Source organism: Lepidochelys olivacea (genome assembly GCF_965140295.1).
Source record: "Lepidochelys olivacea isolate rLepOli2 genome assembly, chromosome: 4".
NCBI lineage: Eukaryota > Metazoa > Chordata > Testudines > Cheloniidae > Lepidochelys > Lepidochelys olivacea.
In genome coordinates, this window is record NC_140414.1 from 113,732,944 (window position 1) to 113,877,122 (window position 144,179).

The 144,179-nt window shown below is 43.6% G+C and overlaps 2 protein-coding genes and 1 long non-coding RNA gene across 7 annotated transcripts; 1 reads left to right on the plus strand and 2 right to left on the minus strand.

Annotated features, from left to right (window-relative positions):
* Positions 1 to 2,499: 2,499 nt before the first annotated feature.
* On the plus strand, positions 2,500 to 65,560 carry CCDC149 (coiled-coil domain containing 149). Of its 2 annotated transcripts, XM_084625973.1 has the most exons (13): positions 2,500 to 2,719; positions 12,975 to 13,136; positions 14,351 to 14,389; positions 25,554 to 25,661; positions 34,946 to 35,062; positions 36,854 to 37,026; positions 39,606 to 39,678; positions 41,042 to 41,126; positions 42,403 to 42,547; positions 54,198 to 54,274; positions 56,245 to 56,277; positions 60,891 to 61,007; positions 63,131 to 65,560. In XM_084625973.1, exons 1-13 carry the CDS (start codon positions 2,672 to 2,674, stop codon positions 63,826 to 63,828), a joined length of 1,875 nt encoding a protein of 624 aa, XP_084482099.1. In that variant the 5' UTR covers positions 2,500 to 2,671; the 3' UTR covers positions 63,829 to 65,560. The 2 variants fall into 2 exon arrangements, with proteins under 2 accessions (XP_084482099.1, XP_084482100.1); XM_084625974.1 differs by lacking the exon at positions 56,245 to 56,277.
* Positions 65,561 to 68,366: 2,806 nt separating this feature from the next.
* On the minus strand, positions 68,367 to 69,929 carry SOD3 (superoxide dismutase 3). The gene is made up of 2 exons (XM_084627644.1): positions 69,785 to 69,929; positions 68,367 to 69,311 (listed from the first exon to the last, which is right to left on the minus strand). The coding sequence occupies exon 2, from the start codon at positions 69,293 to 69,295 to the stop codon at positions 68,558 to 68,560; it is 738 nt and encodes a 245-aa protein (XP_084483770.1). The 5' UTR covers positions 69,296 to 69,311; positions 69,785 to 69,929; the 3' UTR covers positions 68,367 to 68,557.
* A 26,471-nt stretch (positions 69,930 to 96,400) lies between these two features.
* LOC311520215 lies at positions 96,401 to 109,211 on the minus strand. Of its 4 annotated transcripts, none has more exons than XR_014711521.1 (4): positions 103,118 to 103,205; positions 98,483 to 98,704; positions 97,767 to 97,842; positions 96,401 to 96,710 (listed from the first exon to the last, which is right to left on the minus strand). It is a non-coding gene; the product is annotated as an uncharacterized lncRNA (long non-coding RNA). The 4 variants fall into 4 exon arrangements; XR_014711522.1 differs by lacking the exons at positions 96,401 to 96,710; positions 103,118 to 103,205 and adding exons at positions 108,620 to 108,717; positions 109,088 to 109,211; XR_014711523.1 differs by lacking the exons at positions 96,401 to 96,710; positions 103,118 to 103,205 and adding exons at positions 108,620 to 108,717; positions 109,050 to 109,211.
* Positions 109,212 to 144,179: the final 34,968 nt, after the last annotated feature.

The following is a 144,179-nucleotide window of genomic DNA, read 5'->3' on the forward strand; positions in this document are numbered from 1 at the left end:
GACCGGATTGAAGTTGGAGAGGGAGGTAGGGCTATGAATTTTTTTTCCAGATTACGAATTACAAGAGTAGGTTATTGGTGAAGTGATGGTGAAGGCACAGTAACTGAGGTAGGAGAACCAGGAGAGCTCACCTGTTAGAGAACAGGAAGGCTGGTTTTGTGGCTAAAGCAGTGGGCTGGGACTCAGGAGATCAGCATTTAATTCCCAGGATCCAGGGGAGAGTTGTTAAAGCTAAAGAGGAAAGGGATGAGAAAAAGTGAGAGAAGGCAAGAAGGAGGAGGAAGCAGGAGAAGATGAGGTTCAAGAGTTAGAAGAAGATTGCAGGAGGATATTAAAGAGTGAGAGGAGGTTGGAGAGGGGGTAGGAGGGATAGATAAACACTTCATCTCTGTGACTGTCAAGATGACTCCTATCCCCATCGTTAAAAGGCGCTACAAAAAGGAAGTAGATATACACAGTGCTGGGCTATTTGTTTATTTCATTCTCAGGGAGCTTACACGGAAACTAAATATTTCATAGCTGCAGAACAACAACAACCCCCTTGTCCCAACTACTTTTCATGATACCTTTCTGATTGTCAAGGCCACAACTTTGGGCCACAGTGTGTAACAAAGACCTAAAATGAGTGACACAAAAAAAAAATCATTCAGGAAACTTAAAATACTGTGGGATTCACTATTGCCAATCACAAGCGATCAAAAATCATGAGTCAGGCCCTAAAAATAACAAGTGACTTTAAATCTTAGGTTTTAAAAAGTAAACTTTGTGGCCTTGTTATTTGCCTTTTTGTTTCTGAGCCTTTACAGTGCACTCATGTCACATTTCAGGCTCTCTCTCTGCAACCATGAGGACTAGAAACTCACTTATTTTTTCAAATTAAAGTTGGGAGTCTGACATAATCACATAACTCCAGAAGATGGGTCTTTAAAAAACACACCATAGATACAAGATTTGTGATAAAATCACAAGAGCTGGCAATACAGTCCCCAAGGCTGATTCTGCGTCACCTTGCTTACCCGTCCCTGTCAGTTGCTCTCTGTGTGATTGAACTTCATGGCTTCAGTAGCCAGGATGCAGGATGCTGATGGTTACAACTTGAAACCTGATGCTGGAGTAAACGGAGGCAGAGAAGCAGAGTCCAGCAAGTTCATATCCAAGATCATTATTACTATGTATTCATCTGTATAACTTTAAACGGACAAATAACATGAGTCCATGCCCTATGGAGCTTACAATTTAAGAGCCAGATTCTGAGAGATTGGAGTCTGTTCTCTAGTCTTCCTGCCGCCCGTATGTTGCTCCTCCAGCATACATGGGAGGAGAACACTCACTGCACTATGGGTTCTGTGAGTGACATAAAGCAGCCAAAATTACCTAAGGGCGCTGCCTCGTATACCCTGGTGTAGGAGATCGAGAGGCAGTGGCTGGACCACTCTGCACTGTGACTAGCCATAGCTGCGAGGAGTCTGTTGCTCTAATTTACAATGGCAGTTGAATTGGCCCATCCAGTCTGAGGGGTCAGGCAAAGGTTGTACACCAATTTAAGCTAAGGTGTGAATTTAAAATAGTATATTGTTATTACTTCCATGTGAACACATTTAAGCCAATATAAGAAAGTGCCTTTTCCCCACCTTATATGAGAAAAAGTATGGGCTGGTGGTTATGGCTTTTGCTTAAACTGTGGGAGACACAAGTATCAAGGGGTAGCCATGTTAGTCTGTATCCACAAAAACAACAAGGAGTCTGGTGGCACCTTAAAGACTAACAGATTTATTTGGGTAAAACACCACTTCTTCAGATGCCTGGCATGCATCTGAAGAAGTGGGTGTTTTACCCACGAAAGCTTATGCCCAAATAAATCTGTTAAGTCTTTAAGGTGCCACCAGACTCCTTGCTGTTTTTGTGGGAGACACAGGTTCAATTCCCTGCTCTGCCACAAAATTCCTGCATAACCTTGGGCAAGTCACTTAGCCTCTGTGTGCCTCAGCTCCCTGTCTGGAAAATGGGACTAATACTTCCTTACAGCAGGGCACTGCGAGGCTAAATACCTTAAAGATCTTGGAGAGGTGGAGAGCTACTGCTGAGAAGAAGCTGTTTGCTGCAGTTTAGCTTATGTCGCTCTGCTCCGGGTTTCAGCTAAACTGGAACAGCCCAAGGCTCTTCTGGCGCGGCAAGAGCGTGCAGGTGCGGGGCCAGCCGCAGGGCTGCGGCGGGTAACACTCGCCCCTGCTGGGGGCGCTGCCGTTGGAGTCCGCGCGCCCTGGAGCCTGCCGGCCTGGCTGGCGAGGGCGGGGCTCCTGAGCCGGGGGCAGAGAGCAGGGGCCTTGTTGCACTGGGCTCCAACGCCCCACCCCGGCCTGGGCAGGAGGGGCGGGGCCGGGCCGCTGGCAGGGGGCGGGGCAGGCCGGGCCGGAGGGGCGAGGCTAGTCAGGCGGCGCCCGGGGGCGGAGCGGGGCGGACCACGCCGGAGGGGGCGGGGCTGGGCAGGCTCGTACCGGGATGCAGGGGGCGGGGCAGCCTCGGACCAGGATGCCGGAGGCGACACCGCCCCGGCAGGTGGTGGCGGTGGGGGGCCTCCGGCCGCTGCGCAGGCGGCTCCGCTGAGCCCACGTAGCGCTGGCGCTGCCCGGCCCTGGAGGCGGTGCCGGAGCGCTCCACTTGCCGCGCAGCCATGAGCTTCAATCGCACGGAGAGCGACTGGCAGGGGCTGGTGGGCGAGGTGAGGCGGCCTCGGCGGGGGGCCGGGCTGGGGGAGCGGCCGAGGCTCTAGCGGGGCGGCGTGGCCCGGGGGCCCGGAGGGGGCGGCTGCCGGCGCTTGGCCTCAGCGCTGTGCTCCGCGGGCGCGGGGTCCTGACCAGCGCTGGGGCAGGCCGGGGAGCCCGCCCGGGAGCGCTACAGGGGGCAGAGCCCGGAGCTCGGAGTAGGCCTGGACGTGGGCCGGCGATGCTGGCTCCCGCCCCCGGGGAGCCGAATGGTTCCGGCTGCCCCCTCTGCTGGGCTGTTCCCGCGCCGAGCCGGTTGCTCGTGAACAGCCTGGGGTGCCGCAGGTGCTGCAGTAACAGTGGGTGGAGCGGAGCCTGGGTGTTCCTGCTCCTAATGGAGGGCTGTGACAGCCCGCTAGCCAGCCCCTGGACCGCTGATCCTTGGCCCTTGGTTTGCACCTTCCTTCCCAAAGCCCTTCAGAGCGAGAAACACAGTTCGGTGCGGACCCAAAACACTGCAGTGACCTTGTGTGAGCTGTCGGGCTTGGAGCCCGTCCTGGGGAATAAGGAATGTGTGCCTTTCAATGATACGTCTTTTAAAAGTTTGTGACGACTTGGTCTGTGATGACTTCTCAAGGTGGGCGCTCTACAGGCACGGGAAGGAAAGCTCCATAATGTTTAAGTCCTTTGGCTGGCTTGTGGATGTTCCTTGCCCCCTCACTCTTCATGTATAATTGTTAGGCATCCTTCAGAAATTTTATACAATGTGAAACTTCATGGTGCACTGCTATCTGGTGTGTATCACATCTAATGCTGTCGAAATTAAATATTGGCACCAGATAGCACAGTTGTAAATGACATTGTCACAAGTTGCTTTGGGCCCAAACTTTAAATTTGTTTTTGCTTGCATGTACCAACTTCCTGATTACTACCAGAAGGCAGTTCTTACTTAGGTACTGATCCTGCAATTGCCAGTGCGAGAGTCACAGGGGGTTCACCTGTGCACAGATCAAATTGCAGCATTGCGGCCCTAGGCCTTAAATTGTTTTAAGCTTTTAGATAGTGTCAACAGAAAACAAAGGTTGACAGCGGACTGCACTTGAACGTAAGTATGCTGTGGTAGCCAATAGTATGTATACACAGCTTTGTTCATGTTTGAGACAAAATAGACTTCAGCTTTTGTTCTAATCTTGTTGCAAATGCAAGGCTTTAGACATCTACTTTAGAAGCATTGGGTACTTAAGCTATGCAAAACAGTCTTTATGGTAGACAAAGATTTGGGCCTGTAACCTCAATAGGTAGAAGTAACAATTCAATATTGGAAATATTATTTCTGTTTTACATGCCTTATACAAACCTCTGAACTATCTACACTTAAAAAAATATATAGTAACAGACTGTTAACAATTGGTAACACATGCACAAACCCAAAGTAGCAGGCAACCACGTAAAGAGGCATCAACTTGAAATTTATTTAGTTTCCAGCAAGTGAGTTAAAATTAGTATCTGGTAGTATACTGCCACTGTACCATGCCCACAACCTTTGCTGTTTTACAAGTACATTTTCCTGTTTACAAAAAAACAAAAAACTCGTCTCTCTTCTGCTGCTGTTTGAAAGTTCCCAAACTTACAATATGATTCATGTGGGTGAACCCACTGATTTCACTGCGGCTGTGCATGCATAACAATTGGTAACACATTGCAAGATTGTGGCATAGGGCCCTAATCTTGCAAACAATACTCCAACACAGAGCCATGAAACTGACAACTTCCAGTGACATCAGTGGGAATTTGTGTGAGCATGGGGATCTCAGCTAATTCAGCTACTTCCAGGATTGGGGTCTAACTGTCAACACACACAATGCTGTATCAAATACACAATAAGCTGGAAGACTGAAATATGCATTTTCTCTATTCTTCTGGTTTTTACACAATATGAAATGTCAGGACAGAATTTTTCTCATCAGTCTTGAGGGAACATGGGGGATGGGGAAAGAAAAGGGTTTTTTAAATTATGGTGGAGGGAAGTGTCCCCGGACTTCTTAAAAACACTCATGACTTTATTTGGTTCATCAGACTTCCAAAATATTGTAGCCTACAGACTCCAAGTCTGGGCTCTGATCCTGAAATTAAACCCATGTGGATGAGCCCTTGTGCCCCTGCAGAGCCTCATTGATCATACCAAGTTTAGGCTATGGTTAGGGCCCTACCAAATTCACTGCTGTGAAAAATGCATCATGGACCATGATATCTGGTCTCTTGTGTATTTTTAACCTATACTATTCAGATTTCATAGGAGAAGCCAGCGTTTCTCAAACTCAGGGTTTGAGACTCCCAAAAGGGAGTCGTGCTGGGGGGAGGCAGGCACAAGGTGATTGTAGAGGGGTCATGGTACTGCCACCCTTACTTCTGCACTGCCTTCAGAGCTGGGAACCTGGAGAGTGGCAGCTGCTGGCAAGGGCCCAGCTCTGCAGGCAGCAGCACAAAGTAAGGGTGGCACTGCCATGCCATGCCATCCTTACTTCTGCATTGCTACTGGCAGTGGCGCTGCCTTCAGACTTGGAAGATCAAGATTCAGTTTGCAGTTCTATCACAGATTTCCTGTGAACTTAGACAAGTCGCCTTGTGTTCACAAGTTGCTCTGGTTTAACTGGAACGAATTTTAAAAATCAGTTTAGTTAAATCAGTGCAAAACCATGTGTGTACTGTCGTAAAATGATGTAAACTTGGCTTATATTGGGTCAAATTGCAAAGGATGAATATAAACAAATAACCAGTATGTAGGGACAAAATTAAAAAAGCCAAGGCACAAAATGAGAATAAAATAGCTAGAGACATAAAGGGTAACAAGGAAACCTACAAATACATTAGAAACAAGAGGAAGACCAAGCACAGGGTAGGGCCACTACTTAGTGGGGGGGAACAATAACAGAAAATGTGAAAACGGCAGAAGTGTTAAATTGTTTTTTGTTTGTTTCAGTTTTCACCAAAAAGGTTAGTGGGCTAGTAGCAATAGGAAGGCTAACATAGTGAATGCCACTGAAAATGAGGTAGGATCAGAGGCTAAAATAGGGAAAGAACAAATTAAAAATTACTTAGACAAGTTAGATGTCTTCAGGTCACCAGGTTCTGATGAAATACATCCTAGAATACTCAAGGAGCTGACTGACTAGATATCTGAGCCATTAGCAATTATCTTTGAAAAGTAATGGAAGAGATTCCAGAGGACTGGAAGAGGGCAAATATCGTTCCAATAAAAAAGGGAATAAGGACAACCCCGGGGAATTATGGACGAGTCAGCTCGGAAAGATAATGGAGCAAATAATTAAGCAATCAGTTTGCGAACACCTAGAAGATAATAAAGTGATAAGTAACAGTCAGCTTTCTTTGACAGGGTAGCAAGTCTGGTGGATGGTGGGGAAGCAATATACAGTGTGTAGTATATTGTGTCTTTAATAAGGCTTTTGATACTGTCTTGCATGACCGCTCATAAATAAACTACAAAAATACAATCTAGATGGAACTACTATAAGGAGGGTGCATAACTGGTTCAAAAACTGTTCCCAGAGAGTAGTTATCAGTGGTTCACAGTCAAGCTGCAAGGGCATAATGAGTGGGGTCCCACAAGGATCAGTTCTGGGTCCAGTTCTGTTCAATTTCTTCATGAATTATTTAAATAATGGCATAGAGAATAGACTTATAAAGTTTGTGGATGATACCAAGCTGGGTGGGGTTTCAAGTTCTTTGCAGGATAGGATTAAAATTCAAAATGATCTGGAGAAATGCTCTGAAGTAAATAGGATGAAATTCAATGAGGACAAATGCAAAGTACTCCACTTGGGAAGGAACAATCAGTTGCATACATACAAAATGGAAAATGACTGCCTAGGAAGGAGTACTGCAGAATGGAGTCTGGGGGTTATTGTGGATCACAAGCTAAATATGAGTGAACTATATAGCACAAAAAAAGCAAACATCATTCTCGGATGTATTAGCAGGAGTGTTGTAAGCAAAATACGAGAAGTAATTATTCTGCTCTACTCTGCACTGATTAGACCTAACTGGAGTATTGTGTCCATTTCTAAGTGCCACATTTCAGGAAAGATGTGGACAAATTGGAGAAAGTCCAGAGAAGAGCAGCAAAAATGATTAAAGGTCTAGAGAACATGGCCTATAAGGGAAGATTGAAGAAATTGTGTTTCTTTAGTCTGGAGAAGAGAAGACTGAGAGGGGACATAAGTTTTCAAGTACATAAAATGTTACGAGAAGGGAGAAAAATTATTTTCCTTAACCTCTGAGGATGGGACAAGAAGCAATGGGCTTAGATTGCACCAAGGGTGGTTTAGGTTGGACATTAGGAAAAACTTCATTACTGTCAGGTTGGTTATCGTACTGGCTTCCACATTTCTTGGGCAGTACAGACAGTTGGATACTGGGGAAGCAAGAGGGGTGAAAGAGGTGAATACTGTGTCTCTGCCCACTGTGGTCAAGAACGGGAAAAAGGTATCCAATGGGTACCCCAAGAAATGTTGAAGGCTGAACACGGGTAATAAGATCTGAACCAAAGACCGTAAATCCCTTAAGGGCTTGTCTACATTACAAAATATGCTTTTTGAACATGACTTTGAAAAATGAAATCAAATTACATCATGCTGACCTCTACTTAAGTCAGTGTAGACCAGGACAAATAGTGTTTAGTCACAGTTACTTGAATCGCTGAACTCTGATCCACGGTGAGACTGTTGTCTATAGGATCTCTGCCTCATGTACTTTATCATCTGGGAATTGCTTTCCCAGCTCACTTCATTGCTACAGCTCACTTCATTGGATGCATACTGTGGAAAGTGTAGAAGATCTTTTTATACACACAAAGCATGAAAAAATACCTCCTCCTACCCCACTCTCCTGCTGGTAATAGCTTATCTAAAGTGATCACTCTCCTTACAATGTGTATGATAATCAAGTTGGGCCATTTCCAGCACAAATCCAGGTTTTCTCACGGATTTGTGCTGGAAATGGCCCAACTTGATTATCATACACATTGTAAGGAGAGTGATCACTTTAGATAAACTATTACCAGCAGGAGAGTGGGGTGGAAGGAAGTATTGTTTCATGGTCTCTGTGTATATAATGTCTTCTGCAGTTTCCACAGTATGCATCCGATGAAGTGAGCTGTAGCTCACGAAAGCTTATGCTCAAATAAATTGGTTAGTCTCTAAGGTGCCACAAGTACTCCTTTTCTTTTTGCGAATACAGACTAACATGGCTATTACTCAGGAAGAAAAAGGATTGTCTAATGGGTACAGCAATTGACTGAAACCCAGAAGAACTGTTTTTTATCTTTGGCTTTGTCACAGACTTCGGATGTGATGCTGGGAAAGTCATTTAAACCAGAATTGTAACAGGTGGCCACTAATTGTGTTCCTCATTTCCTCAGACCTAACTAGACACCTAAAGCCTAATTTTCAGGTGTGCTGAGTACTCAACATTGCAACTGAAGTCAGTGGGAGAAGCCAGTGCTGACCTGTGAAAAGTCAGCCCCATGGCAACTTGAAGGTTACTCCATCATTAAGACACCCAAAGTCAATGGATATTTTTGGAAATTTTGGCATTAATCTTTCAGTCCCTCAGTTCCCCATTTCTGCAATACCTCATAGGGGCGAGGGCGTTGTGAAGATAAAGGCTTTAATAGTTGAGGGCGTGAAACATTAGTGATTCGGACTTCTTGTCCAAAAGATTTGAGTGTATAGTTTCAGCTCTCAAGAACGGAAATAGCAATGGAAGAAGATAAGTTTCAACATCTTTGTATAGTACCATTGAGTTCCTACCAAAATTTAGGAGTTGTACTGATTCCAGAATGCTGAGAATACATAGAATGCAGTCCACAGTGATTCATAAGCAGAGGTTAGAGATGTTTTCATTACTCTTGCTCTCAGCCAGTTGGTGATTTGATGTGGAAATAATGGCAAGAAGGGAAATACGAAGCTATAAGCCAGTCATTTATACAAATGTAATATAGACAAATTTCTAAACTATTTTGTGATATGAACTTGTCATGCATTATTGTAAATTCTAAGACCTTGACAGTGTCCCAGCTTCATTGGATTATTAGACCATGTCTGCATAGTAGCTGATGAGATCTAACCAGATTTGTCACTAAAAATAGCTGTGGACAAATAATTAGTGTTTGGGGTAGAGAGGGTCACCTTGGCACAATTCCATTCTCCTGTAATATCAGTCTCTTACTCGGTTTCACTAAAGAAGTTACCAGGTCGTAAAGCATTTCAGGCAATAAATAGTTTGTCATATATATATATATATATATATATATATATATATATATATATATATATATATATATATATATATATATTCCTTTTAATTATTATGATCTGCCTGGTAGCAATTATCATTTGTTTTATTGCAGATAACAGTTAATTGGTAGATAAGTCACTAGGCAAATAAGGAAACCCATACGCTTCAGCTTTTTAGATTGAAGGGACGCAAGCAGGTTCATGGGTAACTTCTTGTTTTGTTGTTTTTAAGCTGACATTGAAAAGGAAGCTTTCTTGGATTTTAAAATTTAATATAACCATGCAGAAGAGATTTTTATTTTTTATTTTATTTTTTGGTGTGGTATAAATATTTTACTGTACCTAGAATACATTACAGAATTCATTTTGTTCATATCTCACTGATTGTGTGGCCTACTGTACGTAACCTTTTTTCTTCCACTTGAGAAAAGGAAACCTTTGGCATTCATGTAAACAGAAGCAGCTATTGGATATTTTTTCTAAAGACCTACGCTTAAAAATCTCTTTGCTTTGCTTTTTCCATTTCTTGCTTTGTTCAAACCAGAATATTCAAGTCTGTGTTTTCTGTTTTAATCGGCACCATACTGGTTCTGCTGGTCTCATTTGTTCAGATATGCAGTTTTCAACAGGGCCCTGTTATTTCCTTAAATACCTTCCTCTCTTGTTATTCAGTTGGTCTCATTCACTTTATGGCCATTATTCCTTTTTTAATTGGTAAAAAGCATATGCATTGCATAGTGTCTCGCTTGCCTACTTTGAATTGTCTTGATATAATTTATTATTACGTGAAAAACAAATAGATTAGAATTGGGAACATAGTTCTGGAGAATCATAGTTTTGGAGAATCATCAAGCTTAGGAGAATAGGCTGTTACTGTAGATTTTTTTTACTTTTGACATAAGTCCACAGAAGCAAACTCCATATTATTTTTTTAAATCCATTTAGAAGGTAAAAATGCCTACATAGAAATATCAAGCCACCTTCTTATGTATGGCTCTTCATCAGTATATAATTCACTAAGTCAGAGCACAATTGACTCAATGTGCGGAGGACATTGTGATCCCTTTTCATTTGGACCCTGAACACAGTTGTCACCATCTGTTCACGGTTCAGTCACTGTCAGCCTAATTGATAAGGGTAAATTACCTTCTCCCCATAAAAGGTGACATGTTCTTTCATGCTCTGAATGTACTTCTAATGGAGGCCTGACATGGATGGCAGGATCTATTTTTGTTTAGCATTTGATCTATATTTACTGGTTGAAAGCCTGCATTTGTACTGCAGTATAGTTACAGGCTACCATGTAGCTCTTGTAACTAACAGATCTTCATTCATAATTCCATTTTATGGTCTGAAGGCCTAAATCTTAAGACTGGCTCTACCCAGCCAGTCATAGTGGTGCTTGGAAGTAGTTGCTCATTGTGAACATCTTCTGATATGAGGTGCTCAATTGCTGCTCCCCTCTCATTATACACATTGCCTAATCAGTTCTATGATCCACATCAGGCTGACTGCATGTGCCAGTCCCCTTGTTGCTGGTCAATAAATGAGTATGGGGACTTTTTTTACAAGGAATTTTGTGTTTACTTTCACTTTTATATGTATTAATTAACCTGTCCAATTGCCATTTCTGGTAGCGAGTAATTATTTGGGGAAGGAATTTGTTGGGCTTACGTATATGAGAACATCTGAATAAAGGAAAGGGAGCTCTTCAAAGAGGACTCCTTCATAAAGGAAAAAGTTTGAAATTCAAGTGATTTATCAGCAAAACTGTTGGAGGCAGACTTTTATAGATATCTATAAAGGGCCTGTCAAAGTTAATTCTCAGGTCTCAGAGTTAGTATTTTAATTCCTTCTATTTATCTTTTTCCTTTATTAGGAATATGTTAGAAATGTTTTCATACATATGGTATATTAGGATGGTTTTCTGTTCCAACAGCTTTATTCACCTGAAGTCATAACTCTTGGCTTGTGATTTTACTTCCAAGTAGCAATTCATAATCTTGTACAGAAATCCCTTACTTTTGGTTGGTCTTAAAGTAGGGAGAGAAAGAAACTAGAAATGGATGAACACAATTGTTCATTGAAGTTTAGAATTGTTTACGCTGTCATTAGAGTAACTGACAGCATTACATTTTAGATTCTGGATGGCTTTTTTGGTTTTTACCATGGATTTGCCACTTTCAAGGTGTCAGGACACAAGTACAGAGGTATAGTTGCCTTCGTGAGGCTTATGCCAAGGCATCATAATCCAGAACATTTATGGCAGTGTTTCAATTTCTTTGCTGCCAGGAATAAAATTAATCCAAGGTGGAAGTGTCCTCTCCAGGAGCTCAAATCCTTCTTGGAATTGCTTTTCATTTCCCTTTTGGTTTTGCAACTAAGCATTTGCCATTTTTGGAAGACATTAGTACAGCTAATGTATCAAACACTCCCCCAACCTTTTCCTTACTCATTTTAAATTGAAGTTAAGTAAGTCAATTCCAGGCAAGTAGTATATATGAGTAATGATTTTTGTCCTGAAGAACTACACTGACTTGAACAGTATGGAAGTGCTGATGCTGTTGCTTTGTATAAGAGCCCATAATGACAAAATATTCTTGTCAGAGTATATAATGAAACTATAAATTGTTTTCATGAATGCTGTGATGTTTGGTCTCTTACAGGGCAAATTCAAAATGTATTTAGTACCACATCTCATATATGTGAATAACATCAAGTTGTACAGTATGTACAGTAGAAATATAGCACTCTTCACAGACACACTCTCGTGTGCGGTGAGAGAGTCTGACTGCACGTTGTAAAAACTGAAGCAAGTTGTATAAACACTTTTTTTGAGAATTAAAATTCAGATATGACAGAAAAGCATGATATATGCATATATAATACATAATTTCTCCCACTTTCTCCCTCAAAATCAAGGGCTCAAGGGAAAGTGGTGGCGTGGGGTAGACTAGTAGATAACTTTAATGGCTTGTACACCAGTGCTAGGAGCTTGGGTAGTAACAAACAAGAGGAATTGGAATTGCTCATTTATGAACATAAATTTGATCTAGCTAGTGTTACAGAAACCTGGTTTGAATCCCATGATAGGAATATTAAAATCAATTGCTAAAATCTATTTAGGAAGGATCGAGTGGGGGATAGGGGAGGGGGAGTGGCACTCTGCCAAAAATGGCATTACCTGTTCCTAAGTTCCTGATAACTCAAAAGAAAATGATCCTGCATGCTTACAGGTGCAAACAGATAAAGCATAAGATGGGGTATTACTTGGTGTCTGCTACAGATGTCCGAATCACATTAGGGAGCAGAATGACCAGCTCCTTATGCATGTATCTATTGTGTGCAGGGGGGGAAAAGAGCTGTGTGATTATGGAGGACTTCAATTTAGGTGATACATGCTTGAGGTCTCATAGTGCTGGTACTAAAACATGCTTGGAATTTCTAAATATTATGGATGACAATTTCCTAACTCAAAAAGTGTTGCAACCGATGCCAGGGAATTCTATATTAGACCTAGACTTGACAGATAGAGGAACTGATTACAGAACTAAAAATTAATGGTAATTTAGGTAATTATGATTGGGAATTGTTTAGGAACATTTTACTAGATGCTCAAAAAGCCACAATCCAGGTTAAGCTGTGGAATTCTCTGGCTGCTTCTATGGATGGTGTCTAGGGGGAAAATGGCCAGGAAACTCTGTGACTTGAAACTGTTGGAATAATTTGGCCCTAAGAGTTGATTTTAGGATTCTCTTGTCCAGCAAATACTTTCCCAGTGATTCTAGTATATTAAAGTCTTCAGTTTTAACCTAGAAAGACACAAACGTACACCTCTAAACCCTTACAGATAAATTGCTTTTAAAATATTTTCTTAATGCAAACTTAGTCTTCTCAGTTCAGCATAGTCTTGTGAATTAATGCTTTGTCCAATTACTTTCCCTTTTCTCTTTTGCAGTATCTGGTATGTAAAAGAAAGCTAGAAAGTAAAAAGGAAGCATTGCTGATACTTTCCAAGGAACTGGACACATGTCAACAGGAAAGAGACCAGTACAAGCTTATGGCCAATCAGCTGCGGGAACGACACCAGTCACTGAAAAAGAAATACCGGGAGCTGATTGTATGTTACTTTATGAACATTGTAGTGATTTGGGCAAGAATGAACCTGAATTTAAAGTGTTTTCCTTTTATGAGTGCAGTGTATGCTGTAAAAATTAATTGTTTGCTATACTACTTCCAGATGGTATGATCCCGATTCCACCATTATTTATTTGTTAAGCGCTGATGTAGTTGGCTCTATAAAAGTTGGCTTGGCAGGATTCGATTTAAATTGACAGATGTTTGTAAATGTTTCAGCTGCCACTCTGAATCCGATTAAGGTAACAGTCGCTGTAAGTTCAGCCTCCCCTCTGCACCTTGTGCCTGCAGAGATTGGTGTCGCTGGCCCTGTGGCAGCACAGAGCCCTCTGCAGCCCTGCTGTCAAAGGAGTGGGTGGAGCTGTGACAATGGGCCAATAACACTGGACCTCTGCAGATGCAAGGTGCAAGGAAGACACTGGTCCTGGCCAGTGGAGCAAAGACCTCTGGCCAGACCTGTAAGGAGAAGGACAAGCCTCTGGCCATGGGAGAAGCCACCTCACCGCTGAATGGCTCTTGCCCAGGGACAGAGCCAGTCAGCGTGGGGTGCTCTTCCTCCTCCTCCACATTGAGTGGCGAGTTGACCTCCTGGCAGCCCTGGCCGGGGATCTGTGCTCTGCCAAGCTAGGACTGCAGCCTCCTCCGCACCTTGCACCTGCTGTCTTGGGCCCCTCGACAGCATAGAGCGCATCCTGCAGCTCTGCAGTCAGTACATTAACCCCCCTGGAGCCTTGCTGTCAATGCTGCCCTAACCTGCTCCCCTTAATTTTCTTCAATTAACTATTTTTACAGTTGCAGGAAATTAATTAATGGAAAAAAATAAAAATTAAATTCTGCCAAGACTGTGTATAAGGCACAAACAAAGACCATTCCAATCCCAAGGAGGTTAATCTAAAAGTCAGGCTACCATTTAAAAACTGACTGCAGTGTTATGCCACGGTAACGTCATGCACTGTTATGGAGAACAATGCAACACAAATGTATGATATGCTGTTTTTAGCAATGTACATAAATCTTAACTCTCCAGTTCAAAGAATCTTCTGAAGTTAACATGAAGTGTCTCTAATCAAACTGCAACTTTTTGAAAGCTATTGGTTCAGATATATTCTGGTGTTTTAAAGTCTTAGAGCCGCAAAGCTTATATGGTTACCGATTTTAGAAATAAGCTGCCAATAAAATGTATCTCTTTATTTGTAGGATGGGGATCCCTGTCTTCCTCCTGAAAAAAGAAAACAGGTAGGCTTTTTCTGTTTTTAGTTGGCATCATACATAAACTATTTTGTGAGAATTCAAACTCTTAAAACTATATTGATGTCAATAAAAAAAAATCTGATATTCAAGTGGACATTCCAATTCACATTGGAAGACCATGAAGTCTTCAGTGACTCGTGCTTTCTTTTAAATATGCTAACTCCTGAAATACCTGAGCTATCATTAATAGAGCAAATGGTTATGCCTATCATTTTACCTAAACTGAAATCAACAAGGGTAAGAGAGTTGAGATTACCTCTTCATTTGTATTTCTTGTATCCTAAAACAAGTGAACAATTAGGGGTATCATGGTGTCAAAGGGGGCTTAGAAATCTTTTGCATGTATACCAGTTACTTACACCGTGTTTAGGTGCTCTTTCCAATTGCATGGTTTCCTGGTTTTGTGGGGGGGTTTCAGTGTGGAGCTATATTAATTACTTATACTTATTTTAGGCTAGAGGTTCAGTGACCGTGCTCAACAGAGTACTTGTTGGTCTGCAGAGAGCTGGCAGTTGCATGAGGATGGATCTTGGTTTCTACTGAGAAATATAAGAAATGAGAGGGTGTGATGAAATGAAGAACAGAAATAACCATTGTAACTTCTCAAAACGGGCAAAACATCTGTTGCACTAATGCCAGGCAAAAATATATGAATATTTTCCTGTTGTTGTCTTTGAACGGAGGGGCTAGCTTTTTTTTTTTTTTTTTTTGCCACTGGGATAGTATTTGAGCACAGATAGGAGGGAAAGTAGTGGTCTGGGTGAGCCCAAAGGAAAGGTGTCCATGAAACAGTCTCTCTAAGATGTAGCCCACATTATTGAGAATTTGAGACTCCCCATTTTAGTCAGTCATCAGTCTCTCCTGGTGCCTAACATTCATATTAACAGTTTTTTCTTCTCAGTATCTAATTTAGCATTTAAAAACCTAAATTCATATTCCCTTTAAACTCCAGAGAGGTGAAATCCCAATCCATATCCCCAAATGTTCAAAAATTACCTCAGGCCTCAAAAAATCATGAGTTTTAAAAATAACAAATTATGGGTTCCTTTTTGTTTTGAGTCTCTGGGCTTCACTCAGATCACATTTTCTATTTTTTTTTTTTTTTTGAAACCTAGAGAGCTTAAAACTTCCTTTTAAAAATTTAAATTTTAAAATGGTAACTCAGATGTTCATAGAACCACTTGACTCCAGGAGCTGCCGTTTTAGGAAAAAACACCAAATATGGTGAGACTTGTGATGAACTCATAAGTTTCGGCAACACTGCCTAATACTTCCCTTCAAAACGATCTATAGAAAAGTCAGAAGAGTGCTGAAAATAATAATGTAGGTAGAAAGGTTAGAAAACAGCGCTTAGAAGGAAGTACACTTGAAGGGCTGAAGATTTACATGTACTGTAAATACTGCCTATGTGCACTGGAGTGAAATTAAAACCACATGTCAACTTTTATTCTGAGTTTACTGGCTCTATTGTGCTCGTGACACCTGTGGAGCTGCCATTCCACATATGCATGTCAGCGGTGTGGAAGGGCCATCCCTCCATGTTTACCTACTCCTTTAACTTCAGAGTAGAGGGCAGAGAGGAGAACTGGCTCCTCTGTCTCAAATCTGGTTGGCCAGAGGACTGGGTCAGAATCCGACTCCTGCCTTCCCATTATCAGGCTGCTTCCCACTGGAGGAGGAAAGTGCTACTCCGTAAATGGAGCTTAGCTCTCTCTCACTGGGGACAGGATTGGTTGGCTATAGGCTACTTGGGTGGCAGAGGGGCGTTGCTGGGATAAGGCTGGCTTTGGGCAGCAAACAGCTGCTGCTGTTGGGAATAGGTCTAAACACAGCCTGCACCCAGGGCTCGGATATTGGCCCACAGAGCAGGCTAAGGCACTCCCATAGCCAGGGTGGAGGAGTAGATGAAACCCAGCTGAGGAAGCCCTGACAAGCATGGAGACCACTGGGCTGGACACGACAATATAGCAGCATCCAAGATTCACAACTTGGAGCTCACACCACACCCAAACGTGAGTGATAAGTGCAGGGGACAGGAGATGCCCTCTTTTGGGACTAAGGGACTCTGACTGTTGAACCACTTGGAGGAGAGGAAGGTGATCAGGAAACAGCCAACATGGATTCACCAAGGACAAGTCATGCCTGACCAACCTGATTCCCTTCTAAGTTGAGACAAGTAGAGGGAGGGATAGCTCAGTGGTTTGAGCATTGGCCTGCTAACCCCAGGGCTGTGAATTCAATCCTTGAGGGGGCCATTTAGGGATCTGGGGCAAAAATAAGGGACGGTACTTGGTCCTGCTGTGAAGGCAGGGGACTGGACTCAATGGCCTTTCAAGGTTCCTTCCAGTTCTGAGAGATAGGTATATCTTCATATTAAAGGCTAAACTGGCTCTGTGGATATGGGGAAAGCGGTGGGTGTGATATACCTTGACTTTAGCAAAGTTTTTGATACAGTCTCCCCCGGTATTCTTGCCAGCAAGTTAAAGTAGTATGGATTGGATGAGTGGACTATAAGGTGGATAGAAAGCTGGCTAGATCATTGGGCTCAACAGGTAGTGATCAATGGCTCAATGTCTAGTTGGCAGCCGGTATCAAGCGGATTTCCTCAGTGGTCGGTCCTGGGGCTGGTTTTGTTCAACATGTTCATTAATGATCTGGATGATGGGATGGATTGCATCCTCAATAATTTTGTGGATGACACTAAGCTGGGGGGAGAGATGGGGCCAGAGTGACCTAGACAGAGTGGAGGATTGGACCAAAAAATCTGATGAGGTTCAACAAGGACAAGTGCAGAGACCTTAGGATGGAAGAGTCCCATGCACTGCTACAGACAGGGGACCGACTGGCTAAGCGGCAGTTCTGCAGAAAAGGACCTGGGGATTAAAGTGGACAAGAAGCTGGGTATGAGTCAACAGTGTGCCCTTGTTGCCAAGAAGGCTAACAGCATACCGGGCTGCTTTAGTGGGAGCATTGCCAGCAGATCGAGGGAAGTGATTATTCCCCTCTATTTGCCACTGGTGAGGCCACATCTGTCCCCACTACAGAAAGGATGTGGACGAATTGGAGAGAGTTCAGCGGAGTGCAGTGAAAAAGGTTAGGGGGTGGGGCGCATAACTTACAAGGATAGGCTGAGGAAATTGGGCTTATTTTGTCTACAGAAGAGAATAGTAAAGGGGCATTTGATAGCAGCCTTCAACTACCTGAAGTGGGGTTCCAAAGAGGGATGGAACTGGTCTCAGTGGTGACAGATGGCGGAACAAGGAGTAATGGTCTCAAGTTGCAGTGGGGGAGGTCTAAGTTGGATATCAGAAAAAACTATTTTACTAGGAGGGTGGTGAAGCACTGGAATGGGTTCCCTAGGGAGGTGGTAGAATCTCCATTCTTAGAGATTTTTAAGGCCTGTCTTGACAAAGCCCTGGCTGGGATGATTTAGTTCGGGTTGGCCCTGCTTTGAGCAGGGGGTTGGACTAGATGACCTCCTGAGGTCTCTTCCAACCCTAATCTGTGATTTAATGATTCTAAACTGCTTGCATGTCCCCTTCACCTGTCAGAATCCAGTTTAAAGGCTAACTCCATTCAGTTACGCTTGGTGGCTGTTTCTGACTATCAAAAATTAGTCAAAAAGCTGAGCAGTGTGACTACAGCCCCTTGTCATCAGATTTGTGCAGGAAGTACTGCTAGCCTTTCACTAAAGTGCTAAGAGCCATGAGTGAAAATCCTGAAAGATAACATCTTCAGAAAAAGTTTCAGAGTAGCAGCCATATTAGTCTGTATCCGCAAAAAGAAAAGGAGTACTTGTGGCACTTTAGAGACTAACAAATTTATTTGAGCATAAGCTTTCGTGAGCTACAGCTCACTTCATCGGTTGCATCCGATGAAGTGAACTGTAGCTCACGAAAGCTTATGCTCAAATAAATTTGTTAGTCTCTAAAGTGCCACAAGTACTGTTATCTTCAGAAAAGCAGCGTTTGGAGGTAAGCAATCATCCCTTATCTAACCCATGGATGTTGTGAAGATTGATTAATGTGATTTCCCTTTTGTTAAGGGGGTCTGAAGATGAAAAGCACTACTCATGTGCCAAGTACTAGTAATAAAATGAGACCTACCAGCTTTGTTGTGGTTTGTGGGTGAGTGACTCCCTGACTGCGAAGAGGCAGATGGAAAACTGCAAGATTTTGTCCTTGTAATGCTTCAGAGAACAGTTTTCTTGTATATTTCAAACTTCATCTGCTCAGAAGAATCCTACCTGCAGAGTGGAGGTACCCTGGTTTCTACATATCTTTAGTCTTATAGAAACAGGGCATTCTGTGTGTTGTGAACATGTAGGTCGAAAACTAGGATTTTTAGCAATGTTGTAAGCTTTGTTCTATAGGGTGACAGTGTTTTTGTTTTCCTCATAATGTAGTTTAAAAAGAAAAGGTGCCCTTAAAAGTTGAATCTAACAGTCATTATGGTACCCATTTTCATAATGTTGGGATCTTTTCAGGCCCAACCCCTCATGCTCCCTGTGCTCCTCTCCTTTCTCAGTTTCTTACTTTTCTGGAATAGAGAACCCTTGCCCATGGATAAACTTTAATATCCTTGAAAAACAGCCCAGTGTTCATTAATCATAACACTCTCAAAAGGCTACAAAGATTTTGTTTTTCTGTTTTACTTTCTGCTTGAGGTAAAGTTGTTCATCTCAGATTCTGAAAGCAACTGAAATGACTCCCATAAAACATCACATGAGAGGATTTTCTTGTTCGGCAATATGGAGGCCTTTATTTAAGCAGAAAATTTTCCTGTTTGGCTAGATCTGACAAATATTTGACGCACTAGCAGCATGTGTTTGGGATGTGAGGACAAAAACGCCCTTAATGAACGCTCCCACTGAGCAGTGCTTCTAGAAACTTGGTTATAAAAGCTACTTGCAATCTTAAGGTCCTCTGTTATTGGTGAAGGAGTGGGAGTGAGCACTGGGAACAAGTGACATCTTAAAGGAGGCTACAGTTGTTACCTACCTGTACTCTTGTTCTGCAGCCCTTCCCAACTGGGACAGATCTGGGTAACTGTTAATAGGTGCTCTGCTACAGAGGACCAGAGCTGACATGCAAAGGATTTCTTGGTTGACGCACACAAACCCACAATGGTTATATATCTGTAGTTTCTAAATTGATAAACCTAGATACAGCTCCTTGATGGTATATTTATTTCTATAAAGAGCTTTGCATGGGGGGAAAAAATCCATGCTTCATATTTTTTTAATCAGCCCTGTATTTACAAAAACACATACCCCACATTTCTGAATTCCAGTCTTGAAAGTTATTAGGGTTAAGTAAAAGTGAGTAAGTCTTAACAAAACATTGTCAGGCCCTGGGTGATGTATTTCTGTGCTAGCATCCCTATGACTGATATCAGAGAGCCTGGATCCTCCTCCAGGGGTTCTGTATTTATTTATTTTATTAGGTCATCACTGTGGAGGTCTTTTTTCTGTCCAAGGGAATGTGTGACTTGTAGACGGTGCATTTTGTTTGCTACATCCAGGTCGTCATAGCTTCAAAACGATTTTGGGGGAAGACTGATGGTAGGAGGTTTAAGTTTAGTTTCTAATAAGATTGTAGTGCTAACAGAGGTCATCAAATTTTGTAGCTTGAAGTGAACAGGGGCCCTTGCTAAGCAAAAGCAAATTTCTGTGTTAACTCACCCATCAACATCATATGAAAGCCCAGGAGGACAAATTGCAGTTAAACTTGCTATCAGTCACAGCCCTAAAGTGTACCTGATGTTTCAAGAGACTTTTATCCTGTTCTCCCTTGTTGAAGGTGTGGGGGTGAGAAATGGGAATATTCTAAGACATTAAGATAAAGATGAACTATTTTTACACATTTGTATCTAAATATTTAAAGGAATATTTTTTCCAGATGTTTACCTTCCATTCCCCCACCACCGCTTTAAAAAAAAAAACAACACTCTTTTCCAGCAGTATCTAAAGGATACCGAGGAGAATTTTTTAAGTGCCATATAAGAGTTATGTGCCAGAGAATTGAGGTATGTTAAAGGGGTGTTCCTATCCATTTTTATACAGTAATGTGAAGGAGCATAACACTTAGTCATATGGCTAGACTTGAGAAACTGTTAAAGGAGTCTTATACAAGGACAGTGCATGGTTCCAGAATGTATTTGAATAAGGATTTTTTTTCTTATCTCTTGATTAGTGGTTCAAATACTGTTCATGTCAGTAATAAATTTAAATGAATGAAAATCATTGTTCCCTGGCAGCCATTCACTCGCCAGTATCTCATTAGCTGGTGGTTTTTTAGCGGTGACTTCAGTTGATTAAGTTAACTTAAAATAAAGCCCTTATTCACCCTCATGCTCCTCCTCCAGCCCCCAAAATGTTTTGAGTACTTAACTAGAAATGAGCAGTGTTTCTCAACAACTGGGCCGTGGACTGGCCCCAGTCCCTGAGATCTCCTTGATGCAGTTTAGGAAGGCAGCATCAGGTTGACGAAACACTGTTATAGAGCATCTGAGGCTCCAAAATTCTTTCCCCTTGCATGTTTAACTGAGAGCCTTGATGATGTCTTGCCAAAACCTTCGGAATCTGGGACAATTCAAAATGTGTGTAGTGCAGAACCTCTAAGCTGGGGGAATGAATTCTCCAGCAATTACTCATTGGTGGTGTGGCTTATTTGTTTCAGTTTAACAGGAGTAAAATAGAAGCTTTGCAGTAAGGGGCAAGTCTGTGCTTAGCTTATTGAGATGCTCTTAGCATGTTAAAGTGCTGTTTTATTTTGGCGTCTAAATCCTTTGTTTAAAAATTTCTCCCAAAATCTCAGTTGTGTATATAAAGATTAATTACATTGTCTTAAATCATTCATCTGATTAAGCAGTAAAATGCAGCAGAGATTGCAATCCCAGAAAAATGTTTTAGTAGGAAATAAATGGGTGTGATCATACACCCGTTCGTCAGTGGAGCTGGATTTGGCTCGGAGCTAGTACAACTCCAGTGTCATAGTTGTCAACACTGATTAGTGACATTCAGTTCTTCTAAGGGGTTCAAATTACGTATGGTATTGGAGTGTGCAGATGTCTTCACGTTCATAACAGAAATGAATTTCACAAATGGAAATATTTCTAAGAGATAGCATTCCTCTTAAGTAACTCAATCTCTCACTTATCTCGTCTTTATTGAAATTCAGTCACTTTTTGCAACATTTGCATCAGAGCATTGCAAGTCAATTGATTCTAGAAGAACTTCAGCCTCAGCAACTTTGGTTTAGATGAAAAAGTCCTGAAAACGACCTGAAATATTTTTAATGCCCCTTAGACAGTAATCTCTGAACCACTGACAGAATGCATCTTGAAGCTGCTTGATCCATTCAGTATACTGATGACTCATTTGTTAGCATGCAGAAAAAAATCATTCTACTGAAGAAGACCTTGAAAAAGAGTTGTGTTGGCTGAAAGGTTGCTGTCTGAAAACTAAAATCAGAAACTAGTTAATTCTTGCCCTAAAGTTGGATAGTTATGTTGTTTAGGAAATATGTAACCTCTGAAACAGACAGATCTGAGCCATTCCCAGTTTTCAGCCATATCAGCAGCTAAAAATAGGGCTGTAGATTAATCACAGTTAACTTACGTGATTTATTACAAATATTTGCACTGTAAAAATTATAAAAGAAATAGTATTTTTGAATTCACTTCATACAAGTACTGTAGTATAATCTCTTTATTGTGAAAGTGCAGTTTACAAATGTAGGGTTTTTTGTTACGTAACTGCACTCAAAAACAAAACAATGTAAGTAGAGCCAATAAGTCCTCTCAGTCTTACTACTTGTTCAGCCAATTGCTAAGACAAACAAGTTTGTTTACATTTACGAGAGATAATGCTGCCCTCTTCTTTACAATGTCATCTGAAAGAGAGAACAGGTGTTCACATAGCACTTTGGTAGCCAGCATTGCAAAGTATTTATTTGCCAGATATACTAAACATTCGTATGTCCCTTCATGCTTCTGCTACCATTCCAGAAGACATGCTTCCATGTTGATGATACTTGTTAACAAAATAACGTGTGTGTTAAATTTATGACTGAACTCCTTGGGGGAGAATTGCGTGTCTCCTGCTCTGTTTTACTTGCATTCTCCCATATATTTCATGTTTTAGCAATCTCGGATGATGACCCAGCACATGTTGTTCGTTTCAAGAACACTTTCATTGCAGATCTGACAAAACGCAAAGAAGGTACCAATGTGACATTTTTAAAGGTAGTTACAGCACTCGACCCAAGGTTTAAGAATCTGAAGTGCCTTCCAAAATGTGAGAGGGAGCATGCTTTCAGAAGTCTTAAAAAAGCAACACTCAAATGTGGAAACTTCAGAACCCAAACGAACAACAAAGAAAATCAACTTTCTGCTGGTGGCATCTGACACAAATGATGAAAATGAACATGTGTAGGTTTGTACTGCTTTGGATCATGATCGAGCAGAACCTGTCATTAGCATGGACACGTCCTCTGGAATGGTGGTTGAAGCATGAAGGGATATATGAATCTTTAGCACAGTCTGGCACGTAAATATCTTGCGATGCCAGCTACAACAGTGCCATGCGAATGCCTGTTCTCATTTTCAGGTGACATTGTAAATAAGCGGGCAACATTATCTCCCATAAATGTAAACAAACTTGTTTGTCTGAGCAATCGGCTGAACAAGAAACAGGAGTGAGTAGACTTGTAGGCTCTAAAGTTTTACATTGTTTTATTTTTAAATGCAGGTTTTTTTGTACATAATTCTACATTTGTAAATTCAATTTTCATGATAAAGAGATTGCCCTACAATACTTGTATTAGGTAAATTGAAAAATACTATTCCTTTTTTTTACAGTGCAAATATTCGTAATAAAAAATAAATATAAAATGAGCACTGTACACTTCGTATTTTGTGTTGTAATTGAAATCAATATATTTGAAAATGTAGAAAACATCCAAAAGTATTTTAAATAAATAGTATTCTATTATTGCTTAACAGTGCGGTTAATCACAAGTAATTTTTTTAATTGACAGCCCTAGTTAAAAATACTTTGATCTTTTCCAAAAACACAAGGAACTTTACTGTGATCTTCTGAGCCTCTAACCTCAAAAGTAGAAACCACATGAATTGCCATAGTGGATCTCACCAATGGTCTGTCTAGTACAGAGGACCAAGGTATTTGGCTTCTTGTTTCTCCTTGAAAGTTTGAAGTTGGCCGTGATATAGGCTACCTGATCTAGCAAACTTGACTATTGTAACAACAATCACAAATGAGTTTTTCTTGTTCTATTTCTATTACATTGGGATTTTTGGACGCTAATCAGGTCAGGTCCATGGCACTGGATACTGCATATACGTAGGTCCTGATCTTGCAATCAGATCTCTGTACGCAAACCATTATGCCTATATGGACCGGGTTTGCCAGACTAAGGCCAGATAGCATGAGACTACGACTAGAATTTCAAATGTACCTAAGTGAAAATTGGATTTAGGTTCCAAAGTCACATAGGATAAAGTTTTCAAAAGCACCTGTGCCTTGCCAAATTGCTTGTAGTCTAATAGCCTAATCCTGTAAACACTGAAGTAACTTTATTTAGGTGAGTAGATCAGTTGACATAGAGAAGACAAAGGGTGTGGGAAAGGGATGCAACATACATGCAGAGTAGTCGCAGTGATAGTTGTCAAACATTGTGTTAGTTCCGTGGTGTGTGCGTGTGCGCACGTTGAGCTTTTGCGTTTTTTATTTAAAAAGAAAAAAGTATTAAGTAGCTGAGGGGAGGATTAAGGGAAAGAGAAAGGAAGGATGAGGAATGCTGAGGAGGAAGGAAAAGGGGACATCCTGGAAAGCAGTGAGAGTGAGGGAGAGGGGTGGATGGAGGTCAGAGCAAATACCAATCAGCGGATAGCCTCAAATTTTAGACATTACTTTCTAAGCTCTTTCCACACAGATCCAAACAGTGCTTCATTGGGTCATACTCAAGTTGTCTTCTGAGAAATAAATAGGATTGCCAGCTTTAATTGCTGAATACCAAACATCCTTGCCCCGCCCACTCACCGAGGCCCCACCCCTCACTCACTCCTTCCCCCTCCATCTGTTCTCTCTCCACTCCCCTCACTCACTCTTCCCTCTCCTAGGACTCGCCTGCACATCCAGGGAACAGCAGGGCGTGGGGTGGATTGGTCCCTGGAACGAGGGGCTGGGGCAATTGAGACATGGTAGGGGTTGGTCCCTGAAGCAAGGGGTCAGGGCTGGGCCAATCGGGGAACAGTAGGGGTCTGTCCCTGGAGCAAGGGGCTGGGGAAGAGAGGGGCCAGTTCCCGTAGCGAGGGGCAGTTGGGGCACAGCAAGGGCCGGTCCCTGGAGAGAGGGGCCGGGGCAGAACAGAGAGGCAGACAGGAATGAGGGGGGGAAAAGAGTAGCTAACTCTACAAAATATTTAGGATGTCAGTAATGATAACTTCTGAGACACACACCATTTGTTTTTTTCAGGAGTGTACATCTTGAGGATGTTAGTGGAAGAATATTATTTTTCAGTTAATCTGATATTTTTCAGTAAACGTGCAATAACAAATAATGTTAGATCATGCTCAACATCTTCTAAATGTTGCACCACTTTGATGTACAAGACATTTCCAGAGTAGCTATGAATGGGGGTAGGGACTTGTTGGGGGAGATGTGGAGAAATTTTCTGAAGTTCATTTGCGTTATAAATAGCACATAGAATTTAAGCAGAGAGAACACCCCACCCACTTCAAAGCTCTCTTTCTCAGTTATTCCTTTTGCCTAATTATACCCATGTTTAAAACAGTTAGTTTAGCTATCTCATATCAGATTTTGTCTATTAAGCTTTTTTTATTTTCAGAGGTATCTGAGATAGTGTGGGTATTCCCACCTTTTTTTATTGTTATGTACTGTTCTGGAGCTTTGTAATACACATACTTTATTAATTATTTTGCAGTAATTTAGGTGCTAGAATCCTGATGCTGTTTCTAGTGAAACGTTGGGGCTAGATAACAACATTGACAAAACTAGACACAGTTGAAAGGTAGTGCATAAAGCCCTGGTTCCTTCTCAACCACCACCTACACTCAACCACCACCTAGCACACTTTTGTCTAATATAACTTTGTAACTTTCCTAGGCTAATCTTGCCCAACTATTGAGTGATTCTCGGGATCGAAATAAGCATCTGGGAGAAGAAATTAAAGAACTGCAGCAAAGACTGGGAGAAGTACAAGGAGACAACAAGGTACTGCAAACTTTTTTCTTTACTAGGAAGACTACATGTAATGTGTAAACTGGACTAGAGACAAGCTCCTCAGAAAAACTGAATGAAGAAATATTTTGTTGTATTCATAAGTTTCTAGAATATTGAGGTTACAAAAAATACTCAAAACAGGAAAACAAAAACAGCCTACACAGGATGCTAGTAACCTAGGTTCCTTGGATATGATATTTTTTGTGCATGCTACATTTGTTCTGTTTTCTTTGAATATTTATTGTGGATCCTGTTTTGGGTTAATCACCATTAGCTTCTGCTCTTTTATATGCTGTTCCTGGTGTTTCCATTTGTAAATATATTTGGACAAGCTTTTAATCTTTTCTTGGTTATGTGATATTTTAAAGTATTTTGACAGGGTCAGGTCAGATGGCTACAGGAGAGTGTTAGAAGGAAGATATATTAGGCCCAGATTAAGCAGGTCCATTTTCCCTGGGTAAGGTAACAGGGGCAGTTCCAGAACAAGAAGGAACTTGCTGGAACAAATTCAGGCAGGCAGGCTAATTAGGACACCTGGAGCCAATTAAGAAGCTGCTAGAATCAATTAGGGCAGGCTGGCTAATCAGGGCACCTGAGTTTAAAAAGAACCTCACTTCAGTTTGTGGCATGTGTGCAAGGAGCTGGGAGCAAGAGGTAGTACGAACTGAGAGTGAGAAGGCGTACTGTTGGAGGATTGAGGAGTACAAGCTTTATCAGACACCAGGACAAGGAGCCTGCGGAGAGGATAAAGAAGGTGTTGGGAGGAGGCCATGGGGAAGTAGCCCAGGGAGTTGTAGCTGTCGCACAGCTGTTCCAGGAGGCACTCTAGACAGCTGCAGTCCACAGTGCCCTGGGCTGGAACCCAGAGTAGAGAGGGCAGGCCTGGGTTCCCCCCAAACCTCTCAACTCCTGATCAGACACAGGGGGAGTTTACCTGGACTGTGGGTTCCACCAGAGGGGAAGGTCTCTGGGCTGTTCGCCGACCCACATGGTGGATCAGCAGAGACTGTGGGGATTTTTCTTTCCTTTTTCTCAGGCTGGCCAGTGATGAGGTTAGCTGAGTGAATGGCAGGTTTGAGCCAATAGCAAAAGTGGCCAAACTGAGGGCTGCTGTGAATCTCCGAGGCAAGCAAATCCTCCAATAAGTGCAGGACCCACAAAGGCAGAGGAGGAACTTTGTCATGGTATCTAATGCAATAATGTAGAATTTCAGTATATGATTAAAAAAGGTGTTTTATATTTTTCTCTCCAAAAAACATAGACCCAAGTGGTCTTGAAGTACATATTTCGTTATGAATTTTAAGTAATCATTCTGCTAATTATCTTTACATAACCAATTTATTTTATTACCAAGTTTAGCAATGTATATGGAACATTGCTCGAAAACTGCTGTTCAGTATTAATGAAACTCCTGTTTTCTGTTAATTGAAATATATAAGCTGAAGCTAAATGTGTGTACCACTCGCAGCTGGAGCTGTCTACAAAAGTGTGCACACAAATCAAACTAATGAAAGGTAGGACTTGTAACAGGTGGTGGGGACACCAAGTAAGGACTAAAAACTAGCAAGGCTTATAGGGAGCAGAATAAAAATTACACAAGGCCTCAATCCCGTACTGGCGTATCTCTATGATCAGTGGAGCACCACTCGAGTAGCTTGCAGGACTGGGGCCTAAGAGCTGGCTTAAACACACTTTTTATACAATTATAACTGTATCTGTTTAGAAACTGATAAAATGGTAAAACTCTTATTTGGATGCAGTTATATTGATATAAGGTGCTTATAACAGCTGCTGTAGCTTATTCCAGTAAATCTATGTAAATGTTTTTGCTTTGTTTCCTTTCACTCTTGTGCTCCATCCCTTGTCTCCATTTTCTTTGCTTCCTTTTGTGTTCTGTTTTCTTTCATGATGTCTCCCCATATATCGTTGGAAACTTACTTTTATTTTGTAAGAGCATCCTGTCTCCAGCTCTCTCCTTTGCAGAGGAAGGATGGTCCAGTGGTTAGGGCACAAGCCTAGGACATGGGAAACCCAGGTTCAATTCCTTCCTTCAACAAGATTTCCTTTGATTTCAGGCAAATCACTTAGCTGCTCTGTGCCTTCAGTTCCTCTTCTGTAAAATGGGGATATTACTGCTGTACCTCACACTGGTGTTGGTTTATAGATAGAACTACTCTGATACTATGGTGACAGTGTCTATATAAGTACCTTAGATTGTCAGACTTGCCTTTTATCTGTGTGTTCCTCTCTCCCCACCTCTTTTTTCATGTTCCCCTGCACCCCTTTCCCATCTTTGTCAAAGGTGCTGTTCAGAAAATGCCTACAGGATGTACTAATGCAAATTCTGAGTCCAGTCAAGGAACAGTAAGATGTCAACTAAAAATACATATGTTGGCTCACATGGCTTTTGAAAGACCGTGCCTCAGGAAAAAAAGTTTAACAAAGTCTCTCCACTTTATTCCACTCCTTCTGTTCATAACATGAAGATACAAAAGATCAAAACCCAGAGTTCTTGCCAGAAATGGCTCATGATCTGACTGCCCCACGAAGGACTACATTGTGGCATTCAAGGTGATCTGCAGAGGAGGAAAATAATTATGAATAATGCCTATTTCTTATATAGAGCTTTTTATCAGTAGATCTCAAAGAACATCACAATCTTTGATATACACCTCTACCCCGATATAATGTGATCCGTGGGAGCCAAAAAATCTTACCGCATTATATGTGAAACTGCATTATATTGAACTTGCTTTGGCCCCCCTGCTCTTTGTCCCCTGCCGCCCCCTCCAGAGGACCCCCCCATCCCTAATCACCCCCAGGACCCCGTCCCTTACACAGCCCGCTGTCTTCTGTCTGCCCCAACCCCTATCCACACCCCCTGACAGGCAGTCACTGGCAGCGGTGGGAAGCAGAGCCATGTGGCCACAACCCGCTCCACTCCGCCAACTCCCAGCGGCAGCGCTCCGTTTCCCGACGCCGGTGAGTGCGGGGAGGTTGGGGAAGGGACGTTCTCCGCATTCACCAGTGGTGGGAAGCGGAGCGCCACGGCTGGGAGCTGGCGGAGTGGAGCGGGCTAGCGCTGGGCAGCTCCGCTGCCACTAGTGAGTGCGGGGGTGGGGGGGGATCCCTTCCCCCAAGCGACACAGCTAGGGTTGGGGTGAGGGAAGCGAAGTGGGCTGCTCCCAGCCCCCTGCTAATCACCTGGACCATAGCTCCTGCCTCCCAGACCTGGGAGTGGGGGAGGGGGAGGCTGCTTTACTGCTTTGGCAGCCCCCCTGAAATGTGCTCGCAGCCTCCAAGGGGGCCTCAGACCCCTGATTGAGAACCACTGCTTGTTGCCATATTTTACTCTCTCCTAGCTTTGGTAGGAAAAGTTCTGGGATGGTTCTTCTGAGCTGGCAGAAGAGTTAACTCAGCATTGCAGAACTGATAAAATACAGTATACAAAAACAACAAATTACAATAATTTCTTACGTTTTTATACTGCCATTTTTCTCTCTCCATTTTTTCCAAAGCAAGGGAGGGCCCCGGGTCAACGTCAACTTTATTTCTGGCAAGAGATGAGCAAACAGCTGCTTTTGCAGCCAGTGAAGCTGCTGCTGGATGAACAATTCTGCCTGTGCTTGAACATGCATGACTCATAAAGCCTGTCCCTCAATGACACGGGTTTTGTAGAATTAAAAAAATACCCTCAACAGAGCCGGTGTGTGATATTTAAGGAGAAGTGTGTTGATGGCCTGATTTTTTTTTTTTTTCCTTCAAATTGCATTAGTGCTCACCAGTAGTGAGATAGAACGGTTAATTGGGTTAGCAATGGGATTTTAACTGATGACCTTTGTACTTGTTATGGGAATTGTGGATTCTAGATATTAAGTACATAATCAGTTAGACAAGAGCAAATTGCTTGTATTTGACTTTTTTAACTGGACTAATTTTCCCATTTATTCAGCTAGAACTCAAATGGCACAAACAGTAAAACATTTCCAAAAAGTCTCTTGAAAGATTTGTTGCTGCAGCTAAAGAAATACAGCTACAGTTACACTGTAGCATTCAAGCAACTGAGTTCTAAGGGTATTTACTCTTATGGTTGATCACAATCTCTTATCAACTCTGACACATGAAAACTACTGTGTTTACCGGGTACTTGATTTTTAAACCCCTTTTCTACCCAGCGTTGGGACAGTGATACTTGGAGAATAAACCCTTAAACTTAGAGGGCCTGAAGAGATCACGCTCGTGCCTTAAATGGAGACATAGAAGTTGATTGGGGGGGGGGGGGAGGCTAGATGCTTCTAGGAGATGAGGTGACTCTCATCTCCACTTTAATTCCCACTCACACAAGTCACTGACAGAGAAATGATTTGCTGAGCTGCTAAGGGTATAGTTCAGTGATAGGACAACATGTTGTGTCCAAAATAATTGCTACAGTATTACTGCCCATACATGAGACACAGTCATTGTCAAACTAAGTGTCTCATGTGAAAACCCACTGTGTCAGAGGTCCCATCCCTGGGCCAAGCAGCCTGCTGTGGCTTGGAAGTCCTATACATCAGCTTACCAATTACCAGAATTCCCTTACTCAAACTACTTGCTCAGTATGAGACCTTTACCACAATTCAAGCCTGTGCAGAATTGGTCCTCATTTCCAGCCTAGGTCACAGGCTATCTGGCAGTAGCAGTGTTATGAACTCTGGTGTAGAGTGCTGGTGGTTGCCTCAGTGTTATCTAGAGTTGTTTTCATCAGGGTTAGGTGGTGGTACTGGAGAAAAATGCCAGCAGCAGCTTATCTGCACCAGCTGGTGCAGCTGCCCTAGTGCTGGCAATGGTGTGAAGTTTGAATTAAAAAAAAAGGTGAGACACATCTCGGACAATTAGGGGATTGAAGGGTCTGTTCATAAAGCAGCACAGATATTGTTTTGATGCCCTTTTCAGGGATGAGTCCTTCAACTTGTAATCAGTCATTGACTGTTTAGACTTGGTGGTGACTTGATATACCTCTGACTGTGACTGTGAGCCACAAGCTATTCAGTTACTGCTGTGGAGTATAGTGGTAAGCTAGTCGGTCTGGCAACTTTGCCTAACCAGCTGAACCAGAAGCATGACAGCTAAAGCCTGCTAGGTGGGGGTGGACACCTGTAGCATGTATCAAATGTGTGAATCGAATTGCTGTAGAAACTAGCTATGTGATAAGTGTAATTATTATACTAAGAAATCGTGTTATTATTTGGCACTAACAGTGCACTTGGTCCTCTATAAGCAACATAGGCACTCAAGGTCACTGTCTCAAGTTGTTTTATGGTTATGCAAAGTACACAAAAGTGCACTGGGATACCCAGAAGTGCCAGTGTAACATTTCATCAACGTAATGGGCTGGAGACAGCATTTCACTGCTATGGGTTAAGGTTGGTGCTCTTCATGGAGAAGGTGAGTTAAAAAGAATTACTGTACCTTCATATTGTATATATGTGTGTGGCCACGAGTAATCTAGTTATATATTTAACTTTCTGGTTAGTATTTTGAGATAAATTCTGTATGATCAGATAAAACGATAGTGCAGTACAGTATCCCTGTATTCAGTTCACAACTTCAGCCTACCTTTGGAACCTAAGAGTGTTTAAGTTAACAAAATTTAATATGTCACTAGTGTCTCCCATCCCTAATGAACCAAAAGAGGATCCAAAATAATGCTCCCAAAATGCATATGTACATGCTGTGAAAGAAGTATCACTGTACTCTTCATTTTCCATGGCAATTGCTCATTGTGCACATTGTGCTCCTAGCAGGACCTATGAATCTGGGGAGGGGGGGGGAGAGGGGGAAGGGAATAGTTTTTAGCCAGGGTGCAGTACATTTAGTAAATAAAATACCACAGAGGTAACAGATTCAAAGTTGAAACTTATTTAGGGGTGACAATGGCATTGCTGTGGCTCCGACCCTGCAAATATTTACATAATATGCTTAATATTACACTTTTTTATTTGTCCCATTGGTGGCTAATGAGTCTACTCATGTGTCAGCCAGATTGATGGGATTACTCACAGTGCATAAAGTTAAACACATGCATATGTCTCTTGCAGTAGGTCCAAATCCCCTCTAAAGACTCACTTATGCCATGATTAAGGCTATGATTTAGTCATAGGTATTTTTAGTAAAAGGTACGGAGAGGTCACAGGCAATAACCAAAAAGTCGCGGGCAGTGACCTCTCCGTGACTTTTACAAAATGTACCCCTAACTAAATCTTAGGTACTGCAGGGATAGGGGGCGCTCCAGCAGCCACTGCCACTCCTGGGATGGTGGGATGGGCTGGCCTGGGGTCCTGCCACTCCTCCTCCCCAGGGGGCTGCCCTTGGCCCCACTGCTGCTCCTGGGGTGGGGGGGCCTGGCCTGGGGCCCTGCCACCACTGCTCCTGGACCACTTCCCTGGGGCAGTGTCCAAGACCAGTGCCTGTGGCCTCCAGAGCAGGCCGGCCCCAGGGCCAACCCAGCTGCTCGGGCAGCCCTGGGGTCAGCTGCTGCAGCTGAAGAAGTCAGAGGTCCTAGAAAGCCACGGAATCTGTGACCTCCATGAAAGACTCACAGCCTTAGCCACGATGCCTAGAAGGCTCTGCCAGATTAACATGCTTGTGTTAACTGCGACTACTGCCTGCTGTGCAGAACTCGCTTTTCCCCTCGTGTCTGTTCAGCACCTCGAACAGCGAGGTCCGATGGAGGTATCTCGCTCTGTTTATTTTAACCAAAATTGTTGGGTTAAAATAAATTTTGATTTTATCATTTTTGCCTGCGCCTAGCACAGTAGAGAGTGATGCTAAATAATGGCATGCTGCACCCTGCTTTGTTTGGTGAAAGCCTGTTTGTTTAGTGTATGCTGAGCCTCTCCGGAACCGCTGCCTCTGTTTAAAGTGCACTTCACTTCAAAATCTACTGTGCTGGAAAGATTTTTGGAGTCCTGAGGGGTCCTCTATTTGTATTAATCTGTTCTGAGGAATAGGGCAGCAAAATGAAGCTGAGTGGTTCTATCCTGGATGAATTCTGAATGATAGTTCAATAAAAATACAGTGCCCAGAGGGACGGAGTACAAACTTTATAATAAAAGGCTAAAATACAGACTAAACCCTTCTTTCTCCCCCCCGCCCCTGCGCTTGCCCCTGGCACAGCATGAAAATGCTGACGTTCCAAGCGCTACAAAGGGGAAAATCTTTACAGCAGGTGGTGTATCATCAGCAGATGTGCAGGGTGCAGACCTGGAGGGCTAGACCTGCTCAGCCGCACCTGCTGCCTGAGTCGCCGAATGCCTGAAGTGACCTGTCATTTAGGAATAAGATGTTGGATTTGTGTTTGGATTCCCCCCACCCCCACACACTTCATCAGTAAATAAAGAACTATGATTTGACTGGAACAAGCTTTGGGCCTTGCAACCCTTATTCCTGCAAGTAGTATTTACTCAAGGCTGTAATCGAGGGTGCTGGGGATGTGACAGCACCGCCTGGTTTGAAGTGGTTTCCATCATATACAGCGTTTACAGTTTGCTTCAATGGCTCTCAGAACCCCCACTGTACAAATTGTCCCAGCACCACAGGCTGTTGCATATTCTACCCCAGCCCCTTCTTGGGGTATGGAACGAGCATGGTTGAATGGCATTAACCAAGCTCTCCCTATCTAGAGCTGTGTGCGCATTGGAGAGAACCTAAGCTCTTACTTGCATTGAGGGGGGAGAAGGTTCCCTGCTCCCATTTTCTGAGCCTTCTGATCCTTATTTCAATTTACTTTTCTAACCAGTCGCAAAGTGAGATGTTGTAATACAGTTTGGCTATTAGCACTATGTGTTTTTCCCCTTTCACATCTGTATGATCAGACGAAAGCTCTGGCCCCATTCCTAAACCTGCTTGGTTTAAAAATTTTTTTTTTTTAAATTAGCCACTGGTATATTTTCCAGAAACAATTCAGTGTGTGCTCCTTACAATATAATCCACACTCTTTCTGTGGGAAGGGGGAAATGCAGTTTGTCAAAAATAAGGCAGCCTGTGGACCATTACGTCACTCAGGAGCTGTAAGTCTCCCTTTAGAGCTTATCAGAAGAAGCTATAGTAGCAGCACTTGTGTGGACTAAATGGGCTGAAGTGGAGAAGAACCTGTTTTTGATGGTCTGCTTTGCATCAGTAGGATTTTAACTAGCACATAGGAACTGTGGTGACTGGCATCCTCTAAATACCTAAAATAAATGGAATATACAGTCTTCTGTTTCAGAAGATTGATTTGCTAACTCTGAAATATAATGGTGCACATTAATTCCTTTGTGCCACTGAAAAATGGGAGGGAAGTCATGGGAATTCTCACTGCAGATTTCTCAAGCCTCTATGGAAATCCCACAAATTGGGCTACTGGGATGTAGCACTTTTTCTGAACTGTGCAAAGTATAAACAATTCTAAATGATGCATGTTCTTTAGCCTATGCACTCTGTAGGCTGTTTATTTTACCCCTTTTAATCCTTGAAACCTAATCCTCAGAGTAGCCTCTGTTTAACAGTAGTATTGAAAATGGTTTTGTTAATTCAGGTCAGGCTTTGTTTAAAAAATGTTTACTAGCCATGAAAGATGCTGAAGATTTTGTTTTGCATTTTAACTAAATATTTTTAACATCTTCCACTATCATTATATGTTAATAGATATTTCAGAAACATTTGTTTTCATGTTCATGTAAAAATAGCCCCGTTCTTTTAATCTTCGTGCTAATTCTGCACAAAGGTTGCAACTGGATTTAGTTTAGGAGGTGCATGTGTGGTGCTGGGCAAGTCACTTGACTTCTCTGTGCCATGTTTCCTAATCTGTAAAATTAGGATAATAGTTATTGTCCTTTGCAAACAGCTTTCAGATATAGGGGTGAAAAGCCTGATATAAAAGCAAGATATTATTTCTGGTAGTAAATAATTTTTAAAATTCAAAACCTTGTCTTTTCTGGAGAATGAGGATGGATCGTATGTCCATGCTCACTTTAAACATATGCCCATATGTAAAATTCTTAAATTACTGCTTGAGGGCCTAATCTGGCTCTTTGAAGTCACTGGCCAAACACCCATCAATTTGAATGAGAATGGGATAGGGCTCATAGGCACAAAAGTGATCTCTCGTAAAATATCTCTGGTTCAGATTTGTGAGAGTCTGGAAAGGCTCTCTGATAACATTCCATATCTAGTGATACAATATACTCTGCTAATATTCTCTCAAGTGTTCAATCTGTGTTCTGTGGTTTATGAAGTCTTGGCATTTCTTGCAGCTCCTTAGAATGACAATAGCAAAACAAAGACTTGGAGATGAAGAAGTTGGGGCACGCCACTTTGCAGCACACGAGCGTGAAGACCTTGTTCAGCAGCTGGAGAAAGCACGAGAACAAGTAATAACTAATGGGCATTCAGTGAGAGATTGTTTTCACTGCTGGCAAAAGAACAAGTAAATTATGCCTCTGCTGTGCTGTAATAGTTGTTACCTGGTTTGCAATGCAGATAGTGGTGTTGGTGGCAAGGAAGTTTATACTCTGGTAGTATTTATTGAACGTATGTGTAAAGAGCATGCAGAGCACTTTATGCATTTACAAGGTATGCACCACTGGAGATGAAGTTGCTTCATCTCAGAAATTCATCCACCTCAAGAGGTGGAATGTGACAGCTGTTGAATAGCACATAGCAATAGTTTAGGATTGTCAGTGAAGAATCCCATATTTAACCAGAAATGTCAGAGGCACATATGTTGACATGATACGAGATGCCCAAACTGAAATTTAGCCAGGGGACAGATTAACATGTTAAAGTGCGTTCTTTAATTTCCACAATTGGGTAAGACTTCTGATTGATGTCTTTTCCAAAATCCCTTGTGCCTTTCATCAGGAAAGTGCTCTTTAACACTGCACTTAGTACTCACTGTATACTGAATCACTAAGACTTCATGGTGTCTTCACCTAGATGTCCACTGGCAGTTGGTATCTCTCATCCCAGTACTCATCTGGTTTACTCCTGCTTCGTGTACTGAAGGCAGAACTTCAAAGCCCTGAACACATTTCAGTAGAAACAACTGAATTTTAAGGACAGGTGTTAGAACAGTTTTTCTACCCTATGTAGACTGGTTGTTTTCTTATAATTAGAAATGGGTCAAAACTTGAACCTTGAATATGAAACCCTTTTAATTGTGAAGGCTGCTGGGTTTTAAATTCTAATCCCAGGAGCTAAACCTGTCATTACAATCTTGGATCCAGTCCAATCCAAAACCACCAAGCCCCGACACCCCCCCCCTTCAGATGGAACTGTAATTTCTAAGAACAACTGATCTCACAAGAGAGCCTTATCTAGTTTTTGCCTCACACCCTACGCTAGCCCAGACCTACTCTATACCCAAATGCTAGCTCTTTAGTCCCTCGATACCAAGTTATAACCATGCTAGGAACCACTTGTTGCTGACCTAATTCCGACCTTAGTGTGAATAAGGTCTTCCTTTGCTTTTGTATTCCAAATGGTTTTTAAATATTTTGCAAGCTAGTTCAGTTTTAATTGCTGAACTTTGTTTTAACATTAGTTTTAATGAAATAGAGAAAAACAGAGTAAACGATACTTTTAAAACAAAATTGTGTATGCATGGTCAAAAGAGGAGAACAACAAATGCAATCTTTATTTCCTTTTTTTGGCTCTCATTTTAAAAGGGAGGAAATAGCGGTGCAGAAAAAACTGTAGCTATATGAATTTTAGAGTCAGAAGCTAAAGAAATTTTGCAGCAAGGTTATGCATCTCAACTTTTCTTACAGTGGTGTCTTCAGTGATATTACTGACAACAATTATAGGGAGCATCATAAATTAAAATATTGCTTGGTCAGGGTGAATTCTAATTTCTTTCCCAATATATTCAGGTAGCTTGAGTAGAGATGTAGTGATCCACAAAGATTGAAACTAAACTCCTCCAAAGTTTTAAGGATGTTTGAATCTGGGGGTTTGATTCAGTCTTCATATGCTGCCTTTTAGTATGCTTTTATGGATTATCAAAAATCTACTAATTGGCCTTCTAAATCTGACCACCTTCAGAAGCGAAGTACTTGCTACTGTTCTGTGTCTGGATATGATTCCAGATATGTTCTGTGTCTGGATATGATTCCTTCTTCAGTAAATTCTGCAGAATAACAATAGCTTTGATTTCTTCTCAGATTGAGACTCTGGAACATGATCTTCAAGCCGCATTGGATGAGCTACAGGATGTAAAGGAAGAACGCTCTTCTTATCAAGATAAAGCAGACCGACTCAACCAAGAGCTTAATCACATTCTGGGAGGACATGAAAATCGCATCATTGATGTAGATGCCCTGTGTATGGAAAACAGGTGAGTGTATAGGAAGTCTGCAGTGCTTCTTCAGTATGTACAGTGTGATGGTTCACATGGTTCAAGGACTGAGTCACCTTGTTACCCCCACCTCCAGCGTGAGGTAGCTTTGTCTGAGGTAGTTGGGTGTTAGTGCCTTAACACCCCCAGCCTGTCAGCCACTCAAGCACTCTCCTTGAGCTGTGCCAGTTGTGGCTTTGCCTTGCAGATTAACAAGAGGGGCACCCCAGACCCCTTGAAGCATTCCCTTGTGATATCCAGCCCCGACACTGGCTACTCACAGAAATCCGAGATCATCCATTCCCCAGCGAGTAGTGTACTCAGTTTCAGTTTTTTCTTAAATTGCTGCTCATGTGTAACACACAGCACTTGTGAGCACTTATAGTAAAACAAAAGGTTTATTTAAGAAAGAACAGAGATTTCACTAGAAACAAGAGTGATGGAAGCACATGGTCTCAATACAAAACAAAATCATAAAACTTGAGCTTGGGAGCCTATGCTTATTAATAGTTACCTTTCCTATCTAATAAAGTAGGTTTCTCCCCTCCTGCCAGAGTTCTGTTGTAAAGCTGGCTGGTTTCCTAGGAACCAGGATCCAGTCTTACATGAAATACCCCCGTTCCACAGGCTGTCGGCTCAGTGAATGGATGCAGAGTGTTTTTGTCCACCATGTGATATATGCAATCACTATATCACATGCTACACTTCATGAATAAATACCATGCAAGTGGTGTGTTAGGTGTAGTGAGTTTGTCAGGTTGGAGAAAGGAGTTGCTTGTAAAGAAAAATGAACCCTTTGCCCATTAGCACCAGTTAGCCTCTATGACACAAGCAGCAAATTGCTGAAATTGGTGCTTGCATCAGGAGCTCAGCCACATCACAGCTTTAAAGAAAATATTTCAAAGAATGTAAACTGATGGATTTGGACTCTTAAGTGTTGTGCTTTGTACTTGTTCAGTTTCACATTTGTTTTCATTCCATCTATATCATGAACAAGCAGTCAGAATTCACAATGGCAGGCAGCTTATTTGGATTTTGCTCAGCTGAAATGGTGGGAGTGATGCTTTGCAGTGTGTGGGGATGAGGAAGGAGGGAATGGTTCATATTCTTTCAATCGGTTTATGGCACAGAATCAAAGACAATTTCAGAAGTAGCCATATTTTTACCCTTCAGACATCCTGCACTGAATACTGAGACCAAACAGAGTCTTGAGCTTGTAAATGAGGGGCCTGAGCACATGGATACATGGTTCTGCATCCAGCTTTGACCACAGAAAGGGCTTGTCTTTTTATGGGAAAATTTGCCAATATAATTATGCTGGTAAATTTGCCCTTGTAGGCAAGTCCATTTATTCTCTGTCACTGCTTTGGAAAGGGGAAGTGCAGTTACTATATGATTTGGGCTCTCTGCTAGGACACTAGAAGAGAGGGCTCTGAAGAGGCTTTGCAGTATGTCCATAACATTTAATTACCTAGAATTTCAGAGTTACAGACACTGTTGTTTGAGTTGTTCTGAAATGTTCATAATTCTGAACAAAATGTTATGGTGGTTCTTTCAAAAGTTTACAACTGAACATTGACTTAATACAGCTTTGACGCTTTACTATGCAGAACAAAAATGCTGCTTTCCCTTTATTTTTTAGTAGGTTACGTTTAACACAGTACTGCACTATATTTGCTTTTTTTTCCTTTTTCTCTGCTGCTGCCTGATTACATACTTCCAGTTCGAATGAGGTGTGTGGTTGACTTGTCAGGTCATAACTCTGCTGTTCATAACTCTGAGGTTTTACAGTATACACATCCAGACTTAAGGGGCCAAAGGTGGGGAAATGACTTCTGAAGTCAAGTATGTCTTCCCTGAAGAATTAACTCAGGCTTTAGCCCAGATGTTGCCCTGATCTCTAATCTGTGATTGAGGGTGCTTTAAACCCAGGCTAGTAGACACAGTTGAGGGTATAGTCTTGAACTTTGGTGTAGCTTCAGCCTGGGCTGGCAACCTGTCTACTTTGCAGTGAGAATGCAGGGTAATCCAGCCTGGCTGCTGTTAGTCTTCTGATGCTGTTCCACGACTGCACCTGGGCTGTACTTTGTTTGATCTTTCCTTCTGCATTGGAAGTCACTTACACTGTCTCAGCATTTTAACCCCATATTTGCCTGCTCCATGTCTGCTTCACTTGCACAGCATTTCAACAGATGTCTCCACTTGGAAGTTCAGAACATAAAAGTATTGTTCTCATGGCACTGCCACAGATGACAACTTCATGCCAAGTGAGAAAGTGTGAGCATCCTGTGAATGAATTTGTAGAGCAAACCAGTATAATGTACCACAAAGAACCAGCACGTGGGCTAATACAGCATCATATGTGAATGCATGGGTAGGGCTTTGCATTGGGGATGCTCCACCAGTGCTAGGTGAATTCTCCAGTGAAGACATAACTGTAGAAGCCCCCTCTTGTGAAACGTCTTGGCAGTGGCTCCGTTTGTGCCTTGTGCTATGCAATGACTAATACATTGCCAGTGTTTAATACAAAAGAAACACAATATACAGGAGTCTAATGATATATATTATGTATTTTCCAGATACCTTCAAGAGAGATTAAAGCAACTTCAAGAGGAGGTCAACCTTCTTAAATCTAATATTGCTAAGTACAAGGTAGAGTTCTCCCAGCATATCGTTATGCAGCGCTCCTCTATTTATAGAGTTTACTTTTTTTCATTTGTTTATACGCATTTTAAAAAGTGTAAAATTGTTTGGATCTGTAGCACCTTAGGAGTTAAAATTCCAGGTGCAATTACCACTTCCTCTTACTTGTAGTTTAAGACAACTAGATAATTTTAGTACCTTTATGTATTTTGTTTACATCCCCAGTCTTCCCTATAGACTTCTCAGCTGTTTTATAGCATAAAGAAATACCTGCTAGAAATATCTAGAAAGTGAATGTGTTCTCTCAAGATCTAGGAAAAATTGCTCCTAGTTGGGGTTAGAATGTGGTGATGTTCCAGCTTGTCACTAAATGGAAGATTGGTGGTCGTAGAAAATTAATGCTCTTGTGTTTCTACAAAGTGTTAGGACATTTATTATCATGCAGCTGTTCTTTTATCTCCATGTTTCCCAACACCAGTACTGTTGATTGGCAAATTTTAATGATTGATATATCTTCCTTATACCTCCACTTTTGGGATAGGCTGTATGTGTTCTTTTGCAGAATATATCTTCTGGACTAAATCTAGTTATCTGAGTATTCTTCCTCTAACCCTCTGCTCCAACTTCAATCAAAAAACACATCCTCCATTTTTCTGCATGAGACGTTAAGCCTATAGGTGATGCTTCTTAATTCCTTAATCACTGTTAAGCAGTCACAGCATTCCCTGCTATTCTAGTGAAGAGCAAAATTCCTCCAAAGCACTGCCATCCCCATCCCAGGCACAGGTATGAGAAACTGAGGTCACAAAGCAGGTGTGTGTGTATCTGATTTCTGAAGGACCGTTCTTTGGGAATAACTAGGGCTCAGCTTTAGTGAGAATCATGATTTTGCTTTGAACTCTTCCTAAAAGCCAGCATTTTCTGCTGAAAGGACCTTAAAGAGAGTTTTAGTGCTCTTTTCTTTTCCCTCTTTAAGCATGTCCAAGAGAAACTTTCTGGAAGGTCAGAATTTTATCCCAGGCTGCTATTCCCCATGGAGTGTTTCTGCATTTACAAATGTATTCAACTTTTTCCAGAAATAGGAAAGTTTTAAAAACCCAAGTGGTGGTGTGGGGGGGGAGGGGAATAGAAAGAAGAGTAAAGGGGGATGGTGATGAGGTGCATAGATTCTTTAGGGTCCCAAAGGCTCTCTTGGCTAGTATATCCAATACTTCAGAAGGAGCCCCACTCATCCAACCAACAGTGTAGGTATAGACTCATGCCCTAGAAGAGAAACTCCAGGATTAATATCCCCACCCTCAGATCCCTTACTCTAACGAAAATGCTTACTTAAGCTAATGTGTCTGAAAAATAAATGTTTTTGTTTCCTTAGAATGCTCTAGAGAGACGGAAAAATTCAAAGATTCACAGTAGATCGGGCAGCAGTGCACTGACTGGAGTCCTTTCTGCAAAGCAAGGTACTGCATAGATGGAACGTGGTAGTACAGTACCTCATTCTTTCTTCAGTATGAACTGAAGTTTTTCTCACATCACTTTCTTCCTAATCATCTCTCAACCTGCCAGCCAATCTAGAATAAAGCTGCTAAACCTACCTTCCTTTTCCTGTCAGTCTGACCGTGTAAATTCCCCTCCTTTGCTTCCACCTGTTCACTACGTCAAGCTTGAACTTCTTCGCCTTGCCTTCAAGGCCCAATATAACTCTGACCCAGATGAGTCTCTTCTTGTGTCACCTCTTTTCTCTGCTAACAATGCCAACCTTGATGCTCTGTTTTAGCAGTAGTACAGAGAAGGCATGTTAAGGAAGGTGGGGCAGTTTAAGTCCAAGTTCCACTCCTGCACTTGGGAGCTACTGTGGCTTGCTTCTCCCTTGTGGGAGCAGTTCTGAGGTTTCCTTCAGGAAGAGACCAACAGAGCAATCGCCTCATCCCACATGTTTTCCCCCACACAAACCCTGAACAAAGGCTAAGGATCAGAAAAGATGAGAATAGGATAAGAAAAAGTAACCTTTTTTTTCCCCCTGGCAAATCTTGTCTCCTGCACCGTGATCCTCGCCCTCTCTCCATGCACACAGGCACATACCAAACCAGCAGTACTTGTCATGACAGGTTGAAACTCAAGAAGTTCGCCAGCACTGACTGCTCCGTTTATGTCCTCTTCTCCATACATTTGTGTAGTTTCTAGCCACAGCAGATGACCAAATGTGATGATGCAAGTGGACTTGCTGAGCAAGGTTAATGAGTTCGCAGGCTTCCTTACTGCAGAAGAAGGTTCTTCTTGGCTGATGTGTGACAACTCCATCACATCAATCTCGAACAACCTTAGGGAATCAATAGTTCTAAACATGAAGCCTTCTTTGTGGGCTTGGTTTTTCAGTTGGACTGAAGAAAAATATTCCTGTTCTGCCAGTGGCAGGAGATCATAGGTTAGAAAAATGAGGCTCTTTCCAACTGAATGGAAATCTGTTCTTTCCAAAAGAAATATTAGCTAAGCAGAAAATGGGTCTCCCTATGTTTGTGCTGGCAATTGCTGCAGAACAATGATCAGCTTAAACAGCCACCATTTTTTATGACTGAGTATTATATGTCTGGGTTTGTTTTGCTCGTTGGTTGGAATGAATCTACATTCAGCTAAGTAATTAAACAAAGGGGGATTTGCTTTGTAAGTCTGACTACCTACTTGTGTCACATTTCTGTCCACATAAAGGTAAGATTCATTTTTGTTTTAACATTTTAGTCCAAGAGTTGTTATCAGAGGACCATGGTTGTAGCCTACCAGCCACGCCGCAGTCCATTTCAGATCTCAAATCTTTGGCTACTGCCTTGCTGGAGACTATCCATGAGAAAAACATGGTCATACAACACCAAAGGCAAACCAACAAGTAAGTAGTATGACTTGGAATTTGGGGGAAATCAACACAGGTGTTCAAAACACTTTTTAAACTAGCATTTGATGTTTGAGCTCTTGTATAGAAAATAGGAACTTAAAAACAGGAAAGGGAAGGAAGGTCAGGTATCTTGTACTCCTCTTCTGTGAAATGTCATTGTCATAGGTTTGGAATAGCAGTTGCTTAGCCACAGCCATGACAATTCCTAATATAGCAACTTGAACATTGGTTTTTTTGCGGCATAAACTGTTGGATTGTAACACTACTGTATGATTCCTATTCTGTTTTGTGATTTAATAAATTATTTATGTTGGACAGTAATCTTACCTATCCTACCTCGTCTAATCTAATCTTGCTATCTCACATACTTCAGGATTTTCTATAGCAGCCAGCTTGAGAATATATAACTGTCTTTTGACACAGTTTAAGACATTGGACTGTGTCCTTATGCAACACGAGAAAGTGGGAACTAGAAAGGAAGCATTTCTTGATTGTGTTTAGCCTTTTAGCAGCACTGACTCACTAGTGGTAATCAGAGGTAATTCAGGCTTCTCAAAGGCACATCAGGACCAGATGTCACAAACAGGCAGATATCTTTCATGAAAGGAAGACGAAATACTAAAGGAAACTGGATTGCACTAGGATAGATGATTCATTTTGAAAATTGATAACTCTAATACTTAAGCAGAATCCATAGTATAATTCTTGGAAGTGGCAACAAAAACGGAGGAACAGTCTGTAGGCATACTTAAAAGCTTTGGATGAAGTAAGGGTCTGTTGAGCTGAAGAGTGGCTAACATCACATTAGTACCAGGGAATCTGAGGAGAAATTCAGACACCTTCCAACCTAGCTGTCTCAATGACTTCCATCATTCCACCATGCTTCAGTCTAGACCTATTATGTCATGGTTCTTTGTCATTCAACTGCATTATAGTCGACCTGTTCTTGTCTGTAAACTTTGCATTCTATCTAGGCATTAAGAGTGTGTCTCCCTAGAGCTCAGAGCATGTCTCCCAGTCTGGGTAGACAGACTCGTGCTAGGTCTGCTCTAACTAATTATACTAAAAATAGCAGCATGGACATGGCAGCACCAGGTGTAGTTTTTCACTACCAGATAGTTGCCTTTGTTTAACTCTTAGTTAGACGTGATTGTCCCTCACTATTCGTCTGTTTTCCCCAGATCCTAATTTAAATAACCCTCCCAAAGTTTGGTAAGTGGAAAGAGTTACAGATATTAATGAGGGCCAGAGAAGGGATCAATAGAAATTAGAAATGTAGCCTGAAAAGTAACATGTGGAAACAAAGAATACTTTCGGTGGAAAATAATCTGGATGCACAGATACTGAATGAGGCACAAACCTGAAAAGCAGTAAAGTTGCAAGATATTTAGTGATGGCATTGGATGGTGGATTGCATGTGATTTTTGCGCTGCAGTGTGACACAAAAAAGGCCATTGCAACTTTGGGCTACATATATGCACACAGGCATATCCCTCTCTCCCTCCAGCTCTGTTGTGACCACACCTGTACGTAAAATATTGCATTCAGTTCTGGGTGCCTCCATGAAAGACCAACTGATAAACTGGAGTGAGTTCATAGCAGAGCAGCAAGGACAGTTGGCCAGGCAAAGAAACTTTTACAACCAAACAAGATTTAAATATCTAGCATAGCTACGGTAAGCACAATTAGTCAGAGCAACCTATGGATATTTGGAAGCCACATACAGCAAGGAGGGATAGGAATTTATTTTGGATACTGCATGAAGCAACAGGATGAAACAAAGAGGAAAGCTTACCAGAAAAACATCCTGACAGTGAGACGTATTAAGCTATGGACTAGACTCCCAAGGGAAGTGAAGGAAGCCTTGTTGCTTCAGACATCTAAAACAAACCTTTAAAAACCCATATAAAATGTTGAGGGTGTGAACTACTAGCGGTAAAGGCAGAAGATATCCGAAAATAGGGAGGCAAACCAAACTGGTGATGAGATGTGGACTCACCATGGGGTTTTGATAGGGTGGGAAAGGATGCACAGAGAAGGGGAGGTTCGTTGTGTTTTTTTTTTTTTTTTTTTTTTAATTTGAGACCGGAGCTGCAGAGGTGAAATTGACAGGGGTCTCGTGCAAAATTCCTCCCTACTCAAGGTTGGCGATGTAAGGAGGGTGACTTAGAGAGCAGGCTGGGAGGGGAAGCTGGAGAGGGAAGGGACTGTAATGGGAGGAAAGATGACCTGGCTCAAAAAGGTAGAAGGATCTCCTTTCTTCATGCTTCTGTTCCTTTCTTCTTCCCCTTGGCCTCCCTTATGCATAGACCTTGCTGCACAGAAGAATCTGTGAAATCACATTAGGTGTTTTTAACTGCCTGTTTGTTTGCAGAACCCTCTTAGAAGTTCAGAGATGCAATTTATTTTCCTATCAGTTTTCTCCTTTCTTTTTAACCAGTGATGACTCTTTAACATATGGTGCTTGTTAACCCCTGAATTTATTTACTACTTTGTGCTCCATCTACTTAGACAACGTCCCTCGAGAATGGTTCCCAGAATGTGTTTCATTAACTTGCAGCAGACCAGCAGAGGGAGCACAACGCAGGGAGAACAATTTGAACCTACAGAAATGGTGGATCTTATTATTACCACCAAATGGGAAATAAATGAAAATAGACTATTTAATATTGCCTTCACTAATCAGTCTTTGCAACTATACTGAGTGCTCATGAATAAGAATTGTAGACATCAGTTGCTAACCTGTCTCACTAGAAGGCGTTCTTTTAAAATATTGTGGATTAAAATGGCTCTATCTTTGTTAGGAAGGAAAGCGGAGATGGATTAGTGATTATTAGTACAGAGATGGGGATGTGGTAACAGACCCACTTCCCCACACTCCAGCCAGGTGGAGTCAGTGTTTTTTAAGTGACTGGCCAAACACATGTTGGTACAATAGGGATTTAAAGTGTTTGCAGTGGGATATACACACAACAGTTGGAAGCAGCACACGAAAGCATCATTTGGAACACAGAGTTGTCTTTTACTGCACTCTGAACAGGGCTGTGAGCTTTGCTGCTGTTTCTGCTTGTCATAAATATAAAGGGAAGGGTAAACACATTTAAATCTCTCCTGGCCAGAGGAAAAACCCTTTCACCTGTAAATGGTTAAGAAGCTAAGATAACCTCGCTGGCACCTGACCAAAATGACCAATGAAGAAGCAAGATACTTTCAAAGCTGGAGGGGAGGAAACAAAGGCTCTCTCTGTCTGTGTGATGCTTTTGCTGGGACCAGAGCAGGAATGCAGGTCAGAACTCCTGTAAAGAGTTAGTAAGCAATCTAGTTAGATATGCGTTGGATTCGGTTTTGTTTAAATGGCTGATAAAATAAGTTGTGCTGAATGGAATGTATATTCCTGTTTTTGTGCCTTTTTGTAACTTAAGGTTTTGCCTAGAGGGATTCTCTGTTTTGAATCTGATTACCCTGTAAGGTTTTTACCATCCTGATTTTACAGAGGTGATTCTTACACTTTTTCTTTAATTAAAATTCTCTTTTAAGAACCTGATTGGTTTTTTTCATTGTTCTTAAGATCCAAGGGTTTGGGTCTGTGTTCACCTACGCAAATTGGTGAGGATTTTTATCAAGCCTTCCCCAGGAAAGGGAGTGTAGAGCTTGGTGGGATATTTTGGGGGGGAGACATTTCCAAGTGGGCACTTCCCCTGTGCTTTGTGTAACACTTTGGTGGCGGTGGCATTTAACCTAAGTTGGTAAGAATAAGCTTAGGGGGTCTTTCATACAGGTCCCCCCCCACATCTGTACCCTAGAGTTCAGAGTGAGGAAGGAACCTTGACACTGTGGTTAATCCATTTTTTGTCAAAGGCAACAAGATCAACTCCTATGCGCATATTATAAATAAAAATAGAGTAGGAAAGACTATCCTGAATGGGTATCAACTCATTTGTCTCCCATCAATGAATTAACCCATTCCCAAAGTCCAAACCCATCTTCATTGTTTGACGGCTAGGACACAATTATTTTTCAATTTACCAGTGATGGTGTACTTTTGTTTAACAGCAGCAGCAACATGGGGGGGTTAATAGCTTTCAATTAGATAAGGTACCAATGACATAGAGAAAGGTAGGAGAGAGATTCTGGAGGCCAAATTTAAGATGCTAGGTAAGAGGTTAAAGTCCAACACCTCCATGGTAGCATTCTTTGAAATGCACAAGACCAGTAAAGCAGAACTGCAGGATCTCAATGTGTGGATGAGACAATGGTGTAGAGAGAAGGGATTTAGGTTTATTAGGAATTAGGGAACCTTTTGGGAAAGGAGGAGCCTATACAGGAAGGATGGGCTCCACCTAAACCAAATGGAACCAGATTGTTGGCATGTAAAATTAAAAAGGTGGTAGAGGAGTTTTTAAACTAAGGGCTGGGGAAAGCCAGTAGGTGCGGAGGAACACACAGTTCAGACAGAAAAGGAGTACTTGTGGCACCTTAGAGACTAACCAATTTATTTGAGCATAAGCTTTCGTGAGCTACAGCTCACTTCATCGGATGCATACCGTGGAATGCATCCAATGAAGTGAGCTGTAGCTCACGAAAGCTTATGCTCAAATAAATTGGTTAGTCTCTAAGGTGCCACAAGTACTCCTTTTCTTTTTGCGAATACAGACTAACACAGTTCAGACAGAGACATCCCTTAGCAGAGGCTCTATTAACAGGGATTCACTGTAGCGTAGTAAGGAGGAGAGGATAGAAGTTAATAAAGTACAGAGAGGAACTGAAGAGAAACAGTCAAATGAAAGAGTCCCATTCAATTACATCACATGAAGGCAGACAACTAAATATTGACAAATGTTATAAGTGCTTGTGTACAAATGCTAGAAGTCTAAATACTAAGATGAGTGAACTTGTGTACCTGGTATTAATTGAGGTTATTGAGCTAAGAGGCATCAGAGAAACTTGGTGGAACGATAATCAGTGGGATGCTATAATACCAAGGTACAAAATATATAGGAATGTCAGAGTAGGTTGTACTAGTGGCAAAACAGAGTCTAAAATAACAAAAATCTTAATTGAATCAAACTCTACCATAGAATCTCCTGGGGATTGAAACTCCAGGTTTGAATAATAAGAATATAGCAGTAGGGATATACTACTGACCAGCTGACCAAGGATGGTGATAGTGATTGTGAAATGCTCAAGGAGGATAGAAAGTCTATAGAACTGGAAAAATTAATAATAATGTGGGATTTCAACTATCCTCCTATTGACTGGGTACATGTCACCTCAGGAGAGGATGCAGACAGACACTTTTAGTGACTGCTTCTTGGAGTAGCTGATCCTGGAACTGACAAAGGGAGCACAAGATGTGGTCCAAGAGATGGATGTAGCTGAACCGCTCAGTAATAGCAACCATAATGTAATTAAGTTTAACATCCTTTTTAGGGGGGAAAACCAAGCCCACCACAAAAGAGTTTAACTTCTAAAAGGGGAACGACACAAAAAATGAGGAAGCTAGTTAAACAAAAACTAAAAGGAATAGTCACGAGTGAAATGCCTGCAAGCTGCTGGGAAACGTTTTAAAAACACCATAATAGAGGGTCAAATCAAATGTATACCCCAAATTAAAAAAAATTGAGACCCCCAAAAATGCCACGATGGCCACACAGAATAAAAGTGGTTAGAGACAAAAAGACATCCTTTAAAAATTGGAAGTCCAGTTCAACTGAGGAAAATAGAAAGGAGCATAAAATCTGGCAAGTCAAGTGTAAACATATTATGAGGCAGGCCAAGAAAGAATATGAAGAGTAGCTAGCAAAAAATAAAAAAACAGCAAAAAAATATATATATATCAAATAGGAAGCCTGCTAAACTATCAGTGGGTCCACTGGACAATCAAAGGAGCACTCAAGGAAGACGAGGCCATTGCGAAGAAGCTAAATGAATTCTTTGCATCAGTCTTCATTGCACAGGATGTGAGGGAGATTCCCACACCTGAGCCATTCTTTAAGTGACAAACCTGAGGAACTGTCCTAGACTGAGGTGTCAGTACAGCATGTTTTGGAGCAAATTGATAAATTAAACAGTAATAAGTCACCAGGGCCAGATGATATGCACCCAAAAGTTCTAATGGAATTCAAATATAAAATTAGAGAGCTATTTACTATGGTATGTAACCTATCACTTAAATCCTCTTCTATGATAGATGACTGGAGGATAGCTAATGAGACACCAGTTTTTTAAAAAGTCTCCAGAGGCAATCCTAACAATTACAGGCTAGTAAGCCTAACTTCAGTACCAGGCAAACTGGTTGAAAATAAAGTAAACAGAATTATCAGACACATATATGAACACAATTTGTTGGGGAAGAGTCAGCATGGCTTTATGTAAAGGGAAATCATGCCTCACCAATCTATTAAAATTATTTGAGAGAGTCAACAAGTATGTGGACAAGGGTGATCCAGTGGATATACTTGGACTTTCAGAAAGCCTTTGAGAGGTCCCTCACCAGAGGCTCTTAAGCAAAGTAAGCAGCCATGGGATAAGAGGGAAGGTCCTCTCCGGGCTCAGTAATTGATTAAAAGGAAGGAAACTAAGGTTAGGAATAAATGGTTAGTTTTCAGAGTAGAGAGAAGTAAATAGCAGTGTCCCCAGGGATCTGTATGGGACCTGTTAAACATGTGCATAAACGATCTGGAAAAAGGAGTAAACAGTGAGATGGCAAAATTTGCAGCATGTACAAAATTACTTGATAGTTAAGTCCAAGGCAGACAGTGAAGAGTTACAAAGGAGCCTCATGAAACTGGGCAACAAAATGGCAGATGAAATTAAATGTTGATAACTGCAAAGTAGTGCACATTGGAAAACGATCCCAAGTATACATACAAAATGATGGGGTCTAAATTAGATGTTCCCACTCAAGAAAAAGATCTTGGAATCACCGTGGACAGTTCTGTGAAAACATCTGCTCAGTGTGCATTGGCAAAAAACCTAACAATATTAGCAACCATTAGGAAGGGGATAGATAATAAGATGGTAAATATCATAATGCCACTATATAAATCCATGGTACACCCACATCTTGTATACAGCAGTTTTGGTAGCCCCATCTCAAAAAAGATATATTAGGAAATCAAAAGGTACAGAGAAGAGCAACAAAAATTATGAGGTGAAATTAAAAAGGTTGGTAGTGTTCATCTTAGAAAAGAGACAGTTATGGGGGGATATGTTAGAAATCATGAATGGTGTAGAGAAAGTGAATAAGGAAGTGTTACGTATATCTTCACTTAACACAAGGAATAGGGGTCTCCAATTAAATTAATAGGCAGCTGGTTTAAAACAAAAGTGAGTACTTCACACAATGCACAATCAACCTGTGAAACTCGTTGCCATGGGATGCTGTGAAGGCCAAAACTATAACTGGGCTCAAAAAAGAATTAAGAGAAATTAATGGAGGATAGGTCCATCATAATGGTCAGGGATGCAACCCCATGCTTTGGGTGTCCTTAAGCCTCTGACTGCCAGATGATGGGACTGGACAACAGAATGGATCATTTGATAATTGCCCTGTTCTGGTCATTCTCTCTGAAGCATTTGACACTGGCTACTGTCAGAAGACAGGATACTGGGCTGGATGGACCATTGATCTGACCTTGTAGGCCCATTCTTCTGTTCAAGCATTTTTATTCTTCTTGTTTCTTTAAAGAAATGTATGTAAGCAGAATCACATGCTAAACAGAATCAAAGAAGTAGCCTAAGGTATGATTGAGCTAAATCCAGCCTCTGATTTTCTTTGGCCCAGTAGTTAAGAAAAATAAAGGTTGGTTCCTGTACATGATACGTACTTCTCACCCTTGGGTTGTAGGCAGTTCACCTACATTTCTTCTCACAAGCATATCAACTTAAAATTTATAAAGTTGGCTGTGTGTGATTTTGAAATGCACCACAGAATGGAATTATGTAAATTAGAGAAAATTAGGCCCTGTCTAGAGATGGTCTAAAATCATCTTAGCTTGAAACAGTTAGTTTATATCTTGTTCATGGTAACTTGTTTACTCATGAATTAGGTGGCCATTCTGGATAGGGGTCAAGTGAGATTAGGAACTGCTGTAGACCATGTCATTAGCTTGTGCTGGGTTTAAAAACGCTTAGAAGCCTGGACCTTTGTTGGTTTAACTCCAATATAAGATGGACTGAGAGAGAAAATGTGTCAGTCTGAGGATAAATAAAGGATTCTAGGTGATACACAGTGGATGTGACAGTGGACTTATTTATAGACAGCAGAGAGATCTTATAAGGGTAGGACAGATCCTCAGCTACTGTAAATTGGTGTAGCTCTGTTGAGGTTATGTCTATGCATCACTGGGGAGCGTGGGCAAGCCAGCATGTGAGCTGCTAAACACAGGACGGGGCTGAGGAGCGAGCTGGCATTGCCACAGCAGTTTGAACATGGGCAGTGGAAGTGCAGGAAAACCTGATCCTAAACAAAGAGGGTTGGGTTAACTCTCATGAGGTGCCAGGCACATTACTAGCAGGGAGTGGAGATTGTGCTTCTCTCTACTACCAGGTGCACTTTTGTCAATGAGGCCATGGTAGTTTACATCATCTGAGCACCTGGCCTGGTATGTCTAGATCTAGGCAAGAGATTGCAGCTGTGCACGCAAAGGGAAGTCTCCACAGACTCTTCAAAAATACTCATCATTCTGGGGGCAAGGACAGTGGATTGATACAAGTGTAGGATTACATTTTCCATAGCACAGCAGAGACAATGCATTTTATTTAAAAAACAAAAATCAAACTAAGTAGTAGTCAAAATTGACTCAGTGATTGTTCAAGTAAAGTATTCTGACAAGTGTTCACTGGCTCGATATATTATTCAGCGAACTTAACTTATGTTTGAAAAGGGGTATGGAAAAATGACCATGGTTGAGGACAAAGTAAAATAGCAATATGCTTTGTCTCTTGGGAGCAGCCACATAACAGTCCTTTGAGAGCTTGGGAACCTGTCATTAGAGGAGAGAGAATTCCCCAGCCCCTGATTACAGGATCTATCAATGGGGTTGGGGATAGACACCATGTCCCAATAGCTTGGGAGAGTGCAGTATGTGAATGACAAAGTTCAAAAGGGGTTAAAGGAAGTTGGCCTTGCTACTCCTGCACTAACGGGCAGTGGTGCAAACCTGGGTCACAGTGGCTCTTTGATATGTTGGTGATATCTCTAGCAGCCCCCATCCCTGCTATGAGGAGCACCTCCCTCCCCTTCCCTGCCCAAACTGCCAGGAGAGGAGGGGAGACAATCATGCCAAGGAGTCTCTTCTGCTGTTAACAATGGCACAGAGATCAAACTGTGACTCCTTGCCTTTATCAGTACACCCCACTTTGCATACCGCCTCTGCAGCACTTGCTCCTGTGCTGAACTTGCACATACTGTATATGAAGGCTCTTTCCCTCCCTCCTGAGCAGTCCTCCTCATTTGGGTCCTTGAATCCTGGTATACCAGTCTCCTTGTGTGGAAACTGAGAGCTTGTTGGAAGCTGCTGTCTGCCTTGCAGACGTCATCACTGGGCACCCAGGGAGAAGTAAAGCCAAGGACATTAAGAGTGAGTCTCAAAGTTAACTCGAAAGGAAATATATAAAATAAAAATGCAGATTGGCTCAGATTTCATTGAAGTTAGAGATGAGAAAACAGCTGTTTGGTCACTGAGTGTGTGCCTATGCCAGAGCATGATTGCTCCCACTGGCACATGACCTAATGTTTTGTCACTCTTGCACTACACTGCAATAAAATACACGTGCGCACTACACTGCAATAAAATACATGTGGCTGGCCCCTGTCAGCTGACTTAGGCTGCAGGCTTATAAAATTGCAGTATAGACAGCCCAAGCCCAGATGTTTACACTGCAATTCTATAGCATTTCAGCCAGAGCCCAAGTCAGCTGACCGAGGCCAGATGTTAGTGTTTTATTCTAGTATAGACACCCTTTGGGGCTAAGTATTCCAGCTGATGGGCTTGTATTACTATCCATAGGCTATTCCCCGTCCCCATTCACTTCATTCCTGTCCTTGATATTTATCATACATTTTCCTTTTTTTTTCTCTTCATTTCATCCCCTTTCTCTTGTATTACCCTCCTCTCCCACCTTAGTATTTACACTACTGAAATACTGGTAGACTTTTATCCTGTGCCTTGTACACACCTCATGGTAGATGCTTTGCTAGGCTACAGATATTTAGCCCCTTTTAATCTTTCTTTCATCAGTCTCTCTTGCCCCTTAATTTGTGTTGCTGTGTTTCATATTCTTTCTAGTTTCTAGTTTTTTTCTGGTAACCAGGTGTGCTCAAATGGGAGAGGCATAAAAACCTGGTGAGGTGGACTGAGCACAGTATTCCATCCCCACCAGAGCTGTGTACAGAGACTGTTGCTTCACTGGTTTGTAATGTGCTGTCTGAATATTCAGACTTCATTGTCTTTTCCTGTTGCTATATCTTCATGTAAAGTCGTATATAATTTGCTGTTCATTATCACTGCTGGATCACTTTTAGCATTGCTGTGTCTTCTGGGGTGTATCTACACTTGGAGCTGGGGTGTGATTTCCAGCTTGAGGAAACATACATGTGCTAGCTCTAATTAACTAGTGTGCTAAAAGTAGTGTGTGGCACGAGCAGTGGGAGGGGCTAGCTGCTCCGACAACCTGCCTAGGGTATCTGACTGGCATGTATGCAGGGCAGCTAGCCCCTCCCGCAGCTTGCACCACCACAGTTGCGCTCTATATTTAGCTTGCTAGCTCAATTAGAGCTAGTGTAAGAGTGTCTCCTCGAGCTGGGAATTACTCCCCCCCACCTCCAATTTTAGACTTACCTTAGGTATCTCCCTTCCATTGAATATTGTTTGGGATTTAGTTAAGGCCTTCTGTTTTTTAGAGACTTGTTCTAGAAGTGAAACACATTCAAAACTTACAACAAAATGGAACCTTTCTTGTTAGATACATATCATCTGATTTTTTTGGGAAAAAATTATGGCTAAAAGGTAAATCTTGCTGGAGAGCTGAGGATTGTATTTACATAGGGATCAGAAACAAAAGCCTTGATGACCCAGGAAATGCAGTCAAAACTGAGAGCAGTTGTTACGGTCTATAAAGAACTTGAGACTGCTCAGTACTGAAGTGAGACCCTGTTCAGTGGAATCAAATAGCATTAAATGTGCTACAAAGGAATATTAAAGCTTGATGGGCAAACCAGATTGGATAAAGTAACTGGCCCAAAGCTAAGGCTAATACCTTGCAAAATTCAAATCTTATTTTGAGGCTCAAAGATGTTTGCCTACTGCTCTGCCTCCTGGTTTCAGCCAAGGAAGGGAATAGAAATACCATAGGGGCTATTCTCACAGTATTTCTTTCATAGTAAATCTAAGATATACTGGAAATTTATTTGGGACTTTTGTTTTGGGAGAGGCTCAGGTAAGCATCCAAATATTATTTAATCTGAACTTTTGGGGGTTTGCCCATCACTGTCATTGAAACAAAAGATAAACAAGTTAATATGTATGTGCTGTGACTGTGGAGAATGTATCCACAACCATGCAAACATCTGTGGGTGGAATAAATCCCTGTGACAATGAGTCTTCTCTTTCTCAGTTGATATATCATGTTCTTTTTTCAGAATTCTAGGTAATCGGGTGGCAGAATTGGAGAAGAAGTTGAGAACTTTAGAAATTTCTGGTTTGTGGAGTCTTCCAGGTTAGTAGAAATTTAGGAAAAACATAACATAAGAATGGCCATTGTGGGTCAGACCAATGGTCGGTCTAGCCCAGTATCCTGTCTTCCTTCAGCGGTCAATGCCAGATTCTTCAGAGGGAATGAACGGAAATCGGCAATTATTGAGTGATCCATCCCCGGTTGTCCAGTCCCAGCTTCTGGCAGTCAGAGGGCTAGGGATACCCAGAGCATGGGGTTGCATCTCTGACAGTCTTGACTAATAGCCATTGATGGACCTAACCTCCATGAACTTATCTAGTTCTTTTTTTGAACCCATGCCCTGTCAATGAGTTCTGCAAGTTGACTATGTGTTGTGTGAAGAAGTACTTCCTTTTGTTGGTTTTAAACCTGCCACCTATTGATTTCATTGAGTTACCCTTGCTTCTTGTGTTATGTGAAGGGGTAAATAACTTTCTTTCTTACTTTCTCTATGCCTTTTGTGATTTTATAAACGTCATTGTAGTTTCTTTTCTAAGCTGAACAATCCCAGTCTTTTTAATCTTTCATATGGAAAGCTGTTCCATCCCCCTAGTCATATTTATTGCCTTTCTCTGTACTTTTTTCAGTTCTAATCTGTCTCTTTAGAGCTGGGTCAACCAGAACTATATGCAGTATTCAAGGTGTGTGTGTACCATGGATTTATATAGATGCATCAATATTTTCTGTCTTATGTATCCCTCTTCTAATGGTTCTAAACATTTGGTGACCCTTTTCTTTTTTTGACTGCCACTGAACATTGAACAGGTGTTTTCAGAGAACTGTGCACGATGACTCCAAGATCTTTTTTTTTTTTTTTTGAGTGATATCAGCCAATTTAGACCCCATCATTTTGTATGTATAGTTGGGATTATGTTTTCCAATGTGCATTACTTTGCATTTATCAGTGTTGAATTTTATCTGCCATTTTATTGGTCTGTCCCCCAGTTTTGTGAGATCCCTTGCATTATTAAGTGTTTGGGTGTCTGTTTCCATATGAGGATTTGAATGTACACTTTGTGAGAAACTTGTTAAAAATACAGCCAAGTTTCAGTAGCTAGTGGTTTTGAAAGATGGATGTTTACCAGTTTTTGGGAAAATCCAGCTTAAGGTGTGTCAAGTTGGAAACCCAAAATCACTAGTCACTTGTGAAAATGCTGGCTTTACACACATTTTAAATCAGAATACAGTAGATAGCAGAAAAAATACCCTTTGGAGAATGCAAGAAACAATCGAACTATCACCATGGTTTGTAGCTGAAAAATATTAACTATCTGATTTAAATGTTAGTATAAAATCATGCAACTTAAGATATTAGAGCCAGGGTTTTTTTTCAACATTTTATTTATTAATTTTAGTTAAATGTGCATTGTTCGGGTTACATTCATTTTTGGTTATTTTTCTCTCATTACACCTAATTGTTTCTCCTTTAAACATCTTTCTCCTTGATGTTCACACCACTAGGTTATGTTTGTGGTAACGGTTTCCCACTGCTGCCACCATTAGAGGTACCTACACTAGTGTAGACAAGGTTCCAGGTGTTCTAACCTATATCATTAAGGTCTAACCTCACCAAAAAAAGCTAATATTCAGCAATGTATCTGAAGAGTCTTTGTGACAAACCTCCCCAGTTCCACTCCTGATGTTAGTTTTAAATCAAATCCTCTTGATGCAAGATGCAGATAAAATAATTATCTTGAGTCACACTAATATAGGTTTACATTCTAATTGAAATTTAATGTTGCCTGGGTATTTTAACAGATTGGCATTCTACTTTGTTTAAAAAATGTTGTTCAGTGAAATTCATAGTTAATAAATGCAATGTTTGGTCTTTGCAGAAATGTATAAAAATACATAAAAAATAGAATAAATGGAATGCCGAGAGCTTGCTCCATTGTTAGTCTATTTAAGTAAGACATCCAATTAATATTAATACAATAACTGTCTCTTTTCTTCCTTTCTTTTGCTGCCTGAAGGCCTGAGCTACAATGTCTCAGTGGGATTTGGGAGTAGGTTCTACTTGACATGTATATTTTTAGTAACTAATTTTAGCAGTACGTTAAATATTGTCACAGCATGTAAATAAATGAAAATGTTATCTGAACATTTTTATATTTGTCAGATTAAGATGTTCAAGTGAGTGAGTTAGATGTCCGCAAGGGAAATGGAGACTGCTGCACAAGACTATTCTTTTAAATTGGGGAAAAATGATGATAAAGGCTGATACTCAATAGTTGTAACTGAATTTTGCAGTAGATTGCGACTTGCATCAAACAGTGAGGTTTATTTGTTTGTTTAACCAGAGAAGCAGTAAATTAAGAATGCACTTTTGTTTCCAAGTGTGATTGAGCTCAGAGATGCTCAGTATGAATCTTGAGACACCCAGTGGGGTCAGGAACACTTTTTCGGATGGTTACCAGCTGGCTTCTGCTCTGTAAAATACCATCTCATATCAATACTGTGAGAACTATCATAAGAATGTTGGCTTGAGTGAAGGGTGAGAGCACCTGCTCTGATTGATGCTAGAAGAAAGATTTTCAGAAGAAAACATCACTTGATTTACAGTGAGTTGAACTTTTTGTCATTGGAAAGACTTGCCAGTGAGAGCTGACTTTCAATCATATTTGTGAAACAGACACGTCAGTCTAGTTTAATAAATTTCAGGTTCCTAAAAGCAGAATAAGTATTGCTACCTAAACATTGCCATCAATAGACTATCTATTTACTTAGCCCAGCACCATGCCACCTATTTACAAATAGAAATAGCCTTAACATTCACTCTCTTTGCCAGCCTGTAGAAGAAATGGTTTGATAGTTTATAGGTTCTTTAGTTAGTTGGTTTTTGTTTGTTGGCATGCATGTAGGGGGGAAACAACTGGGTAAGCGAAATCAAATAAATGAATTTTGTGTTTGAAAGTGGTGAAAGGTCCGCAGTTGTCATCTTTTGTCAGGGGTGAGTTCCATAGAGCGGGTCTCTATCCTGCAAAATTTCTTTCACATTTAGGATTCTCCCTTATTGGCTGATGGTTTCATTGTTCAGTGAAACTCAACCTGTCATGAGAGAGCATGGTTGTGTTGGGAGAGGTCTTGGGCATGGATTTGCTCTGATCTCGTTTACATAAGCTTGTCACTGCTGAGGGTGGAGCAACAGTGGGTATCCTGAAATCCTGATAGCATTTCAGTCTTTTATTGATTGCCTAGATATCAATAGGTGATTGATGCATCATCAATATCATCAATAGGTGATTGATGCATTAGGAATGTGTATGTACAGTGAGTGTCACCCCGCTTCTTAGACTTTGGTGTAATTGGTCACTTTACATCAGCAATTGGTTTATAAGCTATTCTGCTCTCAAAAACCAATTCCCAGCTCAAAAGGATTAGGTTGAGTCCAAGAACAGTTCTCTTGCTTTTCTTTGTATGACCACAGGAAATGCTGCAGATGGCTTTTGTTACTCAGCAACCACCCACTTAAAACATGCAGCTCCTCAACTGGCCTATCTCCAGAGGGAGTGGTGTATTTAGCTCTGAGGCAGTTATGTTTGACCTTCTATGAGCGGATATTTAAAGAGAGGTGAAAACTTGACGGAATTTACAAGACTCCACGTATTCCTCTAAAGAAAGGAGAAAACAAACTTACCTTTCCATTAATAGCTCTCTCGTTTACCTGCTTATTTTCAGCCCTGTACATTTTTAACCAGAAATCCCCCCTGAAAGCTCCCTAAATTGAGGATGTGCCTTCCAGCAGCTATAGGTGGAGAAGAATAATGTACAGAAGTGAGCTAGCTCCAAGCACTCAATCAAAATTACATTTGATAGCCCCACTCGTACCATGCTTCACAGAATATGGTGCAGCAGTAGTCAAACCTCCCACTTACAAGGACGTGAATCACTGTTCTGATGTATGAATAAGGCTTGAGAGTCTGTCACGGATTCCTTGACTTCTGTGACCTCCGTGACTCCTGCAGCGGCTGGGCAGCCCTGGGCCAGCAGCAGCAGTTAGGATAGGAGGGAGGGGGCTCAGGGCTAGGGGCAGGGGTTTGGAGGGTGCGGGGGGGCGGGGGATTACCTGTTGTGGGGGGCCCCCCCTGCAGCTCGGCAGTAGAGGGGCGAGGGGTCTGCATGCTGCACACTGCTGGTGCCTGCAGGCCATGCCCCTGCAGCTCCCATTGGCTGTGGTTTCCGGCCAATGGGAGCTGCAGCAGCTGGTGCTTGTGGCGGGAGCAGCAGAGGAGCTCCTGCCCTGGCCCCTATCTCCGCTGCCTAGGAGGTGCAGGGACACAGAGCTGGGTAGGAAGCCTCCACCAGCCCCACCTTCCCAAGTACAAGTGGGGGATCCAGGTCACCTCCCCCAGCATCCGTGGCACCCCCTAAGCACCCTTCCCCTTCCCCCCCCCAGCAACCCCACCCAAGTTTTACTTAGGGCAGTTATTTTTAGTAAAAATCATAGATAGATCACGGGCCTGTGAATTTTTGTTTACAGCCCATTACCCGTCCATGACTTTTACTAAAAATACCCGTGACTAAAAGGTAGCCTTATGTATGAATAAGACTCTTTAGGCAGGTGAAACAGTATTGCTTAGATGGCTAGATGATGATGATCTGATTATTTTGTGGAACCAGTTGGCTTCAAAGGGGATGGTGAAAGTTATAGAAGTGAATGTGTTTACTGGGTAACAGCTGGTTGGAAGTCAAACTAGTTTGGTGTTTATACTGGAAGCCACAAGCGTCCCAGCTCAGGCTTTACTTTCCTGAATCTGACATGCTGTGCAAGGTGCTCAGAATAAACAACTCCGCTGGCTCCCATTCTGTCTGGGAAGAGCCAGTTCTGTTTTTTTTTAAAAATATCTCCACAGACTTGCTCCATCCTGTGTCATAAACCTTTCGTGTCACTACCCCCTTCCAACCACCTCTGTTCATCTAGCCCTGCCCATCTCTCCATGGAGTCTTACCACTGTCGTAGAGAAAAGCCTTTCCCACTTCAGCTTGTGCCCTTTGGAACAGCCCTCAGGTTTGTTCTGCCTCATCAGCTGCCCACCTTCAATTTTCAGCTGAAAACTTGTCCCTTTTCCCTTATATCATAGTTTCTCTCACTCGGCTGTCTAACTCCATAATTTTATTATTTGCTGTAGAGGATGCAGAGTTCAAATGCAAATTATGTTTAAGTTTCAGAGTAGCAGCCGTGTTAGTCTGTATTCGCAACCTGGATTTGTGCTGGAAATGGCCCACCTGATGATCACTTTAGATAAGCTATTACCAGCAGGACAGTGGGGTGGGAGGAGGTATTGTTTCATATTCTCTGTGTATATATAAAGTCTGCTGCAGTTTCCACGGTATGCATCCGATGAAGTGAGCTGTAGCTCACGAAAGCTTATGCTCAAATAAATTGGTTAGTCTCTAAGGTGCCACAAGTACTCCTTTTCTTTTTATGTTTAAGTTGGAATTCTGATCTTGATCCAGTCAAAACTTCTCCAGCATTGTTATTTTATTTGTGTTACTGTAACATGTAGACCCCAGCAAGGTCAGCTCTCTGTTGTGTTAGACACTGAACAGACATGTGGAAGCACGGTTACAGCCAAGTTTTTCAAAAGTGACTAAAAGATTTTGGGAGCCCAACTTGACATCTGAAGTAAGGGACCTGAGGTAAAGGGAGGGTGCTCAGAACTTCCGGAACAGCAGGCTCCTTAAGGTGTTTACAGACCGGACACCCAAAAATTGAGGACCCCAAAGTCCCTCTTTAAAATCATAGCTTTTGACACTGATGTAAGATAACATGCAGAGTATGCCCAAACAAATTTGTAGAAACAGAGTAATGGTAATACAAATGTGTCATCTTATTTGTTTAATGAAGATAAGCAGAGCAATAGTCTGAGCAGAACATCTGTCCAGACCTTATCTATTAGCTGGCAGTGTTCTATAGGCCTCACAGAAACTTGCAAAATTATATCCACAGTGGAATCCCCCTTCCGGTCTGACATGGAATCAGACCCCTTAAAAATGGATTTGGGTCTATGGATTAAAATCCCCAAGCCCTCCTTTTTCTTGCAATATTACTGTTTGTGTTTACTGCTTATCTCATAATTCATACTAATACTATAAGCCTTTGGGGGGTGCAATTTATATTAAAAATGGGGTACAAAATTGCATTTGTAATATCGAGGGTACAACAATGAAAGCAAGATGTAGAGGGTGAAAGGACAGAGTGAAATGTTTGGCGTGGTGTGCTCCTAGAGTCTAGATGTAAATGATCTCCGCATTAGTGTAACGCTTTAATCTAAAAATAATACTTTCTGCATCACTTCTAATATGATCTGATTACAGCAGAATACAGCAGCAGCTGGTCGTCTTTCAGCAAATTCGAGAACTGCCCTTTAACCAGTAGTGTTGGTAGAAATTAGTGTGTGCTTTTTGTATTTGGCTAGTGCACTTCAGCTGCTGTACATTGGTACTTTGTTCTGCAGAAAAAATCATTTTAAGCTACTTTACATATCACTCTACTTTTTTTTTGTAATGGCAGAAAAAAATAATTAAACTGCAAGATGTTTTTAAGCAAAACCAAACTCTTTGGTGATCATTCATTACAATCCGTTACTGAATCTTTCCAATGCTTTCTTCATTTCAGGTGGAAAAGATACCATAACATTCAGTGACCCAACCCTGCCTGTTCTACAGAGGTCAAGATCGCCATTGCTAACATTTGCTGACAAGCCACAACAGAATCAAGCACAGAGGCACGAAGGTGAGCATCTAGGACTGAGATGGGTCGACACTACACATCTTATCAAATACAGTAAAAGTAAAAGCCAAGGTTTCATGCCAGTATAGCAGAAGGTAAAGATTCAGTGGTCACAGAGATTAACTAAATCACGACCAAAGTGGGGGATCATCCCAGTTTGAACAGTCCTGGAGGGACTGATAAATGACTGTATAGTGACTTGGACCATGCTAGAGGTCAGGTTTTAGCAGCTCAAAGGAAATTTGCAACATAGCTGTATGCCATAGGAAAGCAACACATTGTACCTTGTAAAGCTGGTTCCCTCCTGTTCTCCTCTCCTCCCCCCCTTTACAGCGCATGATAGGAAAGTAGACTATGGAACTATCTTAGCACTCTCCTGCATTAGACCTGATCTACAGATGAAAGGCTTCGTGATTGTGCCTGGCAAATTTAAATAAACCCCTGCTGTTGAGCAATTGATTCTTCTTTTATAGTCATGCATGCATTTTGTTAAAATCCTTTCCCAATCACAAGCACTAAGATCTTCCCTTAAAAGTCCAGCTCAGCTCTATTTGATACTAAACAGCAGGCTAATATTTTAATGAAAGCACTACTTTTCTTTAGTTGGTGGACAGGGAATAAATTTTGAGACTTGCCTATCAACATTTGGATAAGCTATTTAATGGCTATAAAATTTTTGACATATCCAGATCTTATTCAGTCAACCATGAAGCACTGTAAATGCTTTGATATTAATTTCTCAAATTAAATAGATCATGGCCTCATTTTGACTTTATTATCCATGTTATCAGATGATTGACAGGTTTCAGAGTAGCAGCCGTGTTAGTCTGTATCCGCAAAAAGAACAGGAGTACTTGTGGCACCTTAGAGACTAACAGATTTATTTGAGCATAAGCTTTCGTGAGCTACAGCTCGCTTCATCGGATGCATGCAGTGGATTGATCACTTTTAGTCTTGATCAGCTAATTTTTTCTGTGCTAAAAATAGAAAACCTATTTAATCACTCCTTCATTGAATAACTTACAAATATTAATTTTCATTTTAAATAATCATTGGGTTCTAGTTAAATCTTCATTCACTGAAAGTGTTTAGTTGATATTGTTATATTGATTTTGCCTTATTTGTCATTGTGTGCCGGGCTGGTAGCACTACCTACTATTAAGGTTGCGCAACACTTCCCATTATAAGACCCTGCATTCACTTGCATGTAATTTTGCTGAACTCCAGCCATTTGAGTTGAAATTTTCCATGCTGGGTGACTGTCTCAGCCTGAATTGTTTTTTGGGGTGTTTTTTTGGGTTTTTTTTGTTTTGTTTTTTAAATTTAAGCCAAAACAGTTGAGCTGTTTCTGAGAACAAAGATTACCACTCCTCTGCTGCGGGCAAACACTTGCAAAAAGCATCCCCCTCTAGTAGTCCACAGTGAGGATGGCAATCTACTACTGCTGTCAGTTACTCTGCTAGCTCAAGTAACAGAGGCCAATGTGGTACAACCTAGTTTGGCCCCCTTGTGCAGATGCACTATGATGCTGTCTTTAATTGCATAATCCCTTCTTTCTGAATTGTTTTTTGTATAGTTATATCCAGTGCTTGGATTTTGTTGTAAAATGTTATATTATAATGTATTAAAATGTTTAATATATGGAGAGAGAAAAGGAAAAAAGCTGTTTTTTTTCTGTCCCTGCCTTATCTTATGCTGCTATCAAAGCATGTTATTCAGATGAAATGTTGAAGGGTTAATTATATAACTTCATTATTGGATGGGTTTCAGAGTAACAGCCGTGTTAGTCTGTATTCGCAAAAAGCAAAGGAGTACTTGTGGCACCTTAGAGACTAACCAATTTATTTGAGCATAAGCTTTCGTGAGCTACAGCTCACTTCCTGATGAACTTCCCAATGTTCTGATTGGTTCTGTTCTTTGAAGTGAGTCCAGAATGGGGTAAAGAGCCAGGGTAGAATTCAACATACTATAGTTAAGTTGTGCTCTGATCAATCTTTTACCATGATGGTGAGCCACTGGTATTTCACTAGCTAGATCATCTTCTGCATGGCTTTCTTGGTCTTTGCCCCATGCATATAAATTCATATAACGTACACTAGTGTGACACTGTCCCATTTCTCTCTTAGCAAAACAGAAGGGAAAACCAGATGAAATTTATGCCGTTTCAACAGAGTTGACAGTTCCAGAGGAAGCTGCTAAGGTCTACAACAATTCCCAAGCAAACATAAATAACAGTAACCAAAATAAGCCTTTTCATCCCTCATTAGCCCAGTTTCCTTCTGAGGAGGAAGAAATAAACAGTCTTGGAAGTGAAATAATTAAATTGACAGAAGAACAGGCAGCTGCAGAACTGGAAGGGAGCAGAAGAGAAAGTCTACTGGAGGGCCAGAGTACAATGGACCAATCTGACCTTAGCAGCTCATCCAAGAAAGAGTGCCTCTTGTCCAGCCCTGACCTATTTGACCCTGCGGAGACATCAAACTCCAAGAATGAGCATGCAGCTGAAAATTGGGTCCTGAAAGACCATGAGGAAACCTCAGAGAATGATTATGAAAATGTAAATAAGAGAGAGGGTGGAAATGGCAACACACTGGACACTAAAGACACAGAAGGATGTGGAGAACTAACTGTTTCAACATCTGACTTAAACAACATCTCCAGTAATCCCCCTGAACCTGAGTGTGACAAATCATTTGATCCTGCTGAATGCTCTGAATATTTGGATAACAGCATGGCTTGTGGTATGAAATCCAAGATCTCAAGCTTCTCCCTGTCATCCTCTTGCAGTGGAAGCTGTGCTGCCGTGAATACGGATAGTCACTGAATTAATCTGCTATAGAATTGGTTTTTTTACATTGGTCTGTCAGCATTTGTCCATTAAAAAGATGTTTTTCTATTAACATTGACTGTGCTTAACCAAAATAATGTAAATATATAAAATGGATAGAACTTGAAAATGATGAGGGGCAGGGTTAATGATGGCTCTGGTGTTTACAGTGATTGAAGTTTCTAGAGAGACTGACATAATTGAGAAAAATGGGGCCAGGAGACTCACCATTATCCTTTATCATGTCAAGTCCTAGCTGGGTCTTCATAGCATGTATGTTCTTGTCCAGTGCACAATGCCTACTGGTATGTATTTTAAGGGTTTCAAATGGCTATTTTCAGCAGATGAAAAACTTGAAATGATAAACTAAAAAGGATCTAAAGGTAACAGGCTTTTGTTTATTTTTCTAAACTTGCATTCTCTCTGTGTATATTTGCTGAGAATGCATATTTAGAATAGCAGCATTTGGTCCCTACTGAAAAGCAAAGTGGTTTTGAAAAGTAGCCCCTGTGCATGAAGTTTCCATCTCTTAAACCTCCATATCTCCTCTACATTCCTCTGAAGTTTTCCTTCCTTTCCCCGAGAAAACAGGGGGGACTTATGTCTCAAAGTGTTAAGGCCCCATTCCAACTGAAGCTCTTAAAGCTGCTCTAGTAGAGGGAAAGTTCCCCAGGGAAGTAAAAAATTATCCTAGGGGACATAGCAGAACTGCCTAGGGGAAGAGAACATGTGTATGTGTATATATATATATATAGGCCAGCTTCCTATTGTGTGCTGCTAGTACCAATTCATGGGACTATGTTCCTCCACCTTGGCCTGGAGTCGCCTGTGTGGCCCCTGGTGGGAGATTGAGTGGATCTAAGCCTATCTCCACTTTTGTTAGGTATAAAACAAAAATGTGAATGTGAAACTCTTCCTTTCCTCCCCCGGCTCACCAGTCTTTTGGATAGTGGTGGGGTTATTCTTTGGGCCCCAGTTGCCCCTTTAAAATTCTTCCTAACCTGACACGTAGTCTGCAAGAAAAATCTTCTGGTGTTAGAGTGGGGGGCGTGCAGAGAAAGTCCCCATCTCTCGAGTGATGGAGTTGTGCCATGCTGCCCCTGGGAAGGCAGCAGCAAGGGAATACTTAATGTTGGAGTTCACAGCTGTGAGAGCTGGGGAGGCACTTCCGCTCCTCTTTCTAGAACGGGGAACAGTCTCTGCAGCTGTGGAGCTTCTATGGGCCAGCAGCCGTGGAGGCAATTTTTCTGCTGGCTTGGGACCTAATTGTCTGTAAATGTTCATTTCTCACTCCTAGAACTTGAAACCAATCAGAGAGAATTAAACCAAATTTAATAAACTACTACTAATAAAAAGGAGAATCCCTCCCAGATTGAGCCTTTGTTTGACAAATATGTGCCAGCTGCAGATTTTTACAGCCCACTTGTCAGCTACTGAAAAACAAGGTTTGTATTAGCAGCACTGACAAACTCGTCTCTATATGGATACTGAACTAGCAGGTGCTGCCATAATCAAAGGTGTTTTGATTCCATGAACAGTTTGGGCTTGTCAGAAGAAAGAATATATGTAATGGTTACATCTGAATATAATGAACGATGGGAGGCTGAAAAATGTGACCTGCCTCTTGTTTTTGTGCATTCCCCTAAGAGGGGCATGCATGTAACCCTTTCTCTGCTGTCTGTCTGCTCTTTTCTTGCTGTGTGCAGGCAATAAAGGAATACTTGTATCACTCCTCTAAAATGCTTCCTTTCTACTTAAAGTACTGTGGCATTGCATCACACTGGTATCAACAGCCCCCTTTGAACTAGTTTGTTCCAAATTCAGATGCCTTGGGAATATGCTACACTGAAAAGTTCAAGCTTTCTTCCCTGGCCCCAGTTATATTTATGTTCCTCAAAACCCAAAGACCAAGAGGGGCTGTTGCTATTAAAGGTAAAATAACTGATTACATTATTGACTCAGTTATTTATATGACACCACTGGCAAGCATGAAGAAAAATAGACATGCACTGAAATAACTGAAGAGATTTTTACAGGGTTTTGTAATGTTTAAAATATAACCCTCCCCGTAATGTTTGTTCCAAGGAGTGTATTCCTTTCCACCTTTCATCACAGCCTGAGGCAGTCTGAAGCTAAATGCTAGAGAAGTTTTAATAAAAATGCAGCCAGAATTGAGGCTGGCTTTGATTTTTCTTTTTTTAATCCCTAAATGTCAGTGTTTGTTTATACAGCTTAACTCTGAAATGTTGAAGGTATGTGCATGCTTGATTCTCCTCTCCCATACGTTGGCGTAGAGGCCTGAGGCAAAGCTCATTGAAGTCAATGGGAGTCTTTCCCTTGACTACTGTAGGCTTTGGATCAGTCATTAAAATAGGAGTAATCCCACTGAAATCATTATGGTAATGGTGTAAACCTGGCACAAGTCAGAGCAGACTCAGGCTGACAGGCATCTTTAACACACAAAACTGTTGTTTTTGTTCTGATATGGCTGGCAGGCTGCTCTTTGAAAAACCTCCGGTAAATTAGATCCTTCTATGGATTAATCTCTCCCCATTCCTCCCCACCTAAATTCCTCTTCTGTACCCTTGCAACCACTTGCTGGCACAGACTCTGGCTAGGAGGCTCCCTGCAGACCTCACTTCAGTACCACATAATTTCCCTGTCTACAGGGAGTCCGGTGCAATGCATTTTGTGCCCTTTTCTACACAGGGGACTGTGCATCCTCCCGGCTGTGCTTTCAGCCTTCATCCTTGGGACTTGAGCCTTTACAGACTGAGACATGAAGCTTCAATACAGCACCAAATCACTCTTAAAGTAAGATTTGTTTGCTGCAATAAAATTACAGTTGACGCTGAATGTTGGGGGGGGAAGGGAGGGTTATTTTCCTTTTACTGGTGCTGCTGTTACACTAGTATAACTGTTGTCTTTACTGGAATTACTTCTGATTTACACCAGCCAGGAGAAGAATCAGGCCTTCTCTGTTGAGACCTACATGCTGTCTCCGTAGGACTTTAAACCATGCTCTGACAGGTACACCCAACCATAAACCACCCTCCTCACTGATAGGGGAGGGCGGGAGACAGAGTGGCAGCTTCAAATCCAACATTTCAAAAACTGATTTTTAAGCATGCTGTTTCATAATCAGACCAGATGACTTCCCTTATTCTATACCCTTTTGAAAGACCGTGAACTTGTGCTGGAGCCCAGCAGCAAATACATGTTTTATCTGGGAGAAAAGAGGGGGAAAAAAGACCCAGACCCTTTAAATTAAACCTATTACAGAAAAGATGTTCACTGAATCTTTAAAACGTAAATTTGTGAAAATGACAGATTAAGAATGATCTTTTAAAGCACTGCTTCCTTTCTAAGTGAGACTATTTTTATGCATAGGGCAACTTGTATAATAAAGAAATTAGAATTTCTTTCATCCACATGAGCCCAAGAATGTATTTTAGAATCTTAACTGAGATTAATTTTTAAAAGATTGGGATTTTTTTTACCAGTTGCTGTTTTATTTAAAGAAAGATATAGCTTTTATTTATTTGCAAGCCTTTCCTTTGTTGCAATCTACAGTCACCATGTAACATGACAACTATATATAAGTATATATATTTTGGCTCCTGGAATAAAGACAAATTTCCAGATTTGTTTTGTCCTTTATCTTCTCCCTTATTAATATGGGAGGGACGTTAATTATGCCTTAGTGTTTTATCAGTGGGTCATGTATTAAATTGTGGTCATACTTTCTTTTTATAAAACAAGGAATGTAAAATTTTATTCAATAACTTTCTTCAGTTTGTATAAAAAAAAATCTAAATTGAAAGTCTCTTCTACTGTCACTTATTCCTTGCAATCTGAACAGACTAATTTGCTATATTTGTGTGGGTATGGAAGATCACACTATGTACCCTTGCCTTCAAAATATTAAATATATTTTTTAAATTAATGTATCTACATTGTGTTAACAGCATTACACAATTTTACCAGCTGTGTTATCTAGTAGTAAGCTCTCCAAACATTTCCAAGCTACTTATTTAAAAAAAAAAAAAGCCAGAACAGTTCTTGTAAGTCTACTTTCAAATGTAAACAATGTGATTCGGGTACAGGCGAATGGATAACTCAAACCAGTTAAGATTACACATGTTGGAGAATAAAACCAGCAAATATAAGTAGAATAGTATAATGGATCAGAAGTTAAAAATAGAAATAATGTCTATACTCTTCCTGAATCTGAGGAGAAGGCTATTATCTAGCTTTACTAGGCTACCACACAAAGCTGTTGAAGTTATAGAAATCTTTATACTTTTCAGATATGTAGAAAAACACTGCAGAGCATCTTAACCAAAAGCAGTTTTTCATTAATTTGTCTTTTTCTTTGTACCTCAGCTTGTGATCGCTCAAGAGATCTGTTAGAATGGACAAGCTCTTCCCAGATTTCATAAACTAAATATTTTGCTAGTCTTACCATGTTGCACTAAACTTTTGAGCTGAATAAATGGGAGTTTAAAGTTTAAAAAAAAAATTACATTGCAAAGTTGAGTTGATGCTGTTTTTTATTAATCTGCTTACAGAAGGGAAAAACCTCTAAAGAGTAATATGCATTTCTCAGAGAGCAGTAGGACAGAGATCCAATGGAAACAGGAAACCTTTCGCATGTCTCTCATTGATCAACTACATGGACTATATCTATTCTGTGCTGCCTAGGCAATGGATGGTATGGTGGTCTTTAGTTAGGCCTGGTTGTTTTGTGCTCATTTGTGATCCTCTTCTTCCTCCTGTCTGTAATGTCAGGAAGCTTTTTCTCCCATAAGTTTTTGTTGCATATCCCAATGACACAGCAAGCTAGACGTTTGCCAGCATTCCCATTCTCCAAACTGGCTTTATTGTTACCCTTGCCCATGTCATCTTCCTGTTCATGGATCACAATGGATCTCCCCATGATGGAGTAGGGGCCAAACAGAGTGGCGAGCAGATTTGACTTGTATTTTCTAATTTTGCCTTCTTTAGAGTAGAAGTTGCCAAAATCCCCTGGATGGCGAGGGTGGTTCACGTTGAAAGGGTTATAGTGCCCCCCAGCAGAGTCACAGCTGTTGCTGAGGTCTCCGAGCTTATGGATGTGAATAGCTCTGCCAGACTGATTGCTTCCTGATGGAAACCCATTCAAGTCAAAGAGAGCCTCTAGTTTTCCATTTGGGTAGGACTGTCTGAACAAGACTTGGCCTGTCACCTGTGGCTTGTCAGCATCTAGGTTGGAGCTGGGCTTCACTTCACAGGTGGCATAACCTGCCCGGTCAGTCTCCTCATTGATGAACTGTGGGTAGAGTAAATTCTGCCACAGGTCATTCACTTTTTTCTGTATGTCTTGAAGTGGGCTGTCTCCATTGGAATCAACCTCACCTTCTCCCCTCACAACACCAGATGCAGAGAGGCCCTGGCTGATGGCCAGGTAAAGGAACAGAAACATGTCTGCAATTCCCAACCTGCAAAATACAAAAGGCTACAAAGAGGCAAGGGAAAAAGTGCCATGATTTTTTATTGTGTGGAAGGAAGAGTGACCCATTATGGCGAAAGGGACAGGCACATCATTAGCTTTTAATATTACCAAGCAAAACAGCTGAACTGTGTGGTCACGACACACTCTGCTTATTTCTAAATCTCGCTACAATGATTAATCACCTGACTAACCTAGAACGCTCTCTTCACATGCAGTTTTTAAACCTACATAAACTACCAACTATGAATGTAAAAATATCAGCAATCTAGAGCGCAGAGCAGGTCTGCAATATCTTCCTTCTTGCAGAAATCAAATCTAAAACTTTATTCAATTTTTGAATTAGTATTAAGAATTTTTTCCCTAAATCAAACCCCTCTAGGAAAATCTGCCAGGAGACTTTATTGTGGGCTACACATTTGCAGCCAACTGATTATGAAAAACAATCCTGATGTTGCCTACCTTTTCAAAGATTTTTCCAAAAGCTCTTCACAGTGGGTTGCAGTCTCTGCTTTTGTGAACTTGGAGCAGTGATCAGCCCAAATTTCAGACCTCTCTGCAGCTGAGACTTATGAGAGCTGCCTGTTTATGTAAAAGTTGGGTAACACTACTCATGGGAGTGGCCAATAGAACTCTGGGAAGAGAGGAGGAAAAAGTTTAACTAGGAACTTTTTAGAAAGGATAAACAGTTTGTCTCCTTTTCCTGAGTCCATACAGCAAACTGGCTCTGAGACCCCCCTGACTCCCCCTCCCGTCCCCCCAAATGATTACCAAGCTTTTAAATTCATCTTCCCTTTCATGATTTCATGTGTGTGTTTAAGGCATATGAGTGGCAGAGGGAAAGAGAATTTTATCAGGGTACAGTCATCTTTGTTTAGACCATTCTTCCACTTAAATCTATCGTTTCACAGATTTTGCTAGGTGCTGCAGTTTATTTCATTAGAAATAATGATAGCAGCTGCTTTAATATCAGGACATGATTTACATGAGCACATATGGAGCTGCTGGGATTACAGAATCTGGAAGGCACAATAAGAGCTCTAAAGCAGCGGTTCTCAACCAGGGGTCCGGCGGGCTGGGGGTGGGAGGATGAGAGCAGGTTGCCGGGGGGTCTGCCAAAACAAACCAGAGAGCAGGGCCCGTGTTAGACTTGCTGGGGCCCAGGGCAGAAAGCTGAAGCCCGAGCCTCACTGTCTGGGGCTGAAAGCTGAAGCCTGAGAAACTTAGCTTCATGGGGACCTCCTGTCGTGTGCGGCCCTGAGCAATTGCCCTGCTTGCTACCCCCTGATGCCGGCCCTGGCTTTTAATCTACTGAGTATGTATAAAAACAGTTGTGGCACAGTTGGGCCATGGAATTGTTATAGCATGGGGGGGTGGAGGGGGCTGAGAAAGAAAAGTTGAGAACCCCTGCTCTAAAGCCTTATGAAAAACTTTTAAGAACAACTTTGCGTCTCTATAAAAATTATCAAAGAGGATCCCCTCCCTGCAAACCCATTCTTGCCAGGCTGTTTGTTCTGTTGCAGTGGGTTATTGTGGAAGTGGTTAATTCTTTCCACAGTGTGTGTTTTGGGTAAGTATTTCTGCAGCAGTGGGGTGTCAGATGTAAGCACGGAGTGCGATTGTTGCCCAGAAGCTGACTGAAGAGCCTAGATCAATCTATAATGCACACACATTTAGTTGGCTTTTGAATTAAGAAATGTGCCGCTGTTGGCAGGACTGTAGCGTTACTGGTAGCATTTTGAAGTGCCATACAGGAGAGTTGGTTTGGATTAGGAATCCCAGTCTCTGAGCCTAACTAACTGGAATTGCTGCAGAGATAGAGTGGCTCCTGATACGCAAGGAAAACTCTTCTGCCTTCTCTACGCTAGAAAATTGTTGAGGAAAAAGCTCCTACCAGTTCAGTAGTGGTGGTAATTGGGGTGTGCATGGCACTGCCAGCTTCTGGAATTGTTAGCACTGTTAGTTAATTCTCATGGAACATACTCTAGATGCAGTTTACAGTCATACCTGCTTACTGGAGAGCTGATTTTTGTCTGGGGAAGGAGATCAGAGAGGAGGGATGGTCCATCAGTTAGGGCTACGAGGTCTGGGTTCAAATCTTTGTTCTGCCACAGTCTCCCTGCATGACTGTGGGCAAGTCATTTCATTTCCCTGTGCCTTCGTTTCCCATCTGTGAACTGGGGGAAAATAGAACTTGTCTGCCTCACAGGAGTGATGAGAGGATAAATACATTAAAGGTTGTGAGGTACGTGGGTAATACAGGGATGGGAGCTACACAGTGGCCTTAGGTGGAAGTTATGATTGGTTCATAATCTTAGGTAGGCACAGTCCAAGCTCAGGACTGAGACAGGAATACCTGAGTTGTGATCCTAGTTCTGACACGTCCTCCTTCAGTAGCCTTGTCCAAGTCACTTAATCCAATGGTTTCCTATCTGTAACAAGGAATTAATATATAATTACAGCACAGTGATGGAGTGAAACTAACTGAAGATAGTTTCTAAGATGTTTTGAAGAGATGAAATGCTCCACTGAAAAGTCAAGTTGTTTAAGACAAAAAATCCAAAAGGTTGAGGGAGGTCAGTTGTAATGTTGTAAAATGGGCAATTTCAACTTCTTAGATATATATAAAAGCGGCAAAGAGTTTTGTGGCACCTTATAGACTAACAGATATATTGGAGGATAAGCTTTCGTGGGTGAATACCCACTTCATCGGATGCATGTACATGCAGAAAACTTATGCTCCAATATGTCTGTTAGTCTATAAGGTGCCACAGGACTCTTAGTCTGGATCTGTAAAAGCAGCAAACACGGCTACCCCTCTGATACTTAGATATATAAAGTTACTGAGCATCCCATTGTGATGGGGTGCGCCACTCACTGCTTGTCTGGCACCTCCTCCTGGTCACTCTGGGGTGTCGACCTCAAGAGCTAATCCCCATTCTGTGGTCGCATGCCATCACACTGTCTCTCTCAGGTCTGCAGCTCCTCTCTTGTCCCAGAGGCCAGTGTCCTCTTCATGACTCAGCCCTCTGGCTAGGTCACTCAGCATTTCTCCTCTTCCAGGGTATAGTCCTCCAAATTCTCTCACTCCAGCAGTGACACAGGCAGTCTTCCCGTTCACTGCCCCTCTGGTGTAGGTCATGCCCTTGGTGGCTAGTGGTAGGGAACCTGGGCCCGCCCTCAACTTCAGGGGCCCGCCCTCAACTTCAGGGACCCTACACCCAGCAGTTCTGGGCTTTCCTCTCCCAGCCCTCATTGCTCCTTCCCTGGACTGCTTCCTACATCTCCTGGTTTCCCTCCTCTAGCTGGGTGTACCAGCTCCAAACCTTCCTCCTCCTTCCCAGGGAGGGTTTGTCTACACTAGAAACATAAGTCGACCTGTATTAGGTCAACTTACAGCCACTACACTAATTACTGCAGTAGTGCATGTCCACACTACCCTCTTTCCGGTGGTGCGCATCCTCACCAGGAGTGCTTCCACTGATCTCAAAGAGGCAGTGTGGGGAGCAAACATCTGTGTCTCAGCTTCACTGGCAGCTCCCTGCCAGGAGCCTGGGTGCCCCAGGGGCTCCAGGGCTCCCAGCACACTGTCTCCTGTTCTCTCCCTGGCTCCCAGCTGGGAGTGGGGTCTGGCAACTTGGGTTTCCACTTTGGGTATGGGAGGCAGCTGGGCTCTAGTTGCCCGACTTTCATGAAATTGGTGAGTCAGCCAACAGCCATGTAAGAAACAGTGTCTACACAGACATAAGTCTTTCTTACACCTCTCGTGGAGGTGGAGTTATTACGTTGGTGTAGAAGGGCACTTAATCACCAGGAGGAAGGCTGTAGTGTAGACACTGACATAACTGGGTCGACTTTTAAGCTGCCTTACTAACGGTGTAGTGTAGACCAGCCCAGAGTGACTGCTGTTTCCCAACAGCTCTGTCTGTTGCCAGCTTTCTGACTTTATAGGCCCTGCCTGTTCCTGCACTATTAAACCTGCTTGCAATTAATTCCCTGTTTCCCTGGCCCTTCCTCCAGGTGCAGCCTGTGGCATTAATAGACCTAACTACCCATCCAGTTCTGTGTGCGTCTCATCGCACTCATCAAGATAGGGTTTGAAGAAAGTATTTCTCCACATCAGAAATAATTTTCTTTTGGGGGAAGCTTGCTCTAGAACACACAGGAGGCCGAGGCTGTTTTTTGGCATGTGTACTCAGGAATGCACATGAGTTGGTTGAGCTGCTAAATAACCGTGGTGATAATTAAGTTTGATGTCCTTGCAGAGGGAGTCCTAATCCAAGACTTCGTGTTCTGACACTTTACTTGAGGTGAGTAAGTTATAAACCATTTTAAGGTGAATGTTAAGAAATTAGGGTCAGATCCTCAGCCGCTGTAAATCAGGATGGCTCCTTTGACTTCACTGTTTCTACATGGATTTCTACCAGCTAAGGGTCTGGCCATAAAAGGAAATTCAAAGAGCTAATAGTAAGAGGAAGAAGTTTTCTTGATGTACCTTACAAATGGGAAGCATGCAGGAGGCCAGCAGGGCATAAGGGGGGAAATCAAAGAGACTGTTTCACTGCACTCTAAATGATGTATTTCCAGTGTTCTTCACTTCAGAGAATATAGTAGAAATACCTACCCCGGGCTACCATCAGATATATTTTTAAAGAGAGACACTGAAGAACACAATAATTAAATTGTCATAAGTTACTCAGATGAGCTGGCTCACCTGTTGACTGATATATTACCTCAGCCCCTCTATTTAATAAAGAATATAACTTGTTAATGACCTTTAGTTAGGTTAGTCAACAAGGCATGGGAGGGAATACCAGAAGGACCTAACCTTGCACTGCTCTGCCATGATCCTTGCCATTTAAAAAAACAAACAAACAAACAAAAACCAGGACCTAACTCTTACTTGGGCAAAGCCTGATTCAGTGAAGAGACCCTTGAAGTCAGTGTAGGATTTAGCCTGAGTAAGAAATGCTGAGTGGTGCCCTGAGAGTAAATGCCACTGGTTGTGATGCAGTGTGTAAATGGCATTGGATGATTTATTTATTTTGCTTTTTATAATATGTCTTTAGATGTGGCCACAGTGCTACTGAGCTCGCATTAGCAGATAGCACCAGGTCTACTTCTGTCTTCTCTGCCCCGGATACAGCAGCTGACTGCTTTACTCTGTTTCTAGCTGAGAATGGAGCAATTATGAGAGCAAGTGGTTGAGCTTCGATCCAGCTACAATAGAAGTTGTGTGAGGAAAGCAAACTGAAGATCTTTTGAAGCTTAATCTGGTCCTTTGGTCTAAGGGCATGTACCTGCCTTTTGTTACTTATGTTCCCACTTTGGGAATCTGGTTAGATCCAAAGTTACTGTTGGATAGTAGCATTGAATCAACTAGTTGTATACAGTGTTATATGTAAATGTGTCAAGTAAGGTCTTTTATGAAATCGTGGAATGTTCTAAACCTGATGATTCTTAGGCGATCTGTATACAGCGATGGGTATGAATGGATGCATGTAGATCATTGTCATTGTAACCAAGGGTGCAACTACAGCATCCCCTCTCAGCAGTGCAGGAAGGACACCTCCAGTAGTGGATCATTACAGTTAATGGAAAGACATTGAAACTGAAAAGAAAAACCCCAGTCTTGGAAAACTAAGGAAGGAGGGAGTTTCCCCTGCTCTGTCTGGTAATTAAGAACTTGCGGGGGGAAAGGGGGTGGAGGATGGATTTAGGGAGACTTGAGACCAGAAGAGCTGTTGGAGTCACCCTGCAGAGGGTAACTAGGCAGGTGGAAGCCAGGGTGAGACCTTTATGCTTGTGGGCTAGCTCCTGGTGTCAGAGCTCTGAGCCATAGCAGCATAGTATTGTTGCTGGCACGCAGTGCCAGAGGTGAACAACAGCAAGGTTGTACATCCTTTCTTCAGCATACTTATCCAATAGCAAGCTGCCCTAGGTATCCATATAACCAGCCAATCCAGGCACCAGCTAGTTCCCTGGTTCTCTGTACCATCTGTTAAACCATACATGAAGCTGCTTTATTCAGCATTGTTCTTCCATATCTGCCCTGTTTGGCCTTGTTTAATTTCAGGTAGTCTGACTCTGCAACATATTGTTGCAGATCCCTCAGCATAACTGCTGTGAGTGCCTCCAGGTGGAGGAGGGGCCAAGGACACTTGGGCCTAGTGCAAGGGGGGTTCATCGACACTCGTGGTCTTCCATCCCCTCGAGTTACCTAGTGGCCATGCCCCAGTGTCCCCAACAACTCCCTCCTTTGAGAACACTCAACAGCCTTGGCTCTGAGTTTTCTCACTTGGGCTACTTATTTCTTTACAATAGGACTTTGCATAAGCACTTTGTGATAGCCCTGAAGAGAATGACTTATTAACTTTTGCAAAAGGGTCCTGACACATGAGACTGCACAGCATAATACCATTAATATAAGCAATACAGGAAACAGAAGTTTCAGTAACAGGCTAAATAAACCACCAAGCCAAAACGACAAACCCCAGCCTGAAAACAAGGTTTGCAACCAATTGCTCTCGGGGGCAGTATAGGCAACCTGTGCTCCGGCTCGGGCATGGGCCTCAGCCTGTACCACCTTTTCATAGATCTCATAACTGCTATCATTTACATATACACAACATCGGGGCCCAACGAGGGCACAAACCCCTCCTTGGGATGCCAAAAGATAATCCAAAGCCAGCCTGTTTTGGAGGGAAAAGGTCCTGAGCTGCTGTACCTCTTTATTTAATGTTTTTACTGCTGAACCTAAATCACTAACCGAGTCCTCTAACTCTAAGGCAACTTTCTCAAGTACCATTTGCAGCCTTACAGTATGGCGGCCTATGCACTCCATGGCTGGCCCGGTAAACAGTGGTTCTATTCCCAGTACAGAGCACCCTACAAGCTTCTCGGTTGTGAGGGGATTCTTTATATTGCCCTCCAATGCTGTAGTCAGTTGCCACAGGGTCTTTTTTCGTGACTCAGCAGTGGTATCTTTACTTTGGGCAGTGTGGCAGTTATTGACAGATGAGGAACTCCATGAGCTATATAACAGCTACCTGTCCAGTTGGCTGGCAGCACCTTGTAAGCCTTTCGGCCACATACAAAATAGTGACCCCATAGGGCCCAGTAAGGACTGTTTCTTTAGGGGATTCCTGGGATATTTAAGGCTGCTTTGGCTGCTTTTCCAAACAGTTCATATGCTCCTAAGGGGGCATCCCATCCTCCTGATTGGGTACAAGTGGGAGTGTTTCTAATTGTGCTGTTCAAATTACACTCGCCATAGGGACCAGTACAAACCCACCATTGGCTTGCTACATTGGAGATATTAACCAGATGGCAAGTTATATTTCCAAACCCTTCTTTTGTGGTAAGATTATTTGTAAGAGTTTCCCTAAAAGGGGAGGAACCATTACACCCACACTGCTGGCCTCCCCTCTTGGTCTTTATCCGATACCCATCAGCCCCCTGTGTAATAACACAGGAGCTCTTTCCCACAGGATGCCCAAAGTGATCAGATTGGTTTGGGTGAAACATAACACTCCCTCAGTGAGTACTGCAACTGAATACTGGTCCTGATAGGTGGCTTGCTGTAAAGAGGTCTTGTTCCAGAACGGCGAGTCCGTTCTTTCCTGCTCTTTGGTGGTGGCTAATTCTGCTAGGGTCAAGGGCAGCATGTCAAGGGGCATTCCCATTTTGGGGGACAGTAGAGTTGGAGCACATACCCAGCAATCAGTCTGGTTTGTTAAAGAAGCAACATGGTGCGCAAGCGAAACAAAGGAGTTATGCTCCCGATATGCACAGTTTGGAAATAACAATACAGAGAATAACAATGTTACCCAATTAATTATTACCAGAGTCTTCCCAATCCAGGGTCTCCAGTACCTGAGTGGGCCCATTTTAGCATTAAGGTGCCCGCTATTTGTGTCTCTTAAACAGTAGCTTTAGCCCGAGATCGTCACGAGATGAGGAGTCAGCAGGTTGGACGGTCCACTGTCCTGCTGACGAGGGGGCGGGTACTGCCTTCAGACGAGAGTGATGGATCCAGTTCTTGTGTCCCTCGATCTTTGGCGCTGTATGGGAGACCAGCAGGACGGTGTAGGGTCCTCTCCACTTTTCCTGGAGAGGCTCGTCTTTCCAGGTACGAACAAGCACAGAGTCACCGGGCTGTAAGGAGTGGACGGGAGAGTCCAAGGGGAGAGGCTGGGAATCCTTGGTATACCTGTGAAGAGACAAGAGAGCAGCAGACAGGGAACACACATACTGAGACAAAAAAACATTACCCAACTCCCATTCCCTTGACAGAACGGGGGTGCCATTCATAGGCCATGCCCTTCCAAACATAATTTCAAAGGGACTAAGCCCTAATCTACCTTTTGGGAGAACGCGGATACAGAGTAGGACGAGGGGCAAAGCATCAGGCCATCGCAGTGAGGCTTCTTGGCACACTTTTGAGACATGTCGTTTAAGGGTCTGATTGGTACGCTCCACTACACCACTGGCTTGCGGTCTCCAGGGCGTATGGAGTTTCCAGGGGATCTGTAAGGCATGTGAGATGCTTTGAATGATTTTTGACGTGAAGTGTGTCCCGTTGTCAGATTCCATCCACTGGGGGAGTCCAAAGTGAGGAATGATCTCCTTAAGAAACTTGAAGGCCACTGTTCTGGCAGTGCAATTACGGCATGGAAAGGCTTCTGGCCATCCGCTGAACCGATCCACTAGGACGAGGAGATATTTGAACCCTTGGGTCTGGGGAAACTCAGTAAAGTCTATTTGCCACACTTGTCCAGGGCCTGGTGAGTTCCAGGTGGCACAAGATGTCCCGGTCGGGGGTTATTCTTTTAGCAGACTAAGCAGTCCGCTTGTACCTGGGCAGCCAGGGGTCGGAGTCCGGAAGTGATAAAGTATTTTCCCATTAGTTGGATAAGTGCTTCCCTGCCAGCATGAGTGGTTTGATGTAGTTTCTGCAGCACCGGACGGATCAGGCCCTTTGGTAGGAGGACCTTCCTTTCCGGGGAATGGAGCCATCCCTCCTTTTCCCGGAGACCGAGTTTGTCAGTTAGCTCCTCCCCAGAGTACTGAGGGGTTGGAAGCTCCCCTACTGATGGGATAAGGGCATGCATATGGGCGTTCTCAGTCTGAGGGGATGGCAGCGTGGCAGCATGCTTAACCTCTCTATCTGCCCGGGCGTTACCTCTGGCCACGATCTTGATCTTCCCTGTGATGGGCTGTACAGTGTATCACCGCCACTTCTGTGGGAAGTTGTACTGCTTCTAAAAGCCAGAGGATTTGGGGCCCGTACTTGACTGGGGAGCCTTGGGCTGTCAGCATTCCCCTTTGCTTCCATAGGCCAGCATGAGCATGCGGCACACCAAAAGCATACTTTGAATCAGTAAAAATGTTGACCCGCTTTCCTTTTGACAGTTCAAGTGCACGGGTCAGGGCTATTAGTTCAGCAAGCTGGGCAGAGGTCCCAGCAGGCAAACCTTCAGCTTCCACAGTGTCATGGAGGGTCACAACAGCATAACCCGACCTCCTTTGCCCACCTATTACGGTACTGCTACCATCAGTGTACCACTCATAATCTGCATTTGGGAGGGGTACATCCTTTAAATCTGGATGGCTGGAGTACTGGGTATCTATGATCTCTAAACAGTCATGTTCTTGTTCCTCTGTTTCTGGCAAGAGGGTGGCTGGGTTAAGGGAGGGGCAAGGCTGTAAGGTGACTTCAGAGTTCTCTAACAGCTTAGCCTGATACCGAGCAATCCGAGCCTGGGTGAGCCAGAGCCCTTGGGGTCTAGCAGACCCTTGGTGTCTAGCAGGGCTCGGACCATATGGGGAGTATAGATTTGCATATCCCCTCCCAATGTTAGCTTCTCGGCTTTCTCAAGCACTAGGGCAGTAGCTGCGGCCTCCCATAAACATACCGACCAACCCTTTGCAACCTGATCCAGTTGCTTAGAAAAATAAGCCACGGGACGTCTCCATGCTCCTAACAGCTGTGTGAGCACTCCTAGGGCCACCCCCTTTCGTTCATGTACATACAACTGAAACAGCTTAGAGAGATCCGTCAGGCCCAGAGCTGGGGCTTCCATCAACTTCCTTTTCAAGATTTTAAATGCCCTGACAGCCTCTGGGGTCCAATAGAAGGGGTCGTGATCCGTTCCCTTGACACAGTCGTACAGGGGTTTAGCCCATAGTCCAAACTCTGAGATCCAGATCTTGCAAAAGCCTGCCATACCCAGAAATGCCCTGAGCCGCTTACGATTACTTGGGGTAGGAACTTGACAGATAGCTTCCTTTGTTTTGCTTGAAAGCTAACGCTTCCCTTGCCTTAGCTGTAACCTGATTCCGCTCCACCTCAGACAACAGAGTTCTCAGGAGGATATTACAGTTGTCCCAATCCGGCTTGTGTCTACTGAGGCACCCCTCAAAGACTGAAATAAACCAGCTTGGGTTCATGGAGAATTCCCCAGTGTTTTACAAGCTGCTAGGTCTATGGGATTGAATGACACATGGGTGTAAACTTGCATAGTGGTAGCCTGACGTCCGTCTGCCGCTGGGCGAGCCACAACAGTCTCAGTAATCAAAGGATAGAGTCCCACTGAGGGGGCAATCTCTGTAACCCGAGACATTCTACCCTTATAAGGTGGGGGTGTGGGGGCTGAAGGGGACACCGAATCTGCCATTACAACAGTGGGGGGGGGGGCGGTTCTGGGGACTAACATTAGCTGCTACCGAGCCAGTTGGAGTCAAATTACAGCTCTGTTCTATCTCTTAAAGCCATAAACACTTGTGCATACAGATGTTCATTCCATTTACCCATTCACTGACAAAACAAAACTAATTGGAGGATCGTATTATAATTAATTGACCCTCCCTGTGGCCACCGTTCCTGGTCCTCTAGCCGATATTGAGGCCATTCTATTGTACAAAACTTTTTCAATTTGCTTTTTGTCATTGGATCTGATCCAAACACTTTCCAGTTTCCTAGAATGCATTCTAGGGGCGTACACTGTGCCCTAACCCCCGAGCTCTGTCCCAGTCCCATACCTACAGGGTAACTCTAGGCGTCCCCAGGTTCCAACAGAGTATACAATCCGGATTTCAAAAGGTTCCTACCTTACCCCAGGGACCGGTTCCCCACCGTCGCCCGCAGCTGCTCCTCCCCCATGTCCAAGGGACCGGTTCCTCACCATCGCCCACAGCTGCTTCACTATATGAGTGTGTTGCACCGTTGTGCCCTCTGGGCTCGATCAAATCACGTCTGCTCCGAGGCCCCCGATGAACTCACCGGTGCACGCTGGGCGTCGGTTCTCGCCGCAATCCTCGACCTCCAGGAGGGGTCCGGGCAAGGCTAAATAGCAGCCTCGTTGTCCACCCAGGGACGCTGAAAGCTGTTGCCGGCACCCAGTGCCAGAGGCGAACAACAGCAAGGTTCGTTGCCCGGTATGCGTCATCCAGTAATCACAATGGGGTGGAGAAGCAGAAAAGTTTATTTGCAGCTGCAAACAAGGTACAGGGAGAATAGAATCTCAAATCCTGCACACAGAGCAGGAAGTTACACAGGCTTTTTTACATCCTTTCTTCAGCATACTTATCCAATAGCAAGCTGTCCTAAGTATCCATATAGCCAGCCAATCCACTTACCAGCTAGTTCCCTGGTTCTCTGTACCATCTGTTAAACCATACATAAAGCTGCTTTATTCAGCATTGTTCTTCCATATCTGCCCTGTTTGGCCTTGTTTAGTTTCAGGCAGTCTGACTCTGCAACATATTGTTGCAGATCCTCAGCATAACTGCTGTGAGTGCCTCTAGGCGGGGGAGGGGCAAGGACACTTGAGCCTAGTGCAAGGGGGCTTCATTGACACTCGTGGGCTTTCATCCCCTCGAGTTACCTAGTAGCCATGCCCCAGTGTCCCCAACAGTATTAAGGCACCCAAAGTTACAAGAAGGCAGTGCCAGATCTGGTCTGAGGCATCCTCAAAAGGTTACAGTGGGGTATTCTGCAATCTTTTTGCAACAAGGAGGTTAGTTGGCCGTTGCTGATGTATAGTGGAGTTTGCTGTTGATTTTGTCTTTGTTACAATTTGTGCTTATACAAGAAATATTAAGGGGCACTGAGAGCCTGGAATAGCCTTCTTTTAAAACTTTTAAATAAATACATACAACTGGAAGGAAGCTGTGCACATTTCCAGCTTCCCAGGGAATGCAGCACAGTGAGAGCTGAACTTAAATAAAAATACTGCTCTGAAAGGAAACTAATTTCTGCTAAAACAGAGGAGAGGCTCACATGCCTTCCAAGCTGGTCTTACTGATCAGCATCTGACTTGGCTGGCAGGCCAGCCAGCCAGTTCAAAAAAAAATTCTTGAAATTCCTGCACTTTAAGAGCTTGGGATAAAATCACTTTGTAAGTGGGAAGAGGGAGAGAGAGGCCTTCAATAAGCTAGTCTGGAAACAATCCATCTAAAAATTAGAACCAGATCTGTCAGTAGAATTTAATTTTGTGTGTGTGTACAAGATAGAGAATTAACCCAATTATGAGGACAGTTATTGTATACAATTACATAGTGTTTGGGTCTGTTCACTATTAGATAATATATTGATGGCCTCTTGTAAATCATGCGTGCATCAAATTAAACTGGAGGGTGTAAACACTGATTATTTCTCTAATGGTGAGGGAAAGCAAAGAAATATATCAGCCTTGAAGGTCACCTCGTAGTCGACCGCTGTAGTGGAAGGACCTCAGCACTATTGTCAATGGGTCCAAACCCAAGAGCCACTGGAGATTTGGGCCAGTAGTTCAGTAATATGAGGCGTAACCAGGCAACAAATATTTAAAAGATAAATCTGTCAGAATTGATTCAGTATCCCAACAAACACTGAGTGCATTGCAAAACCCAAATGCCTTTTCCCATGAGTTATGTCACACGGCTAAGAGAATAGGACTTTTGACCTCTGTTACAGGCATTTACCATTTAAACGGGCACAGTTAGACAAAGAAGATACTTGGAATTTAATATCGATTTCACCTCACCAACCCGGTATTCACTTCATGTTTGATCTAGAGTTATTTCTCTCCCCTCTGTAATAGCGTACAGAGTAGATGGGATCTTAGTTTCAGCTTCTCTCAGTGAATTGCATTACCCTTCTTTGTTCTTAGCTGGCATTAAGTTCATTAGCCCATCGCTTTACCCTGCTTAAATGAGGTGAGTGTGTGTTCCGATATGTACTGTCTCAAAAGCTGGTCACTTGGTAGTTGTGGTTACCAGACACTGAGGGATCCAGCTGAGCTGTGGGATCATTCTCTCTTTCTTCTCGGCTGTGGTCTTGGCTTCAAGTCTGGTTACTGGTGTTGTCAGAACCCAGGTGTATTCCTAAGGAATTCAGGGGGAGCGCTCACCATACTACTTAACAGCCAGGTCTCTGGCATAGCTATCCTCTGCGAGGAGTCGCCCCTGCACTTGTGTATAGGTCTAACTATACACATAGTCACTGCACAAGCATGTTGATTCATTGGTGGCTGTGAACAGATTGTGATGCTCCTGAGCGCTTCTCTAACTAATTCACTCTGTTATCTTACTCTCATCACATACCTAGTCATTCTGCTTCTTTTGAAGTTTGCTACATTTCTTCAATACTTAGTGTGCTTATTAGAGGCTCTCTGAGTCCATGCACAAAAATTAATATGGAAACCAGCTCCCTGAGGCATGCAGTACATGCACGCACTGCAAAAGCAAGATTTTATTGCTGCTTGCCTCATCTTCCCTTTTTTCTCTCCCCAGTTGGATGGTTGGTTGTTATACTCATATAAATGGTACATCAGTTGTGCCCAAACGTCCCAATCAGATTTGACATAACATAACAATCCCCATCCGACCCCAAAGAGCTCATCTTAAAAGTGCTTATGATCATTTAAGCCTTGATCGTTTCTCTCCCTTGGTCTAGAAGGCATTATGCAAATTGACAGACAGTGTATATGTTGTCATCTTGATTTAAGCTTTATCTCCATACATTTAAAAAAAAAAAACCAGAAGGGACCATTGTGATTATTTTGTCTGATTTGCTGTGTAACTCAGGCCATAGAAACTTCCCTGTATTCATTTCTTCTTCAAGTCCAACAGGTATGGTTAAACAAGAGCATCTCTCTTAGAAAAGCATCCAATTCTGATTTTAAAATGTCTAGTGATGGAGAATCCACCATAACCCTTGGTAAACTGTTCAAATCGTTAATTACCCTAAAAAAAAAAGATTGCCTTATTTCTCAAAGTAATGTGTCTAGCTTCAGCTTCCAGCCTTTGGAGCATGTTATAGCTTTGTTTGCTAGATTAAAAATCCCTCTATTGCAAATTTCTATACCCCAGGTAGATACTTATAGACTGATAATCAAAGAGAAGGTTAAAGTGTGACAAACTAAACAGATTGAGCTCCTTGAGTCCACCATTACTAGATGTGTTTTCTAATCCTTTACTCATTTGCGTGGCTCTTCTCTGAACCCTTTCTACAAAGTTTAAGATCATACAAACTTTTGTATACAGAAGTATCCTTTGGTTTTCTTTTTCCCTTTTTCGGTTTTCCTTCTTCCCTCCTCCTGCCACAAATCAGCTGAGATTTATCGTTTTGTTTTTTAAATATTTGGTAACGCAAAGTGGGTTGTTACATTTTACTGCCTTCGGATTGAGATTTATGATCACTCTATAGTCTAGTGCCGGGATTCCCAAATTATGGTACGTGTATCCTTGGGGGTACGTGAGACATCTCTGAGGAGTATGTGGGAGAAATTGTGTAATGGTGGATTTTATTTATTTATTTATTTATAGCATTTTCATAATAGGCTACTCAGATGAAGCTTTAAAACTCTGTGGGAATCTGTTATATAAAATACTGTAGTTAGTTTACTTCAAGATGTACCAGTGAGAACACAGATACGCAGAGACTCTAACATACGGAGCCCTCACTTCCAATCGCTGTACAGTGTGGGTTCAGTTGCCCAGCAACTGTCCAGTCTGAGCTCAGTACTTAGGGGAAAAAATTTCGGTTGTCTACATCGCATTATATCTGTACATAACAGTGAAATGTGAAGAGATGGCTAAAGACAGGTAGTGTTAAGAACATACAAAGTCTCAGTGATGAGATGGGTAGAAACACATGGGCAGCTGGTAGAACTGGAAGGGGGCACGCAATAAGAAAAGCTTGGGAACCTCTGGTCTAGTGGTATTCATGGTAATCCCAATGATAACCGATGGAACATTATAATATGAAAGAGTAGCCAATTTCATTTGGGGACTGAATAAAATGTCCATAGTAAATAGTACTCATAGTGAAGATGCTGGAATTCTGTTTTAGTTTGTGTTTTATATAGATAGAGACATTTGTTTTTAACAAAACATTCTAACCTGACCATCTTTTTTTTAAAGCTTATTTATAAAGGTTAAGAACTGTCACTGCTCTTTCATTCAGTACAAGACTCCCCAAGAAGTACACATTGTCTCAAGGAAAGGCACCGATTGAATTGTCCTGCCCACCTGTGGCAGTTTGTTCTGTGCTTGTGATAGGTCTCGGAAAGGAAAGTGTGGAGCACAGGTGGCCTGTTGGATCTTCCCTGTTCTTGTAAGAGAGGGTGTTTTTTGTTGGTTGTTTTTTTTTTTTACACTTAATGCCGATGTCCTTCAGAGAAGAGCTGACTGTTTAGGACAGAACTGAAGTTCAGTTAATCCTTTTCTCTCATGTGCATTGTTCTCTCATGGGTGAAGATTAAGTTTAGTTAATTCACTCTGGATTTTCAAATCCCAAAGCTGTAGACTAGAGGCCTGCTCAGCCCTACTTTTAAAGCCCAGTCTAAGAGCATTGAATTGTCCACAGACCAGACTGTGATGGAACATCCACCCCACAGTGAAAGAGAAGGGGTTAAAAGCAGCCTAGGGTGGCTGAGCAGGGAGCAGCCTATCAGGGCCCTGCAGGCCCATATAAAAAGAGCTGCAGGGCCAGAGACAGTCAGTTGCTGCAGGGAGCCCAAGGGAGAGAACTGGACCCCTAGAAGGCTGCAGGAGGGTAGCACCCCAGACAGGGAAGCTGCTAGCTTTTGGGTGACTGCTCGGACTTGCAAGCTGGAGGCTCTGGGAAGAGGGCGAAGAAGGTGCTGGTGATGCGGAGAAGTGGCCCAGGGAATTTGAAGCAGCACTGGTGAGAAGTTAAGGAGTGGCAGCAGGAGGCTACTAGCTACAGGGTCCCTGGGCTGGACCCTGAGTAGTGGGTGAGCCGGGCCCCGCCCCCCACCACTGAGGAAGAGGCTGGACTCTAGAACTGAGATATCCCTGTCCCCAGAAAGGGGAAAACACAAACAGTGACACAGCCCGAGGGCCAAGTCAGGAGGCGGACGCTGCAGTACTTGGACTGAGGCAGGGCTGCAGGTGGTGACGACAATGGGTGAGGCACCTCCAGGAGCGAGCACATCGGCTAGCAAAGCCAATCCCTGTGACTGCCAGCAGCAGGGGCTGCAGTGGTGAGTGGATCCTGTTACACAGAAACAACCTGAACCCAGCACTTCCTCATGAACCTGCGTCGGCACTGTTACCACCATTGCCTTGTGCTTAGGGCTCAGTTTGGGGCGGGGGCTTCCCATTCCCCATGTGCCACCTCCTGCCTGTCAGTTGGCGCCGCAGCGGCTGTGTCCCCCACTCCTGCCAGCCAGCACCGCCTTGCTGTGGCGTGAGAGGCACTGCGACTCGTCAGCACGCTCACTCCTCAGCGCCCACGTTGCAGCAAGGTGGACATGGCCAGTGGGAGCAAGGCATGCAGCCATCCCCAGGCTGACCCCACAGGCAGGAGGAGGTGATCAGAGATCACCTGAGCCTGAGGGGGTCAGGTTGTTTTCAGACCTGACCTGATGCTAACTCAGCACTTGTCGTTGGATGCCATTGGGTTGCAAGACTCTACTGCAAACTTCTGTTCAGTAGGTTCAGGTCAGCAGGATTCCCTCTGCTCACAAAGGGTGTGGCATAGGTACCATTACTGCAGGGTAATTCAGCTGGGTTTGGAGCCAATGGAGGATGCTCCCTTGATTAGTATCAATCATGTAGGAACTCTCAGGGCACAGGTATATCTCTATTACTTGTATAGCTTTGTCACTGGTATTACCTAGCACCTAGGAGCCCTGGTGATGGACGAGGACTCCATTGTGCTAGGTGCTGTACAAACAGAACAAAAAGATAGTCCCTGCCTCCAAAGAGCTTACAAGTCAAGTATAAGGCAAGAGAGAACAGATGGATGCAGACAGGTTGATGGGGTACAATGAGACTAAGGGAACAATGAGACTATTGATCAGCATGATGGGCTAGATCCTGGGCTGTGTTACGATAGCTTTGTACTATTACTAGTCAAAACCAGCTTACCCAGCCACTGAAAGATTCTCCCCATGTTAAGGGAGCCTCAAGTATATAGAGCCTCCACAGCTGTGTCTACACCACCACTCTTCTAGTGGGTGTGGCTGCGGCTTTCATGCACCCTGGTGATCCACAGTTGCTGTAATGGCCCCTGATACCATAGGCATCTAGAGCTAGATAAAAGGCTGTTCTAATTTGAACTGGAGAGCCAGACCCTGTGCACAGAACAGGGGAATGTAAAAAGCCTTTAAGACAGTGTTACACACTCCCACAGATATGCTGAGCACTCCTCTGCTACGGCTGATAATCTGGCCCACTGTTTTTTTATTCTTTTGGGCAGTTACTGAAACAAAGGCCGGAATTATTAATGCCAAGTAAAGTAAGCCTATTTCCCAAGGGTCAGATTCTGATCCCTTTACTTGTACTGAGCAGTAAATAGCCTCATTGACTTCAGTGGGATCACACAGACGGACACAGACTCAGTAAGAGTAAAGATGTGTCTGGCCCTACATTTGTCTGTAGAAGCTTTGGAGAGCTTAAATAATGGTATGTTACTTTCTGGGTATATTCTGGAGAAAGATGTAAAGAAACAGATCTATTTCTCAGCAGAAGAAAAATAGTTTTCATTACAAAATGGGTCCCCACCTCTTAACAGTATTCAGACTAATGTATTGATTTTGTAAGCATAATTTAAAGCCTGGGAGACTGACATTTAACAATGTGTTAATGATCATTGTTGTTTTCTCAGTTAAAATACAATATCCTAGATCCTAGTTATGATCTGAAATTCCAGAGGTTCCAAGCCTCTTACTTGACCATAACATCATCTCCTGGTTACATGCAGCTTTCGTAAGCGTATACACTTATTTAAATTCCCCTATGGAGAATGTGTTTGTTTTTTTTTTAAAGATCAGATGAACAGGGGTTATAAAGAAAAGAATTTTCTTACCCCAGTTTAACTAGTTTTTGACATTGAAGTGTGAATAGTTAAGGCCTTTTTTTCTTGTACCATCAAAGGGGCCAAGACTTCGATGGGGAAATTGATAATAAAAATATTTTCATTTCTAAGCGAATCCTTAAAGGATTTTAACTTTTTAAATGTTGTATGCCAACTCTTAAGCCCCTGTGAACAACAGTAATCTACAAGGTGGGTAGGAAGATGGCTAGATTGTCGGGCTCAACGGGTAGTGATCAATGGCTCCATATCTAGTTGGCAGCCGGTATCAAGTGGAGTGCCCCAAGGGTCGGTCCTGGGACCGGTTTTGTTCAATATCTTCATAAATGATCTGGAGGATGGTGTGGATTGCACTCTCAGCAAATTTGCTGATGATACTAAACTGGGAGGAGTGGTAGATACGCTGGAGGGGAGGGATAGGATACAGAAGGACCTAGACAAATTGGAGGATTGGGCCAAAAGAAATCTGATGATGTTCAATAAGGATAAGTGCAGGGTCCTGCACTTAGGACGGAAGAACCCAATGCACAGCTACAGACTAGGGACCGAATGGCTAGGCAGCAGTTCTGCGGAAAAGGACCTAGGGGTGACAGTGGACGAGAAGCTGGATATGAGTCAGCAGTGTGCCCTTGTTGCCAAGAAGGCCAATGGCATTTTGGGATGTATAAGTAGGGGCATAGCGAGCAGATCGAGGGACGTGATCGTTCCCCTCTATTCGACATTGGTGAGGCCTCATCTGGAGTACTGTGTCCAGTTTTGGGCCCCACACTTCAAGAAGGATGTGGATAAATTGGAGAGAGTCCAGCGAAGGGCAACAAAAATGATTAGGGGACTGGAACACATGAGTTATGAGGAGAGGCTGAGGGAGCTGGGCTTGTTTAGCCTGCAGAAGAGAAGAATGAGGGGGGATTTGATAGCTGCTTTCAACTACCTGAAAGGGGGTTCCAAAGAGGATGGCTCTAGACTGTTCTCAATGGTAGCAGATGACAGAACGAGGAGTAATGGTCTCAAGTTGCAGTGGGGGAGGTTTAGATTGGATATTAGGAAAAACTTTTTCACTAAGAGGGTGGTGAAACACTGGAATGCGTTACCTCGGGAGGTGGTAGAATCTCCTTCCTTAGAGGTTTTTAAGGTCAGGCTTGACAAAGCCCTGGCTGGGATGATTTAACTGGGAATTGGTCCTGCTTTGAGCAGGGGGTTGGACTAGATGACCTTCTGGGGTCCCTTCCAACCCTGATATTCTATGATTCTATGAATCTCCTAGAGGTGTGTATTTTCCTGTGAAATCACATCATGGATAACGTTTCCATCTAAGGAAATTATACTATATGACCAAAAATGGAATAGGAAAACTCCAATCTGAAGAATTTTTCTGCATTGCATATATTCTGATTTTTTTTCTGAAAAAAGATTCATTTTGGATTTATGAAGGTGCATAATAAAATGTCAAGCTTTAGGACACTGCATAGAGATGCAGAGTTCTTTTACTGACTCACTCTGATGTCAGATCAGGTGAGTCCCACTAGCTCCAACTTTGGAGTAAGAAGAGTTTGAGTATCTCTGAGGAAGGGGGAATTAGGGACAGAAAAAGAGGGGTCCTACTGGGAAAGATAGACCATTAAGAACAGTCAAGCTGAGGAGAAAACTTCCTCTGAGGTTTGTTTTGTTTATGTTAACAATAAGGGCAACCCCAAGAAGGGGTTAAATTGGATCTGATCAGTCTATACTTTTAACAGCAGGAGTGGGAATGCCACCTGCTTACAGAAAAGCCTTAAACCCTCAGTACATGGAGACTTGATTAGTATCCCATTAAATATAGTAACGTTTCTAGGAGCAACATTTCTCGGAGGGTGTACACATTTATACAAAATTGGGCTCCTACTGGGGTGTTCTATGAGGCGAGGCTTTGCATTCTAGTTAAATAAGACAAAACAACTGTTCTTACAGGTATGTGGGGAAAGCCTTGCACCATCTGTGGCTCAAAGCTTGGTATTTGGATGCCAGCAATGAGAATGTCAGGGGGAAAAGAGGAGTAGAAATACAAGAATATACAATAGTGGTTTTTCAGAAGGGAAGGCCTCACATTAGAATGTATCAAAAATAATAAAACAGTTTTGGAAAAAATAATGAAAAATCTGTCATCTTTGAAATTGTAACAAAATGAGGAAAGGACAAATTGACATTCCATCTCCAAGTTCCAGAATTCCCTCCCAGGAGTTGTCATCTATTTGTCACTTGCAAGACTTATTCCCAAAGCCTGCAGATTTTATTAAAACTGAGGATTATAAGGTTATAAAGTGCTTTGAAAAAGCCAGATACAGATTGAATGTTTTTATTAGAGGATTACCAAATTTTTGTCAACAGAAGCGAGTCTGAATTAATTTCACTGGAAGCTTTACTGTAGAAGTTATGAAATGTTTGATCTTGAGGATATAAAACTGCACCTTAGGAAGGTACAATTCTCTCACTGTGCTATTGAAAGGACATGTTTGATGTGTAAAGTTGGATCTCTGCCAACCCCTATAGTCTCTTACGGTTTAAATGGGAAAAGTTTGTTGATTATGCCAGGAAGAAATTGTCACCTAGTACAAAAAGACTGAGGATCCTTCCTAGTCTTCCTGTTCACTTCAGAATCCCTACCCTGTTTCACAGAAGAAACCAAATTAGTAGATTGGGAGCACTGACTGTGTGATTCAATGTTCAGTGCCAGAATCATGATTTTCTACTTTTTAAGCTGTGTCCACCATTTGTACTGACAGGAACAGGAAAGTAGTAGGACCTATATACACACTCCCAAGCAATGAACACATTCATTTAGCCCACATGTTAATACTCATGTGGGCCAGAGCCAATTCCAATAAACTAGAACAACTTGCAGGGTTAACAGTCTTATTCAGGCTTAGGAACAGGCAGGGCCTTTAAAGCAGGAAGGTGCCAACAGACAGGAGCAGTTGCTGGGAAAGGGCAGTCACTCCTTGGGAAAGGGGGTGAGGGTTGGAGCTGGTACACCCAGAAAGAGTAGGGGAACCAGGAGTTGTAGGAAGCAGTCCAGGGAAGGAGCAATGAGGGAAGAGAGAGGAAAGCCCAGAGAACTGCCAGGTTGAGAGACCTTGAATGGGAAACTGGAGTAGAGGGCAGGCCCAGGTTCCCCTACCAGCCGTTGAAGGAGTGGCACCTGAGGCAGTGAATGGGAAGACTGTCTGGGACTGGTGAAGGAAAGACTTTGATATACCCCAGAAGGGAGGAATGTTTAGTGACTGGACCAGTGGGATGAATCACAAAGAGGACGCTGTGGTTCCTGGGGCAAGAGAGAAGCTACAGACCAGAGAGAAAGTCGGAGCAACTGCATGCCAACTGCCGCAGGGGGAGTCAACCTTGAGAGCTAAATCCCCTGAGTGACCAGGAGGCGGCACCGGACAAGCAGTGAGTGGAGCACCCCATGACACAGACTGACCCATACTTCACGTAGAATGACACAGCCCACTTTAAATATATACAACAGAAATATCCCTGTCACGTAACGCAAGAACCAGGGGTCACCCAATGAAATTAATAGGCAACATAAGGAAATACTTCTTCACACAATGCACTGTCATCATTTGGAACTCATTGCCACTGGATGATGTGATGGAACACTCTCCCAGCTCCTTCCCTTGACTGCTTCCTACAACTCCTGGTTCCCCCTTTTTCTCTGGCTGTACCAGCTCCAAACCTTCTTTCTTCTTAGGGACTGAATGCAGCCTGCATGCCTCTGCAGCTTCCAAACACTTCTCCCACTTCCCAGGGAGTGACTGCCCCTTCCCAGCAGCTTCCTGACTTTATAGGCACTGCCTACTCTTGGACAGCTGAACCTCCTTGCAATCAATTCTCTGCTCCCTGGCTTTTCCTCCAGGTGCAGCTTGTGGAGTTAACAGGCCCACCTGAGCATCTTAACCCCTTCCAGTCCTGTCCTTTTGGGTTCCGGGAAGTGGGCGGATGCAAGCCCACCCATTGCTAAAGGACTCTCCCCCAGCCTTAGGGGAGGATCCACAAGGTCCAGGAACTCAAATAATTACAACCAAAAATGGAACAGGGGCAGGTGGGAAGGTCAAAGGGTCAAACAAAGAGAACCTGAAGACACCGAGCAGAGACCCCTAGACACTGCTCCTTGAAGGTGTCAAGAGAGCCAGGGGTCACTGCCCAGACAAACTCTGCCGGGATGCATGAGCAAAGGCAGGATCAGAAATAGGCTCCACAGTCGCAGGAAACCCCCTCACCCAACCTCCTCTCCCTGGTCTTATAGATGGCTACTTTGGCCAGCACTAGGAGGTCCCGCAACTTTGGGAGGCCATGGGTAGGGTGTGAGTACATGAAAAGGTGAGGGGAAAAGTGCAGCCAGAAACATAAAAGGATGGTCAGGAGGAGCCGGAACAGGGGCTGCAACCTGGCACACTCCAGGTATATGTGCACCAGGGTCTCCCTCGCTCTGCAAAAGGGGCAGGCGTCAAGAACTGGAGTCAGGGACAGGGGTGACCCGTGCCAAGTACACACCCATGCTCACAGCTCCATGGAGGAGCCACCAACTAATATTCCCAGCAGACATTGGGACTAGGGTAGACTATAGGCTGGCCCACCGGGGTTTCTCTCAGTCAACAGGTAGCAATAGGTCCCACCACTTTGTATCGGGGCGGGACATGAGGGTGAGGAAATGAAGGATGTGAAACATGAGCATGTACAGATGTGTCCTTGGTGTGGTCCAGAAGTGAACTGGCTGCAAATCGTATAGCCGGCTCACAGTGTACGGGTGGGATGGTTGTGGCGCTCATGGGGCAGGGGCCTGATGAAAAAGTCAAAGGGGTCCAGGGTGCAGGGTGGGCGAGAATTACCCTCCCGCAGGACCCGTTTGAGGTAAACCGAAACAGTGGGCAGTAAGGCTGCCCTCATCTTCTGAAGTTCGCGCCAGGGAGTACGAAGGGTGGAGAGCCCATTGCACTGAGCCAGTGTCAGGGAATCCAGCCAGTCTCTCCAGTCTTAGTCCAGGAGGTCTCCAACTCTGGTGACGTCTGCAGGACCAATCTTTGATGTACCTATGGGGACTCTGCCACCCGCACACGAAGTTGGGGGTTGTGTAGCAGGGGCTCCGCAAGGAGATCTACCCCCTCAGTAGCCACCATGGGCCTGGTCACCGAAACCAGCTTCCAGGTCCGGAGGAGGTCCTGGTAGAAGACCGGCAGCCCAGAGAGGTCTCTCGGAAAACCTCTCGGATGAAGATAAAGGAGCTGCCGGTTGTATCAGAGCACTCGGAAGTGGCGCAGGAAGGCATGTACCAGTGCACTCCATGCCGGACCACCTGCACCATAGAGGAGTCTCTGCAGGGCCCGGAGGCGGAAGACCTGGTCCTGAGTGCGCAAGCATGTCAGGCCCTGTCCTCCCTCCTCCAGGGGGAGCTGGAGAACCCCTGCAGAGACCCAGGGCAGTCCCGGCCAGAAGAATTCCAGAACCAGGTTCTGGATATCAGCCAGGAAACCCGGGGCTGGGACCAGGGTGCTGAGCCAGTGCCAGAGCATGGACAGGACTAGTTGGTTGAGCACCAGTGCCCTCCCCAGCAGGGAGAGGCACTGGAGTAGTCCTGTCCACCTCCGCTCAGACACCCTGCCTTCCAACCCCAGCCAGTTCTACAGCACAAAGGGATGCATGGCAGAAAGGTAAATGCCAATATAGAGCAGCAGACCCGCGCTCCACTGGATGGCTTGAAGCGCAGATGGGAGGGAGCTCGCCTGTCACCTGTCGCCGCCAGAGCTCTTGCCCCAGTTGACCCGGGCAGAGGAGGCCGCCGAGTAGATGGCCTGGCAAGCCTCCACCCATACCAGGTCGCCCAGGTTCTGGACCACGACATCAGCGTACGCCAACAGGACCAGCCACAACTCTGGCTCACGGAGCGCCAACCCTGTCAACCTCTGACGGAGGAGACAGAGGAAGGGCTTGATCACCAGAGCATACAGCTGGCCTGACACCGGACACCCCTGACACACTCCATGCCTAAAACTGACCGGTTCGGTCAGGGTCCAGTTGAGCCTGACCAGACTGATGGATACCCCATCGAAGTCTGGTTTGGTTGTGGCTGGTTATTCATGCTTCCAGCTGGATAGCAACTGAGGCAGTATGCTTCTTAATTTTGTTTTGACTTAGCAGATAATTTTTGGATTGAAGGGTTGCTCTATCTTAAGCAATTTTTGAAGTACTTTGGGGGACATTTGACAGGGGCTTTCTAGTCTGTTACATGTCCCACAATTTTCTATTAGATAGCTATTCTATACTTTAGACAAGTTATTACACTTTTTATAGGAGTATATTATCTTTCAGACAAACAAAACATGTCTGTTTTGAATGTTCATTGTTCGGTAGGTATGTTGCTGTAGTTTAATAGCTGCCTTTTGTGGTTTCAGTAAAGAATATTAGCATGAAATGGGATGAAGGAAGGTCTTGTGATTAAACACAAGACTGAAGATCTGGGTTCTGGTCACAGCTTAGTCAATCTCCTTGTGACCTTGAGCAAGTCACACAAACTACATGTACTTCCAGTTTCTCCCTTCTGTAGAACGGTGTGTTATGGGGATGTTATGATGCTTCCTTAATGTTTATGAAGTTCTTTGTGACTTGGAAACGGGAGTTGTTGAATGCCGAGAATCTTTGTGAGATCTCAGGACTGAGCTTTCCTGGCTTGGAATTAAAAAAAAAAAAAAATCCACACACTAAATGTTGTTCTTTTCTTGTCCCCTTGATAACAGTCCTTGAAATATCAGAGCCCAACATTAATACAGAAAACAGAGGACACAGTGGACTGGATAGCCCTGACTTGTGGCTTTCTTAAACAAACAAGGTAAAGCATAAGTTATTAGTAAATACCAAGGCTTCATTTAGATTGAATAAAGCTGCAATCCCACAAATAAATGAGCCATCAAGTTTGAATTTATGTAGTATACAAAACACATTAAAGGCATCTGACCATGACAAAGGCCTTCTCTGCTGTGAATAATGAGGCCTGCGCATTCTAATATCCTTTGGATGAGACATTAAAGCCAAGGTCCTTTCTGTTTGTCTCTGGTGGCGGTCCAGGTAGAAGTTAATGACTTCAGGGTATTTTACAGAGTATGGAAAATCTCCAGTGTCCTGGCAATGTTTCCTTTCTTGATAAAACAGACGGGAACAGCCAAAGCTGTGCATGGACTAAATACCATTTGGTAAGTGCCAAATAGCTGCTACTTGGCCTATACAAAAGAATGATGGGCCTAGTCCTGCTACCATAGAAATCAATAGCAAAACTCCGGTTGACTTCAGTGGGAACATGATAGGGCCCTATACTACCAGTTTCTGTCTTGGAAGGTGCTTTGGGATCCCAGGAATGTAATAGGTACAATGTACAGTATGCAATGTAGTTCCATTCAGTTTCTCTGTTTCCCATCAAACTATACTAAACTGCATGTAGAAGTTGCTTTATGTTATGAGGGCTCTTCATTGAATGAAAAATGGAATGTATATGTGTGTACATGAATGTAAATGGGAATATTATGGAATACATGGTTTACATACAGATCTTCTGTATTTTTTCAAAGAGAGAAAAATCACTTTCTCAGTAAGTGAAGTGTTGTGTAAATTAGAATTTCTTATATTAATTTACATTCAGATGATTACATTTTATGCACTGGAAGCTGACTCTTGGTTTTGAGTAAAAGCCCAGTTGTGCAACCCTCATGCCTGCAGGTAGACTTATTGACTACTTCAGTAAGAGAGGATTGCACAATCAGGCCCTATCCAATGAGGCACTCAGTACTGATCTGCACACGATTTGCATGCTGTGCACACCAGTTATGTACACTGGTTGACCTGTATCAACTCAGTGTAGCCTGATTTTCAGAGAAGCCCCAGCCGTTCCCATTGATTTCATTTGGAGTTGAGTGCTCAGCAGATCAAAAATCAAGCTTGTAAACTTAATTTTTCATGCAGTGCTTGGTCACGGTTTCATGTGTGCGCATGCATGCATAAAAAGAGTTTTACAGCAGAAGCTGTTTTATCCGGCACTTCACCAACCAGAAACCTCTATCTATAAATTGACATTTCTGATCTTAATTGAAATTCTGGTTTCTAGTCCAGTTGGCACAAGGCTGGCAGGGGGTTAGGGGGAGGTACAGGAGGGGGTGTGGAGCGTGGGATCTGGGAGAGAATTTGGGTATAAGAGGGGGCGCGGGATGGGTGTGGGGTGCTGGATCCAGGGGCAAGTGATGTCCCGGCTGCTCTCATTGGCTGGGAACTGCAGCCAATGGGAGCCGCGGGAGCAGCGCCTGCAGGTGGAGGCAGCACACAGAGCCTCCTGCCACGCTTCTGCTTAGGAGCAGCCGTGACAGGTCACCATTTGTGGGGAGCTGCTCGAGGTGAGCAGCCCCCAGATCCGGCACCCCACACTCCAAGCTGCTGCCCTGAGTTCCCTCTGGCACCCAAACTCTCTCCCAGAGGGCTCCCCCTCCCCCCCACCACACCCAAACTCCCTCCCTCTTAGTTAAACAGCATTTTTCATTTACCAGCACCCCCCATTCCCCCAACAGGCCGGGTAAAACAGCTTTTACTGTATTTAGTTCTTTTCAGAAATAACAAAGTAAGTATTAGAATACAACATGGGAGAGAAGAGCAAATCTATATATATTTGCAACAGGTACTGAAAGCAGCAGAAGAGTTCAGAGTTAAATGGAAAATATATTTTTAATATGAAGCGAAGGATGTACAGTCATGGTATAAAGAGGTTTGATTTGTTTAACAAAAAGGACTAAACAGATACCTACCCAAGTTTAATTTATCTAGTGTAACCCTGACAATAAATTCAGTATTATGTAAGAGATTTAACAACGAGAGAGTTTCCAGTTAGTCTTCATTTTGAGTCAAACCCATATGCATTTACTTAGCATGAGACACTGATGCAAGACTCTTGCAATACTGCGGCACAACAGGTTGTGTGAAACGTAAACTTTTGACTCCTCTTGCAGTTGTAAGTCTATTATCTTGTGGCTATTCGACTGAAGTTGCTTGTTTCTTAAGTTTAAAATAACAAAAAGAGAGAAAACAAATCCTTTAACATGTATGAGGGTGAGCAGTGGAAGAATCATGCCAGAATTGAGCCGCTTTGGGACAAGAAGCAACATAGGGCCTTTCATGATGATTTTAAACTAATTGAACCTGGGCATCATTCAGTTTTTGAATAGGGGATCAATTGCTCCCTCCTGCAGAGAAACACACAGGATGAGAAGAAGTCAGCTGGAAACTCTGCAATGTCTGTTTTCTTCTGCATCTTCTCCACTAGAGTGGTGTTTTGTATCTTAAAGAAGGGGCCGGGGTGAGCCCTGTGAGATAGCCACAGGAGACTACCCGTTGTACTGGTTGCTACACAGACTTCAGCGCAAGCTAGCAACCAGAGTACATACCCAGTGTTCCCACGGGTATGAGGTGGCTACTTCACTGCTGTGGTTACCTGTGCTTGTTAGATTAAAGCTAGCACCCGTATGTTTACCTGAGCTACAATCACACCTTCATTAGCTATGTGGATGTACCCTTGGACAGAATGGAGAATCTAGGCCACGATTTTTAGCCTGCTACTGTCCTTTTAAAAGCTTTGTCTATGTAGGATTAGTGACCTGCAGCTCATGTACATCTTTCATATGATGTGGTTTATTGTCATAATATAGCCTTTCACTGATCATTTTAGTGTCTTTGGTGGAAGATGAGAATATTTTTAATATGTTAAAGGCTTTTTGATTCCACTGAAAATATTTAACAAATCTGTGGTCACCTAAATATTCACAGTCGTTTCTGACATCACAGAGGACAGAAGGGGGAAAAAGAAAAAGGATGCAGACCTTGGCTATTCCTTCTCCAAAACGTAGGGCCCTGCTACTTCAGGGCGCTATGATATACTATTAGTATATTACTAATTCATTTGTGTGGTTAGTAGTATAGGGTCTATGATACAGAACTGAACTGTTCTGATTCTATCCAGAAGAGGGCAGAGCAATTTGTTACAGGAATTTACAAAAGCAAAGTAATCTAAAGGGTTGGCTGTTACGCCACGATAGTATTCTCCTGAACTCTGACCTGCAGCAAGTTCTTATCTCCCAGAGTCCAGAGATGTTTATTTTTTCAGCTGAGTACCGCAAGGCAGTCTGTAAGGCTTAAAAAAGAAAAGGAAAAAAAAATCAATAAAGTTGCAAAGATACTTCACAATGTAACACAGATGACAACATATAGAAGAAATTAATAGGGACATTTGAAGGGAAGACAGGGTTGCGCCATTAGCCCCTACTGAAATATACTGGATTTGATGGATTATTTTAATGGGCCAGAATGACAAAAAAGGGACTGTTCCACCTAAACAGGGACAGCTGGCACCTATGACAAGGATGCATTGCTGTCTGGTTGAGTCTGTCAGCCAGCATGACTGAAATAATAGCATTGAGAGGTATGAACATTCCCTATTCACCTTAATTGGAAGTTAATATGAAGCCTCATTATGAACACTTATGTGTTAACCACTTCATGGCTGACTAGAGACATCCAGCTAACATACTTGCAGCATGTCCAGGGCAAGAACCATTTTAATTTTCTGCATGACATTTCATGTTCCAGCTGACCCATGGACTGTGCCTAACTGCATGTAATGAATGACTTTTGCAAGTGATGGCATTTCGTTCTATGTCTGACACCAGAGAAGTCCTCTTTGGACAGAATTTAAATCTAGGAAACAAACTGCATTTTTCTCAAAGGCTCGCACAACTTCTTGTGTAGAAGTTGGGGGTGGGAAAGAACCTTACCAGTATTTGCAAAGCCAGCTGGCAGCTTTCCAGTATATTCTGTGCCTCTATGGAAACCTGCCTTGAGGTGAACTGTACTGTAGCAGCGGCCAAGGAATTGGATTCAGCCTGGTTCCTGAAGTTCTGAAGGCCTGTTTCAGAATTCTGCTATCCAGAACCAGCATCAATTGGAAGGACATGAGATGATAGAGATATGTGCCCATACTGTATGTCTTGAGCCATCTGCCAGGATTCAAAGCACGACAGGTGGGATTAGAGGATTTAGGCAACTAATTACAGTATTTACTTTCATACAAAGTGTTTCTGTGTGAGAGAGAGAGGAGGATTAAGTTAATTGAAGAAATCTCTGGCAGTTATTTGAAAGGTGGTTGTACAATGATTATTTAATCTTGCATCTCACCTGCTTCTGAGATCAGAATTGATTAAATTTAAAAACACCAACTAGAAGGGGACTGGTGGTGGGGTTACTGCACCTTTCCCTTTAGGTCACCAGTTCAAATCTTGCCTAGGTTGCTAATGATGCAAAGTTTTTACCATCATACAGGTTTGTGGGCTATATAATATAAGATTGGGAGTGACAGTACAGCTCCAAAAAAACCAAGGGTCTGAGTCTGCTCCCATTGCAGTGAATAACTAAGGATCAGGGCTAAAGTAGCTACATCGCAAAGTCCATCACTGGAATTAAGAACTTCATTGGTTATATCAGCAAAAAGACGGAATAGACTTTGAAAACGCAACTCCTGGTGGGAAGTATTTGGGGGATTGTTCAGTTCATATTTGGTGGATAATGAGAGGATGTCAAGGCTCTGCAGGATTATCAGTCTGGGACCTTTCTTCAGCCCTAAAGAAAAGGGGGGGGGGCGAGGGGAAGCAAGCAAAACACAAACCAAAACACAAACCAAACCAAAAAACCCTCAGCCTCAGAATCAAAACAGCTTTGATCAATGGATCTGTTCTCAGAAGCACTTTATTTTGTTAACTGCTTTCTAACAAATGAAGAATTGCTCTGTGATTTCTTTCCAAAGATGGAATTCAGCTTCCCAGAGCAAGATGAAAAGCTAATTTTCCTCTAGTTTAACATATTTGTGTACGCATGTCAGGTGAAATAAATGACATTGATATTCAGTCTGTAGATAGAGTTTGGGAGCTGGTGCAACCTATATCTTTCTCATCTGACTAGAACATTAACTTATGCTCCTGAGGGCTGTGCAGCGTGCAGAGAGAGAGCACAGACCTAAGGATAATTTATCATCGCTCTCTCCTGTGTATCACTCTCTTGCCCCAAACTTGCCCATATCAGACAAGGAATAGAAATAATTTACTTTTGCCTTAACTGCTTCAAACTGAACTAATTTAAGGTCTTATTCCAAACAGTTGTTTGCATCCTGAAAACTGAATATACAGTGTGGTCTTTTTGTAACTAACTTTTTGTTTCTTTGCTAAATGGCTGATGGGGCATCTTTACCATGCATTTGCTCCAGGCCTAGCGTAATGGAGACCCATTTTTTTGTTGGTCCCCAGGTACCACCATAATAAATTATGAATAATTAAATCTGAGTATAAGAATAATATAGGCTATGGTACATTATCAGCTGACCTTTTCAAATAATTATATTGACACGAATACTTTGTTCCTGTGACCTTTCATCTAAGCATTGCAAAAATCAGTCTGCAAGAATTATTTACAGCTATGTCTACACTACACCAGCCCAGCTGCAGCTAATGCCACCATAATGCAGTAGTGTAGACACTTCCTGTGTCGACAGAAGGGCTTTTTCCATCGCTGTAGTTAATCCACCTCTCTGCTCAGTCAGGGCTAACTTTTAAGTGTTCATCAGGCCTAAATCTCATAATGTTCCTTTGAAGTAGGAGTGATTGTTATCCAGGCTGTACCATGAGGCACCAAAAGGTTATAGGACTTCTGCAAAGTCACAGAGCAAAGCTGCAGTACAGGTTTATAGATTCTAAGGCCAGAAGGGACCACTATTATCATCTGGTCTGACCACCAGGATAGCACAGCCCATAGGACTTCCCCCCCCAAGTAATTCCAGTTTGACCTAGAGCATATCTTTTAGGACAGAGGTGGGAAAACTACAGCCCGCAGGACCATCCTGCCTGGCCCTTGAGCTCCCAGCTGGGGAAGCTAGCCCCTGGCTCCTCCCCTGCTGTTCCCCCTCCCCCGCAGTCACGCCACCATGCGGGCAGTGTGTCTGGCTCCAGCCAGATGGTGGAGCTGCAAGCTCCTGCTGCTCTCAGCTGCATGGTAAGGGGGTGGGGGGTGTTGGATAAGGGGCAGAGGGTCCCAGGGGCAGTCAGGGGACAGGGAGCAGGAATGGTTGGATTGGATGTGGGAGTCCTGAGGGGCCTGTCAGGTGGCTGAGGTGTGGATAGGGGTTGAGAAAGTGAGGGGATGGGGAAAAGGTGAGGGTTGGATAGCGGGTGTGGATAGGGGTCTGGGGGGCAGTCAGGGGCAGGGAGTGAGAGAGTTGGATGGGTCAGGAGTTCTGAGGGGAGTAGTCAGGGGGCGGGAAGTAGGAGGGGACAGATAGGGGGCAGGGGCCAGGCTGTTTGGGGAGGCACAGCCTTCCCTACCCAGCCCTCCATACAGTTTCGCAACCCTGATGTGGCCCTCTGGCCAAAAAGTTTGTCCACCCCTGTTTTAGGAAAACACCCGATCTTGATTTCAAAATTTAAAAAGAGCTGGGAATAAAACAGAGAACTCTTGGGGGTTTGTCTTAAACATACAGCTAAGGGTAGCATAAAATTCCTCCTGGGTAGCTGTACTGAATCTTTACCTGTAAGGGGTAAGAAGCTCAAATAACCTAGTTGGCACCTGATCAAAAGGGCCAATGAGAAAAGAAGATACTTTCAAATCTGGGGAGGGGAGTTTTGTTTGTGCTCTCTTTGTTTCTTTCTCTGTCCAGAGAGGGAACAGAGAGAGAGAGAGACCAGGCTGGAAAAAATCTCCTGAAAACATACCTGAAATGAGAATCTAAGATTACAAAAAGTGTAAGTAATGGCAAGGAAATGCATTAGATTATCTTTTGTTTTAGCTTGTGAATTTTCCCTATGCTAAGAGTGAGTTTTATTCCTGGGTTTTTTGTTTGTTTGTAACTTTGAAGCTGAGCCTAGAGGGGAATCCTCTGTGTTTTAAATCTTTTTATTACCCTGTAAAAAGTACCTTCCATCCTGATTTTTGCAGGTGTGATTCTTTTACCTTTTTTTAAATAAAATTCTTCTTTTAAGAACCTGATTGATTTTCAGTGTCCTAAAAACCAAGGGGTTTGGTCTGTGCTCACATTGCAACTAATTGGTTAGGAAAGTATTCTCAAGCCTCCCCAGGAAAGGGGGTGAAGGGCTTTGGGGGAATATTTTGGGGAAACAGGGACTCCAAGTGGTCCTTTTCCTGAATTTTTGTCTAAATCACTCGGTGGTGGCAGCAATACTGTCCAAAGACAAGGAAAGGATTTGTGTCTTGGGGAAATTTTTAACCTAAGCTGGCAGAAATAAGCTTAGGGGGTCTTTCATACGGGTCCCCCACATCTGTGCCCCAGAGTTCAGAGTGGGGAGGGAACCCTGACAGGGTTAGACTAGATGACCCTTGCAGTCCCTTCTAATGCTATGATTCTATGAACCACAGTTCCAGGCTTCTTTTTGGTCATCCTGTAACCAGGCACGCATGGGTGACAGGTGGACCTCCACTTTGGGGAGGCTAGCCAACTGACCCCGCCCCTTCTGCCCAAGGCCCTGCCCCTGCATGCTGGAGCCCCGAAACACGCCCCCCCCATGACAGCAGGAGCCCTGAGGCCCCCCCTTGCAATCAGAGGAGCCTCGACTCGCTCATCCCAGCCACCCCAGGCCAATCCCCGCCAGGACCGGGCCGAGCTCCGTGCCAGGCCACTCCCAGCACCAGGCCAGGCACCTACTTGTCTCTCCCCTTCCCCCAATCCCCCGCAACCAGCAGACCAGGCCAGCCCCAGTGCTGGGCTGAGTCGAGCTGCCTGAGTGCCAAGCCAAGCTACTCCCCCCTGCTTGAGTGACGGGCAGAGCTGGTGCCCTCCCCTCATCTGAGCCGGTGGCCCCAGTGCCCGGCCAATCCACCACACTTCCCTGCCAAACCCCCGTGCCCACCGCTTGCTTGCAGCATCCCTCCTCACTTCCCCACCCTGAGGAGAAACGATACGGCGAGCAGCAGGGACCTGGGGGGCGGGAGGTGGAGTGCAGATAGGCAGGCGGCTGCAGCAGCAGACAGTGGCTGGAGGGGCCTCGGGGAAGAGGTGGGGCCACCATGGCCCAGGTGTCTCTTGTGGGTGGCTGCGCCAGGGAAGGCTTTGCCTTCCCTGACCTATTATACACGTCACCCATGCAGGCAAGGATACCAAACCCTTGGCAAACAAGATCAAGGGGTTTGTTACCTGGGGTTCTTTCAACCCAAAGCTCTTGGTAACTTTTACTCTGTGCAAGGTGGTATCAGGAAATAAATCAGGGGAGACATGGCCGTCCAACCGATAGATGGCTGGCACAAACAGGACAACACAAGAGTTCTTTCACTTAAAGCTAAACTTGACTTAGTCTCAAGCACTTATACACACGTCTGCAAGAGGTTAGTAAAACACCCCAACCCTTGATAATTACCAAAGCTGAGTGTGGCTCTCGAGTGGCACAGCAGTCTGCCGCTGGGAAACACAAGATGCATCCAGAGGGAGAGAGTCCAGAACTGAAGAGTCCCCCGACCTCAAACTTTTCCCCCTTATTTATACATTAGTAATGGAATGACATGTCCCTTAAAGAAAACTTGTTAAGCAAGCAGTTCCAATGGGCAAGCAAGAGGCTCCTTCTGATTATCGGTTAACCAGGAGTGGGTTTTTCCAGAGTTTGCAGCCTTGAGGTGCCAATAGACATTCCTGGGGCACATCCTGCTCTTCTAAGATGCAATTATCAGCAACTTCAACACAATTCATATCAGGAAGGATGCGGGGTCAAGCTGCCCTCTCTGTGGCACCCAAAAAACCCCCTCCCCTCCAGCCTTGGTTAAGCTAAGCCTGCTGACTTGGCTGCTTTTAGCAATAAGCCATAGTGGTTTCAGGCACTTTATTGGTTTGCCAAAGTCTCCCCGTACAGGTTCAGCATTGTAAATATTTGGAGGTGGCAGACTTCACAGGTTAAAAAAGAAAAAGGCAATTTTAATCTTCTGCATAATACACAAGGAACAGTCACTGGCTCCCTGTACAATAGTGCAGCAGGCTTCAAGTCTTAGCCCATGTCTACACTGGGGTTTTTTGAATCCTAGAATCATAGAATATCAGGGTTGGAAGGGACCTCAGGAGGTCATCTAGTCCAACCCCCTGCTCAAAGCAGGACCAACACCAACTAAATCATCCCAGCCAGGGCTTTGTCAAGCCTGACCTTGAAAACTTCTAAGGAAGGAGATTCCACCACCTCCCGAGGTAACGCAGTCCAGTGTTTCACCACCCTCTTAGTGAAAAAGTTTTTCCTAATATCCAACCTAAACCTCCCCCACTGCAACTTGAGACCATTATTCCTTGTTCTGTCATCAGCTACCACTGAGAACAGTCTAGATCCATCCTCTTTGGAACCTTCTTTCAGGTAGTTGAAAGCAGCTATCAAATCCCCCCTCGTTCTTCTCTTCCGCAAACTAAACAATCCCAGTTCCCTCAGCCTCTCCTCATAAGTCATGTGTTACAGTCCCCTAATCATTTTTATTGCCCTCCACTGGATGCTTTCCAATTTTTCCGCATCCTTCTTGTAGTGTGGGGCCCAAAACTGGACACAGTACTCCAGATGAGGCCTAACCAATGTGGAATAGAGGGGAACGATCACGTCCCTCAATCTGCTGGCAATGCCCCTACATATACAGCCCAAAATGCCATTGGCCTTTTTGGCAACAATGGCACACTGTTGACTCATATCCTGCTTCTCGTCCACTGTAACCCCTAGGTCCTTTTCTGCAGAACTGCTGCCTAGCCATTCGGTCCCTAGTCTGTAGCGGTGCATGGGATTCTTCCTTCCTAAGTGCAGGACTCTGCACTTTTTCTTGTTGAAACTCATCAGATTTCTTTTGGTCCAATCCTCTAATTTGTCTAAGTCCCTCTGTATCCTATCCCTACCGTCCAGTGTATCTACCTCTCCTCCCAGTTTAGTGTCATCTGCAAACTTGCTGAGGGTGCAATCCACACCATCCTCTAGATCATTTATGAACTTACTGAACAAAACCGGCCCAAGGACTGATCCTTGGGGCACTCCACTTGATACCGGCTGCCAACTAGACATGGAGCCATTGATCACTACCCGTTAAGCCCAACATTCTAGCCAGCTTTCTATGCACCTTATAGTTCATTCGTCCAGCCCATACTCTAACTTGCTGGCAAGAATACGATGGGAGACCATGTCAAAAGCTTTGCTAAAGTCAAGGAACAACACGTCCACTGCTTTCCTCTCATCCACAGAGCCAGTTATCTCGTCATAGAAGGCAATTAGATTAGTCAGGCATGACTTGCCCTTGGTGAATCCATTCTGACTGTTCCTGATCACTTTCCTCTCCTCTAAGTGCTTCAGAATGGGTTCTTTGAGGAACTGCTCCATGATTTTTCCAGGGACTGAGGTGAGGCTGACTGGCCTGTAGTTCCCAGGATCCTCCTTCTTCCCTTTTTAAAAGATGGGTACTACATTAGCCTTTTTCCAGTCATCCGGGACTTCCCCTGATCGCCATGAGTTTTCAAAGATAATGGCCAATGGCTCTGCAATCACATCCGCCAACTCCTTTAGCACTCTTGGATGCAGCGCATCCAGCCCCATGGACTTGTGCTCGTCCAGCTTTTCTAAATAGTCCCGAATCACTTCTTTCTCCACAGAGGGCTGGTCACCTCCTCCCCATGCTGTGCTGCCCAGTGCAGCAGTCTGGGAGCTGACCTTTTTTGTGAAGACAGAGGCAAAAAAAAGCATTGAGTACATTAGCTTTTTCCACATCCTCTGTCACTAGGTTGCCTCACTCATTCAGTAAGGGACCCACACTTTCCTTGACTTTCTTCTTGTTGCTAACATACCTGAAGAAACCCTTCTTGTTACTTCTTGTTACATCTCTTGCTAGCTGCAACTCCAGGTGTGATTTGGCCTTCCTGATTTCACTCCTGCATGCCCGAGCAATATTTTTATACTCTTCCCTGGTCATTTGTCCAATCTTCCACTTCTTGTAAGCTTCTTTTTTGTGTTTAAGATCAGCAAGGATTTCACTGTTAAGCCAAGCTGGTCATCTGCCATATTTACTATTCTTTCTACACATCAGGATGGTTTGTCCCTGTAACCTCAATAAGGATTCTTTAAAATACAGCCAGCTCTCCTGGACTCCTTTCCCCGTCATGTTATTCTCCCAGGGGATCCTGCCCATTAGTTCCCTGAGGGAGTCAAAGTCCGCTTTTCTGAAGTCCAGGGTCTGTATTCTGCTGCTCTCCTTTCTTCCCTGTGTCAGGATCCTGAATTCGACCATCTCATGGTCACTGCCTCCGAGGTTCCCATCCACTTTTGCTTCCCCTACTAATTCTCCCCAGTTTGTGAGCAGCAGGTCAAGAAGAGCTCTGCCCCTAGTTGGTTCCTCCAGCACTTGCACCAGGAAATTGTCCCCTACACTTTCCAAAAACTTCCTGTATTGTCTGTGCACTGCTGTATTGCTCTCCCAGCAGATATCAGGGTGACTGAAGTCTCCCATGAGAACCAGGGCCTGCGATCTAGTAACTTCTGTGAGTTGCCGGAAGAAAGCCTCATCCACCTCATCCCCCTGGTCTGGTGGTCTATAGCAGACTCCCACCACAACATCACCCTTGTTGCTCACACTTCTAAACTTAATCCAGAGACTCTCAGGTTTTTCTGCAGTTTCATACTTGAGCTCTGAGCAGTCATACTGCTCCCTTACATACAGTGCAACTCCTTCCTGAACAGTTTATATCCATCCATGACAGTGCTCCAGTCATGTGAGTTGTCCCACCAAGTCTCTGTTATTCCAATCACATCACAATTCCTTGACTGTGCCAGGACTTTGAGTTCTCCCTGCTTGTTTCCCAGGCTTCTTGCATTTGTGTATAGGCACTTGAGATAACTCACTGTTGTCCTGCTTTCTTAGTATGAGGCAGGAGCCCTCCCCTCTCACGCGCTCCTGCTCGTGCTTCCTCCCGGTATCCCACTTCCCACTTACCTCAGGGCTTTGGTCTCCTTCCCCCGGTGAACTTAGTTTAAAGACCTCCTCACTAGGTTAGCCAGCCTGCTTGCGAAGATGCTCTTCCCTCTCTTCATTAGGTGGAGCCCGTCTCTGCCCAGCACTCCTCCTTCTTGGAACACCATTCCATGGTCAAAGAATCCAAAGCCTTCTCTCCAACACCACCTGTGTAGCCATTTGTTGACTTCCACGATTCGACGGTCTCTACCCGGGTCTTTTCCTTCCACGGGTAGGATGGATGAGAACATCACTTGCGCCTCAAACTCCTTTATCCTTTTTCCCAGAGCCACGTAGTCTGCAGTGATCTGCTGAAGGTCATTCTTGGCAGTATCACTGGTGGCCACGTGGAGAAGCAGGAAGGGGTAGCGATCCGAGGGCTTGATGAGTCTCGGCAGTCTCTCCGTCACATCATGAATCCTAGCTCCTGGCAAGCAGCAGACTTCTCGGTTTTCCCGGTCGGGGCGGCAGATAGATGACTCAGTCCCCCTGAGGAGAGAGTCCCCGACCACCACCACCTGCCGCCTCCTCTTGGGAGCGGTGGTCGTGGAACCCCCAACCCTAGGACAGTGCATCTCATGCCTTCCAATCTGTGTGGCTACAGCTGCACCAATGTATACCCTCTAGTAAAGGTGTACTGCACTGCTGTAAAAAGTGAACTTACACCTGGTGCAGCATATCCTACATTAGGAATATGTTTTCACTATGGAGACTATATGAGTGTAGCAAGGTCGCTGTAGCTATGCCAGCATAACCCTCCAGAGTATATGGAACCTACACTGACAGCAAAAGTTTTTCTGTTGCTATAGGAACACTACCTCACCGAGGGAAGGTGGATATATTGATGGAAGCATTCTTCCATTGACAGCTGCAGTTATGCTGGGGGCTAGGTCAGCATAGCTGTGGTGCTCAGGAGTGTATTTTTTTCACACCCTGAGTATTGTAACTATGTCAGCCTAACTTTTGTAGACCAGGCCTAAGCCTTTGCTACACCAGGTGGCTATTAACCCAAGTGGACAAGGCTTTGATCTGCATTTCCAAGAGTCCTCATAGTCTGGGCTCTGGATACTGAAGGAACCACCTCAACCTCCTTTGCCCACCTTTCTCTTGTCAGGAGCAGAGGCACTGTCCATACCAACGGTAAAACTTAAGTGGGCAAGAGTCAGGAACTTGGAACAACAACAAACCTTCCAACTGTCTGGGCCAAATGTCAAACCCTCTTCTTCAGCCTCTCTTCCCTCCCTAAGTAGTAGATACTGTTAGCTTACATAATAAAAGAAACACACCAGGAAAAAACATGCTTGTAGCATTTCCTGGTGTGGGAGGAACAGAGAGGGACCCTCACACAACAGATGTTAGTCTCCTTATTGATTCTTAACAGTGGAAGGTACAGTATTAGAATTTAAATGAATACAATAGAGTTCCTCGCTCAGGGCTTATTAGGTCATTCAGCTCTGCTCATGCCCTGTAATTCTGATATAGGCACAATCATCTATGCAGATTCTGGTCTCTCTGCTGCGTAATCAGAGCTTTGGGAACTTCCTGCAGTATTAATAGTTTCTTTTAATGAGATATTGGGTGTGGCACTTTGCATAGGGTAATATGTGAGGTCTTTAAAGACTACTCTCAGAAGACAGTAATATCCTAATGCCTCCACAATTTGCCAACACAAATAACTGAAAACCTAAAGCAAAACTGGTCAGTATGTTATCAGCATGTAGCATATGGGGTGTGTGTGTATATATGAATCTTTAAAGCTTTCTGGAAATAGACTCTTCTTTCTTATTAAGGCTGAACACAGAGGGACTGCTGACCTTAGTATCTTACGGTACTGTCTTTATCCAAGTGCACGCTGCATTTTAGAATTCCATGAAGATCACTTAGATTAAGATGGGAGCATTAGATACTCAGACCTGTAGTCTCTTGAGGCCGCACTCTTGTCCGAAGGATGAGGTCAGGCGCAATCTTTTCCATTGAATGAAAATTAGGTTTGGCGCACAGCTCCTGACACCTGTGACAATCAACATAAAATGTAGAGCGTTTTACTCAGTTTGAAATCTAACAGATGCCAACAAAGTCATTAGCTGTCTGGATATGTGTAAATGTGACACTCCCCAGGGGTACACATGATTGTGAGGCACCACACCACTGAAACGGATCTTTAATGGCCTACAGCTGGGCCGATTGTTACCTGCACGAATGAAAATTCAGAAACAATATGCTTAATGCTTAGTAATTTATTTGAGACAGAGTCACACAAGCAGTAAAGATTATATATTACACATCTCCCTAATAAGCCTCAATTCCCCAAGCATAAACCCTCAGTAACTATGTTGGTCTTACACAGGATCCTGATTGGCCAACAAAGCAGGTATATCTACCAGTTCAGATGGAGACTTCTTTTCTTCTCTTCTTCTCCCCTCTCATGTACTTGGTCTGTCAAATCTCCCCCAAAGCAGGGTCTTGGTTAGCCAGAGGCCTTCTGTCTTACAGCGTCATAGTCTTCTTCAGATGTTAATTGGGGAACTAACTAACTAATTTACTTTGCTTAGCATTTATATCTTTTGTTCTCAAAGGAGTCACATGTCCCAGAAATATGCCCTGTGGACATTGCATTACTGGTTTTCTCTAATTAATATTTTGGAAGGGGCTGCAAAACAGGCACAGACCAAAGCTCAATCAACTTTTACCCTCTAATCAATCATTCACTTGAGCTCTTAGCATGATGCCATCCAGAGGGGTCATTTTGACCCGGGTCAGCTTGCACCAAGCCCACTGATCGCATGTTTTTATGTTTTCTTTATTTTGTAAGCTGGTATAGTCCAAAGTTCGATTTTGAAACATACATGCAAATTGAGCCATTATTAACCATTCAAGTGCAATTTCAGCACTTCCAGTATATTTCCACACTGTTTATTTAATGCTAAGAGAATCCTGCTCCCAGAATCCTCTAGCAAATTCAAACGTACCATGCCATACCAAACTCATGCTTACCACATTCATTTATATCAGCCACAGTAATTCACAATAATTTGGCACCATCCCAAAAACCACCACCGGCCCTGAGCATGAAGGAGCCTTGTCTGTGGATCAGCTCCCTGAAACCATCAGCCTTTGGCAGCAAAGCCCTGCCTTCCAGGCCTCCACAGGCCATGCACTCCCTCTGTATGGGTAGCAACAGGCACACACCAGCCCCCAAATACTTGGAGCTTTCCCTGCAGTCTTCTGCCCCTTATCCGCTGAACACTCAGAATTACCAGGCCTGCTAGCCCCAATGGGACAATACACGCCAACTTGTAAAATTTAACTCAGGACCAGCACGTTGATATAATTATAGTGAAAACCAGAGTAAGTGTATTATCAAAGACTAGAGAAGCAGGAGAAGACAATGAGGATATTGGAAACAAATGGTTATGTAAGCAGTGTCAGGATGAGCTCCACCCTGACATCTGGTGGTGAGGTGTGGCAAGTTGTGGAAAAGAACTTCAGGGGCAGATCTCATTTGCATAGGCACACCCACCACGCCTAGAATGAGACCATAGCTGCCCAAATGGTCACTTTGGCCGCTGTGGGATCCCCAGTGTCTCTGTTATTGGGGCAGGAAGAATAAATTGTTATTACCCTGATTATGGGAACTGTGCTTGGAACTGTACGTGGCCTTTTGTTACGATGGAGGGATTCACCATCATCTAAGTAGCACTCGCTAGGCAAGGGTCATGGGTTCCAAAACTGTGTGAATGGAGAGAGGCTGGGGACAAGTATTAATACTTGGTGGCATGGGCCCCTTGGTGAGGGCCTTACATGCTGATTGTACTTCCTCCTCTCTCCACTGTGGAATATCAGAGCTAATTTTGATTTCATTAGAAGTCTAGTTATAGGCTGCTGAGCTCACTTTGGGCTGACAGTGCACCAGCACTGGGGCTCCCCTACTATAAGCTGAATTCACCTAAGAGCTGAAATCACTGAGTGTTGTGTTAAGTAGTGGGGGAGCCTGAAGATATATTGTGGAGCAGTTTGCGGGACGGCTGGTGAAGCAGTTCGACGCGGAGCAGTGTGTGGATGGCAGGAGCTGCTTGTGGGCCGTGGAGCTGAGTGAAGGAGTTCGTGGGGCGGCTGGCGGAGCGGAGCGCAGCTGAGCGAAGGAGTTCGTGGGGCGGCTGGTGGAGCGGAGCGCAGCTGAGCGAAGGAGTTCGTGGGGCGGCTGGTGGAGCGGAGTGCAGCTGCGCGAAGGAGTTTTGTGGGGCGGCTGGCGGAGCGGAGCGCCGCTATGGAGCTATGGGGCGGTCAGCTTCAGATCACGTAAGGTGCCTCTTACCCCCGTCCCATTTCCACCCAGGTTGGGAGGTAAAGCTCCGCCGATAAACTTTCGAACTCTGGGGCTGCCCTGACCAGGGACAGAGACTTTTGGGGCATTGGACTTTTGGGGTTGCTGGACTCAAGAACCAAAGGGAAAAGGGCATGCCCCAATTTGCCTGGGGTGGGGTTGTTTTTGCTCATGGGTTGTGTTATGAATCCGGTTGGTGGTGTTTCCCCAACATAATGCCACATTGTTTCTCTCTGTTATTAAAAGACTTTTGCTACACTCAGACTATGTGCTTGCGAGAGGGGAAGTATTGCCTCTTGGAGGCGCCCAGCGGGGGTGGTATATATTTGTCCCAGGTCACTGGGTGGGGGCTCGAGCCGGTTTGCATTGTGTTATTGGAATGGAACCCCTAGATATTGAACCCGGCCCTTGTTGCTGCCAACTCTGACGGGCAGAAGGGTTACAGTTACATAGAAAACAAACTCATAACGTGTTCTAGAGCCTAGACTTAACTATCAGGTTAACCTCCTGTCTAAAAAAGTTTATCGCATCCCATCCACAATCCTCTTCAGCATTTTCAGCCAAGGACGGCTGATACCCCAATTTCATGAATGCAAACGTGCCATCCTTTTATTTCCTATGTGCAGGATAAAAGGGTGTCATCTTTGCCTTTTAGAAAAAAACCCGAAAGTTCATTGTCTTTACTCATAGACAGATAACCCCCTATGGCTTGTTTTTTTCCATTGTGCTCCTTTCACATAGATGTCACATTTGTTAACATTTAACGTCTCTTTGTTAACATTTAACTTCATATTTAAAGAGGCATCCATTGTGTCACCTTACAATGCTTAATTTCCACCCCCACAGAGAGAGAAGTTCCTTGCCTCCTGGCTGGAGGAAGCAGTCTAAGCCATGTCTCCTTTTGGTGACCTGCTTTTAACGTACATGCCCAGGAATGTAATTTTCTGTTCCAGACATGTAGCTCCTTATATTCATTTCATAATGATACTGATGGCCAGTGTGACACTGGCTTTCCTCTGAGACATCATGTGACATTTGTCAGTGAACAAGAATGTTCATACCAGAATCAGGAGATACTTGTACCTCTCTGCACTCCCTTGTCAGTTGGCATTAACTGGTTCGGGTCACAGTAAACTACATGAAAGTGAATTTGGAGACAGAAAAAAATTAAAGGGTGAGCTAACTAAAAAGGAGATTACTGATTCATGGCTGAACCTAGGGCTGGATGTGCTTCTGGCTGATGGTATATACATCACATTCTGTCTGTGTAGAAAGTATCCACCATCATCTTGGCATCTGAACACAACCAAAATACAAAAGCAATCAATCTGCCCCAAAATATGCTGAGAAAGCGTACACAGTCGGGGATGGGAGGGAGAGAGATGCCATCTTTAAGAAAGACATTGGGCTTGATTCATCCTGCACTGGGAGTTACAGTTTGCATTCTTCTGCACTTCTGGTATCATCCATCCCTAGGAGAGGGCAGGACTGCCGCACGACTGCCATCTTCCACTAGCGGAGGCAACATTAATTTCCATAGGAGCCCCACCAATGGAAGAGAGATTGGGCATTCTTCACACAGTAATGGTTTCTGAATGATTCACAAAGCTAGCTCTACCCCACCCCCTCTAGACTTATCCACTTTTCGAGGCTGTCCCAGCCAGCCCCCAGCCATGTGCAGCTTGAGTCCCTGCAGCTTCACACTGTGCGGAGTTCCTGCTGCTGACCCCCACTCTAGGTTATACCAGTAGAACAACAGGAATGTGACTGTCAGGTCTATGCTCACCACAGAGGCACAGATTCCTAGCCAGCCAGGACAATACAGGGTATTTCTGGTTACTGAAGTTATTTGGGTATACAGACACCAGTGAAGACAACTGAGACTGCACCACCTTGATAGATGGAGGGCAGATGTCCCAAAACTGACAGTCAGATTATGGTTTTGGTTAGTTCTTCAAAACATCCAGGGGCTAATTTCCTTTGGATAATGGGAAAATTGGATGATGCCACTGATTTTCTTTGATGAGAAGGAAGTGTGCAGTTGGATGCCTTTATGTAGTGCTGACATTAAGGTCTGTTGTGTCTCAATCTCTGAAGGAGCATACCATGTAAATTGAATAGGACGGGGGATCGGATTGAAGCAAAGCGTTATGGAGAAGCAATATTTAGAAATGCAACTAAACTGTGTGAAATAAAACATTGCTGCAAAAGTGAGCAATGAGGGCCTGACCTTGCTGTAAGGCCCAAATCTGTCTTGGCCCTTATTCGATAGGTGTCATCAAAATAGCCAATGTCTCTGGATGGAATTACTTATTACTGAATGCCCCAACAGATGATCAATAGTCTTTATCAAAATCTTGGCTGCTGTGATGTCCATCTTAATTTGGGTTACCTTGCTGGGTTTGGGGAGGAGGAATTGGTCAATGGCAATGGCCATTGAACAGAAGGCAGCTGGCAATATTCAAATCAGAGAGAGATGATATCAAAAAGATGCCAAGAAATGGGTCTGGAGAGCAAATTTGGCTGTTTTCATCTGGCAAAGCTATTGGGATCTTTTGGGTGGGGCTGCTGTTGCTTCATAGCCAACTAATCAACACCCCCAGGTCAATGGAGCTCTTGTGGGCTGGGTCCATGTGAAATGTACACAGAGGATGTGATGGAACTGATTTTAATTAAAGGATGTATACAGCTATGGAATCCGCAGAGCTTTTGAATAATGTGGAGTTTATGTGCAAAGTTAAAAGCTTACTGCTGCTCCAAGGGACAGGGCAAGTTGGGAGAAAAACTTGATCTCAGCCACTTAGAAGCCTCAGGTTTCAGGCTCCACAAATTATAAATAAGGCCTTTCTAAAATTGGACATTGGGGTGGTCAATGGTTTGTATTTGGCTTCAGCCCAGAAGCGTTTTTTGTATGTTAATACATTTTTCCACACACAGAGCTAGAAGAAGTTGAAGTTTCCTCTGGAAGGCTAGCCCTTACCTTTGGAGAAACCAATTTCCCCTCACTGTCCAGTAATAATTCAAATACATTTTAAATTCAGCACCCCCTTCTAAACAAAATTTTTTCTATCTTAATGAAAAAGGGTATTTGGCTCTGGTATAACTAAGAACAGAAGTTGGCCCAATGTCTTCAAGCTAGTCATCTTAAATGTTTTTTGACTTGCGTAACAACTTAAATATGATCAAACAGATTTTGCTTTTAATCTGTGAAAGAAAATATTTGTGCTTGACCTGTAAATCATGCTGTGCCAAATTTGATCATGGAACAAATGTCGATGGTCAAGTTTTAATTCCCTGAAAATAGGAGTTGAAATGGGAAATGCTGACACAATAGCCTAACTATGGCTGTGGAAATGGCACCGATATAATATCTAAAATAAATGGATACAGCAAAAAAAAGTACTGAGGTTTGTATTTCCTTAAACCACGTGTTTCTGAGCCTACTGCGTATGGGGAGAAAAAGAAAGACGTTGTAGGAATCTACAGCATGTGGTGGAAAAGTCTTTGCTGACATTTGCAGAGTATTATGTTGTGCCAGCATTGTTGTAAGTGTCTGAGAGAGAGAACATTGCAAAGTAATGAACTCTGGAGCACTGTGAAAAAAGGATTACATATGTGTGTGCACATAAAAATATGTGTGCATGCCTAAATATAGCTATACTAAATATAGCTATATAACAGAAGATGAGATTTATATAATAATGCTGTTCGGGGGACTTGTCCTCTTCCCTCCCCCCTCCCGCCCAATTCAATATACTTTTCAGAAGCAGATTGAAATGATGTTTATGACAGACAGATGACTGTGATGGAATGCTGACTGTGAATATCTTCCACAGTGGGAGTAATTGTACAGTGAAGTAACAGCTGATAAATGTAAAAAGAAGTGACTTCTAATGTGTGTGTTGTTTTTTAAAAATCCACTTTATTAAAATATAAAATCTTTTTATATTGCTAATGGATCTTTAAAACAATGAATAGATTTAAGGAGACATCTTTAAAATACTGTTCAAATTATGGCTACAAAACATATGAATCGTTGCTGTTCTGTAGCACAATTAATTTTCATTGCTATATTTGTGACCTACTTAGGCAACTCACAAACGCTAATCTTGCTGGATAATTAAAGGAGTATAAGTATCATTTGTCCAGTCCCTGATAATTTATTTTAGATATCCAGCAAGCTCTCTTCAGTGAACTTGCAGATAAGTATACCACTAATGATTCTTAATATTTTATTCAATTTTTTCCTTTGGAAAAGAACAAGTTGCATTTAATATGGCAATGAGATATTTCCTCCCATAAATTATTTTATTTTCATAAATGTGGCATTCAGATTTCAACAAGACTTGGATGCATTGTACAAAAGTAACACATTTATTACAAGGAGTATTTATGGCACCTTAGAGACTAACAAATTTATTTGGGCATAAGCTTTCATGGGCTAAAACTCACTTCATCGGGTGCATGCAGTGGAAAATACAGTAGGAAGATATATATACACAGAGAACATGAAAAAATGGGTGTTGCCATACCAACTGTAACGAGACCAATCAATTAAGGTGGGCTATTATCAGCAGGAGAAAAAAAACCTTTTGTAGTGTTAATCAGGATGGCCCATTTCAAACAGTTGACAAGAAGGTGTGAGTAACAGTAGGGGTTTGGCCAATATACATGGCAGAGGGGCATTGTTGGCAATCTCTGCGCAATCAAACCAGACAATCTCTATGCAAAAGAATAAATGGACACAAATCAGACATCAAGAATTATAATATTCAAAAACCAGTCGGAGAACACTTCAACCTCCCTGGACACTCAATTTCAGACCTAAAAGTCGCAATTCTACAACAAAAAAACTTTGAAAACAGACTCCAACGAGAAACTGCAGAATTGGAATGAATTTGCAAACTGGACACCATTAAATTAGGCATGAATAAAGACTGGGAGTGGATAGGTCATTACACAAAGTAAAACTATTTCCCCATGCTAATTTTTTTCCCTACTGTTACTCATACCTTCTTGTCAACTGTTTGAAATGGGCCATCCTGATCATCACTACAAAAGGTTTTTTTTCTCCTGCTGATAATAGCCCACCTTAATTGATTGGTCTCGTTACAGTTGGTATGGCAATACCCATTTTTTCATGTTCTCTGTGTATATATATCTTCCCATTGTATTCTCCACTGCATGCATCCGATGAAGTGGGTTTTAGCCCACGAAAGCTTATACCCAAATAAATGTGTTAGTCTGTAAGGTGCCACACGTACTCCTCAGGTTTATTTTGCTGATACAGACTAACACGGCTACCCCTCTGGAACATTTATGACAGTCTTATTGATAAATAACCTGGGATAAAATAAACCACGTTTCCTCTGAACGGCACTGCCTCTTAGCCTCTAGGCAACACCTGTGTGTTTCAGAAAGCATAGACTTCTAGGGATCTTCCCTTGCATGATCTGCCACTCTTTGGTAGAGGAAGCTTGACAGGAAATGGTAGGACTGTAGGGGGAGGAGGTCATTATCTAGTGTCCATCTAGGAGACAAAGAGAAGGAATTCTTTAGGCTTGGGGGAGACAGAGAGGCGGCTGGAATGAGAAGCTGCACCATCTCCAGGGCCACAGGCCTCATTCAATCCTGACTTGACTGCTGACACAGCAGCCCAGAAAGAGTAGCCCTTAGTAAGATCTTCCATAGGCTGCAACCAAACCAGTGGCAAGAAAAGGCAAATTCCCTTGCTGCTAGGCCTCAGTGGGTGTGCTGTGGGCTCAGATGTTGTATGGTGTGGAGGGTGTTGCTGAAGTTTGTTTTGCTCACTTTCCATATCTACAGTTTAGCCTCAAATTCTGAATGTGCCACCTTGTGGGTTACCATTTGGTAATCTGAGAATCCCAGTCTATCCAGAGTAGGGTAGCCAGATGTCCGGTTTTCGACCAGAACGCCTGGTGGCTCCAGTCAGCACTGCTGACCAGGCCATTAAAAGTCTGATCGGCAGCGCAGCAGGGCTAAGGCAGACTCCCTACCTGCTGTGGCTCGCACGGCTCCCAGAAGCAGCAGCATGTCCCTCCTCCAGCTCCTATGCACTGGGGCAGCCAGAGGGCTCCATGCACTGCCCCTGGCCACGTCTCCACGTAGGAGTGACATGCTGCTGCTTCCGAGAGCTGATTGAGGTAAACACCACCTGGAGCCTGCACCCCTGACCTCCTCCTGCACCCCAACGCCCTGATCCCCCTCCTGCCCTCTGAATGCCTAGTTTCCAGTCTGGTTCACCCTCCTGTACCCCAAACCCCTCATCCCCTGCCCCACCCCAGAGTCTGCACCCCAAGCCAGAGCCTACCCCCCAAACACACCCCAACCCTTCAGCCCCAGTCCAGAGCCCCCTCCTGCACCCCAAATCCCTAATCCCTGGCCCCATGCTGGAGCCCACAGCCAGAGCCCTCCCCCCTCCCGCACCCCACCCCACTGAGTCAGCCCGGTGAAAATGTGCGAGTGAGTGAGGGTGGGGAGAGCGAGCAACAGGGGGAGAGGGGGATGGAGTGAGGGGGGTGGGGCCTCAGAGAAGGGGCAGGGCCTCAGAGGAGGGGTGGAACAAGGGTATTTGGTTTTGTGCAAGTAGAAAGTTGGCAACCCTAACCCAGAAAGGTACCACAATTGCCTTTGTTTTGGGTAGGTATCAACTTATTTCCAGGTGGTGATGGCCCGAGGTGCTAATTTAAAAGAGAACCCTGAGCCCATTGATATCCAGGCTGCAGCTTATCCCCTAGTACCCAATATCTCAGGGATAATGGTCACTGCAATGGTATTCAGTTGAAACAACAGGGAATTTTAGGTGATCAGTAAAATCTCTGGCACAAACTCATCTACTAACCTTCCTCAATAACTGTTCATTCTACTCACACCACTCACTTCCAGCTGACTGCAGTTTTCTGGACCAAGAAAACATAAACATTGTTAAAAATGGCATAAAGTTTAACAGTGGGATTGGTTTATTGCTGTACTCCTCTTCATTCCTTAATTGTTATATGTGAGTGACAGCAAGGAAAATAATCTTCCCCGTGGTGTATGTCAGTGAATGACACAAGAGTGGTCCTACCTGTGTGAAGTGCATTGCATCTTGCTAAATGCTACCAAATTCACGGCCTTGAAAAACGCATCACAGACCATGAAATCTGGTCTCCCTCTGTAAAATCTGGTCTTTTGTGTGCTTTTACCTTCCACTATACAGATTTCATGGGGGAGACCAGCGTTTCTCAAATCGGGGGTCCTGACCCAAAAGGCAGTTGCAGGGGCACTGCAAGATTATTTTAGGGAGTTCTGGTATTGCCACCCTTACTTCTGTGCTGCCGTCAGAGCTGGGTGGCCAGAGAGTGGCAGTTGCTGGCCAGGCGCCCAGCTCCGAAGGTGGCACCCAACCAGCAAAAGTGCAGAAGTAAGGGTGACAATACCATACCAGGCCACCCTGACTTCTGCGCTGCTGACTTCAGAGCTGGGCAGCTGGAGAGTGGTGGCTGCTGATTGAGGGCCCAGCTCTGAAGGCTGCAGCGCAGAAGTCAGGGTGGCAATACCAAACCATGCCATCCTTACTTCTGCGCTGGCTGCTGACGGCAGCTGTCTTCAGAGCTGGGCTCCCGGCCAGCAGCTGCCGCTCTCCAGCTGCCCAGCTCTGAAGACAGCAGCGCAGAAGTAAGAGTAGCAGGACCACAGCCCCCAGCACAATAACCTTGCGACCTTCCCCGCAACACACACGCACACAATGACAACTCTTTTTTGGGTCAGGACCCCTACAATTACCACACTGTGAAATTTCAGGTTTAAATAGCTGAAATCATGAAATCTACTATTTTAAAAATCCTGTGACCGTGAAATTGACCAAATGGACTGTGAATTTGGTAGGGCCCTAACTATGGATCTATGGTAACTTTTTTCAGCACAAAAAAGATTGCCCTTAACTTTCAAGATAAATGTTAGGTGATAGCTGCTGTAGGTGAGAGTGGGGTTGGGACAGCAAGGTCTGAGGATTTTTTTATGATCTAGGTTACTCTGAAGTGAGCCTGTTCTTGAATAATTCTGCCTAGCTTTCCAGGCAGTTATTATTTTTGATCTGGTTTTATTTTGCAATGTGGTTCTCACTGGCGTGGAAGTTAAGTTGTGCATGGTTTGTTCAGTTTGCAGACTGATCAACACTTTCCCCTCTGGCTTCCGTGTTCAGGCTGGAGCGTCACTGCTGTTGTTGCCTGCAAGGATCTCAGGGAAGCTCTAATTTCATGAGATTTCCTACAACATACCATAGTCTGTTCACTCTCTTCCTCCTTAGCACTGTCTGTGATCTTGGAACTCCACTGTGATGCTGAGCCTGCATGTGAAATCAGAGACCACAGCTCGAGAAACCCATATTCCTGTTTGTTTTTTAGGCATTATAAGGTCTCACAGTCCCCACCAGACACTAGCACAAGGTATTTTTTCTGAAACGACTTCTTAAGCTGATGATGTGGCTAAATCAATCCACCTTGCTCTACACTAGCTTTTGCTGAGTAACCACATAAGCCTATTGCTGTTCTCCCTGCCCTTCCTTCCCCAGATCCATCCTACTGTTTTGTTACCCCCTTTGTTTTGTTAGATGAAATTAGATTGTGAACTCTTCAGGGCAAGGACCTACCATCTTATTTGTACTGCAAGGTGCCTAGTAATTTTGGAGAGCTGTAATATAATAACTAATGATAAACAGAGCATGGAACTGAGCACATGATTCATTGTTAATTAATTTAAGTGGCCAGGACCTCAGCTTTATATCTCATCTGAAAGATTGCATTTGCAGTATCGTGGTGCCCCATGACACCAGCCTGGAGATATGTAAACACAGACCCAGAGGACAGCATGAATCATACCAGTGCTGCAGAGAGTGGGTTGTCTGGGGGGCCTCCCATCTAAGTATTTACTGTGTTATATGACTAGAGGGTTGCACACTTTGTAGCCTCTGTAGGCTGAGCTCATTATCATTTGTGCCATCCTCCCATTCCCCTCTATTTCAGGGATTCCTTGCCTCACCTTACCACCACCTTCCTCATGCCAGGGGATCTATGCCCCCCCCCCATTGGCCAATGCCAGAAGCTCCATGTCCCCAGTGCCCCCTGTCCTCATACATTGTCCCCCATTCTCACCCCTGAGCCTCCCATTTTTCCCCACCAGGGATTCTGTGTGCCTGCCTTTCCCCCACACCAGGTTCCCTCATTCTCTCCTCCATGCAAAGGGCTTGGTGTACCCTCCCCCATTCTTCCCTTCCCCCATTCCAAGATCTTTGTGTGCCCCCCATCCTTCCATGTTATGGTCTCTGTGTCTCCCTCAATTCCACCTTCCCGCTAATGCTAGGGTCTCTATGTCCCCCTTTCTCTCCTTTGCCACATGCCAGGAGCTCTGTGTGTTCCCCATGTCCCTCTCACCCATACCATTGTCCCTCATTCTCCTTTCTCCATGCCGGGAGCTCTGTATGCGTTTCCGTACTCCCTATTCCCTCCACCATTGTTATTTCTTTTCTTTCCATCTGGGAGATAAGTCATTCAGAGTGTCTTCAGTTTTAGACTGTTCTGGGGGCATGGGCAGAGCTGAGATCAGGGTAGTGTTATACTAGCAGGTGTTGATGGCTGCCATGAACTGGTTCTTTGATCTATAGATGGAAATACAGAGTTGAGTGAAGCTGCTGGCTCTGGTAACAAGATTTTAGGGGATTCCTGTGTTTCCCATGCCTCTTCCAGTTTCTGATTTTCAAAATCAATAGAGTTCTGTCCATCGATGTCTAGAACATTTCCTGAATTTTTGGTCTTGATCAGATGCAGTGTTCAAAAGTTATCACACTACAGACAGACAGACACCGAGAAACGCCTTCCAGTTGGGCGCAAGACCTCGCTTCACTTGTCAATTAGTTTGCTATAGATCCTTCGCCACTTCTTGTTCTTCTGGAAGAACTATGCTTGCAAAAATAGAGGCTTGCTTTGAAAACCAGGTCCATAATATACATTTATTTTAAAGAGTAGGTTCAATGAAATAGTTGAATAAACTATCTACCTGGTGACTTAAGTCTAAATTCATTCCCAGACCTATGAGTTCTTGGTACTGTGACAAATACTGCAACCACATGCAGTATCTTTGAGGACTATTGTCTTAACTTTCTGAATAGATGTATCTTTGTGGGCCTGTATTCTACCCCATGGAGGACAGTAACTGCATCCCCTCGAGGAACTAAAAATGTGGGGAGAGGGAGTAATATTCTGTTTTGTAATTGCTGTTTGGTTAGTGTAACCACTAGCTTACACTGTTCATAGTCACTGGAGAGAAAGCAAAGCACAGGTGCTGGACTTTAGTGAATTGCATGGGGGCTGCAGCCCTTGGTCAGATGGGAGAAGGATACAGCTCCCTGCCTTTAAGGGGCATCTGCAATCCAGACCAGTGAGGGGTTGCGTCACCACCTGCCCTGTAACCATGGGTACCTCACAATGCTTTGCTGCTCTAGCTTCCAACCTGGGCTGCTTAATACCAGCCTGCAAGCATGCAGGTCATACCCTGATTGTCTGTGTGCTAGACAGTCCTGGTTCAGCAATCCTGACCCCAGCAGCATGTTTACAGCCCCTCTCTGGCTTCTACTAGCCATAGTTACTACTTGCATGGTGACTCCAATATGCTTCCAGTCCTGGATTTTCCCCAAACCAGCCTTCTCTTGGACAGCTCAGAGAAATAATACGGTTTGTTTACCCCTTTAAGGAGATAAAACACACCAGTTTGCCACATTAACTAAAGCTGACATTTGCTTTAGTACAAATGCAGCACTGTGACCAGCCCTCTCCTGGATCAGGATGACCAACCCTCTCCTGGATCAGGATCTCTTCCAAAGGCCCAAAGGTGCTGTCACCTTTGTCGTCTTAGGTGAAAGAGAGAACATGGGGCTTTCTGCCCTGTTCTTGTATAGTCCAGCGAACCTTTGACATGTGCAAGGTTACACCTCAAAGTAAAGTTTATTCAATCAGTGGAATCTGGTGGTGAAGGAGGCTCCATGCTCTTTCTCCCCATGCTTGTGTTTACTGAAATGCAAAATTATTCTGTTTCCTGCCATCTCCTCCCCCAGCTGTGTGGAGGACCCTGTTTATAAGTAAATTAAGGACTACTTATAAGTAAATTAAGATGAACACACATTTATAAGTAAATTAAGATAAACACACATTCCTTTGTTGAGGATAGACTGGTTTAACAACTTTTGCCTAGGCAGAGCTGTCTGTTTTTGAACATGTGCTAATAACATCATGCAGGGGAAATTCATACTTTTACATGTAATATTGCCATATACTTATCACCATGATATTATTGACTACTGAGTTATTCATTTTCAAGTGATACCTCAGAAAAAATATTTTGAACAAAAATAATTACAAGAGTGTATAAGGTGTGAATACAGGAGTGTTTTGGGTTACAGTATTCAGGAGTGGGCTACGAGGTTGGAGGAAGTCAGAGATGCAGCTACCCCTAAATTGAGGTATGATTAGGGCTTTCTTTACTTTTTTACTTTACAACCATGTGCATATATATTTTTATTTGTCTTTCAGCTCTTCGTTGCTGTTTAACAGGTACGTAGAACCTCAGATTTATGAACACCTCAGAAACGGCGATTGTTCGTAATGTTGAAATGTTCATAACTCTGAACAAAACATTATGGTTCTTTCAAAAGTTTACAGCTGAACATTGACTTAATACAACTTTGAAACTTTACTATGCAGAAGAAAAATGCTGCTTTTAACCATCTTAATTTAAATGAAACAAGCACAGAAATAGTTTCCTTAACTTATCAAATCTTTTTTTAAACTTTCCCTTTATTTATTTTTTGTAGTTTATGTTTAACACAGTACTGCACTGTATTTGCTTTGTATGTGTCTCTCTGCTACTGCCTGATTGCATACTTCCAGTTCCAAATGGGTGTGTGGTTGACCAGTTAGTTCATAACTCTGGTGTTCGTAACTGATATTCTACTGTACTTAGTACTTGTCTGTCCTTTGGACATTGTTAAAAGTAAAAATGTAGCGACACAAATGGCAAGGAGAGATGTTTCACATATGGCCATGGAAAGTAGTTTCCTTTCTTTTACAGCAATGTGTAAAAAAGCCATGTAGCTTTAGAGTGTGGAATCATACATGGACACTCCCACTGTGGCCATATCTCTCAAATATCCTTCATTTCAAGGGATGTCCCTCATTTTACTACGAAAGTTGCCTATATGCCACACAAATTTGGTGCCCTCTCACTTTTATTGTTGAATTTATTTACATTAGAAATAAAGAAGCATGAAAGTGAGATTGTAGAAAGCATCTAATGGAATGAATCCCACAACATTTTAAGTTATCGGCATGAATAAATGTTTGTGTCCCTCATTTTGGGTCTTTGTCACGCAGTGTGCTCCACACTTGGATCTCTGCAGCTTGAGAGATGTGGCAATAGCTGTGACTGTGGCCTTCCACAATTGTGAAGTTCCACCAGAAAAATGAAATTGTGAACTAAGGGCTTGTCTACATGGGGAGCTATTCCAGAATAGCTATTCCTGACTATGATTCTTAATTAACATCATGAGTGGAGGCTCTTATTCTGGAGTAAGAATGTCTTGTACCAGATTAGCTGAATCCCCTTTTATTCCCTGGAAATTAATTAAACTAATTCAGAATAAGGCACTCTTATTCTGGAATCAGAGCCCACACATATGAAGTTAATCAGGAATATTTAATCTGCTTTAAATTCTCGCCTTACTTTATTGTGGATTAACTATCGTGCACGGGCAAGCCCTAAGAGGAGGAGGCTTGTAAGCACAAGAGGCAGAACTGTCATAGCAGTTGGATCTATCTAGATTATGGAACTCACTCCCACAAGAAACAGGAATGATCAAATGCAAAACTCGTTTCTTTGACTCCGCTTTCCCTCAATTTCTTCACACCCACAAAGCAAACTTAGAAGTTAATAAAGCCATTTGTCCTATTTGTTTAAGAAGACAGCTATTAAATCTATTTTTAAATACTGAATGCCTTTTTTTCACCATGCCAGCTGTAATTTGAGAAGTGCGAAGAAGTTGCGTGTAGAGCTGACTGTACCTACGCAGAAATTAGAAGACTTATTATAACTGAGTCGCAGTCTCTTGCTATATCTTGCCCATTAAATTGTGCAAATACAAAATGATGTGCACATCCTTTATTTCATCTGCAAATATATTCACACATTAAAGCTGCATGGAAATAGTGCTGAAGTTATGTGTGTGGGGAACAATACAAACCAGGGAAAACAAGGTTAAGGGTGAAGCATGCCATGGCCTTCAATATCGAAACACAACAGGGGGCATTAGGACAGTTGTTAATGTAGTGCCTTGCTGTGCTTCGTTATAGAAAGACATATGGTGCATTTCACCCTTGATCTTGATTATTTCTTGATCATAATTAGAGAGTCTGGACACCAGTGAAGGAGCAATGGAATATTGAGTGTATTGTGTGCTTTGCTATGTGCATTTCTTTTCTGTTGGATACCCGGAATCCAGGTGTGCTTTCAGTGTGTAAACAAGTAACACCTGGCCCGTGCCATTCTGAAGAAAACAATATTGTTGTGTTCTTTAGGGTTCTGAATCTGATGAAGGCATCTGAAACCAGTGTACGAGAAAGATGATTCCTTATTAAAGTTAACAGCCAGCCTGTTCCAGCATGTCTAAGTGGGAGGGGGAGCTGCTAAAAAGCAAAAATTAAACCAGAGAGAAAGAGAGAGAGAGAGAGCCGAGTAGGAGATGAGCATTGAGAGACATGATCCTCGCAAATATGGGCTTCAGATGCTGCCCAAAGTCGAGGCTTTCAGTGCAATTGAATAATATGCAAGCCATTTGGATAAAGGGGACTGGAGATTGGTGAGTGCTGTGTGTAGAGAGGATGAGGAGGTTGGATGAGTTAATTTAAACACTGTTCCTTTGGATAAATGCGTCTGTCTCCTCTTGCCCCACGCAACATCTTCTCCCCAAAATCACACTGATTCCAATTTTGCTTTGCTTTCACTTTCTGTCCCACTCACCTCTATGCACGCTACCCATGATCACTCTTGAGGAAATGATTTTGTAAGTGACACTCCCAGGACCAAAAATGTGATCTTTCACCCACTTCAAAGAGGTAGCAAGTAGTAACCATGAGGGCACCTGGTCTGAGAAACACATATATGGCATGAGTGCAGCTTAATTGCCCCCAGGCAATTTTCCTCCTGCAGAAAAAGATAGTCTTGAGGCTTCCTGTATTTCCTCCTCCCTTGGGGAGAGGAGTGAAGTGCCTGTCTGATTTCCTCTTCACTGGAGTTGAGCTCCCTGGAGTTAATATCTTCCCCTTTGCTCCATTAGGTGGGATGGGAATCACAGGATGCGTTTGTAGTCTCTGGGCGGCTAGCCAGGAATGCGTGGCGAGGGGTGTCAAGTGGTTGGGGTAACAGGCGCCCTTTTAGGTGGATCTCACATACTCTAAAAAAAGGTCTGATTACAACGCTATTCATTCTTCTCTCCTCCTGCAAGAGGACTGCTCTCCTGGCAAAAATCCATGGGATCCCAAACCCCTTCCCCATTCAGACATGCCAAATATCACATATCTTGCATGACAGTCATGCATTTGGCAGCTCTGTGACACCTTCCTTCATCTCAAATAAAATTTCTCCTATTTTTGAGAGGCAGAGGGCCCATTCCCCATAAACACCTGGTACTCAGAGAAAAGTGTAATGGGTTGCAAGCCATAACATCCTGAATTCAGGGTTTATTTCTTCCACAAACTATTGTTGTTATTGTATTTCATAATCGTTATTACTAAATTAGGCCTTAAATCTCAGGTCTTTAATGACATACTGAATTCTCATTTCCCTTAGCCTTTCACAATAATAGCACCACTGGAATTTTGATACATAGTGTTCTACTGCCGTCTCACAAGTACTTGTATAACCCACTGGCAAATGGTGTGTTGCATAATAGCCCTGCTGACACCAATTATGCCTTTAGTTCAGCTGGTAGGCTTGTTTGTTGTGAATCTGAAGGTCCTGCCGACAACCCATGTAGTAATGGTCTCAAATTGCAGTGGGGGAGATTTAGGTTGGATATTAGGAAAAACTTTTTCACTAGGAGGGTGGTGAAACACTGGAATGCGTTACCTAGGGAGGTGGTGAAATCTCCTTCCCTAGAAGTTTTTAAGGTCAGACTTGACAAAGCCCTGGCTGGGATGATTTAGTCGGGGATCGGTCCTGCTTTGAGCAGAGGGTTGGACTAGATGAACTCCTGAGGTCCCTTCCAACCCTGATATTCTATGATTCTATGGGTGGGGAGGGGAAGATATGTGACTGTGCAATTAGAAACTGTTTCATGATTCGTATGCACAAGGGTCCAGAATTTGCATAGGCAAACTTAATTCTGTCATTTCCTAACTTCTGAATGCTTGACTTTTAAACCTTAGAGTTCTATTAATATAGCTCTTGCATGTTTTATATATATTTATGGGACTGTCTCTTAAGTTAGTGCTTACTAGAGACCTGGGCATGGCTGGTAGGTTTTATGGACCATTTCTCCTGTAGGTCACCAGTTTGAATCCTGCCCTAGTCAGTAGTGACTGACCATTGTTTTCATCCAATATAAGAGCTTGTCCACACATGGAATTATTCCAGAACAGCTCTTCTGGCATAGCTCCACATATGGACACTTATTCCGGAATAAAAGCGCCTTTTTCCTAATTAGTTGACTCCGCTTTGGAAGTAGATCAAGCTAAACCAGAAAAAGGCGCTCTTATTTTTTGAATAAGTGTGTCCATACCAATGTTCCTCCTAATTTTTCCCATCCATGTGTGGAATACATTTTGTTATGTGCACCAAGGTATGGACGGATGTGTGCCACCAGTAGAAACAAAAACCTAGATATAATATATATTTTTAAAAAGTTACCATAGGGATAATTACTCCAGCCAAGACAGGTTAGGCATTTTAGAACTCACTACTAAAAGAATTAAATTTAAGTGTAAGAGAAATAAAAATTATGAAATGTACAGACCAGTCAAAACACTAAAATAACACACTTTGAAAGAATAAAATTACAGAGAATATATGTGCATTGCAGGAAGTACCAAGAAGTAACAGCAACAATAATACAAGTGTGTGTTGGGAGGTGAGTGTGAAAGAGTTTGTGTGTTTGTGTTTGACCCAGAGACAGAGTGAGTGTGTGTGTGACACAGAGGCAGTGTGTGCGCCGGCTGCTGAGGAGGTTTCTGAGAGATGCCGTGCATTGTCTCTTTAAGGCACTCATGGAAAGCTCTCCTGCTCTGTCCTGAGCCCTGCGGAGATGGGATACATGGACTGGGGGGAGGGCGAGAGTGTGTGTGTGTGTGAGAGAGACAGACAGACACGCATGAGCTGGCTACTGTGGAAGTCTCAGAGACCATGCGCTGTCTCTTTAATAAAGGCAGGCACTCACTCACTCACTGCCCGGAGGCTGGAGTTGTTCAGACCGCAGCAGCTCCAAGTCCTGAGCGGGAGTGTCCCCTCTCCCCTGCTCTGTGGAGATGGGGTACAGTGGTGAGTGGAGGGGGAAACCCTGACATCAGCAGGCCTTTCCCCCACACCTCCCCACTCTGCACAGCCAGCAGGAGGGTCCCAGGAGCAGCTGCAGGAACAACATGGCTGCAAAGCAGCAGGGGGAGAAGGGGCACCTGAACACACACTTCCAGATGTGAGCACTCTGCTAATCAACTGGGTGGCACTTGAATCTCTCCTGGGCAACCGCCCAACCGCACAGCTTAGAGGGAACACAGGTCCATACATGGAATTGTATCCAGTATAGCTATTCCACTTGAAATTGAAATGCTATGTTATTCTGGAATAACTTTCATGTGTGGACAAACCTTAGCAGGTATTTGCTGGATCCTATATTTGTATTTGGGGCGTCTCAGTTCCAGCTCCCGTAAAACAATATCACCTCCATGCTTTGTGCTAATTGGCAGACCCTACAGAGAGATCAAGAACTTATGAGCCTTGAAAACTGAACCTGTTTTCCCTAGCTGTCCTCTCACCAGAGCAGGGTGGAGGCATGCTAGCAGGGCAGTGTGGTGTGGGAAGCTTCCTCTGTACATAAGACAATTTCATTCAAAGGGTAGGTTAATCTGACTTTTTTTTCAGTGATATTAATGTGACGTTTTGGGGTTCAATCCCAACCAGGTGTGTCATTGCCTGCCCTGAAATTCTGGGTGCTTTAAATGCTTTGCTGCTGTGGCTCAGAGCCCTGGTGCCAAAAGCCAGCCTACAAGTATGCAGGTCATGCCCTGGCTTCTACTGCCCAGTTACTCTTTGCAGAGTGACCCCAAAAAGCTTCTGGTCCTGAATTTCTCCTAAACCATTTGAAGTTCCCAGAATTATGAATCCCTCTGTTACCCCTCTCAGCCTCAGCCAGTGAGGGTTTTGCTACTGCTAAGCTGCGTGACAACTTCCTGACACACCAGCTTGTCTGCCTTGCCAGCAAACTCTTTTGGGCCTCTGACAGTCCAAACCTTGCCTTCCAGCTAACAAACAATGAACCCCAACTCCTGAATGGCACAGAGATGTGTCTCTGCCGTGTCCAGCCCTATCCTGGAACACTCCCAGAAGTTATTAAGTTCTTTGCTCCTTTAAAGAAATGATACACTGTAGTTCATTAATTTAACTGGAGTTGGACAAAACACTCTTATTTCAATCACAGCACTGAATTCATTTATAATAAAACAAGTTTATTAATCAAGAAGGCATGGGTTTAAGTGATACTGAGTATAAGAAGTAAAGATAGAAAGTGATACAAGCTGTCAAGGTTCCTCCCCCACTCTGAACTCTAGGGTACAGATGTGGGGACCTGCATGAAAAACCTCCTAAGCTTATCTTTACCAGCTTAGGTCAAAACTTCCCCAAGGTACAAAATATTCCACCCTTTGTCCTTGGATTGGCCGCTACCACCACCAAACTAATACTGGTTACTGGGGAAGAGATGTTTGGACGCGTCTTTCCCCCCAAAATACTTCCCAAAACCTTGCACCCCACCTTTCCTGGGAAATGTTGGATAAAAAGCCTCACCAATTTGCATAGGTGACCACAGACCCAAACCCTTGGATCTGAGAACAATGAAAAAGCATTCAGTTTTCTTACAAGAAGACTTTTAATAAAAATAGAAGTAAATAGAAATAAAGAAATCCCCCCTGTAAAATCAGGATGGTAGATATGGGTCTTGAACCTGTTGCTGCAGGGTTTATAGGAGCAGCCACACTTCAACCCTCTATCTGGCAGTCTGCTGAGCCTTGCCTACCTGGGATTCATGAAGCTCCTGGCCCCAGTTTGAGGCTCTGCCGCTATGGTCCTATTGTTGGAGTCCTGGAGCAGCTGATTGACATGCTGGCCCTACTTAAGCCAGCAGCAGACACAGGAAGCTGGCTGAATGTCTTGTGCTTCCTGCTCCAACTAAACTAACTTGATTTCCTGGCATCTGATTTGTGCTTCTGATCTCTAGTTTGTCTCGTACCTCTGACCCTGTGATATCTGACTTGGCCTGATTATGATTCCTGACCCGTGGCTCTGATCTCTAGTTTGTTTCCTGCTTCTGACCTTCCAGTATCCTGACTCCTGTTTTGTGACTGCGGAATCTGGCTCTAACTACTAGATCTGTGACAGCTTGTGCCCATGACCCGGCCGTAACAGCTTGTTCAGACCACAGTTACTCCTAAAGGGCCAAGCCTGGTGATAGAAGGTTGGATCCACCAGCACCACTGCAGCCACTAGAAGTATCAGACTCGTCTGAATTGGCCCTCCACCTCCAGGGAGGTAATCAACCACTGCAGGCCTAAATTGCTCAGCTGACCTTGAACAACCAGTGGCTTCAGGAACAAGTGATGCAATTCAGCACTGAGAATACTACTCTGTGAACACAAAGTGCAGTGTCATGCCCCAGACAGGGGCCTGCAATATCCTTGTTCCAGGTTTGATGGGAAGTGCCAGTGGTGCCGGGGCTTCATGAACCAATGCCGCCTTCTTTTTCCGATGAGTTCCCAAATCTATGCTTCTGACCAGGCTAAAGTTAATCAGCCTCCTGACAGAAGAGATGTTAGACTGGGCCTCCCCACCTGCTAGAAGGCCATAGCCTGGTGCTGTCAGCCTGGAATACTTTTCTCCAATTAATGTCAACCATCTTTGATGACCAGAACCAAATGCAAACAGCCAAGGCTGACTTGAGGGGACTTCAGCAGAGTCAAGGCACGGTGGTCTCCTATGCAATGCACTTCCGCTGCCTCACTGTGGATTCATAATGGAACCAAGCAACACAGCTGTACCAGTTCCGCTGGGGCTTACAGGAAGAAATCAAAGATGCATTGGCCCATGTGGAGACGCCAACAGACCTAGACGTCTTTGAGGACCTCACCCTCTGCATAGATAATTGCTGTGAGAAAGAAGAGAGGAGAAAAGAGGTTACCTTCAGCCTCCCTTACCACATACTGTGACCCCAGCTTCTGTATTGCCTGCCAAAACCATGCAAGCCTATCTGGCTCATCAGTGACTCACACCTAAAGAAAAGGAATGGCACCCTCAGTGCCACCCGTGCTTCTACTGTGGTGAACCTGGCCATGCCATTTTGGCCTTTCCAGTATGAATGCTGAAGAGCTCAGGGAAACAAGCTGACCCTGGCCTGATGGGCCTGGACCTTGTGGGAAGAGAACTTCCCTGTACCCTGTTCCTCACTGAGACACACCCTAAGCCCCTGCCACAGGCTTCTCATTTGCAAATGCCTATCCATCAGCACATCCCAGGCAACTCCCAACAGATTTGCCTCCAATGGGCCCTCATTGATTTAGGAGCACTGGACAATTTCATAGATGCAGCTACAGCTTGGGCCCTAAGGATTCCCCTGTTACACAAGGCCACACAATCAAAACTACTGATGGCTCCCCACGGTCTTCAGGTCCAGTTGTGGAGGACACCATCCCCCTAAACGCCATTATTCAGTAACATAGAAAAACAATACAATTCAGTGTGATCCATTTTCCCCTGATCCTTGGCATCTCCTGTCTGATCCTTTGTCAAGGTTCCTTCCCCACTTTGCACGATAGGGTATAGATGTGGGGACCTGCATGAAAGACCCCCCTAAGCTTATTCCTACCAGCTTAGGTTAAAAACTTCCCCAAGGTACAAACTTTGCCTTGTCCTTGAACTGTATGCTGCCACCAGCAAGCGTTTAAACAAAGGACAGGGAAAGAGCCCACTTGGAGACATCTTCCCCCAAAATATCCCCCCAAGCACTACACCCCTTTCCTGGGGAGGGCTTGATAAGAATCCTCATCAATTTGTACAGGTGAACACAGACCCAAACCCTTGGATCTTAAGAACAATGAAAAAGCAATCAGGTTCTTAAAAGAAGAATTTTAATTAAAGTAAAAGAATCACCTCTATAAAATCAGGATGGTAAATACCTTACAGGGTAATCAGATTCAAAACATAGAGAATCCCTCTAGGCAAAACCTTAAGTCACAAAAAGACACAAAAACAGGAATATACATTCCATCCAGCACAACTTATTTTACCAGCCATTAAACAAAAGGAAATCTAATGCATTTCTAGCTAGATTACTTACTAACTTAACAGGAGTTGTGAGGCTCATCTTTTCCCAGCAAAAGCATCACACAGACAGACCAAACTCTTTGTTCCCCCTCCCCCCCGCTCCAGATTTGAAAGAATCCTGTCCCCTCATTGGCCATTTTGGGTCAGGTGCCAGTGGGGTTACCTTAGCTTCTTAACCCTTTACAGGTAAAAGGATTTTGCCTCTGGCCAGGAGGGATTTTATAGCACAGAAGGTATACAGAAAGGTAGTTACCCTTCCCTTTATATTTATGACACCCTTCATGCCTCCCCCTTTACTGGCGAGAACAGAAAGTCATCACCTTCCCATCAGAACTCTGAAAACAGTATGGCCAGGGACCAGCAAACATTGTACCCGGACCTAAGAAGGCTTAAGTAGATATAGTTGCCAGCACTGAAGCACCTACTGGGGAAACTATGGAACTTTCCCCCAAGTACCGAGACCACACTGACATCTTTGAGAAGAAGAATGCAGCAAACCTCCCCCAACACCAGGACTATGACTTTCTCATGGAACTTCAGCCGGGGCAAAAATATTGTTTGGACAGAAATACAATGTGGGAGCCTGAACTGATGGCACTGCAAGAATATCTCCAAGAAAATCTGACGAGGGGTTCATCTGCAAATCAACTGTACCAGCCAGCTCCCCAGTCCTTTTTGTAAAAAAAAAAAAATTGACTCTGCCCCTGAGTCAATTACTGAACCCTAAATTGGATAATCTGGAACTGTTCCCACTACTCTGATCCCAGAGCTGTTAAATCATGTGGGGGCTGACTGCATATTCATACAGCTGGATCTCTGGGGAGCTTACAATCTCATCTGTATTCATTGAGGGGAATAAATGGAAGACTGCCTTTCAGACCTGCTACAGTCACTTTGAATACTTATGCCATTCGGAGTGACTAATAACCCAGCAGTATTCCAACACTTTGTTAATAATATGTTATGAGACCTATTGGACGAATTCATGGTAGTGTACTTAGATGATATATTGATCTTCTCAGATGGCCTGGACCAATACACCACTCACATCCGCACAGTCCTGGACCATGACAACATGGTTTCTATGCTGAATTAGAGAAGTGCACATTTGATCAGACCGCAACTGAGTTCCTGGGGTTCATCTTGTCCCCAGAAGGAATCAAGATGGAGCTGCGCAAGGTCCAGGCTGTCCCCAACTGGGCAGCCCCTGCAATATGTGTGACCTTCAACACTTTTTAGGCTTTGTGAACTTCTTCTGGAGGCTTTTTGAATTTTTTTTAAACAAGCCACTCACTGCCCTACTCCAAAAAACTGCCAAGTTCCATTAGTCTCCTGAGGCCCAATATGCATTTGAGCAATTGAAGCTCACCTTCACCACTGCTCCAGTATTAGCCTACACCCACATGGCATAAGCTTTCATTGCCATACCGGAGGTGTTGACTTTCACAATCAGGCCAGTCCTCTCCCAAAGGCATGGACCTGAGAAAATACTGCATCCCATCACCTACTATTCAAGGAAGCTTACACCTGCTGAGTGAAAGTGATATCTTGGACAAAGAGCTCCTGCCAATTAAGACTGCCTTTGAAGAATGGTGACGCTACTTGGAAGGAGCCTGTCATCTGGTCCAAGTGTTTACAGACCACAAGAACCTGGAATACCTGTGCAGGACTAAGGCCCTGAATAAACTACTGCTCAAATGGCCCCTATTCTTCTCCTGGTTCAACTTCACCTTGACCCACCACCCTCTGGAACCAGGAATGGCAAGGCCAATGCCTTGTCCTGAAGATTTGGCTTTGACCCACGAGATCCCAATCTGGAACCAGCCCATGTTCTCAAGTCCCATAACTTTCTTAATGCTACTTGCTGCTATCACCTGCTTGTGTTCATCTGTTCTGCCTCTGTCTCCAGAATTCCACCTGATGGGTTGGTGATTGTCATCTGAGAACCACATGACACCCAGGAGGGGATCATGTTTGGGAGGGACTGCATTTATGTTCTCCCAGGACCTGTGAGGGTGGCAGCTCTTCAACTGTGCCATGACTCCACCTTGGCAGGACACTTAGGGTCATATAAAATCCAATTATTAATGTCCCATTTCTTCTGGTGGCTCTGAATGTACCCCATGATAATGACCTTTGTAGGTTCCTGTCAGGTGCATGCATGCACCAAGATCCAGCAGAAAACCCTATGGTCTCCTCCAACCTCTGGAAACCTCATCTGGGCCCTGGAAGGCTATTTCCTTGGACTTTGCAGTGGAACTACCAGAATCCAGTGGTTTCACAAACATCCTGAGAATGGTAGATCGCTTTCCTAAGATGGTTCACTTTATTCCCTGCACAGGTTTTCCCTTTGCAGAGAAAACCGCCCAGCTCTGGATAAACAATGAAGTCTTCCTGGCCTCCCAGACCAAATCACCTCCGACCACAGACCACAGTTTGCTGCTCGCTTCTGGCACGAGGCCCTACATTTATTAGGAGTTCATGTGCACCTGTCCTCTGCCTACTAACCTCAGTCAAACGGCCAAATGGAAAGCACCAACCGGGATCCTTCAATAGTACTTATTATGATACATCAACCATCACCAAGATGACTGGTCTTTACTATTATCATACGCAGAGTTCTCATACAATAATGTGGACCATGAAACCACAGGCCCCGGGACCCTATCTTTATAAACTATGTTTACTGCCCACAATTACCCACATCCCATCCACCTCAGACCTAGTATAACATGTCCATCACATCCAAGAGAAGGTGAAAAAAGGCAAAGGAAGACTACAAAAGGCATGCAGACAAACCCAGACAACATGATCCCACCTACTTTGTAGGAGAAAAGGTATGGCTTTCAACAGAACAACTCCACATGGACAGACCCTCCTGGAAACTAGACTATCAGTTACTTGGCCTATACTGCATTCAGAGACCAATCAACCTGATCACCTTCAAGGTCCAGATCCCTCAGTCCCTTAGCATCCACCCTGTGTCCATGTCTCTCTTCTAAAACCATACACAGAGAATACAGTTCTGCTCAATAGAGCCCAATCATTGCCCCTTCCAGTACAAGCACAGGGTCAGGACAAAAACATTGTTCATTAAGTCCTAGACTATAAGATCAAATGGGAAATTATGGTCCCTGATCGACTGGGAAGGTTGTGGCCCAGCGGAACACAAGTGGGAGCAACCAGAAAATGGTTAATGCTCCTACCCTGGTTCAAGCCTTCCATAGGAGCGATGCTGAGAAAGCTGGACCCACATCACCAGGAGGGTGTCCCTAGGGGAGGAAGTGATGTCATGATGCCTGGGTCTTAAACCTGGGTCCACAAGGTTTATAGGAGCAGCCATGCTCCAACCTTCGACTGAGCAGCCTGCTGATGCTTGCTTGTTTAGTTGGGACTCCCTGAGCTCAGTCCCAATTTGAGGATCCGCCCCAGCAGTCCTATTGGCAGAGTCCAAGAGCAGCTGATTGCCCTGTTGTCCCTACAGCAGCAGGAACAGGAAACTGTTTGAACAACTGAGCTTCATCCTGTATTAGACTATGTGTCTTGTACTTCCTGCTCCCCTGGCATGAGTTCCTGGCATCTGATTTGCAGTTCTGATGTCCGGTTTGTCTTCTGCTTCTGACCTTCCAGTATTCTGATCCAGCCTGACTCCTGTCTTATGACTGAAGACTTTGGCTCCTATTACTAGTCCTGGCTGCCCACGACCTGGCTGTGACACCCACCTGCTGCTCCTGTTCCCCTGCAGCCTCTGACTCACTCCAGAGCCTGGTCCAGTCTGCCTTCAGGTTGTTTTTTCTCTTTTCTGTCCTTCGAAGATTTACATCTGATCCAAGAGGTGAATATAGCTGAACCTCTTGGTAATAGTGATCATAACGTAATAAAATTTAACATCCCTGTGGGGAGGAAACCACCAAAGCAGCCCACCATTTAATTGCAGAAAGGAGAAGTATACAAAACTGAGGAAGTTAGTTAAACAGAAATTAAAAGGTACAGTGCCGAAAGTGAAATCCCTGCAAGCTGCATGGAAACTTTTTAAAGACACCATAACTTTCAATTTAAAGGTATACCCCAAATTAAAAAACATAGTAAGAGGACCAAAAAAGTGCCACCATGGCTAAACATCAAAGTAAAAGAAGTAGTTAGAGGCAAAAAAAATCCTTTAATAAGTGGAAGTTAAATCCTGTTGTAGAAAATAGAAAGGAGAATAAACTCTGGCAAGGGAAAAGTAAAAATATAATTAGGAAGGCCAAAACAGAATTTGAAGAACAGCTAGCCAAAGACTCAAGAAGTAACAGGAAAAAAAATGTTCGTACATCAGAAACAGGAATATCATGTTACCTCTCTATAAATCCATGGTATATACACATCTTGAATACTGCATGCAGATCTGGTCACCCCATCTCAAAATAGATATATTGGAATTGGAAAATGTACAGAAAAGGGCAACAAAAATGATTAGGGTACGGAATAGCTTCCATATGAGGAGAGATTTATAAGACCTGGACTTTTCAGCTTGGAAAAGAGATGACTAAGGTAGAATGTGGTAGAGATCCATAAAATCATGACTAGTGTGGAGAAAGTAATACGGAAAACTATGGGTCACCAAATGAAATTAATAGGCAGCACGTTTAAAACAAACAAAAGGAAGCATTTCCTCACACAATACAGTCAACCTGTGGAACTCCTTGCCAGAGGATGTTATGAAGGCCAGGACTCTAACAGGGTACAAAAAAGAACTAGAAAAGTTCACAGAGATAAGGCCATCAATGGTTATTAGCCAGGATGGGCAGAGATGCAAAACCATGTTCTGAAGTGTCCCTAGCCTCTGTGTGCCAGAAACTGGGAATAGGTAACATGGGATGGATCACTTGATGATTAACTGTTCTGTTCATTCCCTCTGAAGCACTTGGCATTGGCCACTGTCTGCTTAGCAAGTGAGGCTCAGTTTAGGGTGACCCCCTCAATCAGGACATGCGATGCACATTTCTGCTGCTCTTTACTCATGCAATTTCATTGCCCCTGCATTTGAATACTAGAGTGTCTTGTAACCCAAAACCAGACAAAATTAATCATTTTGGCAAAGCAGCTCCATCATGCTGTGCACATAGGCAGAGTAGGCATGTCTATTCAAACACCTCTGTTCCTGAAGTCTTTTCCCCCACTGTGTCACTAGATGTCAGGGGAGAGTTCAGTTCAGACCCTGCGTACACTATGAACATTACCTCACTGACTAGATCACACACAAAGTTATTGTATTACTGTGGTAGCATCACAGGGTGGCTGCCCCCTGTGAAGTAAATTGTGCATCCCTGTGCCAGAGCAGGTCCCGCCATTTGACCAATTAAGAGAGCAGGGCAGCACCTGGGGGCTATAAAAGATCAGAGAGTGAGCTGGTGAGTTAGGGCTGAAGAGACCCAGTGACAGACAGACAGACAGACAGCTGCTAAGGAGTCATCCCAGTGAGTCTGCAAAAACTATTTCAGTCAGGTAAGAACTGCCAGAGACCTGGGGATTGGGGGAGTCTTGGAAGGAAACAGAAGGCAGAGGAGCAGCAAGAGGGGATTGCTGGCTGGAATCCACAAGCCAGAGAGTCAGGGCCAGAAAACTGAAGGAAGAAAGGAGGAGCCTGCTCGCTCTGTGCTGGAGAGTTGGAGCTAAGGGTCAGAGAGGGTTGAAAGGCAAGCAATGGAGGACTTTACCTGCTGGCATCTCCAGGGCTGGAGAGCTTGACCCAGAGGAACTGTGGGACGGTCAGGGGGAGAGACGGCTGTTCCCCTGCAAGGATGTTTCCAACACAGAGGCTGTGGGGGTTCCTGCTGGGAAGAGCAGGGTTACACTCCAGTTGGAAGGGCTATGGTTGGGATGGTTGTCCTACTACAAACACAGGAGAGGATTAACAGAGTCTGTGTATGGCCAAAGGTGCTGGTGTATGGTTTGTGGGGCATCAAAGCACCAGCTGCCTGGAGCTTTAATGACTGCTTCCATTGGCATGAGAAATGGACTACGTGTTTAGGACTTCCGTTATGGACTATTTGAACGATGCTTGTTCAATGGACGAGAACATAAGCTTGCATGGAGTTACTGGGGACTCTGAAAGGGGAAACTGAGGCAGATGTGCCTGTTGTACCATGGTCTGCTGCAAAGGGGTGCTCCAGGTGGGGTGGGCTATTAGAATTTCCTGTATGACAGTCTTAATCTAATTTATATTCTGTGTTGTCAGGCTCAACAAAATCATGAGATTAAAAAGAAAAAATCATGATTTTTAGGCCAAAGATTGCGCTTTGATTTTTGTGCTCCTGTTGCCTATCCCTGGTGTGTGTGATTGTAACAATGAATGTTGCCATTGCTCTCAAATTTATTAAGGTGATTTTGGCCCACACTGCAGAAGCTCTCACAACCACATCTTCCCATCCCCCGGCCCAGCAATTAATTCATCTCCCCAGCACCCCTGAATGGCTATGGGGGAGGGCAAGGCTCTACCTGCTTTCTACAGCTGTCCTGATTAGCTGCTCTTCCCCATGAGGCAGGGCAAGGGAGAAAGAGGTCAGTCATTGGAGTTCTCCCCCACTCCAGCCACAGGCAGAGCTAACATTCAGGAGAGGGCTAGAGCTGGTTGAAGCGCTAGTCAAACTCCTATGACTTGCAAAGAAGTCACAAGAGTTGGCAACACATAATTCCGGGGGTAATGGAATGATTATATACCTATAATGCTTGAAATCAATGGAATCTGGGCAGGAGGGTGACACAATGGCTTCCCAGAGAAAGACACCCAAGCACACACTTGAAAACCAGTGGAATCATTCCAGACTCTAGCCTGAAGAGCGACAGCTCTTTCCTAGACTGGGAGGCTAGTGATCAAAAAGGCCGTAAACAGTTAAGGTGTCTTGATTCTGGCAAGGGGGCTGAGGGCTGACCACAGAGTGTCAGTGAACTCTAACAGGGAGACAAGCTGACAGAGAGGCGCACTGTAGAAGAGTCTATAGGAAACTAATTGTACTAGCCTTCCTGTGTGAAAGATGTGTAAATGTTTAGCAGTGAGGGTCATTAACCACTGGAACAATTTACCAAGGGTTGTGGTAGATTCTCCATCACTGGCAATTTTTAAATCAAGATTGGATGTTTTTCCTAAAAGATATGCTCTCATTAGAACAGAAATTAATCTGAGGAAGTGCTATGAGCTGTGTTTGCAGGAGGTCAGACTAGATGATCACAATGGTCCCTTCTGGCCTTAAAAAAAAAAAAAAATCTATGAATCAGATGGCTAAACACCTGGTAAGATAGACATATGTGTAGCATGTCTTATTGTTTTTAAGGTAAGTTTCCCTTGAGAAATTTTTGTTCTAAATAAATACTTTGCTTTAAGGAGGCTGTCACTGATGATGCCTGTGCTTGCCTTGGATCTGCAGGGCCTCAGCCTGTGCCATATACGAGGAGGCAATCCTAGTTAGTACCAAGGAGCTGCAACCCAGCTCCTGGTCTGAGAGTAGGCGTTTGTGTGATTCCACCCTGGCTCAGCTAGAGGCCTGAGTCCTGGGATGGAGTGCACTCAACAGAGAGCACATTAGTCTGGTTCAAAGCCGGAGAGTCCTTATGATGTTGTACTCAATATGTTTTGTGGAAATATGCTAATGAGTGTGAATATAATATAACTGGAATATCCTTCATGCAAAAGGTCTCTTGTAAGGTATCATTACAAAGCGTATGATCTATCGAGTGTGTTTGTCCTATTTGTTTGCATGTGCTATTTCTATGTCTGGAGTTAGGAGAATAAGATAAACTTGTGTTACTGATGTAAACATGTTAAGTGGAAGCCATTCAGGGTGCTTCAGGACCAATGAACTGTGAATGGGTTGGTTTCCCTGCAAGCCTTCCTATGTACCTGTCTTCCAGATACTAGGTAATGAAGAAGGAGGTCTTACAGTAACACATGACCATGTCACTTGCCCTTGGAATCCATCTTAAAGCTGGTGCTTTTCCCTTTAGAAGGAGGCGTGGGGACCCAGAGAGACAAAGGATTCTTGCCTTGTGCTAAAGCTATAAAAGGGGATGGAGCAGGACAAAGGGGGTCCCAGTCATGAGAGAGCCCTTGCTTTTCACCTAAGATGCCTGCTGGAACTAACAAGGGCTGTACCAGGGGAAAGGATTGGGCCCAGATTAAGAAGGAGTCTAGTCTGTGAAAGAAGCTTCTTGGAACATCTGAGGGTAAGATTTACCTGTATTCAGTTTCTTAAATGTATTAGCTTTAGACTTGCATGTTTTCTTTTACTTTGCTTGGTAACTTACTTTGTTCTGTCTATTACTTGGAACCACTTAAATCCTACTTTTTATACTTAATAAAAATCACTTATTAATTAACCCAGAGTAAGTGATTAATACCTGTGTGGGGCAAACAGCTGTGCATATCTCTATCAGTATTATAGAGGGTGGACAATTTGAGTTTACCCTGTATAAGCTTTATACAAAGTAAAACAGATTTATTTGGGGTTTGGATCCCATTGGGAACTGGGTGTGTGGGTGCTGGAGACAGGAGTACTTGCTGAGCTGTTTTCAGTTAAGTCTGCAGCTTTGTGGATGTAGTTCAGGCCCTGGGTCTGTGCTGCAGCAGCCTAGCATGTCTGGCTCAACAAGGCAGGGTTCTGGAGTCGCAAGCCGTCAGAGAAAATGGGCTCAAAGGTAGTTTCAGCACATCAGGTGACAGTTCCAAGGGGGTCTCTGTGTCTGAACCCATCACAGTCCTCATTTTGTGGAGCACTGTCCCTTTCCGACAAGGACTTAGGAACAGATGTGGCTTTGTCTGGTGAAAATGAGAGGAAACTGAAGACAGCTGGACACCAACGGGGATGAGACCATGCAGGTGGGGATGGGGACATCCTGTATTCTGGGGATGTGTCCGTGGCCACCCTAGCACTTAATGAGACCGGGAGATGGTCAGAGGTGCAGTTTGCATAGAATTTGTGGTATATGGAACATCTGCGCTGTAAAAACACAAAACAGTGTATTTGAACAAACAATAAAAAACATCCAAAGTATTTTAAAAGTTGAAAAACATTTAACACCTGCACAACTCGAAACCAACTAAATGGATTTTCTTCAGCCCTCCCAATTAAATTCATTTATGAGCAGAACACACGCATGATTAAAAAAATTCAGCCCTAAGGATCATGTTTTGGGAACATTATAAGCCACTTCTAACCGAGGCTTAGAAGGAAAGTGTCTTCTCAACTATTACAAGAGCATTTCTGCACTACAGTAGCATTATGGCAGCATTAGTACTGTAACATTCTTTTTGCAGCAGCCTGAGAAAGTGGAAACACTCGTAGCCTTAAGAAGGGTAGTCATGGAGCACCACCCTGTGGATCAATACCTCACAAAAGGGTTAACTGGGTCTCAGGCACTGCTAGGTGACAACATCACACCTCATCTTCATTGCTCAGCCAATAAGTTTTATTGATATAATGCTTCTATCATGCATTTGATTGAATGTGTTGTCAGGCAACAGCCTTTTGGGGTGTGGAGTTCTTAAAGGGAACCTCTCCTCCCACCCCATGCACATTTGAAACAACAAAACCATTTATTTTGCCTACTAAGCAGTTATGTTTCTCCTACACCCAAAGACTTATCTATTGTTGCTCCAAACACAATAAACATCTGTAAAACCAGTTATCCTTATGCTTCCATGTACTGCACCCTATATGCTCTCTAGGGGCTTCAATATGGCAGCTGGTTGGACAGGTTTCAGAAACTGGTCATCTCTGAGGTGGCAAGTGAAATCTGTCTCTTGGAGGAAGAAACTTTTATGGGACAGCAAGATCTCAGTAATTAGTTGCTGTATCGGATTCACAAGTCTATTGAGAGCAAATGGCAAATGCAGGGCCGACTTTTGTCCTTCAAGTGCACCTGGGTCTCATAGATGAGACCAGACTTTCATGCATGTCTTAGGGTAGAATTTCTAAATGTATAGTATGTTTGTGTGGCAACTGCCATCTTGGCTGATGCTGAGGATTGAAAAATCAGTCTGTACAGTTTGAGGTAAAGAGCTGGGTTCCCAAATGGAGATCTGTAAACAGTACCACATCCCTGTGTGGAGCAGACCTATAACCCAACAGTGGGTTACGTGCTCTCTCTGCACAGAGGAACCTCATTCCAAGCATCTGAGGCACAGACTGGTTTGAATCTCATACAAGTTTCCACTTAATGTGACAGCCACCAACTTGGCCAATACTGGGGATTAAATCTGGACCTCCATTGCTGAAAGCAGAAGGCTTTTTACATCTTGAGCTGATTCTGGGCTGAGTGTTAAAATAGGACCATCCTCTTTTGCTTGTGCATAGAGTGGGACACAACATACACTAACCAGTAAGTTACACTTGCAGTCAATGTATCTTGCTGTATGGTATCTTATGGGCTTTAGTATACTACAGATCCACATATAAAGTACAAATGGATTACACTTTAGTAAGTTTGCTTCTAAATAGTCCAAAAGTTAGTATTTGGATTGTTTACAGTTTATAGTAATTCATATAATATAGTGGACTATTATACAGAATTTAAGCTGTAAATTCCAGTACAGTATTTCTACATGCTGCCGGGGTTCCCCCTCCCCCACTTATAGCTGCCAGATGGTGCAGAGCAAATTATTCCAGCACTCTGACCAGCTGAATTTTAAGCAGATGAATATAACATTCTGCACAGCATTTTGCCTCCTTTTATCATTGGCTGCAGTGCTCGCCTGTTTGATCACTCCCTCAGAACAACCAAGTCCTATTAATATTTTCCTCCTGCTTCCCCCCACCCCCACTTGGATCCCTTTACTTTTGAGGCAATGTAATATACATTTTATAGTATGAAAAAGTGTGGGTTTTTTTGTAAAGTGTATTTAGCACTAATAGGTTGACAACATGGGGAGGTGGAGTCTGCTGTTTACCTATAAATCAAGTACAGTCTGGGCGGTTGCATAACCTACCGACCAGTGATCTGCCACCCTAATTTGAACCTGTACCATGGAAAAGGTAAAGGAATGTATTATCTGTGCTCTCTTACTTAGGGGATTATGCTCTGACTGCCATGAAGGAAGAAAATTGTGATTTCACTTATGTCCACTTAAAATGGAATAGATTCCCCTAAATAGTCAGTGGATGGTGCCAGTTTGTCAAGTCTTCCATGACCGGTGTGGATTTGGATAATTGGCTGGCTCCCTATCACAATCACTCGAGCCAATCACCCGATTCAGCACTCTTTAAAAAACAAATGGGTGTCTTTCTTTTAACACAGCTGGCTGAACAGTTGTCTGGTTGTACTTTTACCTGGACTAGGAACTTAAGCCATGGAGGAATAGCCTCCCTTGGTTGAATACACAACTCTCCTTGGCACTAATGAGCATGTTGGCCCTTATCCTTGGCTGCATTGGGCCTAATTTATGTCAAAGAACTAGCCTAGCATGCAGCTGGCCCAGATCTCTATGTTGCACCTTTTCCTTGCTTGCAGCTCAAGATCAGGGGTGTCATTTGTAACACCCAGAGTTTGTACAACATCTAGCACAGTGGAGTCTTGGTCCATGACTAAGGCTCCTGGATACTATGGTAATACTACTACTAATAAATTAATAATAAGCTTGAAAATGTTTTTCCTATTGTATTCTATTTTGCAAAAATTGATTTCTCTTTTGAAAGGAACAAACAAATACAGCTATGCTCTGTAACTTCCTTATTTATGTTCTCTAAGAACATCAATTATGTTAGCACAGCTTAGCACAACGATCTGTTAATTAAGCTCAAGTTAACTTTGTCTGATTCTATAGCTGCCAAGCACAAACTAGTCTAGGTCCTACATAAACAGAGGCTTGGCCTAAACTACATACATACTTCAGTATAACCAAGTCGCTCAGAGGTGTGAAAAATCCACACCCCCGAGCGACATAATTATGCTAACCTTAAACACCCCCCCCCCACCCTGTAGACCATGTTATGTCAGCAGGGGAACTTCTCCAGCCAATGCAGCTACCGCCTCTTGTCAGCTTACCTCCACCTGCACAGGAGAGCTCTTTCTTGTCTGCTTACAGCATCTTCACCAGACTCACTGTAGTGATGCACTTGCGCCGAGGTAAGTTTTTAGTGTAGACCCACCCAGAGAAACTGCTGTAAATGTTTGGCAACCGCTTCCTGGAAATATGGGCCCCCATTCAGCAAAACACTTTAATGGGACTGCTCTTGTGCTTAAAGTTGAGCATATGCTTAAGTACTTTGTTGGATCAGGGCCATAGCTACTTAAAGTGCCTAATCAGCTCTGTTACAGGATTCATTCACCAGAGCAGCATCTCCTGCTGGGTATCTTTGGGATTAGCTCTCTGACAGTACACCTTCTCCTGGTGGTGCCTCTCCCACCCCCTTCTCCACCAGAAGACCCATCTAGCACAGAGATCGCAGCATCCTTTTCATAACTTGGCCCTCTGGCTGTGCCACCATCCAGGTCTTTCCCCCTTCCAGGGTTCAGTATCTCAGTCAATAGTCCAGCCACTTCTACAG

Excerpts from the sequence above, each read along its gene's own strand:
- CCDC149 (XM_084625973.1), top strand. The coding sequence starts at position 2,672 with ATGAGCTTCAATCGCACGGAGAGCGACTGGCAGGGGCTGGTGGGCGAG. Across the intron at positions 54,275-56,244 it reads TGGTTTGTGGAGTCTTCCAG|GCCTGAGCTACAATGTCTCA; the intron begins GTTAGTAGAAAT and ends TGCTGCCTGAAG. Across the intron at positions 56,278-60,890 it reads TGTCTCAGTGGGATTTGGGA|GTGGAAAAGATACCATAACA; the intron begins GTAGGTTCTACT and ends TCTTCATTTCAG.
- SOD3 (XM_084627644.1), bottom strand. The coding sequence starts at position 69,295 with ATGTTTCTGTTCCTTTACCTGGCCATCAGCCAGGGCCTCTCTGCATCT.